Raw genomic sequence first — 130,434 nt, 5'->3', positions numbered from 1 at the left:
GTGACGTCAGACGTCAGTGTCTCAACCAATCACAATCGAACGATAATCGCTTTCGTTTCGTTCATGTTTTTTACTGTCTAACCCTGCAGTAGTTTTTGAGTTATTTAAATACATACAAAAACACTAATATTTTCTATTTATAATATTAGTATAGATGAACACAGTGTACATTACTGATTCATCAGTTAATAATATAGATTTTAAACAGTTAAATAAGTGTGGTAATATTCTGTGAAATGCTCGTCCTTCAGGATAAAGGTAATCATCATAAATAAACGATATAAGCTAGCTTATAGCAGACCAATGATGTCCAAACTTATAGAATTCATCAATACCCAATAGTTGCTAATATTGTACCAAGTATTCAGTAGGCTGATTAATTGTCGTAGACCTCATAAAAAGACGATGCCCTCATTTAAATGATCTATTAGTTTCTTTATTACAAACTGAACGTCTTCGCATTTAACGCATATAAAAAAAAAAACAGCTGAACTAATTTAAAGCGAGCGCCAATTCCGACTAATGGCTCAGCACTAATTAAGGTAATTAGAAACAAGGAAAGACGAACCTAAATAGACAACGTAGACGCGCCGAGCTATACCTAGTTATAAATCGTATAGACGTTCTGACGTTATAACGTTACGAATCGTGAATATCGATGTATCGAATACGAACGAGCTTGGCAAGCTTGCGTGTGTGGCGGAGTGTACATGCATTAGAGGTGAACCGGCAAGGGAAGGTAAATGCTATTTGCAAGTTGCCGTTCCACCTGGCCTCGCTCTCTAGTGCTCTTGGACTACCAAATTGAAACGTGCCTTAACTGACGCTAAATAAATTCGCTCCCTATTATTTTTAACCTTCAGTTCCTATATATTTTACTTTACGAATGTTGGCGAATGATTCAAAATGAAATGTTTCGGTATCTTGAATAAAATGTTTGTATATTTCCATCCCCAATGCTACCAATCGAGTTTGAAAGATCAAGTCCAATGTTTGATGTGGGGATGCTATTATTGATGCCATTAAAATTGTACAATTTTATGACAAGGGTCGGCCTTGCTCTACAATAATTTCAAATTGAATAGTTACATTTAAAATGATGCAAATTAAAATGAATTTTGATTATTTTAATATTATATGGTCTATGTTGATGAATATACATTTGGGAATAAGCAATTAAAAGCTATGTTTCGTTTCAAACTGCACATTTTGGAATACATAAATTGTGACCTATTTTGTGGTTTCGTCTGCGGTTTTTATTTGATGTTTTGTTTGCGTTGTGGATTATCGCACGGGCAACAATTCATAGATACGTCACGCACCCGTAATTCCCTCGGGATAGCGCTTAAAAATATATATTGCAAACGTTCTTTCAAAGGAGGCTATTATTCTGCCATGTGTAAATATATTTTTGATAATAAATTGCTATTGACAAACAACAAAGCTTAAATTTATAAGTTTACCTTGATGCAAAATATCGCGTAAATGTTTACTTTACACCACTTTAAAGCGGGAATAATTCTTGAAATTTTGACTACCAAATTTTGACTAATCCAAAAAATTACATTATGAGGAATAAAACTCGGTTAAACTTGTGCTTAAAGCAAACAGATATATTTAATTTAATCTTATATCGCTAAAACACATTGTTGTCTACACAAATACGTAACTAGTGACTAGATTATAGGTATATTTCAACTCATAATTCTTTTAAGAAATATAACTCTTTCCGTGGCAGGGGTCGATTTCTAAACAACTGCACGGTATTGCCGGTTGCCGAGAGCCGGGGGCCGCGAACACCTCGGTATTGATCTCAGTCAGTACGTGTGCTCATCTACACCCGCGATACCTTTTGCAAATATCGCTATACGTTTTCTTCCCTACAGATGCTATCGCTTCTATAGGTATGATTTAAATTCTAAATATCGCGTTCTTTGTGATTATCAAAAACCTTGGCGTATGGGACCGCACATATTACTTTCTCAAAGGCCGGCAACTCATCTGCAGTCCCTCTGGTATTAAGGATGTTCATGAGTGTCGATAAACATCTCGGTGTTATCGGTGCTTGTTTCCCCCTTCTCTTATAAAAAATAATGGCATGCTGAACTGACCTAGTTGTGTACAACAGCTGATTTTCTAAAATTCTTTTATAAATTGTACTAATTTGCCTTTGTAGAATTTGTCATTAATGTCCAATTCAATATTGTATGATTATATCTTTGATGTTCTTATTATTTGCATCGCTAAGTTTTGGCACGAGTTGGATTTTGATGTTTGTCTACGAAAATAAGAGCCTACGCAGCTGCTACGCTAGTTATTAATATACAAATTTCGTTTAATATGAACAACCAATAAAACATTTTTTTAGTGTTGATTAGAATACATAAAATAATGATGCACAAATAGGCACGGTTAAAGTAAACATAATAAAAAACATGTTTTCATAATAAAAGACATCTTATACGGTTTAGTTCTCACAACTATATTTAGCAATGACAAATATGTCCGGGTTGCGAAGTTCATAACTCTGTGTCGTGTCGGTCACCACTGTTGACCTCTTTATTGCTATTGTTTTTTTTTTTTAAATTGCAAGAGCCACTACACACGCTCATGTTTATCTAACCAGTCGGAACGTTCAGAAAAATCTAACGTGTCTGGGCAAAATTGAGAATTGAACATCCCGGTTTTGTTAGATTTTTGTCAAATAAAACTGAACGTGTATTGCGGGCTTAAGGTTCACGGAAACGTTTATTGCTAACTGCAGTTTTTTTGTCATCTGTATCACTCTAGAAAAACTATTTTTTTTTTGTAATTTGAAACATGTGAAAAAGGCGACATAAGTCATTTGAATTAATAACACTTATGACTTCGTTCAAATAACCTCGACTCTGTGTGACACGTACATCATTACCAACTACGTAATCGCCTTAATAGCCGACAATCAAACGCTCCGACAGAACACGGGATAAAGTTGTTTTTGTACCTAGTTACCTGAGATACTTTTACGTAGCAAATAAACTAGATTTATTTATGTATAGGATCTCACTTAACTTATCTTTGAATATTTACAAGGTGATGAAGGTTACTTTTTAAATCAATTGAATATGAGAAAGAATGGTTTTATACCTATTTTACAGAGAAGACCGAAATGGCTTGAATACAAATTAATTTTGTGGCCTTACTAAGTACAATACTCTTCAGTCTTCTCTAATTTTGCTTAAATAATGCTCTACAATATTCCATATGCTTAATATAAATCTGTTCGCAGGTACAAGGTGGAGGTGGCAGGCAAGAGCCTGCCAGTCCTCACCACATTGGACAAGGGACGGTACGGTGTGATCGTCTTTGAATCACTCAACAAATACGCAAATATGGACAAGTGGAATCGAGAACTTCTGGACAAATACTGCCGGGAGTATGCCGTGGGTGTCGTCGGATTTGCAACGCCAGGAGAGGAGACATTGGTCGGAGCTCAGTTGAAAGGATTCCCACTATTCATGCACACCAATCTAAGACTTAAGGTACCTTAAAACAGTATTTTTCTGAAACCCTTTTTGTACAAAATTATTTAATTCATACGCTAATTGGATTCTATGAATTCAAAACAATTTTATGTTTGTTTTCAAATTCGCAGTAAATTCGAAATGGGGTTTCCCAATGTGGGTAAAATTTCATGTGAAGTGAACGTTTATGGTTTATATTAAAGTTTTCCGCGAAAAGGGCGTTATTATGTTCTATACATTTTCACAAATTTTCATGAATTGATAAAAATAGACATTACTATGATACTGATAATTATAGTATTTCCCTGATATTAAGTGAACGCAACAAATTGAATACCTCTTTATAGAAAAACCATCTATGACAGGAATGTTTGTTTCAAATTGTTTTTTTTTTTTCGATATCTTGTTTGCTCAATAGGATGCTACGCTCAACCCCGCATCACCAGTGCTGCGACTGTCCCGCGCGGGGGAGACAGCGTGGGGTGCGCTGCCTGGCGACCACTGGACTGTGTTCCGCGCCAATAGCACAACATACGAGCCAGTTGCCTGGGCAGTGCGACAGAACGAATACGGCTCCAGCGGTAAGTATACCAATTATCTTGTCTTGATAAAAAATTACAAAACGAATTATAATTGGAATTCACTAAATCGTCTATCTGAACCCCATGGGGTACAGGGAAGAAATTCATGAACCCCTACTATATTTGTATACACTTCCGTCGTGTATAAAAATATAGTAGGGGTTCATGGAAGCCAGTAATATTTCGAAAGAGGTCTATGAGAAGATATGTTTGGTATTCTCGAATTTATAAGATTATTTCTTGTATGTATGATCTTGCTTACATATGTGGTAGGTAGACCCGTCTAGACTTAGACTGTTGCATCATAGTTCTAGTCCAAATACTTTAGCCGTAATGCTCTTCTACTACATGTATTTCCTTACTTATAACTTGGCGTATGAAGTTTATATTAATACGTCTGTAGTTCATACGACAAGCAATAGTTAAGTGAATATCTCAAGTGATTATGTGCAGAAGTGGTGCTTAAGTTGCATCTCGTGTCTGCTTATGCGCTAATTAACATCTTCCAATAAGGCCATTACTGCGTTAATGTGTTTCCGCAAGAGCAGCGCAACGCTTCGCAGTTAACTTAGTCATACCAACATATGTATACAAAATATTGTATCTTAGGTGCAATATAAGGCGCAAATTATATGTATTAACTTTATATATCTATATTAATATAATAAAGCGTAAACACACACTACTTTGTGGCGTAGTTTTAAACACTTACGACACGCTTTATACTGTATATTTTCATGCTATTCGACTTAGGGCATCCATAACAAAATTTAAAAAAAAACCTTCATGTGCTGCCAACATCAAAGAAGCAAGGTTGCCATGGTTGTTATTTGTGCAATTAATTTTGACATTTAAAATTGAGAATTTGACAGATGTAAACAATGAAATAAAGTTTTTATTTCATGCGGATGAAGCCGCACGGGAACAGCTAGTTTAAATTATGTGCTTTTTAGGTATGTATCCGACCAGTCATATAACTTCTAGAACTTGATAAGTTTTGTTAAAAAATACATGGAAAAGTCTTTTATTTTAAGTTTCATACAAATGTAGAATTTACGGCGATCGGAAACAATAGCTCTACTATTCGTTTTATTTAATGTTAAAAAACCGTTATTATTGTACGATGTTTTATTACAAAAATAATTATAATTTGCAATATTTTTGATCTAAATAAGCCTTGCTATTATCATTATTATTGTATTGCGTGCAAGAAAGTTTTTATACTTTTGAAGTTGCCGTTATGCAAAACTATTGTTCGGTATAAAAGATCAACAACAAACAAGACCCAAAAGTTTTCGTATCAATAGCCCCTATTTTACGATGAATTGTGAAAAAGATGAATATATTTTCTTTTGAGATATTTTACTTAACAACTAGGTATTAAATAACCGTATTGTGTGAGAAATATAGGAACTATAATAACTTAAGTATTGATAGAAACATTAAGTTATTTTCCAAGGTAAAGTGACTGTATAAATAATTTATTATTATTTTCACATTCCAGTTCGAAGTGACTTGAATTTTTACGATAAAATCTACGCTACTTATCATAATTATTACGAAATACTTTTCAATAATACAAATATACGCGAAAGAATTCTTCAATAATCAATAAGCACTCATTCATATTTGAACCATTGTTCTCTTTGTAAAAAGCATATGTTTTTTATTCTTTCATTGTTTCTACCTTATTCCCCGAAGTCGAAAAGTCTGTAAAACTAGCTCCGTAGTCAGTAACATTCGAGCCGGAAGTTTTTTCCGCCTTCGTTTTTCAAACAACGTAGGTGTAAAATATTCCGTACGCCAGAGATTTGCTCTCCGGGCGAAATCGTAACTTTTCCTTTGACGAATCCTCTATTTTTGTTTCCCTTTAAATGCAAATGACTTGCTTGTGTTTGTTATTACTGTAAAAATAATGGATAGTATCGAAAAAGGTACACGAAAAAATCTGATGGCTTTAACCTTTTAAGTCCAAGATACCATATACAATTTTTGACTCTTGTAAATTGTTTTGTATTAGCGTGAAGATGCCAATTTAGTTCCTTGCGAATATGTTGTAGTTATATAACCATTTAAACTTTATGTCTAGCAGTTACGTACAGGACATAGAACAAAACAATTTATGTTTACGCTTATCTCATGTTGCAATGTACAAAGAACTCGTAGTCGTAATTCAGTTTGAATCATAATACTAGGAGTAATAAGACAATGCTTGTGACAGAAGAGCGCGTCCCACTGGCAACAGTGATACAAGACCACGGGCGAGTGGACGGCGTACAACGCGTGCTGTTCGGCGCTGGCTTGCAGTTCTGGCTACATCGGTTACTGCTTCTCGACGCCCTTAGCTACCTCAGCCACGGACAGCTCAGTCTCAGCCTCGATAGATGGATACTTGTCGATATTGATGACATATTCGTTGGAGAGAGGGGTAAGTGCTATTTAATGTTTATATATGTGATTGATTGATCTGAAGATTCTGTCGATAGATCATCTTATAGTAGACCTCATTATTGCATTTAATTTGTCATCTTATCTGGGTAAAAAAGATGATTATAAATTCAATTTTATAAGACAAAACATGATATTTTGACATGACAAGATCTTTATGAATTGTTTAAATAAAGTTAAGTTAAAATAATAAAGATAAAGTCTTCGATAAATTGAAGTTATTATTAGAGCTTCGTAAGATTTAAGATCGGAGCTCAAGAGCTGAACTCCTCCCTGTTTCAACTTTGCTGTTAAGTCCCGATGCTCATTATTTATGCGAACTTGTTAAGACAGGTTTAAAAACTCTAAAGTTCACTAAACTCCTATTACCATGCCAAAGACAAATTGACATTTCATTTATAGAAATTTTACGCTCTTCGTGAGTTTCCATACTAATGAAAATGTGGACTGAATCTCTTTGTCTTGTTTTGTAACTCATATTGTGTAAATATGTAATTTCACTTATTCCCATGAATAAGCAAAAATCTGTCGCATTTTACCTTCTCAGTACGTGGAAAGAAGGAAATACTAGACGACTATTTTTTGTCCACGAATTCCAGACTGAAAAGGAAGCAAATTCAGTGCCTTGCTGATATGAAATGGAGACATCTTTTTGAAAGTTTTTAAATTAAAAATTTAGTACAAAGGTTGAAATTGACAACACGGTTCTTAATTCGCATTTGTACCATTAACTTAATAGAATTATAGCCTAAAAATGATTTAAACAGTAATATGCGTATACAAATGAACATTTGTCCCTTTTACTGAGACCAAATGAGCAATTGGATACAGGGATTTTCCAAAATATATTTTTTTTTGCCAATAAATACACGCAGTTGCAAATGCGTTACCTATCTTTAATCAACAGAACGCACAGAAGGATGTTATTTCCTCCGTCTATAAGTTCTATTCTTAGCCAAAATAATTATGAATGTATTCTTATATCTATACTATTATAATAAAGCGTAAACACACAGTTCTTCGTTGCCTAAGATGTCAGCAATTACAGCATATTTTTGAATGATTCTTTTAAAATAAAAAGTCCTACACTTACGTCATGCTTTAGGCTATATATTCTCACGCTATTAAATATAGGGGTAAATATTTTGGATAAAAACCCTAATGTGGGAAAGAGACCATAAGTGGCTGCCAACATCAAGAAAGAAAGACTACTAAGGTTTGTCATGTCATGTTTTTTGACAGTTTGACAAATGTAAACAAGGAAAAAAATTTTCATAATTTCATGCGGATGAAGCCGCACGGAAACAGCTAGTACAGTTTTAAAAAAAGTAATTTACCTAGGTACTCGACTACATGAAGAAGACGTGTCAGCCCTGCTAGCGTCCCAAGCCGCGTTGCAGAGGCTTGTAGCCGGCTTCAGGTTTAACCTGGGCTTCAGTGCAAAATACTACCACCACGGTACTCCGCTAGAGAATAGAGGCGACGACGCATTACTACGGAATAGAGAACATTTCACGTGGTAAGTTTCCAATGAATCAGTGGCATCATCTATACATATAATAAAGTTAGAGTGTCAGTTTTAATATGAAAAGAATCCTAGATTTCGGGAAGATGATGTATTTGCGTTGTTAATAACGAAAATTGTATTTAAAAAATATTGTCTGTCTATGTGTATGTCCGCAAGCCGCGTTTATTCCGGGTAATTTTTCCGACTTTCACTGAAGGGTAGCTGACATAGACAGACATATTAAAGATTACTTTTTTATCTTAATATTGCGTAGACAAAGTCGCGGGCAACAGCTAGTTATTTAATGTATCTAGACTAGTAGATATAAAAAGACAAAGTTCCTAACCTCTATTTTATCTATTAATACTAGCCTATTAACTGTCACTATCATAAACACGCTATTGCGTCATTAATCATACCGGCTTTATGAGTTCTGTACCGACGTCATGATAATAATAGTGAACCAGTATCAAACAAATATTATTTTTCCATACATATAATTTGATGACATGAGTTAGTTTTACCTATAAACTGTAATTATGTGATACATCAAGCGTTTATAAATTGTATGGAATGACACGGCAATGTTTCGATTGTGACACTTATATGAACACATTGTCTGTCTTCAAGAGAACGTGAAGAATGAAATATGGCGTTTCCACTACATGTATAAACATGTATGTCGACAGTGGAAACGCACCTTAATATGATTAAAACAAAGTAGTGTTTATATTATCAATGTAAGGAACAGTTTCATTCCTTTGATGTCTGTCATCCTTGTATGAAGTCACGAGCGTAGGTAATGTCTCGTCTGCGCATACATAAAATGTTGATGCAAAATTAAACTCTTAACATTTGTAATAAAGCATATTTTTGAGACAAAGTTTATTTCTAAACGTTTCCGTCCATTCTGAATGACGTCTTTCATTAATCCTTGCATAATACAAAGTATCCTTTTTATATTTATAAAAAAATGTATCTTAGATATAACAAGACACATTCAAACTTCTACATATTGAAATAACAATGAACCAATTAAAGTAGACCCTTATACCGTTTCTCACTCTTGAATTTGTAACTTATAATAAGAAAATCTCTACCAACTCTCTTGCTCTGTATTCCCTCTCCCTCCCTCTCTATCTAATCAAAATAAATCAAGCTATTTCTACCATGTCCCAGTTAAATTACAAGAAATCGCCGTTGAGTACAATCACGACCTAAGTAAACACATTATACCAGGTTTTGCCACATGTGGAACCACCAGCAGCCGCACCTCTACAACAACGTGTCTCAGCTTGAAGCAGAGATGATGTTGAACAAGCAGTTCGCGTTAGAACACGGTATACCTACCAACTCGTGTTACTCCGTGTCTCCGCACCACTCGGGCGTGTACCCGGTGCATGAGCCGCTGTACGCGGCGTGGCGCAATGTATGGGACGTGCAGGTCACCAGCACTGAGGAGTACCCGCATTTAAGACCTGCCAGGTAAACTATTCTATATCATCATAATCTTCCTCCTTATCCTACTCCCGTAGGCGCAACAGGTTTTTGTCCTCCGCATAACTCTGTCATACGTCATTTCATCACACCCTTCTTGATCATGTCACCATTCACGCAATCCATTCACCTCTTTCTAGGTAAACTAATTTATATACTAGAAAGAAAGATATTTATTATATTACATTTTTATTTCACGCGGACGAAGTCGTAGCAACTGCTATTCTATATTATAATACTTTTCGACTTATTTATCGTTTTTTTTTTTCAAAACAAACTGTAATTTTTGTACACAATTTCTGCCCTTCTATGAATAAAGATTGAGCTACGCATTATATTCAAATCAATCGTATCGAAACGGTTGAATAATGATGATAAATTAGCGTTAATAGAATCGATGAGTACAATAAACCATAAAGGAAGTTATAGTCCCGCTAAAAGCAGTTGAAACCGGAAGTAAGATGGCGAACGCTTCCACAGACTGACATAAAAAGTAGCCGTAAAAGTGAACGACAACGTACCAAAGCAATTGCCTGCCTCTTGAATAAAAGTATTAGACGCATTTAATACTGTCTTGATTTTGTTTTGCTAAACTTTGCTCTTGTTATTCTTAACATAGAATTTAAAAAAATAATAATAATAAAATATAATTCACTAGATTTCGCCCATGACTCCGTCCGCTTGTAATTAACAAGAAAGAAACAAAATTAAGTAGTCTATGTGCTTTTCCAAACTCTTATACGTCTATGCCGAATTTCATCGAGATCTGTTCAGCCGTTTAGGCTACAAACTCTAACAAACATCCATCCATCTAAACTTTCGCATTTATAATGTTAGTAAGATATATAATTCATAGACAATTTAGGATACACGCTACATAGTTGTTAAATTTCTTTATTTTGATTGATTCCACATTATTGATCTATGTGTTGTAGGTATTAAATTGTAAAATACGTATTGTGTTAGCGTTTGTTGATCTTTGTGCTTTTTATTTATTCAAATCATGGAGTATTAACAGAAGGCGTGCTCAAGCAATACGTGGCCGTGTTACTTTGTATTAAGATTTACGATAGCAATAAAATGAGGAATAAATTTAGATGATATAAATTATGAGCATGAAATAATACGTATTTCTTTCTCCAAATATAAGAGAATTTATGAAAATTATTCCAGATTTGTTTCAAATAAATTATCTCTTTGTCCTTTTTTATTTCAATTAAATACATGTATACATTTCGTTTATCTGAACATAAAATTAAAATATAACGTTATTATTAAACTTCTCATAGTAATATTTAATGTGAAACTAATTTGATACACGAAAGTGAATTATTACTCGCCTTAGGCACATAAGATAATGAAACTAACCAATCAGCTAATGATACAAATAGAGTGTTGGACTATTTGCATATTCTCATCGACAAATTAAAATAATTGATAACTTCAACTCTTATAATGCCAATTAAATGGTAAAACGTATTTTAGACAACCCTAAAGTGAAACATGGTTTTATAATTGACTGAAGATTTTTTATTGTAATTTAGCTTTTGTTTGTAATAGTAAAGAAACAAACAAATATAGCCGATAATGAGAATAATAGTGATAGGGATAGATGTTTGTTAGAGTGTAGCCTAAACTGCTGAACGAACCTCGATGAAATTAGGCATAGATGTAGTCTGAAAGAACGCATATGCTACTCAATTTTTTTTTAATTCCACTCGGGCGGAGTCATGGGCGAAAGCTAGTTAGTCTCACAATACGATTAGTGCAGTACCACACAGCGTGTGTCTTTTATCAGTACCGTGACCCACGCTCTGACATGAACTAATGTCTCTGATAATTTTATTCCATTGAAGTGATTACAAATTGTGATTATTTCCAAAGAATTTTATTAAAACAAACTTGTAATTAAGTTAATAGGTCGTCCGTTCCGAAAGATAATATGCAATAGGATTGTATTTATTTCAAACAAATGGTACAAACGTTTTATACTATTGTCCTGTATATAAAATTTATTTTATTAATGCGTGTTAATTTAACGTGCGTTGTAATAACGCGCATTAAAGAGCGTTATAAAACAAATGCATAACTATGTCTTTCCAAATCCAGATGCTTCTTATCGTGCACTGTTGCATTTTGAGCGCTAAGCAATGTAAACAAAGATGGTTTTAAAGCGTTCAATATTAGAGACCCGAACACCGAGGTTAGCGCACCGTTTTAAAAGCGCTCGTGCGAATGCGCCCTTGATTAGATTTTACCCTTCGACTGCAACATTATTCGTCTTTGTCATCACCAAGTTGCCGTTGTCCCTACGGAGGGTCGGCGCAGTATGTGCTGCTCTTCCATACATCTCTATCAGGCGTTATATCTGAATTGCCCTTCCTAAGCCATTTTAACAAACTACCAATACTTTCTTCAGTCTTCCTCTACCTTTGTATCCACATTCTTAATATTTTTTTTGTTTATCTGTCATCTCGCATATTATGTATATGTACCAGTAATATTGTACAGATTGCGCCGTGGCTTCCGTCACCGCGGTGTGATGGTGTTGCCGCGTCAGACGTGCGGTTTGTTCACACACACGCTGCTACTGGAGCGATATCCCGGCGGCCGGCAGCGACTCGACCGCTCCATACAGGGCGGGGAACTCTTCCAGACTGTCATCAACAACCCTGTAAGTCATACCTTAGTAAGCTAGGGTTTTCACTGCCTCATTCCTAAACAAATATATTCTCAGTCCATTACACAGTTCTTTTTCACATTGAAAACATTGTGGTGTTTAATAGTAGAAACTTATCTTTAGAATATTTAATACAATAAACCATATGTTACCAAAATAATATAAAAATAATTGACTTGTTGGTTGCCAAAACTACATTTGATCGTAGAAATAAAATGCCTTAAACCCGAATTATTTCTACTAAACATTATGAAAAGTTGTGTTATCAGAGATAAATATTTCCTAGTTAGATCATATGCATTAGTGAAAAACTGCTTTCATCATTTTCCGTCGAAAAAACGTTGTAATAACAACACTTTACGAGCGAATCCGTCCCGGTATTTGCTAATGGATGGCGTACGAACTGCGCGTATTTTTGACATTTTTGTAGAGAAGGGACACCATTCGTCGCGCACAAAAACGGATTAATGTTGCTACAGGACAACATTAGTTTGATTTGGGTTCGTCCAAAATCAATATATCATGTTGACACGGATATGGCTGGACTAATGTATCACAGCTATCGTCAAAAAAAGATTTCAGAAGCAAGCTTGTATTGTAAAGTAACGTAACATCTAAAATTCTCATAACAGTGAAATTCTACCTTTATCTACGTTCAAGAATATAAATTTATAGTTCGCTTCAATTTTAATTAAACCACCATTAATCCGAGTGACCGAAATTTAATTAAAGTCATAGAAGTGCTTGTCATCGGGTCGAATATCGGAATTACGAACTAGCCTAGATTTTCTAAAGTTAGTTGCATATTACTTTCGTCGACATTATTAATTTGATATTAAAACAAAATTATATCTTACTAGCTTTCGCCCGCGACCCCGCCCGCGAGCCTGCCCGCGTGGAATAAAAAAAACCAAAGCAAGTAGCCTATGTGTTATTCCAAACTATCCTCTACATCTATGCCAAATTTCATCGAGATCCCTTCAGCCGTTTAGGCCACAAACTCTATCAAACATCCATCCATCTAAACTTTCACATTTATAATATTAGTAAGAAATAAGATTAATTTTTAGTCAGTTTCTTATAACAAAACTAGACACGTAGTTAAAATTATCAGATTTGTTAATATGTTTACGGTCATAGCATAATCATTTTATTGACTTTTACATCGATATTACTTGTCTTTTGCTCATAATCGATGACCTAATATTTATCGAACCAATTCAACGTTAAACCGTAAACCTGTTGCATGAGGAAAACCTATAAAAGAATTGCGCGTCGAGCCAAATCGGTCCGTTTAGAAAAACACCGCGGCACAATCTCCAATACCCTTTGACCGGGCTTTACAATTTTCCCTATTGCTTTCATAACAAAATTTGTATATTTTTATGTATACTGGATTATATGTATGTAAATTTCATTGTTCACTTCCCTTAGTGTTATGTAGTTATTTGGTTTTTAATTAAGTCTTGTTTAATTTAAGTTAAAGCTTTGTTTCAATAAGTATTCATAGTGCTAAGTGACTTCTCATTTTCATTTATTCACAATATTATGAGTCGTCTAGAAAGACTTTCCAAGAAACAGTATCGTAGTAATTTTTTACGGCGACATTCCGTGGAGTTTAGCTCCTTTACAATTCGAGACGTCTTTGCTTTGACCATTTCTTAATTACTTCTTGCTTTTAAAATATTTTACTGGCTTCCGAGAAATACATTTTAGATATAATATTGTGTGATACTGTCACATTGAGTCGGTAATTTAAACTAAGGGTGTCCCTCAGTATAACTCTACTATCTTTAATCTACACTAAGGGAAGCATGGCTAGTGCGCCTGTTAGATTTCAACCATTAGGACCATTGTACACTTTGTTTATTTCATTAAAATCTATTATAAAACACTTGCATCCGAACACTGTAACAGAAAATCTAACGTAAAACATTTTTTTCCCTTAATGTATGTTCAATTTATTACCTGTTTCAATTTATGGTATTTAAAAAGAAAAAATCGTGCATTTAAAGGTTAAAAGTAGTTTTCTGTCATGTTTTGTCGTAGATCAACATCTTCATGACGCACATGTCGAACTACGGCAATGATCGACTGGCGCTGTACACGTTCGAGTCGGTGGTGAAGTTTCTCCGCTGTTGGACCAATGTGCGGCTCGCCTCCGCGCCGCCGCTTGCACTCGCGCACAAGTACTTCCAGCTGCGACCCGATGAACTCAACCCGCTGTGGGGGGTGAGTACATTTTCAACTACTTCTCACCATTAACACAATAGCTAACCATTTATGTTACAATTTTGTGTATTTCTTTTATCTATCAACTGTTACTTTATCTCTCAATTGTATTTTGATATCTCAAAAGCTTGTGTATTCTTTATCTCTCAACTTTATCTATCTTTGTCTCTCAAAAACTTGTATAATCTATATCTCTCAACTTCTTAATTCTCCGTCACCATGTTTGTATCACAAGAGAAGATAATAAAAATCTCATTCTTCAATCTCAAACAATTATCTCTCACCGTGTTTCTCACATTTTGTGGTGAATGGTTTTTTTATAGTATATGATATCAATATAAAAATGTTTGTAGTATGTTCACTACGTTTATCATTAGAATAATTTTATATAGAAATAAACATGCCGATGCTCTGCATATTTACCAAGAATTTAATTATAATTTCATTTCTGTCATGACAATATAGAATGTTATTACAAAAACATATTGTAATTAAATGTAAGAGTCTTTATAAAAAACATAATATTTACTCGAATGAACCGACACGACGACCGCCCTTGATTCAATTTGCGGATGGATTCGCAGAACGAGATACGCCAATATGTATCTGCTAAATGACGTGGTGACATTGTCACGCCCTTATATACTAACGGCCGATAACTGAAACGACATTTACGTAACAGCGTTTTAAATAAAGCCACGCATAAACTCAAAAGTCTTTTTAAATATCGATGTTTGTCAGTTAAGGGCATTTACGAAGCGTAGTGTTTAAGTGTTGGTTTCAGAAGACGGTTACTTTTAATAAAGCACTGGAATATTTTTATCGCTGTTAAATTTCTTTTAAGTTTGTTGATGCAGAAGTAAAATAAACCAAATACTATCTTATACATAGGATATATGTAAAAGACTCCATTATTTACTTTTTAACTAAAAAAAATAATTTCACTAACTGCGATAAGAATAAAAAGTACGTATCCACTGTAATTCGTGATTGGAAAATGTCTAACAAAGTTCATTGAAATTAATTTCCATTAACTATTTCCAACTAAGCACAAAAGTTGGGAGATGCCAATGAACGAATGGCGAATTCGCACAACGCTTTGTGAGACTTAACTTTACCAACAGTTGAAGAGCTTTGACAGTAAAACGATTCGACATTACTAATAACTTTTTAAATCTCCAAATTATACTAGATGCTGCTCGCGTCTTTGCCCGAGTAAAATTAAAAATATACCCTATGTTACTCACTGATAACGTAGCTTATTATGGTGAAAGAAGTTTTGAAATCGGCTCAGTACTTTTTGTGTTATTTCAATACATACAAAAATACAAATCTTTCTTCTTTATACTATTAGTATAGATGAATTCTATTGTTATCGACCTAAAATAAAAAACGCAAGTTAAACAAAAGTTGTCGAAAATACTGTTTTCTTCAAGAATCCTTACTAAAAACAATACTATTTTTAATTAACTAATCGAGTTTACTATTTAAGTACATTTTTAAATAATTGCCTATCTTCGATAAATGACTTAGGATTCATTGCTTTACATTTATACAAAATAGGAATATAAAAGCTGAGAGTGAAAAGCGTAAAATGCCGAAATTTGCGCTATAAAAATGCTCCGTAACGCTTTTGAATGAGCCTCTCTGTAACAAAATACACAAAGTCAAAACAAACCAAAACTTTGGTCGCCACAATGACGCTGAAATATTTAACTTTCTAAATAAAAAATGTAATGTTTATTTTACTTTGGTTATCAAAACTAAGAACTAACAGAAATCATTATTTCTTCAAAGTTATTTTGGACCTAATTTCCTCGAACATGTTGAAAATGTGATTTCTCAAATATCTGCTAGAAAGGTGTTGTATTCATTTTTAATATCTATATCTTACATACATATAATTAAATTGGAGTGTCTGTTTGTAATGCAATAAAAAATTGTCTGTCTATCCGCAAGCCGCGTTTGTTCCGGATAACCTCCGAAACGGCTGGGCCGATTTCGACCGGACATTCACTGAAGGGTAGCTTACATAGACGGGCATATTATAGGTTTTTTTTATCTTCTGCGCAAACGAAGTTGCGAGCAACAGCTAGTTTACAATAAAGCGCAGTATATATAAAAATATTTAAAACATTTGTTTTAATAGTATTGTAGTTGTAACACAAACTATAAAGACTGTAGTTTGTGTTAACCACATTCGGAACACGTGTGACAAACAATTGTTGTGCAAGTCCCGCCTAACGTTTGATCGATTAACTGTTGAGGGCGCGTGCATTTGAACCTTCCACTATTGTATCGATTAACTGTTTCCATTGACACACTAGAATATTAATATTTATGTCTGAATTATACCTCTTACTTCCACTCTTAAAGTAATGGTTAGTAAAGTCCCTTAATGTGAGCTCGTACGACTAGACTCCCTAGATCTTGAGGGTTTTCATGTATTTTTAAGTTTTTTATTTACTTCAATCCTTTGTCTAAGTTGCTGTGTTTGATTATGGAATCATAACATAGTTGTGAATTTCGTAACATATCTTTGAGTACCATCTTGTCCATACCCTCCCTCTACTTTATAATTATAATTATCGTAAATGTTATTGATTCTAAATGTTCCAAATGTTATTGACACTAACGAACAATTCTTTGGTATCCAGAATCCGTGTGACGACATCCGTCACCGTCGCATCTGGTCGAAGAGCAAGTGGTGTGGTAGTTTACCGCGTGTGCTGGTGATCGGGCCGCAGAAGACCGGCAGCACAGCGCTGTACAGCTTCCTCGCCATGCACCCCGCGCTCGTACCCAACCTGCCCAGCACCACCACGTACGAGGAACTGCAGTTCTTCAACAATAATAATTATCTTAAAGGTTTGGATTGGTGAGTAAAACGCAATTAAAGTTAATAATACCAGTATAGAAGTAAGATTTTGAATGTTTGCGGAAGGGCTGAAAGACTTCTTTTATTATTTTGCTTTAGTCTGTGACTCTCGTGGAATTAAAAAAAAATCAAAAGCTTATGTGTTCTTCCAAACTATGCTCTACATGTCAAATTTCAATGAGATCTGTACCGCAATTTAGCCTACAAACTAATAAACTTCCATCCATCCATCTATATGTGAGATTAGTAAAAATAATTTTTTATACTAATATTATAAAGAGGAAAGCTTTGTATTTTTGTATGTGTTGTAATCACTCATAAATTACTAGGGCGATTTTAAAACTTCTTTCATCATTAAAAAGCTAAGTTATGAGTGATTAGGCTGTTTCATTATTTTTTTAATTTCACGCGGGCGAAATCGCGAACAATAACTAGTTTACTGTAAATTGGAAAACTACAGCAGTAGCACATGTGGCCAGAATTATGTTTTTAATATTTCAATATTTTGTGTAGGTATTTGAACTTCTTCCCGGCGAACCTAACCAACTCTAGCCAGATGGCGTTCGAGAAGTCGGCGACGTACTTCGACGCGGAAGTGGCGCCGCGGCGCGCGCACGCGCTGCTGCCCACGGCCAAGATTATTGCTATACTTATATCTCCTTCTAAAAGGTATTTTTATTGTACTGCAATTCAAATAATACATATGTTTTTACTATGCCTTTTTAGATATGTTGTAAATGTCAAAATACAAATGACAACGAAGTCTTTTGCTATTTGAACACAGTTACCCTTACTAAAGCAATTTTGCGTATTTACTGCTATGGACTTGAAGTTTACCCCCTAAATTAAATACCGTGAAAATAGATAGCATAGAGACTCGTAAGTAGAGCTTTTTATTAAAAAAATATACTCTGATTTGTGGCATCTGATATAACAAAGTGTTTGTTTATTAATATTAGTATAGGTTGTTATGAAATTACTATTTTAATTATTTGTAACATGTAGGGCGTATTCATGGTACCAGCATATACGTTCTCACGGTGACCCTGTGGCGAGGAACTACTCCTTCCACACCGTCATCACAGCCAACGACTCCGCGCCCAAGCCGCTTAAGGACTTACGGTGAGTGACAGAGATATAAATTGTATAGAGTAGGCATACTTCACACTTGAGAAATTTTCCTCATGAGCCTCACTAACGCTGTCTTTTAATAAATCTTCAAAACTTCAATATATATTTGTGCTTAGATGAATTTGCAATAGGTGTAACTAAATCATATTTAAATGTATATTTTGGGACATTATCTAGTTTGTATCATAACAAACTAGCTGTTAATCACGACTTCGCTTACATGAAATTTAAAAAACCTATGTTACTTAGCGATAACGTAGCTTTCTAATGGTGAATTTTTTTTTGAATTCTGTCCGTTAGTTTTTGAGTTAATTAAATACATACATAACTACAAATATTTCCTCTTTATAATATTAGTATAAAAGATGGTGCTTATTATAATTTTGTAGAATTGTTTTACAATTCAATACAAGGACATAAAATGGCAATAAACATGACAACTAACATAGTACCTTTACAAAGTTACCGGTAAAAAAATGTTCCCGTCTAATCTATATATTTCTTAATGTCTATGGTAACAATATATGAATATAGTACGCGAATGTTGCTCAGAACTTCCCATTGAATTCGGTGAATTGAAGCTGTATTCATATGCGGGGATTTTGTGCAACGACTTTCTCTTCAGATACTCGGAAGGCGCAGATTGCGCTCGATTCCTGCGCTTTTGTCTCGATATACGTTTCTTATATCTTTACATTTCAGGTCTATTGTTCTTGTATACTGTATACTCTACAAAATGAATGTAATGAATGAAGAAGTTTCCTCGACATACGATAGAACAATGAAAATATAGGTAGCATAGGAATAGCTTATGTCTAACTTTTAAAACCAAAATTTAAATTAAAAAAATTTTAAATGGATATACTTAGCATTCCTATACTAATGTTATAAAGAGGAAAACTTTGTTTGTATTGAATAGGCTCAAAAACTACTGGGCCGTTTTTCAAAATTCTTTCACCGGTAGAAAGGTAATTTATCTGTGAGTGACATAGGCTATAATTTTTTAATTATTTTTAATTTCACGCGGACGGAGTCGTGGGTAAAAGCTAGTTTTTAATAAAATGGAGCAAACATACGGCAGAGTAACCAACGCTATTAAACAAATCTCTTGCAATCATTTAAGACACCGTTTCATTTATGTTAACTAATAATTTTATTTTCATCGCTTTTGTTTCATGCATCGATCGTGAAATTCAATAAATAGAACAATAGGACATGAAACAAACATTCTTTCATACGGCATTATCTGCACAATACGACTCGGTTATTTTGTTACAATAGCTTTAATCACCTTTTATATAACTAAATTACGTACCTAAAAGTAAATAATATTTTTATTATTTATTTCATCTAAACTAATATTATAAAGAGGAAAGATTTTCGTTTGTATGTATTCGATCCACGTAAAAACTACTGGGCCGATTTCAAAAATTCTTTCACCTTTAGAAAGGTAATTTATCTACGTGTAACATTGGCTATATCTTTTATAATTACTTAATTTTATTTTTATTTAAACGCGGAATAAGTCGCAAGCAACAGCTAGTATTAAATATTATTAGATCAATAGGATCTATGAAAATTATAGCTAAGAAAATTATATTTCTTATCCATCGTATTGTCTCAATTCATTTTTAGTAACATAATAAACTGTACTTAACTAATAAACTTTCGAAACAATGATAAAAGTTAAATGCCGTAATAACTGTGCTGTTCCAATCAGCTTAACTTAAGCGCTTAAAGCTTTGCCTCAAGAACGCTATCCCACGACATCAAAGTTAGCGCATACCGCACCGACTAAATATGCAACGTATAAATTATTCGGTTACAGTACCTAAGTATGCGCAACATTCTACTTAGACGTAACTTAACTCTTATAATTTTTGTATGTTTACTTTAGGGTTCTACTATTTTAACAATAAAACTGCAATAATGTTATTCTCTTTCAAAGTGTTAATTTAAATATGTGACTTCTTCATATTACACAATTCAAACTTTACGGCGCCTTTTGAATTTTTGTGCCCATTTTTGCTGAGGTAACATCTTTCATGTAGCCTAATTTCTACAAAATTACCAGTGAATAAAGTTTGGATTGTATTATATGTATGACCTTGGTTAAAGTTGTAGATCACATTTATTGGGGTTTATTTATTTTATTTGTTCCGTCGTTTTTTTATTTACATATGCACGCCACCACCAAGATTGTCTATCAGTTTTCTCGTTACATTTCAACTCTCTTAGCGCACATTACATTGCAACTATCATTTATTGTCATTCCAGTCATATCTTTCATTTTTATTATATTACACATTAATGCCTTACAAAACTCTTGCATACTCATGCTTCTCTGGCATACTTCATTAATTTATATTATTCCCAACCGTCACCCCGCTCTGTCGCCACGTGGCAACAGATAAAAATAAAAAGTTTCATCCGTCTGACCTTTTGCGATGAGAGGACGGTTGGAACTTATTTTACTTCATAACGGTTCCATCTGTCACCTTATTGGTGATAATGGGACAAAAAAGAGGGAAGAATAAAATTTCTTTTCGCGTGGGGACAGAGCGGAGTGGCGGTTGGGAATAATCCTTTAATTTATAATACTACATATGATAAACTATGTTAAAACTGTTTTAAATGGTTGTATGTAGCAACCGTTGCCTGAACCCGGGCAAGTACAGCCACCACTTGGAGCGGTGGGTGGCGGAGTTCGGCGCGCACCAGCTGCACGTGGTGGACGGCGCGGCGCTGCGCGCGCAGCCCGCCGCCGCGCTGCACGCGCTGCAGAAGTTCCTCAAGATCACCCCGCACATCGATTATAACAACCTGCTCAAGTTAGTTATAACTTTACTATTCACAGAGCGTCGGTGGCTCAGTGGTTTGAACATTTGACTTGAAATCCCCAGGTCTTGGGTTCAAATCCCGCCATGTACCAATGTGATTTTCGATTTTTAGAATTTTCATATGTACATTATTTACCCGACGTTCTTACGGTGAAGGAATACATCGTGATGCAATCTGCACATATCGGCGAAGAAATTCAAAGATATGTGAAGTCAACCAACCCGCACTGGGCCAGCGTGGTTGACTATGGCCTAGTCACCCCTTATTAGGGTAGGCTCCGAGCTCCTCGGTGGGGACGTATAGTGAGCTGGTGATGATGATGGATTCACTAGCTGTGACTTCGTCCGAGAGCAAGTTAAAAATCTTTATTTTATTGTTTACCAGCTTTCGCTCGCGACTCCGTCCGGGTGGCAATACAAAAACAAAACTGAGTAGCCTATGTGTTCTTCCAGACTATCTTTTACGTCTATGCCAAATATCATTGGGATCCGTTAAATGGTTTAGACTACAAACTCTAACGAATATACATCCATCTAAACTTTCGCATTTATAATATTTGTATGAGAACTGTTCTTTTTTATTTTAGCATGTTAAATACAGTATCATCTTTTACTTCAGGTTTTTAAAGTTTTTTCGTTACTCAATGTAAAATACTAATTCTTGATTAATATAGATAAAAGTTGGTACATTTTGATTTACAAGTTTGATATCGTATGTATAGCTAAACTGATTTCAATTTGCAATAGTCGGGTACCGACTGCACAACAAACATGCCGGGGTTTGGGAAATAAAACAACTAAAAACGTTACATCGTGAATCGGGTAACGTTTGCTGTGCCGTTTGACAACTCACCCGTATTCCGCTCAAAAACATTTTGTTTGGCCGCTAATAGACATTCTTTTATCTTTTTTATCGGTTTTTCTTGTTATTTTCTATCTAAAAGCATGAATTATAGGAGAGTAAACGAAAACTTTCATAATGTAACATGCATTTTATTTGTTGAAGTAACTTTTACAATTTTTTCCTTTAAAGATTATAGTCGAGGACATTTCGTACCCTTTTTAGTAATATTTGACACTCTGTTATAAATGTAAAAGTTTGGATGGATGGATAGATGAATGTTACTACGTACATCTAAGTTTGACAGAGATGTTGAATATAATCTGGAAGAAAACATAGACTACTTACTAAGTTAATTACAGCGCGGATAAGTCACGGGCAAAACCTAACATAGAAAATTGTGTATAATGAAATCTTCTTGTTGTCTTGATAATGTTATATTCTTACAGTCAACAGCATAAGTGACAAATAACATTAATTCCAGATACGACGCGAAGAAAGGTTTCTTCTGTCAGGTGAGTGGCGAGAAGACGAAATGTCTCGGTAAATCTAAAGGTCGCGTGTACCCGCCTATGGAGGAGCGCTCGGCGAAGTTCCTCGCGCGCTACTACACGCCGCACAACGCCGCGCTCTCCAAGTTGCTGCTCCGCCTGGGCCGCGCCGCCCCGCCCTGGCTGCGCGACGAACTGTCTGGATAGCACGCGCTTGCAGACTGTGTGTCCGCAACTAGTGATGTGAACTAGGGAATGCTCCGCAGCAGTCTTTAGTAAACTTGCGATGAGCGGACTGAAATTATAGGTGATTGATTCATGCAATTTATAGCTTAAAAGTATTGATTTTTTAATGTCGAATCTGTATGTTAGTACTTAAGACAAATGTAACAAAAAATGTGAAAAACTTAAAGTTGGATTATTCCCAACTGTCACCCCGATCTGTGTCACCCCGCGTGGAGACAGATGAGAATAACAAGTTTCATCCGTTCCACCTTTTGCGATGACGGGACGGTTGGAACTTATTTTATTTTATAACGGTTCCATCTGTTGCCTTATTGGCGATGGTGGGATGAATGAAACTTTTTATTCTCACGTGGGGACAGAGCGGGGTGACGGTTGGGTATAATCCTTTTAAAGTTTCAAGTAAGAATGTGTCAATAACTAACTGTCAGATATTTCAGAAAAGTACAGATTAAAAATTATTTTTAAAACTTTTGTGTTATTGAGAATTCTTTTGGGTTTCAGTGCTGACACTTTTATCTGATCGTTGAAATGTCTTTGTTAATTGATTTTTAGCCCTCTGTGCCCGCTCCGCTTATCGTTCCGACCCGCTCATCGCAGGTTTAGTGACCGCAACCTTACTCTCCAACTGACATGTAACTACCTCATAAGAGGCCGCGAATCGACAACAAGTTGAGTGACATGTTTCTACGAGTGTTTTGATTGTCGTATATAATTGTGTTGTAAATGTTTTAAACTTAAAATGGACTTGAGAGTTAATATGGTTTAAAACCAACCCGGCAGTTGTCTATTACGTAATAGCATATTTGCGACTGGTCTTTATTGTATAGCTTTACTCGTTTTTTTTTAATAGTCAAATTTTATTTTGAAACTTATTAAGTAGGTTTAAGGTAACAGTTGTCCCATAAATATGTTTTAGTTTATATACCGTGAGACTGCTAACGTGGGATTTCAACGACGAAGGATTCATGCAAAATTATATTGCTTACTCGTTCTTTTTTCTATCAGAGTGAAAGAGATAACTATATGTTTTAGGCTTGCTATTTCGAAAATCTAGATGTTTTATTATATTCTTTATTGTGATGTGCGATGCATCGCCTTTTTTTAAATTTGGTTAAGTTATAATGTAAATTATTTACGGTAGCTTTTTTAACATTGAACTGGAATTGAACGATAATTCTTTACGAGTTATTCAACTTGCCCACATCCACTTAGCCATATGGGGTAGGCAGATAGGCACGAACAATGCTGCATGATTATAGTTTTATTTTAGTAAATTATTGTTATTTTTATAGTTTTCTTACGAGGCAAATTATCGAGCTTTGATTGTTCATATAGTCAATGTAAGATTTTAAATAGTGGAGTTTGTTTCTCATTCCATGCGACGGTTTGACGCCTTTTATTGATAAATTTAAATTTAATATTCAAATACTTTTAACGACAATATTAGTAGAAAAAACTAAATTCGTTTTGATACACTTGTTTCCAACAATATATTTTCAAGTGGCGTGTAGCGATTCTATAAAATTTGTTTTTATAAAAAAATATTAAAAAAAGGATTCAAAACTAACAAAAATGTTCAGGTATATCTGAATATAATGGGGTTAATATAAAATTAATTGATTTCCCAAATAAAAGAAGATTCTAAAGATATTTTGTTGTAACGCATCTTGTTTGTTGAAAGTAACCGTGGGTGTCTATTGCCAATCTCGTGCAAAAACATCTTATTGTATATATGTTTCGGCAATGGAAACTCATCAACAACATTCGTTACCTGGCACATTACATTTACTCCCGCGATATCTGTAATTAATTCTAACATTTGTACGTCTGGTGCCATATCAACTGTCTCTAACGGCACTAATGCAATTTCACACAAGGACAGAGCAGTCGACATTCCAGTACTGCTATTGTTTGAAAACGAGACAGAACTTTTACGATAGTAACATCCAATTGCAGTACTGCATAGTTAAGTGTGCTATGTTCTGTCTTCGTGTGAAATTAACACTAAAACATTGTCTTTTGTGTACAACACGCTAGTCCTTATTGTAAGCTATATGTGTAACTCCGAAATCGTGAAGTACAGAATGTCAGGATTTGTGTTTTTTTATTAGCAAATTTATTGCTCTAGAATTAAGGTCTCAAATTGCGCAGCTATAACAATCAATTCAGTTTATGCAAAGTATCGTGCAATCAAACAATTTTACTTATTCATTTTATTGTTATCTTTTAATGCATTTTTTTTAAGATTATTTTAAATCTTACTATGAAAAACATTTTTTAAGACTAAATAATGCAATGAAGTACGCTAAAGTCTTAATAAAAATTAGTTGAAAAAACGCATTAAGTCAGCAAAATGGCGAAATGAAAAGGTTAGAAAATATATCTCTAATGCAATCAATGTGCCCATTTGTAAACCAGCTTTTTATAGTTTTAATGTATTGATTTTTTCACAATCTGTCAAAGAAGCTGTATGTGTTAGTACTTAAAAGATAATTGTAACAAAACATATGAAAAACATATATCTATTTAATGTTGTATAGTACGTTTCAAATAAGAATGTGCGAATGAGTCGATCTGTCACATTTGTTAAAAGTACAGATTAAAAATTATTTTATAATCTGTGTTAATAAATTTCTTTTTATATTTTAGGGCTATGACGTCATCAGATACGGATTCAGGCACATTTTTATTTAAAACGAATTCATATTTTTTTTTTGTAAAAATGTTGTATTTAATTTTTAAGACTTATTAGATATTATCGTAAAAGAACAAAATGTGAATATATAGTAAATATATGAATATATGTATGGCCTTATGTTACAGTGTTGCAATGATTTGAATATATTGCCATCTTATATTGTAAAATAAATATGTATAGTGTTTTATTTAATAACAAACATCACAGAAAATGAAATATTTTATATCTCAAAAGATATACGTCCGATTTGAATAATAAGTATAACAAAATATACTAATAAAATATATACTTAACATAAAGTAAAAATAAATTTTGGGATTTTTAGTGAATGTTTATGGCAACATTTTTGTGAAATTCTACTTAGGAATTTTGTATTAAAACATTCTTTCATATCTTCTATACATGAGAGGATGTTTTATACAAGTTTTTGTACAGTGGAAATTCTACTGTAGCACAACTTGTTTAATTTGGCGAATAACTTTTATTTGAAACAAAAAAATTTTTTTTTCATTTTTACATTGTTGATTTATTAAATTTGCAGCTTTAATGTTGAATGTGACGGGTTTTTAACATTAAATTGTTAATACAATTTCATTACTTTACAATGAAAAAGTATTTTGATATATTTCAAAATTACATTTACATAATGAAACGCAAGTTTTTGTAAAATATGTTTCAATTTTAAATTCATAACGATTTCTACTGCAAATAGTAAATCTATAAACTTTTGAGCCAAATATTTTCATAGGACGTTCAATATTTTTTGCAAAACATAGTTATATCGAAAAAAAATAAAGTAGTTTTTCAGTAGAATAAATCGGTTATGTTATTTAGAAAATGTCTCGGAATTATTTGGCTCGTAAACATTGTTTATGTATTAATTAAATATTGTTTATATGTTAAATGGAATATTAATAAAAAAATGCTCTTAAAATGTGTCCTTCAAACTAATACATCACTTTATTTTATTAAAATGATTTAAAACTCATGTGACTCTTATTACAATTTAAAAAACCTACCTTATTGTTATAAATTCGGAATGTCCTGATCACTAGATGGCGCTTTACGTTTAAAAAAGAGAAGGAAGAATTAGTCTGAGGTATATTATTTTTACTAATTTATTTGATACCAGAAACTTATAAAAGCAAAGCTATTGCTCTCTTTTCTTTGCACCACCTGCAAGTGGCAACTAGTTCCTAGCCGTTTATTCATTAATTCACTGAATACTTTAAGCTGAATAGTTTTGAATTCGTAAAATTTTGCACTCGACAAGGAGTGGATACGAAGTTTGAAATTCATCCGCCGCGTCACTATCAACACGAAATAAATCGACTGAAATTGAATTTTCATGAATTTGAATTTTAACAGCCAATCTACCATTCGGATATGATTTCGAGTGATATTTATTAAAAAACCATCAACTCGATCTCTGATATCTCGAATAAAATTATTCGAATACCTACGTTCCCAAATTAAATAAATAACTTAGGTAAATTACTTCTACTCTCAAATAATACATGAATTGTTTACACATTTTAAAATCTAAGGGCCTGTCCCAGCATTGGCTGATAGACGCTCAGATAGTGTACTAAAATCCGATACTTCCATCACATATTATTTTATGTTGGATAGTTATCTGACAATAAGAATTTTGGGACAGGCCCTTAGTAATACATAAAATTAACAACGTACATAGAGGTCTTATATATCTATTTACGATTTAAATATCGCACGTAGCGTTTAATAAGCGATCACGGAGGCTTTATCTTTGAATTATCAACGTTGATAGATGGCGGCGTCTGACGCGCGGTAATTCAGTTATCGACGGCAAAGCCTCCACACCATAACCTAATATCTCTTATGTATCTTACATTCAGTTTCGATCTTAAGTAAATAATATTTAACACTGCTTTGCTTACGTAGAAAGATCAAAGTTAATATACCGAGAAACATGTTTTGTTTTATATAATACTAGCTGTTGCTTGACTTCCTCCGTGTGAAATTATTAAATGTAGCCATCGCTACTCGCTGACAACGTAGCTTTTTATTGATGTAAGAATTGTATAAATCGGCCCAGTAGTTTTTGAGGTATTCCAATACATACAAAAAAACAAATCATTCTTCTTTATAATAGTAGCATAGATTATAGATAATGTTTTAGGGACTCTAGTAACCTAGCGATATAAAATAATTATTATAGCAACTAATATTATAAATGCAAAAGTTCAGATGAATGGATGGATGTAAGACTTTGTCGTCTAAACGGCTGAACGGATCTCAATTAACTTTGGCATAGATCTAAGTCTGGAAGCACAGTCTGGAAGAACACATAGGCTACTTACTTCTGTTTATTCTAGTTCCACGCGGAGGGAGTCGCGGACGAAAACTGATTTTACATAAAAACTAATAAACAAACGTTTTAAGTCCTATTTCTAGATTTAAGTAATAAAAGAACACTAATTTTTATTGAACTCAGGTTTTGGAGTCATATATTGTCTGTTAAAAGACTGATGATTTAAAGAGATGCTTATTTCAATTCAATATCCATTTAGCGAATGAAAAATATCCACCTAAAAATCCGACGGGCTTTATGCTTTATTATACTCGGACATGATCGACATTTCGAAATCACTTTGTGCGGTAAAGCTGTCAGTTTTACATTGAAATGGGATATCATTCCGATTCTGTCGGGATAATATATGTTCAGCCCTTGTCAATATCGTATTGACCGATTGAGCGTACAAGAATATCTTAGTCGATTTATACAACTTTTAAATACCCAGAGCATGAACATTGAAAAACAACAACCCTTGTTGATAAGTGAGTTTCAACTGTCTAAATACATGTATAAAAACATTGACATCATTCCAATTGTATTCGTATAAACCTTAAATTGTGAAATAAAATATGTCCCTACAGATTTTTATCATCCTTTTTTATTTAGATTCGCACATAAACTAAAAGTGTCTTAATTCAAAGAACATAAACTTCTAGCTGTATATTTAGTAGGCTACCAGACAATTTTCTACATCTGTGTCCAATTTCATCATGGTCTGTTGAGACGTTCTGGAGAAACCTATTAACAAACATCCATCCATAGTCTTTCGCATCTATAATATAAGTAAGATAGATATAGTGTTTAGTAATTTATTAAGTTATTTAGGAGTGGACGTGTAGGTTATACACAAGGGTACCATATCACGGCTTTTATCTTAAACTTATAGACATTGATGAATGAAGGCACGATGTTAATTCAGTTATATCGAAGCGGGTAACATAGTCTGTTTTATTAACATTGGACACGTGAAAGGTTATTCAAAATTTTATATATGCTTACTAAATACGTTGAAAATTCGTACTATTCGTACTTCGTACTACTAGAACAGGCACTGATTAATACTATGAATATGGCCCATTGGTTAACCTATAATTTAGATCTCAACTGAAATTCAACATCTAAATAATGTTGGTTTTAATTAAGAAATAGTGTTTAATTACTACTAATTATTGCTTGCATAATTGGTTTGTGTTAATGTTTCGTAAGAAACGTACTAAAACGTAAACTGATACGATGAATTTTGATAATAATGTTAAATTTGTCTATTACAGAATGACGCTACGTTGAACATTTCTTCAAGTCGAATAAGTTCAGGTTAACTGCTTGTATCTGAAACTTCGGAGATAAAAGTTCCCCCTAACTCCTGAAACAGTTCTTCAACTTAAAGAAGCGAAAAGTTATGAAAGTTCATTTTAATATAACTTTTACATTTGAGACAAATGTAAGCTTTTATTCAGTAAAATGGAATGCAATAGAGTTGCTTAACTTAAATAATAAAATTATGATGAAGCACATTATTTTTAAAAAGTTATAAAATCAGAATCCTTCATAAAATTAATTTTATATCACATAATTCTTTTATTAATTTCCAAATATTATAAACTAACTGTTGCTCGTGACTCGGTCGGCGTGAAAATAAAGCCTATGTAACTCACACATATATTACTTTTTTAACGGTAAAAGAATTTTTAAAATCGACTCAATAGTTTTTGAGTTATTTTAATACTGTATGTATTTAAATTTTAATTAAAATACAAATCTTTTCTCTATATATTGGTATAGAAGTCACAAACAAATTCTTACTATATTAACTCGAATTCTTTTGTTTTTTAAGTCTATTAATTTTTTATTCTCAGTCATATGAATTAAAAAGGAAGGCAAGGTCGTATTTTCTCGCATCCAATTTGCAATAACTCCTCATTGAAGAGGATTTATGCAATATCTTCACAGGATGGTTCACTGAAAGCTGCTGTTATTACGCTCGTTCAGAACTTAATTTTACTTTTTATTATACGTATTGTAATAGTACGTTCTTACTTCATTTTATTTAGTTAGCGTACTTGTTGATACAGCATTATTTTATTATTTTAGCTCTATTTATAATATTTCAATTTTTAGTGCCCCTACATTATACCTTATGTCGAATATATACATTATAATGTATGTTTCGAATCCGAATGCAAGAAATCTTAAATGTTAATACGATTAATTAAGAAACAGCAAAATAGAACCGATAATAGACAAGACTACAGTCTGTATTTCTAAAGTTACTTTCAAATGGGCACAGAAATTAGTATTTCTCAACTAAAGTTAAAAAACAATACCACCTGGTGTTCGTAAAATTCTGTAGACGATTTATTTACGTGGTTGTTTTATTATTTTATTACTGACTTCCGCCCGCGACTCCGTCCGCGTGGAATTAAAAAAAAAACAAAAGAAAGTAGCCTATGTTTTTCAGATTATGTTCTACGAGTACATCTATGTCAAACTTTATCGAGACCCTTCATCCATTAAGGCTACAATCTCTAACAAACATCCACCAAACTATCTAAACTTTCGCATTTATAATATTAGTAAGATGTCTGTATGTAATTAAAACTGTTACGTGAAGTGATTGAACTCGAGGGTGCAGGATTATTGTGCCGAGTGATTTGGCGGAACTCCAAATATCTATTGCACATTAGGCACGAAACAACGATTTGATAACGATTTTGAAAAAACATGCTTAGAGGTACTTCAGTAATAAATTAAACATAAAATGGCTTAACGTATGCAAATGGCTTTGTACGTACTTAGAATATGGGTGATAAATAGAGGATTGTAAAAGTTTGTGTTGTAAGGTTTTGTTGGTAGTTAGCAACAGTGATAGTGCACGTGATAACTGTGCTCGTTAGCGAAGCTGCGGTAAAACATTACTTTAACTGCTGCATTTCACTGCAACTTCGCGATTTATTTCCCTTCACGATTTTTCTGGGATTTTCATCTCATTATCGTATTATTATATTTTAATATCAAATTCTCTTGGTTTCCACTCAGAAACATATTTTTTTCATTATTCCAGAAATATATTCGTTGATAGATATGCAAAAGCACCTTTGCGAGACATTACTAACTTAGGGTTAAATACTAACTGTTGCTCGAGACTTCGTCTTAAAATAAAAAAAAATAATAAAAAAAACATAGTCTATATTAGGCTCGTAAACATAGGCTTATAAACATAGGCTCAGTGGTTTAGGCACTTGACTTGTAATCTACAGGTCTTAGGTTCGAATCTCGCCATGTACCAATGTGATTTTCGATTTTTCGAATTTCCATGTGTACATAATTTACCCGACGTTCTCACGGTGAAGGAAAACATCGTGATGCAACCTGCACATATCGGCGAAGAAATTTAAAGATATGTGTGAAGTCAACCAACCCGCACTTGGCCAGCGTGGTTGAGTATGGCCTAGTCACCCCTTACTTACGGTAGGCTCCGAGCCCCTCGGTAGGGACGTATAGTGAGCTGGTGATGATGATAGCCTAAATTACTTAATAATCGTAGCTTTTAATAGTGAAAGAATATTGAAATCCCAGTATTTTTTGAGCTATTTCATTAATTACATAAATACAAATATTTCCTCTATATAAATTAATATTAGTGTAGTTAAAAATATATTCATAGTTACATTATAAAATAGCAGTAAAGTGAGAATAGTCCTCGTTGAAACTAATTAGCTTCCATTCCATGCTCTAGAAGTTTATAAAGTATTGAAAGGACGGAATGAAAGGAAACTTGTCCGGAAAATCAGAGTATTAGAGCAGCAATGTAGCAGGAATTCCGTTAAACTTGTTAGTGTAGGGAGCAGCTCGCAAGAATTCATCACCACTTCATTATGTCGAGGCTATTATTAATGTACTATATAGAATTCAAGTTAGAGACTCGAACAATAATAAAATAAATTATACTTTACTAAGGTATTAGTAATAGATGTAAAGTGACAGAAAATTTCAATTTTATTTAAAACCTTTTCTTTCAGTGCATAGACTTTTGTAGAAATAAATACCATGAATCTAACCTATACCCCTTTCAATGAGATAAATATATTCATATAAATAGGATATAAAGAATATATCTGAAGAACTTAAACGTCACAATTTCTAAAGTAACATAAATCAAGAAGTACAAGAAATACACACTACAGGCTAGGTCAGTTCCATTATCAGTTTCTATCAAAAAAAAATTTATTTCGAGCCACAGTTTATATTTCTTGAACATGCGTAGATCTTTCTCCATCTTTTTTCTTTTAAAAAATATTTAAATGCTGGTATTTTAATTAAGACGTTGTTAACAATACAAATATTTCGGTGGCCGCTTGCTGCACTTTGTAGTTACGCATAACAAAAAAACATACATATAAGTTAAGCCGTATTTCCTAATTTCACTTATAGAATGAACAATAAATTTCTAATAAGGATGAACTACATAGTAGTGGAACAAACTTATCATGTAATAAAGTTAGAGGCAAGTAATAACAAAGGCAGTGCGCGACGGAGATAGCCACTTGCAATGCGAGCGCGCTCCTCAGATGTAATTAGATAAGCCGCTTCCAGTTTCACCGCTGTACAGCCATGTAACTTTCAGGTACGCTCGTTATCTATAAATTGTATACAAATTTGCTTGTATAATATTACCTCTCAATAATACAATAACAACTAACGTCTATAACTCAGTGGGATAAGTAGAAGTTTCGGAGATCTATTTAGCGTGGTTTTGACACACTTTTCGCGCCTGTTCCACGTTCATACATACACTAGACGTTGACAAGACCCTTGTTGCTACACAGAGACGCTTAATGTTACTTAAATAAGTAATACCTGTAGGTAACACAATCGTAACACTTTTCATTCGTTATAAAAGATACATTTTTGAGTATATTATCATTGTATAAATACCATGTAGAACCGTTTCATGAACAATGCAAGTATTCACTGGCGCGGAATATGTATAATGGTGGGGTTTAAAAAGTGACCGTTAGGCATTTTTAATGCTCATTAATCTTGCTTTAATGGCTGGAATAATTTAAACGCACTCACGCACGATTACGCACTCATTTTGGTTGAATTGTTGCAAACAGCTCGAGTTTTGTTTCAGCAAACATTGATCATAATGGACGCCTCGCGATATTTGCGCAGTCGACATTGAGCCAAATTAAAATTAAAATGAAAATTCTTTATTATTTTTTGAAGCTTTATATAAAAGTCCCGTTTTGTTTGTGAAGGATGATTATATTATAACAAATTTAGTTAAACTTTGCTTAAGATTGCATAAAAATTGGTTATAAATAATATCAGATTATTACAAAACATGCAATAATTACTACTCTAACAAAAGAGAAAGTTCTCTAAAGTTTTTAAAGTTGTCTCACGAAAGTTTTAATAAGTATATTTTCTAAAGTTTATTCCGATAACATTAGGTCTAAATGACTTTAACAGAAAAGTAAATAGCACAAACACTAAGAAATAGAAAAGCATTTAAATATTACTCAACTCTTCATGTCACGTATAAAATATATTTACTTGCCAACATTTAATTACGAAAGTTTAATCTCTTTTCAGATTTATGGCGAGAAGCTGTGTGTTAATTGCAGCGTGAGCCGGAGCCGCGCCATCTCGCGGCGCGCACCTAACCTAAACAAACATACCAACTAACTTTCCAAATCTTGTTATTTATTATATGTTAAAATTCATTTAAATTTAACCTTTCAACACATTTAGACCTGTTATTCTATACCTCGCAGTTTCAATCTCGAGTAAACTACACACTTTTTTTTTCTTTATTACCTCTCACTAACAGTATATCATGTTCTCTAAATTGACAAACGAAGTGCAAGAAATTTTTTGACAAAACTTCAAAGATTTTATGTTAGGGATTGTTCCGACGTAGTGTTTTTTTTTTCATATAGTAGTTCTGAGTATTACAATCATTTCTAGGTAACTAATAATCTTAAAATTGTATTGCAGTATTTTAAGTAAGGGAGAAATCTAAGACCAGTAAGCGATACAGATTCTAATGCTTATGTAAGTTCTGAACAAACTTTTAAACTGTCTAATCCTAGCTCACATTTTCTTTGTAATAGACTAAACATTGTAGCACGTATCATGCGGCAATTAACAGAGATTTTAACAACATGAATCTCAAAATTAAACTTTTCTAATTAAATGTTTACAACTAAATAAATTTGTGCGCAGGAAAATAAAGCATGTCTGTTTTACATCCAAATATTTATCTTATAACTAGCTTTCGGCCGCTACTCCGTCCCCGTGACATTTAAAAAAAAAACAAAACTCAGTAGCCTATGTGTTCTCACAGACTATCATCTACATCTATAGCAAATTTAATTAAAATCTGTTAAGCTGTTTAGGCTACATCTAAACTATCGCATTTATAATATTAGTATGATTAAAAATTACCAAAATGTACACCATAACATGTGACACAAAGAAGAAGTAAGATAAAAGCTGGCTATTAAAATAATGGCAATAATAAACCTAGAAGTGACAACTTGTCCGCAAATTACTTGGGAGCGTAATTCGACGTTTACCGTCAGCAATCGAATGAAGTGGCAGCGTAGAGGGAGCTACTGCTACACGAGCGTTTAATACCGATCCAATTATTGGCTCTTCCTACATCTTTATATCTACGTTCCTTCAACGCTACTTTAGTTACGCTTCTAAGAAATGAAAACAGTACTTGGATATTAATAGAAAGGCTAATGAATTTGAAGTTTAAGTTAATACGAAGATTGGAGTTATTTGTTTAGTTTTAAAATTACCATTAAGAATTTAATGAATTTTTGAGTTCAACTAAAAATTCTCTTACATGTTTTTATCTTTATCTTTCGAACGTAGAATTATGTGAAGGGTAGTATATGTTGTGTAGAAACATCTAGTATTTAATGAGTCTCTCTTTAGTATTACAATCACGTTCATGTCCTCGGCATAAGCAAAGTACTAAGCTTAGGAAAGTATCCTAGAAGTACTTGACATATTTTCTACAACTACAGTCTCTCTAACTATATTCTAAAAAGTACGTACTTATGAATGTTTTTTTGTTTATTCTCAAATTAACTTATTTCATTATATACGATTTATATTTGTAATGTGTCAATTAATAAGGGAACTTTTATGTTGCAACGCAATATCGTGTCTTTTAAAACAATTGCAAAAACATTAGCACTAGGCTTGTGGTTAAGGATACGGAGTACTTATCTACCGTCGCGGGTTCAAATCCCGACATTCAACTCGTAAACCACATCTTAAAATAAACTTTATCAAATTTACCTCAAAATGTAACATTTAAACAAAAACATTTTAAATACATACTAAAATTGTATTTAGCCAGTATACTTATGACATCATATCGTTACTCTAACATTTATAAATACTTATAAATAGTATGTTTAACGTAAAAGTACGAGTGTTTGTGAAAATATCCCTTGTTTACATTTCATTAAGCCAGACAAATATCGTCAGTAAATCAGTGACATCGTCACATTTATAAATAACTTCTCAGCGTTAAAAGACGTTTCAGTCTTGGTGGCAAACATTTTTCATTAAGACAACAATATTTAAATATTGTTTGTATAAGGAAAGGGAGCAAACGAGCGGCGGGAACACAGAAGTAGTCAACGACACCCATAGACAAACGCTACACGACAGGAACTACAGATGCGTTGCCGGCCATTGAGGAAATGGTAGGCACGCTAGGTAAGAAACTTAAAATAACTAACATGTTCAAATGTAATCTAACAGGATCTACACTATTAGTTACATCAATGTTAATTATTTTAATCTATACTATTATAATAAAGTGTAAACACACACTTCTTTGTTGCCTAAGATGTCAGTAATTACAGCATATTTTTGAATAATTCCTACTTTAATAAAAAGTCCTACACTTACGTCACGCTTTAGGTTATATGTTTTCACGCCATTAAACTTAGAGGGTAAATATTTTAGATAAAAACCCTAATGTGGGAAAGAGGCTATAAGTTGCTGCCAACATCAAGAAAGAAGGATAGTCAAGGTTTGCCATGTCAATTCATTTAAACATTTGCTATTGATAATTTGACACATGTAAACAATAAAATAATGTTTTCATAATTTTATGCGGATAAAGTCGCATGGGGACAGCTTGTATTTAATATAACATTATAACTATAAATAATAGCAACAAAACATTGTTATTAACAGAAAAGGAAAATAACTAAAACATCATCAGCAAAGTTTAAGCAGTAAAGATAAACTTATCAAGTACCTGGAGTTGTTGAAAGTTATAAGAAACTAACTTGAAGGCCCTACAAGTTATTAGGTATTGTGTATTAATGGTTTGTTTACGAGAAGGTCGAAAGTTACAGCAGTAAAGTAAGAGAATTTTCTTACCACTGAATTATATGTTGCAACTTTTACAATATATTGTGAGTTTAGTATACCCTACTTGTAATAGCAGAAAAGTATATTCCACAAAGTAACGTAAACTAATCCCGTAACTCTCTTTATTCTATCAAAAAATAAAATAAGAAATGCTTTGTAAGACATCTGTCCGTAAATAAATAATGAATAACTCATTCTATTTATGAAAATCAAGTTTAAAAAAAAAGAAAAAAGATACTTAAAAAACGTGCAGAAAAATGCATCAAATTAAAATACATTTGAGATTGATTTAAATGGTTTCCAATCGAGTATGTCGACCAAGCTTGATGTTAATTACAACACGGGCTTGTACTTCTGCGATACGCCCTGCATCCCCCCGCAGTTCCCCACAACCCCTCCACAGTACGTAGCTTTCACGTAGCCCGCCGCAAGCCCCAAAGCAATCCACGTCCTGACAGCAATCAAGGTGAAGTGCCGACCTCTTTTAATTTGGACGAATTGAAAATCGGTCATGATAACGAACGGTTTCAAGCATATCTATCAGAACAAATATCTGATATCTGTTTAAAAGAGCAAAATAAAAACAATGTCGGCTATAAATTACGTATGATTTCGATGTTTCTCCTTCTCTATAAATTACCAGCTGTTAAAAATGTAGGTTATGTTACTTACTGATAACGTAGCTTTTATCGGTGAAAGAATTTTTGAAATCGGCCCACAAGTTTTAAGTTATTTTAATACATATAAAAATACAAATATTTCCGCTTTATAACATTAACAAATAGTAGCTATTGCTCGTAACTTTGTCTGCGTAAAAATAAAAAAAATAATTAAAACAAACCCTATGTCATTGATAACGCAGCTTTTAAATGGTAAAAGAATTTTTAAAATTGGTTCAATAGTTCTTGAGTTATTTCAATACATACAAAAATACAAATATTTCCTCTTTACAATAATAGTATAGATAGAAAATTTATTTGTGTTTCAATTAATACTATATCAGAGTAACTTTATTCGAAAACTGTTTGAAAACTATTTAAAAGCTTCTTATTCATTTAAATTGAACAGTCAACGGTACGTAAGCTTCTTTCTAACGCCCGCATTTGAATCTCTTAAATTTACTCTCTTCGGTTTTCTTAGAGCGAGCGAGCAGCCGGAATTTAAACTAGTTCCCATTCTTGAATTCAATTACCTTTGCAACGAAACCGAATTCTAATAATTCACATCACGAGTAACGCTGTTAAAGTCTTCTATGGATTTAAGAACAGTTTTACAATACATTTATAACACTCGTATAAAATTAATATATTTGTATCAAAATCTATAATTTTGAATACGCGCGGACAAAATTGCAAAGCTTAAATAGCTTAGCAATTGTGTCGGCGCATAATCTTGAGGTAGACTCACGAGCAAAATCATTTTTATTTCGTCATTACTTTGCTATTTTTAAAGATTAAAATCATAAAAAGAATGTATGCATAAACATGAGTCAGTCTGAGAATTTATATCGTAAGAGCAGACAATATGATACGAATATAACGGCCGTATAAGAAAAATAATAAGTCAGAAATGACATGCAGCGCGCAACTCAATATGCACTCCGCTACGAGCTACGGGCACCGGGCACGATGTTTTCATATTAAATCTCCTTTTAACGGAATACAAACGTGGAATATGAATATAATGAACATTTTTAAAAGTATACGAAGAAAAATAATAAAATATGAACTGTGGGAAACTTTAATTTCGTGGAAAAGTGATTCGATACGTGCTTGAAAACATGTGTGTTAGATTAAATGACTGAAATCTGAGCATGGGTTTCCGTAGACCGTTATAATTACTTTAAGTATTGCTTAAGAAAAAAATGAAGGTTTATCGACAACGTGTAAACGGATTGTTCCGAAAAAAACGTCTATTTTAAAAATTCAATGTATTCATTCTTAACAATCCGTTTCGCAGCAAATGATGTGAAAATTTATGCTCCTGGTATCGATTCCATAACGTTCGCTTTGTACCCAACGCGCTGATACGCAGCCTACAGATTTGCTCTCACGGTATTTTTAAATAAAACAAACGCAAGGATAAACCTACATAAATTATCTTTATCCTTACGCGTACAGTTTTTTTTTTTTTTAATTCGAGTTTTTTTTTTGAATCGGTCTAGTTTTAAGTAAGTGTTCTATAAATGGTAGAAAATTAGTATCTTTATTTTTTTTATTGAAAATTTATTTTTAATAAGTGAATGCAAAAAATACATTTTAACGTCTCTTAAAAATAATGTTATTCTTTGTGATAACTATAGTAAAATGTGTGAACTTATACATTAAGAGACTAACTTAGTGGAAAAAGGGTTCTAAATCAAGCACAAAGGGGACTGATTGCTATACAACTTAGTTTATAAGACTATCACAAAATAGAACATATGAATATTATAATATTATCCAAAGTTGAATCGACATTGATTGATGAAGGCCTCGTATTAATTAAGTTACAGATAGTGTAGGAGCATGACTCGATTACTTTTCACCATAATAACACAAACCTTGCCACTATCCTTTCTATTATGTGAGTGCAGAATACGTAAACTTTCACAAGATATTACACGTTGATAAACATTCAGGATGTTATCCAAAATCATCATCCACTTGCCCTTATCCCTCACGGAGGGTCGGCACAGTATGTGCTACTCTTCCATACATCACTATCAGCCGTCATATCTGAATTCACTCCTTTCTTAAGCATATCCTCTTTCACACAATCCATCCATACTTTCTTCGGTCTTTCTCTTCCTTTGTAGTCATCCACATTTAGTCTTAACACTTTCTGGTTTATGTCCCCTTCATTTCGTTGCATAACATGTCCATACCACGCTAACCTTTCGCTTCTCAATTTCTCCACAACTGGCGCTACTTTCAAACTTTAGGATGTTACCCAAAATGTTTCTGAAAAATATTTAAAAAAATGAATATGCAATTAAATGTAATTGCAAGCCATTTAAGTGACCCACTGAATGTAACACAGGTAAATGAAAATGCCACAACTAATTAGCTACCCATCACCAAATAAACATTACGGTCTTTTAGTTTTATAGTTAATCCGAAATGTATATATTCTCAAACATATATTTCATTAATTTGTAAATCATTGCAACATTAACAACTCATTTGATGAGCAAAGAAAATCGAAAAAATCGCTAGAATTCTGACAATTCTCTAAAAAAGGTCGTTTAAAATATTTTACTGCTTTTTTATTAACAGATACATTATTGTAATAAAGGCTTTATTATCTATCTACTATTCTGTATTTTTACACGCCCAAATAACGTGAAAATGTCCCCAACATTATCACAGCGTTCACCTCGCACGAGGCATGTGACTAAATTGACGACAATTAGTCTTGAGAGCTTCCCTAATTAATTACGTTTGCCGTACTTTGCGCGAGCCTCTGCACGTTGTAGCATTTACCTTCACTTACTTGTGCCAATTAAATTCTTTGAACGTTAAAATTCTTTCATGCAGCTCTATATCTGTTGTACAAAAAGATTCTTAAATGTTATATTTCCTTTTAAATTACGTTCATAAATGAAAATATACTCTTTCTTTTCCTGCATTGTTATTACTGCTGTAATGTAGCTCTATTATTACATTACACAGTCTTGAGTACTTGATAACATCTTGGAAAAAATAATAATTTAAATTAGATTCATATGAAATGTGCGGTGTTCTAAAGTAAGGAACATTTCCTTACAATTCACCTTCTACGGTAAATCTCTGAAGTATATTAAAAACATTTTGGTAGAGTCATGAATGTAACATTGGCCTCATGAATTTTATTGAAGTGTTGGTTCGCACCGGGCGGCCGGCGGCGGCGGCGGCAGGCTATCGGAGGTAATCATGCCATTCCAATATTACAAATAACTTTGAAATATGTAGAATAATTTATTGAAATACGAGGGTTAAAAATGTCACAGTAAAATAATTAATGTTTTAATTGGTATCATAGTTATAAGTTTTTTTTTATAATATTAGGTGGCAAACGAGCAAGCGGCCACCTGAATCCACCGAAACGGAAAGCGACCGCTACCCATAAACATCCGCAATTGCAGATGCGTTGCCTACCCTTAATTGACGGAGGAGGAGACGCACAAAAAGAGGACATTTCCCCTTCCTATACGTCTCCTTCGCCATCAAATCCACTTTTCCAGGATAGGAATCCTCTTAAGAAAAGGGTGGAAAGGTAAAGGGACTAAAATTAAACCTCAGGCACCACACTCATCAGAGGAAACGCGGAATTGCTTCCACTTCACGCATATTTTCTGTGTGGTCGTGATATTACCGGGCGAGCCGGACCATTCGTGCTAAGATGTTAAAGTAGACACTACCACTGACAAACTTAAGTAGTTAATTAATATTTATTTGGTCATTCAAACTAAACATTTTATGCTAAAATCCAACAATCAAGTTGCATTTCTGATGTGACTTTTCTGTGGCTTCTTAATGTTTAATATTTGAAGGATCTAACATTCAAAATTCATACAACGCATTAAGATTTCTACAGTCAATTTGCTAGCGTTCCGTGTAATTGTTCTGAACATTATCATTAAATTCTATGGAAGGTGAGGTAGTGTGAGATCGAACAGACATAACATTAAAATTTTACGACCAAACCTCCTTTAATATATTGAAGATGTATTTAGTTAATTGCATATCTAGTTTACCTACGCCCTCTGATGGATTTAAAAGTTTGTAAATTCATATAAAACTGAAAAATCATGCGGGGTATCACTTTAATTTCGGATTTTTATTTGAAAAATTAAGTAAAAAACCCAATAGAAAATTTGTTTTCAAATTTAGGAATCGTGTCCATGTTATTTTTGATTTGGTACTCAATGTTCATTTTACATAGTACTTCTTAGTCTTTTGTGGACTTCTGATTACGTCAGATGTCGTGAAAAAGGGTCCAACAATGTCTTGTACCAAATTTAGTAGGAGAGCCATCGTAGAGATATATCGCCCTTTTTCTGTCCTTAATGTCTTTTTAAGTAGGGGCCCACTTAACTCGGCGGTGGACATTTATATTTTTCATTATACCAAATAGAATAAAAACGACAATTGAAATGATAACTGCCCCTATGACCCCTCAAATATAATAAACTATTTTTATCACTGATTTTCTAGCTGCCGTATTAATAGCAAATGTGTACAATATTTTTGACGGACTTCCCAAAAGAAGGAGGTTCTCAATTCGTCTGTATATTGTTTTAAGTTTGGTTATCTTTTATTGTTCACTAAACATATCCGCATCTGTTGAAAATTTTTCTATATTTTTTCAATGTAAATCTCTCACTTTCTCAAGGTTTTAAAAATAATGTATCTACTCGTATTTTAAAGGTTTGTAAAAACCTTTGTGTTTTTTGTGTTTTGTTGTATAACATTTTACCGTCTCTCTTACAAATCTTTTTAATTTTGATTCAAATACGACAACTTAGAAATATTATGAGAACAGTTTGCGGTAGACAGTCGGCTTCAACTTTGTGCTCCATCTCCTAAATTCACTGCAACTTGAAAGCCCTCAGGTCGACTTAAAATTACTTTTCAAGCTCGTTAGTATTTGTCTAGCTAAAGTGCTGGCGAAAATAACAACCAGCGTTCTGCAAGTCAAGAATTTAATCTAAGATTTAATAATGCGAGTAATAACTCGTATACTATCGGATAAAATATGAAATACCATAAAATTAGGAACCCCAAATAACTTTATTTGATACTAGCTGTTGCCTGTGACATTACCTGTGTGAAATCAAAAAATGATAATTAACATTGCCTCCCTATGTTCACAGATAAATTACCTTTCTGACGGTGAAGGAATTTTTGAAATTGGACCGGTAGTTGTTGAGTTATTCCAATACATACGAAAATACAAATCCTTTCTCTTTATAATATTAACTAGTACAGATTACTTAAAATGTTAACTATTTCTCTTGCATCAATTAAAAAGAGCGCTAAAAATACAAATGAAGTAAAAGAAGTAAAAGAAAGGGAGAAAAACATTCGGTTTCGCTATTGTTCACGTTGAGACGACAAATCTTGGGGCCGGAGTCACACGAAAATAGTTGTACCCGGTGACCTGTTACATTACTCGCTGCAGCATTGTCAAAGACAACCAAAAACATTTCTTAAGAAATATCAAAAATCTTTCTTCAATCAGTTCTTTAAAGTATGAAATGTAATTAACTTAATAAAAACTGCGAAATTCTAAAGAATCTGAGAAAATCCGTACATAAAAAGGTAAATCTCACGATAAAATTAAAGAAGATAATGCCTACTAAGTTGTACAAACCTAAAATAATAACAGGCGCTTGTCGTTACAATGTCTAAAGTTATTGAAGACAAGAAAGTTTGCGGCAAGTTTGTGGGGCAGACAGAGTTGTACACGAGTTTACCCCAACTACGTGATCTGCATCTATTGTATCGCTTCCAGCTATCCTAATCTATAATAACAGTATCTTATTTATTATATTAACATTTGTATTAATTCAGAACAATATTCACGTATATTTCAAGTCACTCATAATGTTTACTCAATAGGCATGTTACCTCATTTTTGGAATTGCTCTTATTAAGTAGATAATTCATATCTAAATATGAAAAAAATATCGTAGAGTTATACACGACTTATCATTTAAAAAACACTTAACTAAAAACAACTTCTCGAAAGCCCGCGAAAACGCCTCATGACGTGACGTCATTTATTTGCAAACAACGCGTCGCGGTCTGTCATAGTCATATTACTAAAACTGACTTGAATTTTGGGAGTTTTTAAAAAAAATGTTTTTGTTTAATTATTGTTATAAATAAAAAGAAAATATTACATTACTTACTATAGGTTGATTTGAAAAGACGCGAATCTATCGTGATGAATTCTCATAGCCGTAAAGGCAAGATAATTACGTTTTACTATGTTACATCTAAACTACTGTTCCTACTAAATATTACAATGGTATTAACAGTAAATAATACGACTTTAAACCATTTACAATTTAATTTTAACGTCTTTGTTACTCTGTTCTTTTGTAAATTTCAAAACAAACTACAAAAGGAATATTTACTTTGCACCTGGAAATAAATTTTTCGCGAGTAACAGCGCATTTTGTGCAATAAATAGCAGGTTTTATAAAAGAATTTGTGTAACTTACATTGCCTACATATTCGTAAAATTGAAAATGTGTTGTAACAATTCTTTTACTCTTAAATCAGTTTATTTAAGTCTGAGAATATTACTACGAACATAACTACTAATACTTTGAAAATCTTTAATTTAACTCCTATTTCCTGCACTAATAAGAGGAAGGTAGTTCCTAATAAACTTTGATTTCCACTCGAAGTCGGCGCTTATGGCTGAGTTAGCGAGCGGGAAGTTTTCAACTTACTCCGCAATACAGATCATAATGTGTTTTACAGGAGGAAAATTAAATGATATGTTTTATAGTGCAGTTTTTTTACATTTAAAGACAAGAATTAATATATCATAGCTTCAGTACAAACGCCTGCGTGCTTAAACCAAATGCCTACGATGCTTACTTACGCTATTAGCGCCACAAGCGTAATGTTTAGAACAATAGACCACCGAAGAAGCAATCGTACTTTAAAGCAAACCCGTTTCGAAGCACGACTTCTTAATCATCATCACCAGCTCACTATACGTCCCCACCTAGGGGCTCGGAGCCTACCCTGAGTCAGGGTGACTAGGCCTTTGTCAACCACGCTGGGCCAGTGCAGGTTGGTTGACTTCACACTTTGATTTTCTTACCGATATGTGCAGATGTTTCAGATTCAGGACGTTTTCCTTTACCGTGAGAAACTCGGGTAAACTATGTACATTTGAAATTCGAAATTCTTAAATCATGTTTGTACATAGCGGGTTTCGAACCCAAGACCTGTAGTTTACAAGCCATGTATTGAAACCTTTGAGCCATCGACGCTCACGACTGCTTAATAGTTAGTCGTAATTCTAGAACTTCCTGTAACGTAATTAGCTAAGTTTTAGGTGGCGCAGATGCTTCTCCATAATCCCATATAAAACTAACTTAATACATACTTTGTTGTGATACAATTGTTTCAAGTTACCATAACCTTTATTGTTAATGCCATAGTGCTTTTACAATCAAGAAAGTACCGCAAAAGGCAAAAAGTAATAGCATTTATTTACTATTGGTTTTTTGGCGATTGCTGTTAGCTCTTGGCAGTCACATATTCCACAGGGTGTTTTGGCAGCCTTCCCAATATTCGCAATAAAGTTGAATGTGACAAAAAATATTTGGTATTCTCTTAACAATATTTCATACTACGTTACTCAGATACAGAATTTGTAATATGTGAAGAAGCATGAACCTTTTCAAGAAAATCGGGAGATCAGATGAATGCTGGAATAAAGGTTAATAAGGGGAAAAGTACAGAAATAGTAAGAAACTTTATTTGTCTTTACGTTCTGAATTCGTTAGATAAGTCTTACCAGTCAGATTTTACCCCCATGGTTTAAACCAACCTGGTTATAGCAAAATTGCACCCTTAAACATTTTAAATAAAATTCTTTTGACAATTGACTGACAGTAAGGCTTAAAATGACTATTTTTTTACTATTAAAAAAACAATTTTGCCAACTCTATCCCTAACTAGGAGATAGAAATCCAACTACTCGTAACATTTAAGCCATACGCCAGTTGTTAGGTACCTTTTGTATAATGGGAACAGAAGGGGACTTATACTGCAGACTTGTAGAAATATGAAAGGGCTAATCACGCGCCATATGCACTTGAAAGAAATGTCACACGAAATAATGCCACTGGAAATGTTTTACAAAAAGCGCCTCATTTGCGCGTATTCATTATGAAGAGTAGTTGTGAGGAAGTGACTGTTTCTATCTCAAACGAATGAGAACATACAGCCTATATTATATGTCAAAAAATCTTTTATATACAATCGTTTTAAAACTGTTTAAATGTTTATGCATTGCCAGTCATTTGCAATTCGGATATGTTTTATAGGAAATTACAGAACACAATTGACTGCAGGGACGTTACCTCATTTAACGTGGCCATTCGCTTCGCTCAGCACGGCCGGTGTAATTGGAACATTTTGAAGCCTACATTATTTTTATTACTATTGATCAAATGAGTACAGAATTAATAAAATACAATTGCAATAAGAATAATATGTATAATTTTTATAGACAAGTTATTAGTATAGACAAGTACATTAGTATTAAGTTTCGAGAAGGTATCCTATTGTTTTATTACCAAATTATGAATTTCCAAAAATATAAGGTCATGAATTATTAATAATCTTTTTTTTTTAATTCTATATCGAAAATGATTATTACATCATTATGAAACTCTTAGTTTAATCAACTTTCGAGCAAAGCGTATAGAACGAGTAAATTTTGAGGAAACTTTACAAATAGAAATCCTTGAGAGAGGTAGACAATAATCTGTCGCGCTTTTGTTCCTGAGACGAAACATCGTTCAGTCGGATTTATTCTGCGGCTTTGCACACCGCCAGCGGCCGCATTTGCACTCTTTGTTAGTTTTATGTTGGTAAATATAAATATTATCATACCACAAATGAGGAGCGATTTTAACCCTTAAGTATTTGTAATAGATACGATGAAATCGCAATACTATTGTTTTAATTTTTATTTACAATAATAATGAAGAGTGTCGTATCCGAGCTAGCGACGGGAGCTTACGTCACTAGCATACAGTAGAAAAAAAATGGTAAGAAATTCTTTCCAAACCATTTACACACGGGAATATGATATTTTTTATGTAATTGCATTACCTGCAATAAATTACTCAGCAATAGTTTTTTAATCGTATATCTAAGAGTGGTACTTGAATGTAATTGCTTGTAACAGTTCGCGCGGACTGCTTCGGGATTGCGGCAGACTGGGCAACTGAATATTGGATGAAAAGCACTTACCTGTCCTGTGAATAACATCTTTCTTTAACGTACACACCATATAATGTACGAATAACTCAGATCACGACTCAAAAGTTTAAACTTATTGTAAAAATCTTATACTATAGATTCTTGCATGGTATTCATCATCACCAGCTATACGTCCCCATTGAGGGTCTCGGAGCCTACCCTGAGTTAAAGTGACAAGGCCTTAGTCATTGCATGCCATTGCTACACGTTAAAGAACAACAAAATACGACTATTTCATTTAACTCGATTGTCTTGTATTTGCATTTATCAGACCGAGATGAATACTCTCATATTTGTTATCAATATTTCATATAATAATAAGTATTTATATTCGAGTAAACTCATTTGATAACAACCAAATTGAATGCAGTAAATCAAAAGAAGTTTTCATTACACGCAGTCTATAATTGTGAAGAGATTCAATTTTTAGAAACAACAAGCTGAGGAAAAGAAACGTCAATGTATGCTACAAATAGAGATTGGGGTCAACCATTTTTGTGCAGCGATTCCGACCGCAGGATTTTTCGTTTCAACCTGAATAAAGGTACAGCTGTTTCATATACCTTTCTCGGGATTTTCCATTTCCAAATGAGCACATAGGGATGTCACACGGAGAGAAACTTCTAGTCGTACTTAACGAAATACTTTGTCTATTATTTTAATTGCGTTAATCTTATCGTTATCTATATCTATACTAATATAATAAAGCGTAAAAACACACTACTTTGTGGCGTAGGATGTCAGCAATCACAGTATATTTTCGAATAATTCTATCTTTAATAAAAAGACCTATACTTACGTCACACTTTAGGCTATGTATTTTCACTCTATCAAACTTTTGGGGTAAATATTTTGGATAAAACCCCTAATGTAGGAAAAAGACCATAAGTTGCTGCCAACATCAAGGAAGCAAGATTGCCATCGTAAGGTAATTGGTATTTTGACATTACTGTTAAAAGCAAGTACACAGTACTTAAAGTAGGTGCGATTTTTCAAAATATCAATAGTTACAGTGTTTTAAACTATTATTTGAAACGTAACGTAACATCTCGACGTAGAAGTATTTACTATTTTCCCAGTTTATTTACTAACTATTTTCCCTGAAAAACATTGATGTTCTTTACAATTTTCTGTGTTTTCCTTTTACAAACCTTATACGTTACTGATTGTATCTTTTTTAAAGGAAAATAATACAAATTAAGTCATGCAATAATACTAAAATTTTATTTAGACCAAAAACATCTGATGCCTGCAAAGTTACCGAAATTATACAAACGTTACACGGCAATCACAGTTTTAAACTTCTTAGGAACATTTCAGAACAATCGTTTGTTTTCTTTACGAGTTTATTGTCTGTATAAGAGAAACAATTTTCGTAACGTAGAAAGTTTGTCTCCGTTACATTTCAATTATCATAGAGAAATGAAAGTTATATTTAAGTAAGCAAATTATAGGAAAAAAGACATTTGTTGCAATTAAATATACACGTATTCGAATTCAATAGAAATGAGTAATTTAAATTTACGTTTTGTATGGTTTGAGGGTTAAAATTGATGATACTAACAAATCTCTTTCTAAGATAGGGCGAAAAACTTTGACTTAACAATCGCACAACTGTTCGATTGTCGAGTGTCTATTGTTTCGCAGCCAATTTAAATTTTTAGTTAGACAAATAAAAATGTCGGAAAGGAGCGTCGGTGGCTTAGTGAGGAGCATCGGTGCCCAGCGAGGAGCGTCGGTGGCTCACTTGACTTAACCTACAGGTCTATGGTTTAAATCCTGCCATGTACCAATGTGATTTTCATAAGTACATAATATACCCGACGTTATTATGGTAAAGGAAAACGTCGTGATGCAACCTGCACATATCGGCGAAGAAATTCAAAGATATGTGTGAAGTCAACCAACCCGCATTGGGCCAGCGTGGTTGACTATGGCCTAGTCACCCTTACTTAGGGTAAGCTCCGAATAGTGAGCTAGTGATGTAACTAAAAATAAAGTAGTGTGCGCACCTCCATATAAGCTCGTAGGAATCAAAGCGCGACTAAACAGTTGTGCAATGGTTTAGTCAAAGGTATGCCCGTGCTCTAATGAGTCTGTAAAATCAACCTTATTAAGGTAAAGCAGCTTAGATAGGTTTGTTATAATTTCTCATATCTATAAAATTCGAATATAAGTTCTAGGGTTTCGTTTCTACTTTATTTGCTGTCGTTACCAAACATTGCAATGTGATTTGCAATTGCATTGCAAATTTTGCAATACAAAATAAGGCTTTAAGATAACAATAACGAAAATGCGAAACTGGCATGTACAGTATTTTAAAAGAAAACATACATATGTATAAAGTAAAAGTGGTTTTACATATATGTACATGTGTAAATAAGGAGACCCGTTCTGGAGTCTCGGCAATTTAACAACGCAAACAGCAATAAGCAACCTTGTTTGTACTTGACCGAGGACTCTCCGATGCAAGAAATTTTAAACAGCTACTAACTTACCCTACCACTGTCTGAAGGACTTGTTATTGCGTAGATATTATTACAAAACGGTTTCGAACGGTTTAATTTCGCAGTAATACTAGTATATATAAGGTGAATTCTCGCATCATTAATATTTCTGATCCCTGGCAAAAAAAGCGTGTTGCTTTTTAAATAAATATTTTTTTATCCTCATCGTGTTATAGTTTCTGTATATTGTACATAGTCTGGGTTCATAAGAAAACTTGGGAAAGGAGATTAAAAAAGTCGTGTAAACTTTGCTTTAAAACATAAAACACAATTTTGCATAATACTTTTATTAAAAATTTGGTTCGCGTTATAAAACAAAAATTCACTCTAAACATGTGAGAAGTAGTTAATTAGACGTGTATTTGGTTATATATTATTGATATCACAATTTAAAATTTTAAACAAACTATAATCATACTTTAATATTATAAATGGAAATGTTAAAGTAAATGATTGGATGTTTTTTCTAACAAACTCCTGTTTGTAGCTTAAACGGCTAATCGGATCATGATAAAATTTGGCATAGGTGTAGTGGATAGTCTGAAAGAACACATAGGCTTCCTTTTTTTTTAATTCCACGCAGACGGGAATCGCAGCAAAAGCTAGTAAATATACAAGTTTAGTGATAACTAGCGCATATAACATGTGTTTCCTCATTAAAAGTTTGTCTATTGGCCATCGAGTGTAGCCAAAGTCGTGGGGGAAGCAGAAATTAGTTATGAACAGAACTTACGGCAGTGCAGTTGCTTTCCTCCGATACTCGGCTAATGACGCTCGGCTAAACTTTGCTTCTTAATAATGTCGAACATTGCCGTTAGTGGGGAAAAACAAGTTATAAGTTATTGAAGTTTAAATAGCAGACTTCATTTCTTTTTCAAATGCAACTACTAATGACTATTAGCGACTAATAGAAAGAAAACATAACTATAACATCTATGGTAGAGTTAGTAATAACGCTGTGTTGAAAAAAAAGATATCCAACTATTCCAGCAAGATATAAATTTATTATATTTGAAATTAAAAAACCATAATTGGACTTTTTCCTTCCTTCCGAAGTTCCTCTTTCTCTACATTTTTTCAATACACGTAAAATCTCTGATTCGCTCTCTTAATTATAATTTAAAGTATTAAAAGACGGTAACTTAAAATTTATTAGATATATTAGTTCATAGAATATTGGTCAAGAACTTTGGTGAACTAAGTTTCGATTAAGCCGAAACTTGGAAAACAGAACCGAAGTTTGCTATTTACGGAATAAATTTTATTATTAAACTCATGTATATCCTTTGAGAGGACTTATTAGGAAGGGTAAATTTCCTTTTCCTGTGCATATTTTTCGTCTATTAAAGGAAGACAACGCATCTGGAATTGCGAATGTCTATGGACAGCGCTTGCTTTACGACGAATACAGATAAAGATATAAAGTAAGATATTAATGAAAATAAGATTAATCACTACGTTAATAATGATATATGTTTATTCTAGTTTATAGTTGTTAAACTATTTAGAATTACCATTAACTTAATAAAGCAACAAACAAGGACTACAAGAACTGTACAAAAATGTGTTAACAATTACATGTTCAAACATAAATAATCTTCAAGTCCCCTTCTGTGAAGCACGTTGGTGTGGTCCTTAAAACTCGGAACACCTGCTTTTGACAAAGGATTTGAAAAATGTAAATACTCAAATATTTAACCGTTCTCTTCTGATTTAATTACCAATTTTTTTCATACTGTTTTAAGTGAAATCAATCATTAATAATAGTATTTGTATAGACAAATTTTTCGCTTTCTGTTTTTTGTTTTTATAGACAAATTTGTCGCCCACATTTCCGGCGTACTCAAAATCCACACTGACTTCTCTAAATGGACTATACATTTAAGTGTTTGTGTTTTCGCCATTTTGGAGCTGAAGGTTGCGATTGGTCGCGGTATACTGTTTTAGAACGAACAATAGTATAGGCTTAACTGTTACTAACATCAAAAGGCGCATTCAAGTAGGAATGAAGCAAATCTGTTATTTCCATACAAATGCCTATCCATTTATACAGATCGGTGGTATTGCTTAAACCAAGGTATACGGTTGCTGTACCAACTTTCTTTATTACAGTAAATGGCTATCAAAGCCATGGGACACACTTTAATTCCTGACAAACGAGGTGACAAGGAGGTATAAACTGTTATAATATTGCATTATCAATTTCCATTATTAAGAGCATAATATAATTTTAAGTCAAAGTATTGCGCTAGTAGGTAGATAACAATGATAACCCAGAGTTCGTTACTGACCAGAAAAATATTATCGATTGCGTTCTGGCTATACGTAATTCTAAAGAAAGTTGTAAACGAAATATGCTAATTTCTCCAATTTAACTGCACGTCACCCTTTACAAAATACAAACACCATTTTCAGAGTAGTTTCGTACAAGAAAGCTGTGTGCATAACTCCCAGATGTTACGAAATGTCCCGCCTTTATTGTTCAAAGTTAATAAAGGCCCAGCCCACAGACTTATTATTTATTCCGAACGAAAACGCGAAAAGAAGGAATTGCAATATTATCATTTCGTTTCCCTCTATAACTTAATTTGTTTATTAAAATTTAAATTTTATTTGTTTTATAAATTAGAAACCGATGTTAGGAGTTCTATATCAGCCAGACGACACCCATACCTATTTATTTAAATAGAATAATGTTTGCTATATTATACCATAAGATTATTATTCTGTTCAACAAACGATTTTACTTACAAGCGAATTCGTACTGTTGAAGGAGGTTTTATACGTTTTTTTGTACTTATTTTGTATTGCGTACCAATACGCTTCTAGGCCGCTCATTTTGTAAATCTGCCTTCGGCCGCGCTTGCCCCCTAACAATATTTGTGTATCGACATTGTTTGTTAATATTCAAATTTAAAAGGGTAACTTACGGTACTTTAAGAGCCATTTATTGTCTTGTTAAAGAAATTATTCAGACTTTTCTTAAAGAATTCAGAAGAATTAAAATAGACGCGTATTTTTCTATGCATCTACATATTATATGACTTCAAACTTTTGTGGTTATTATTAACAATGTTCGTCAAAAACCGCAAATGGCTTAGAGGGTGCGCACACCTGAAACTATACTATCGCACGACTGTTTAGTCTCGTTTTGATTTTTGGGCTTGTGCTTATATGGAGGTACGCACACTCTTTTTACTTGTCCAACTAAACGTTTGAATGGGCTGCGAAACAATCAACTAATCTATCGCACAATGGTTGTACGATAGTTTAGGTAGATAGTAAAGGTTTCCGCTCGCTCTTAATCTTAAGATATATTAGAATAAGAATTCAGTTGCGAACATTTTGTTTTAGGGCATTTCTTATTTTGAGAATATCTTGTTCTGATTTTTTATTTGAGTTTCTCTATCCGCGTTTTCGTTATTCTACGTCTAACTATGGGAACAATTATATATCTTTAAACTTGTATAGAGTTATGATTTATTATGAATAGACAGTGAACATCGAGTCCGGACACCATTCGGTTGCTATCGGAGCTATTAATAATGTCTGTACCGCGGCCCCGGCTTGTGGTCAACCAGCATAACACCGATAGTGACAGAGGTATTGTGTTAGAAATGTATGTCCTATTTGTCATGCTCAATAAGTCCGCTGTTGATGTTACACTAGTATATGGAAATAATCGGTGTCTTTTTCACCAAAATGTAGTTACCAATTGTTTGGATTTCTATTTTATAATTCATTGATTTACAGTTTTATGGAAAGCGTAATTCAAAGGTGAAATAAAAAAGAATTAGAGACATAAACATATGTAATATTAATGGGGCTTAGTTTGTGTATCTTGTTTTTTCACTAATAAATAGTTATTAAAACTAAATAACTAGACTAGAATATTACAGATCTTAAGACGTATTATTGTACAAATGTTTAATTTGCAGGTAATGTTTCCAACAGCCGTCAAAAGGATGGTGTCACATAAAATGTAAATCAAAGCGGAAGGAATAAAACTCGATGTTGTGTGGCGGCGCTAGGATCGCAGACGTAAATTCCCACATCATTTGCTCTGGAGCGCCATAATTCCCCGAATGACCTTTATATTGTGACGTTCGATGGTTTTTCAATACATTACGTGGGTATTGTATCTGTTGGAATTCTAAAAAAATTCTATTGTGATCTTTTTTATAGTAGAGACGTCGGAAAATAAATATATTAAAATATTAGCAGCAAATAGTGACCCTGTTGTGTATACAATCTATTTTTTTTTGCTCTTATTAATAATTTTAAAATATATATGTAAATATATGTAAATATATATATGTAAATAGCTTACAGGTCGGTTATTTTTTAATTTCTTGAATCAACTATCAAAGAAAGATTAGTACTTCTGATCTCTTTTATATCATAAATATGAACATCCGTTATACCTTGAGTAACATTTCTTATCAACGCTGAAAACTCTAAACTTTCTTGAAGTAAAATGAAAACAACATTCATTACGTGAACGCAGCACGGTCTTTGAATTTATTTTTACATTTTAATTTAAGCAACAAATATGTAGAAGAATGATCAAGCAGTTTACGCGCAACCCATCTCTTTAATCCAATCCTGAATTTCTGGATCACACAGATTACTATATACACCAGGAGTGTCGGGTCTCGCGCATCCATTACCAAATGACACCACACCCACTTGCTGATTGGTACCAGTAAGCACTAATGGACCACCAGAATCACCCTGCAAATAAAGAGAAAAAATTCAAATTCATAGTTTGATCAGTACTATGAGCATTTGAATCCATTACATGACGAATTACGCTTTCATTTGTTTTTTTCTTCTTGTTAATAGATGTTTTTAAATGTTCCAATTTAGCTTTGTTTAATAGTTAGTAGTTTTAACGTGCAATTTCTTACCTTACACGAATCTCCACCTCCCACTTGGTCACTGGCACACATCATCCTAGGAGTTAAGTACGAGTAGGTTTTTTTGCAATCATCATATGACACCGCAGCAATATTCACCGCCATCAAAGTCTCGCTGCCATGTCCATTTTCCTGAAGAGAAAAAAACTCAAAAATATTCCAGCACATTTTGAGTTTACACTATTTTGTTTCTTGGACCTCCGAGTTAAAAGCATAATTCGTATTTCGTATTCGTATAATACTTACACTAGTACGACCCCAGCCAGCGACAGTAAGGTTTGTACCCTCAGGCACGGTGCACTTCAGAAACGGCAATGTGACTCTTTTACTACGTTTGGTTGTTATGATAGGAGTCTTTAATTTGATCACAGCTATATCGTAATCGCCACTAACATCGTTGTATTTAGGATGCATTATCATTGTCTGAGGGTCAAAAGTATATCCACCACTCAAAGCGTACGTGCTCCCCACTCTTATGGATACTGACTCTTGCCTGAAATATAACTATTTTAGTTAAATTTCTCGTACAAATTAACTCGGTGTTAGCCAATTATGATTTCCGTAATGACAACTAGGTTATTTATTATTATATTATTTATCTTGTATTCCCTTGTGAACACCTTTCAATAGATTCATTAGACCAATTTCGAAGTAAGAGGTGTTATTCTATTTGTAAATGGGCGTTGATACATATAGCCTCTTCTCCCTAAATATCATCATAATTTTACGTTTTTGAATACTAGTTTTCGCCCGCGATTCTGTCCGCATGGAATTAAAAAAAAGCAGCTAGCCTCTGCCTCGGTTGTAGTGTACCGTATCCAAGCACAAACCATAAGCTTATTTGGAATGGTAACAAAAAATAATTATAATTTGTAATTGTTAAAACACTTGTAACTTACCTGTTACTTTATTTTGTCTATACAAGGATTTAGTCTGATAAAAAAGCCCGCTACACATGCTTAGTTTTATATGACAGTTTTCCTGAATAGTTCAGTTGTCAGGTCTACACACGTCATCTGAACGATCCGACTGTTTAGATAAAACTGGGCATGTGTTGCGGGCTTTATTAATTGTAACTATTAATTTTCATACCCAGAGATGCAATGGGCCGCAGTAAGAACGCATCGTGAGGTAACGATAGATCCTCCGCATTGGTGGTAACCGCTCACAGATGCATTCTTTAGCCTTAGGTACACTACGTAAGGATATTCTTCTATGGTCACGCTGTATCCGTTGACTATCTTATCTTCTTTGTCGGCATTTTCATTCGGTTGACTGTAACAGACGTCTGGAATAGAAATATTAAATTAAAATTAGTTACATGTTCACCGTAATACATTTGAATAGAATTTATTGAAAATTATTAAACAAAATGTTTTTGGGCTATACGTGAAAAACATTAGATTTACTATCGTTACCAGTTACTGATACTGTTACCTCGCTCACACTGAATGTGGAAACAAAATAATTTAATATGACAATATATTATGCACTTTAAACTGTTTTGTCAAAAATCCGCGCCAAATCACACTATAAAGATGTTTACGTTTGTTTATGTAAAAATGTTTTTGAAATATTATCTAAGTTTGAACTAGTTTTTACTCGCGATTGCGTCCGAGCGGAATAAAAAAGAATGTAATATATAGTCAATGCTACACACTCATGGTATAATGTAGCTTTCGAAAGATGAAACAATATTTAAATCTGTTTCTGTTATTACAATACATACTAAATTACAATTATAGGTAGATTATTATATTAAAGTTTAACTCACCTGAGACAGTTAAACAAAAGAAAAAGACAAAAATAAAATTAACTCTATCCATTTCTGTCTTCGTTGTTGCAGTCTACTGCACTTGGTGTGTATTTTTCTCTTTATATTATAACGTAACTTATCTATAATAATTAAGATAACAATGTATATATTGTCAAAAGTCAAAAGAAGGAAAAAAGTTTTACACATTGGTTTTACCTTAAATATTCTGATTGTACAACAAACTAGCTGTTGCATGTGACATCGACTGCGTGGATCTTCAAATCGTGAACATATCTTAATACAAACATTCACCTCCTTTTTATGACTTTATAGGATGAATTTAATTAAAAAACCTTCATAGCGCTTGCCTAAAAGTATTCGAGGAAAGTCAAGTGATTTATTAGTGATTACAGACACTATTTTATTATATGTATGTATAGATAGATATGTAATATACTAGGTTCCTCTCGCGACTACGTCGGCGCAGTATTAAAAAAAATGCAAGTAGCCTATGTGTTCTTCCAGACTATCCTCTACATCTATGCCATTATCGAAATCCGTTCAGCCGTTCAGCAGCTACAAACTCTAACAAACCTCCATCCATCTAAACTTTCGCATTTATAATATTAGTATGATTTTAATTCATTGTCTCTTATATCTACAATACATACATATATCGGGATGATGAAGAGTGAAAAAGGACAGATATGTACTTCTGATGTATATCAGGTCAGTATCTCAGTTATTAGAAGTAAAATCATACTGTAGATTTAAAAAATGGTTATGCATGTTAAAATCCATCATACCTTATTTCATCTTTCTTATAAATCGCTGGGAATGGGAATAGGAATAACTGTACTCACTTGAAGTAAAATATTTATTGATAAACATTGTCTCATGTACAATATAAATTAAGAACATTTAATTACCACAATTCCAAGTAATCATAAGATAAAAAATTGTCAACTCTGTACTTCTTTTGCTGTTTTAATAGTTTTAAAAAATGTGCTCAAGTGTTAGTCATAGATTTTATTACGTAAATGCAGCTTTGTCATTTTATTTCTTTACGTTCCTATTAACACAACAAATAAGTACAAGAATGAACAAGCAGTTTACGCGCAACCCATCTCTTTGATCCAATCCAGAATTTCTGGATCACACAGATTACTATATACACCTGGAGTGTTGGGACTCGCGCATCCTCTGCCAAATGACACCACACCCATTTGGTGATCGGTACCAGTTAGCACTATTGGACCACCAGAATCACCCTGCAAATAAAGAGAAAAAATTTAATATTAAATAACCAGGCCTCGCTACTTCTGCTTAGGTGGCAAAATTAAGTTAAAAGCTTACTATGTGTATAAAATACTATTTAAAACTCGGATTTTTATATTCCACTTTAACTTATAGTTCTGTCAATATTTGATCTATAGTTAATCTTAAGATTTAAGAATTTTGTCTTAATAGAAACGGTGGACGGAGTTTTGCTCGTGTTCTTAGCTAATATGTCTTGATATTCAATATTTACTAGTTTATCGGAAAATATTTCATACCTGACACGAATCTTTGCCTCCCTCTGGCTCACCGGCACATAACATCCTAGGACTTAAGTACGGATAGGTTTTTTGGCATTCATCTTGAGACACCGCGGTAACACTCACCGCCATCAAAATGTCGCTGTTCTTTCCTTCATCCTAAAGGAAACGTATTATATTAAAATATCATCACAAAAAATAGGCTAATGAGATTCTAAACACAAATAGTTTCGTAACATGTCCTTGCACTAAGATAATTTAGGTTTCTGAAGACACATTTTTAAGATTCTGCTCTTTCACTCTTCAAACAATTAAGAAGAAAGAAGTGTTAGAAAATGCAGACAAATTTAGAACTTACTCATTTTTAAAATCGGTTAAAAAGCTAGATTTTCTTATATTAAATATTGTTATTATTATGACACTCACATTACGACCCCAGCCAGCAACAGTAAGGTTGGTGCCCGCAGGCACTGTGCACTTCTCGGTCGGCAAGGTGACTAACTTGCTTGCCTTGGTTATAAGGATAGGTGTATTCAATTTGATCACAGCTACATCGTAATCCATATTACGGTATTTAGGATGTATTGAAAATTCACTGGACTTGTAAGTAATTCCACCATGCGAAGCGTACGTACTACCGACTCTTATGGACGCCGACTCCACTCTACAATAAAACAATATTACTTAAATTTGTTGCACAATTAATAAAAAAATAGTTATTTCAAAGCGTCAAGATGTATGAAAGGGCTTCGGCGCAAACATCCGATGACGTCTTTTCCAATTTTTCAGGGGTATAGTGAGTAGGCCTATTTTTTTAATTAATTACAATATCATACTCTGAGACGCAATGAGCCGCCGTGAGAATGCATTTCCGAGTAGCAATAGATCCACCGCATTGGTGGTAATCCTGTGTAGTCTTATCCTTCAGAACTAGATACACTATGTAAGGATACTCTTCTATGGTGACGTTTCTTCCGCCCATTATCTTATTCTCTTTGTCGGGAATCTCCTTAGCATTACTGTAATAAACATCTGAAAAAGCATTTTAAATATAAACATAGTATAAAAAATATATCAAAGGCATCGAAAATATTTTTGTTCATGGAGAAACATCCTTTGAGAATATTTCTAACTTTCCCTCGCGACTCCGTCCGCGCGGAAAAAAAAATAATTTAAAGCCTATGTGTTCTTCCAGGTCATGTTATCAATGCAAAATTTCATCGATGTCCGTTCAGCCGTGTAGGCTGTAAACTCTAAGAAACATCCAACCAACTATCTAAACTTTTGTATCTAAAATACTAGTAATCATCATCACCAGCTCACTATACGTCCCCACCGAGGGGCTCGGAGCCTACCCTAATATGGGGTGACTAGGCCATAGTCAACCACGCTGGCCAAGTGCGGGTTGGTTGACTTCACACATATCTTTGAATTTCTTCGCCGATATCTGCAGGTTGCATCACGATGTTTTCCTTCACCGTAAGAACGTCGGGTAAATTATGTACATATGAAAATTCGAAAAATCGAAAATCACATTGGTACATGGCGGGATTCGAACCCAAGACCTGTAGATTACAAGTCAAGTGTTCAAACCACTGAGCCACCGACGCTCTGATAAAATACTAGTAAGATTTTGGAAAATTATCATCATTTCAGCGTAGTGAATTGAATTGAAATTGAATTTTGAAATGAAAAATAACACTTTGTACGTGACAATAACCCCATAACAATTTCCCATTCATTTCAAACTGTCGTTAAGAGACGAAATTGCTTTTAATTGGGTTATTAAAAAGTTGTATAAGCCACGTACTGCACGACGTGTTTCAAGACAAGTGATATTGCTGCAAAAGGTTATTTTAGCGTTAATTTTACGCTTAGTAAGTGAAGGAAATCTATCCGAATCATGTAGAAATGCTATCAGAAGAATGGTAATATATCTAGAAAGCATCATCTGATGCCGATACATCAATTTGACCATGACCTAAGGTGATCAAAAAATTTCCATCAAACGATTATGTTAACAGTTGGAAATGAGTATCAAAGGATTACAGAAACGATACCATTCAACAGAAACTCAAATACCCTTTGAAAATCTGCAGTAAATAAGATCAGCACAGGTTGAAATAAAACGTAAGTGGTAGAGGACGACAAACCCTAAATTAAGGACACCCTTATTAAAAAAATTTCAGCATAAATATGTATCACCACGCAATTTTCTATAATAACTATCAAGATTTCATTTAGCGACCTTTTGCATAGTAACGTTTCAATAGACATGACGTAGTCAACAAGAAACCGAGCGCTAGCGTCACAGTATAAAAGGGTTGAGGTGTTAAGCTGATGTATATTTTTGAAATACTAAGTAAGGTAAGGACCATAATTTCTAGTCCGATTATAAACCGTCTATATACCTCCTGAATAAATTCACAAAACATTTTAATGTTTAACTCACCTGATACAGCTAAACAAAAGAAAACGACAAAAATAAAATTAACTTTATCCATTTCTGCCTTCGTTGTAGAACTCTACTACACCTATTGTGTATGTTTCTCCTTATATTATAACGTAACTTATCTGTAATAATTGCGATAACGATGCAAGTGTTGTCAAAGGTTAATATATTGGAAATGTTTTAGTAATTTTGCATTTGGGGTTTACCTAGAATATTCTGATTGTATAGCAAACTAGCTGTTGCACGTGACTTCATTCGCGAGGAGTATTAAGTTTTAAAACTTTCTTTCACCTTGTATTACAAACTTTACAGGATCAATATAACTTTACAGGATAAAAAAAAAACATGAAATGGGCATTTCAGCATATAGTTAATTATGTGTTCTGGAAATCGCTTAAGTTAGTTTTTAATTACAATTGGATTGAAGGAATAACAGCTCTCGATACAAACTTCTCTTCAATTTAGATCTTTACAGGAGGAATTTAATAAAAAAATTTAAGATGCTTGACTACTTAGAAATAGTAACCTCTAGGCAAATTTCCATGAAATTCCCATCTATATCGGCCTAGCCATTTCGAAGATTTTCCGGAATAAACGCGGATTGTGGACAGACACACAATCAAAAAAAAATTAATGCGAATTTCGTTATCAGCAACGCAAATACATCTTCGAGAATCTGTTTTTTTTTTCTATATTAAGTACATAGATATTTAAATTTTATTAACTTTATATAGATGTTTCAATTATGTAATGCAAGAAATCATAGAATAAAATCAGTTTGGAAAATAAGGCACGTCGTTATTCCGCAAAAGCTGTTACGATGGGAAGTTATTGCAGATTGAATCGCGCCCAAATACGCTGAGTCAAAGAGGAGAATTATCGTTACCTTTTATATGTACTGCAAATTATTCGGGTTCCACCGAATGGATCTTACGTGTTCTTTATCTACCTTATTACAATCCTGTACTAGTAATATATTTTTAGAGCCATACTATTACAATTCTCCTCCGATCTATAGATGTTTAAACAATGTAATTGAAATGCTATTTGACTTAATAAATTACGATATAACTCATACTTGTAATTTTGAAGAGAGGAATAGTAAATTGGACGAACCTCTTTCACCTCTTCCGTATCCAAATATAACTACACCTAAACATGCACTCTTTGACAAGGATGGATAAAGGTAAGAATGTGTATGTTAGAGGACGTTTGAAAGTAGCGCCAGTGGTGGAGAAATTGAGAAACAAAAGGTTAGCGTGGTATGGACATGTCATGCGAGGAGACGATGGGGACATAAACCATTAATATGGATGGCTTTAAAGGTAGAAGAAGATCGAAGAAAGTATAGATGGATTGTGTGAAAGAGGATATGCTTCAGAAGGGAGTGGTTTCAGATATGACGGCAAATGCAAATATATGAAACAGCAGCACATACTGTGCCGACCCTTCGTTGAGATAAGGGCAAGTTGATGATGATGATGCACTCTTTAATGCTCCAAATAATTTAAGAACAATAAACTCTCTATTAGTGACATGCTTCTATTCTAACAATGCACACGAAAAAATCCAGTACAAATGTAAAAATTACATTTCGTAGGAGCCGGGCGAGGCTCTGGAGTGTCCATTTACAGAAAGGTCGTCAGGAACTCATAATGCCATTTTGTGCCCTTGATGTGTTTTTAAGTACCGACACAAAAGCTATGTACAATTTGTCCTCAAAATTTGCACAACTCTCGCAAAATGCATCATTCTGTAAATAACTAATATAACCTAATCGTAATGATGCTGAATTTAATATAACTTAGTTAATCACTGGTTTTAATAATTTTATTTTGTCTATAGAAATGTAAAAGCAGACATATTTATTGTAATAAATATCCATTTCAATTGTATCAAAGGCAGACGTGAATCGTTTAAATAAAAAACTTGGTAAATATGAATATTTACTGTGACAGAGCTGTACAGAACAAAACAGGAATACGCCTGAATAAACTTACAGTCGAAAAGTTTTGTCGAAAGCTGTTACGGCCAGTTGATCAAACTGTGCCGAGCAACGTTTAATTTTCGCAGGAAATGTCCATAATAAAACATATTCATACTATATTTAATTGAGTGAAACTGAAAATGTTTGAATTATATTTCTTTTGTATTGATTTACTTACCGTTGGTCGTTGAATGAAGTCAGCGTAATAAATCTATCTATATTAATATTGTAAAGAGGTAGGATTTGTATTTTTGTATGTATTGTAGTAACTCAAAAAATACTTTACCGATTATAAAAATTCTCTCACCGTTAGAAAGGTAATTTATCTGTGTGTAACAAACTATATTTTTTTATTATTTCTTAATTTCCTGCTGACCAAGTCGCGAGCAACAGCTAGTCTATATTAATACTAAAAAGAGGAAAACTTTCTTTATATGATTGTAATGAAATAACTCAAAAACTACTGGGCCGTTTTTAAAAATTCTTTCAGCATTAATAAGCTACGTTGTCAATGAGTGGCTGTATTTTTTTTTTTTAAATTTCACGAGGACCGAGTCGCGGGCGAAAGTTAGTGTAGAATAAAGTGGTTGCAAAGTTCCTATTACATAGCTGTATGGAGCAGCTGTACATTCAAGACTTATCTAATTACTGCTCGGAAAAGCTCTTGAAATATAAGTACATAGTATACTGAAGTACAAACCTCGCGCTTGCCTTTGTTATTGTTTAACATCTTCCTATTTATTACGTAACTACACTATAGAACTATCTAGAAGTTGTTAATCTATGGTCTAATAAATAAGTGTAACCATTATTAGTTCGTTTTTAGGATTCTATGATTTTTACCGATTTGAGTGTATTACTATTTTTCTTATTTGCTTTCTCAACTTTAATATTCACATCAGTAAAAATGTTTAGGATACATAAAAAATAAGATTAAACGCGGAAATCTTGTTACTTTCACAAAAGAGTTTCAATATTGCAATTTTCTTTGGGATAGTGGAACGATATAAACATCGGCACTTCAGTAAACGACTTACACCCTAATACAAACCCGAACATAAAACGAAGAAAAAAATGTAATACGGAAAAATTTTATAGCCATGTACACACTAAAATACGACACCAATACACATAGTAAACATTTTTATCAATAATACACGGAATAGGAAAATAATTAAAAAATAGTCTTATATGAGCCGCTTGTTTTGAAAGTGGCTTAACTCCATTTATCTTCAAATCGAGATATTGAAAGTTTTGCGTTTCAATAAATTTAAAAATATACGTATAGGATACTAAGGAGTCATGCTTAAGCGTATCTAAGGATGTTAAATTTAAAGTTCCTGCTAAAATAGTGGCAATTATTAAGTAAATAACGGGCGTTTTCTTATCAAGAATGAAGTTGTGCCACTTTAAAAATTAACAGCCAGATTCGTTATAAAATTTGAAGGTGCACAAGTATTCAACATAATTTAAAATGTTTCAATGTTATGTCATTATGTACTTATACGTCCATCACAACCAAGTTGGGTTAAAACCCGAAACGCGAGTTCTTCAAAATCATTTTCAATTAAGATGCAGAATTTTTTTTAAGTAACTTACATTACTATTTTTACTTTCTCCTCCCAAAAAATGCATTTGAAGAAAAATTTTTAAATACTAATGTACATTTAATTAACTCGATTAATTGCATAGTTGCGTGCAATCGGATCTTTTAATTTTTTTTTTTTTTTATTTATTTTTAAATCTTTTAATCATTTTAATAGTACTTTAAACTCTCATAATAGGAAAAATAACTTATTATCAATCCCATTTCATAATTAAAATTGAAATACATTATAGTTTTTTTTTTATAAAAATATTAATAGATTTTTGTTAATTTACTCATATTTCCTTTAACCATTCCGATTAAGCTCTAGGCTTGCGCTAGGATATGGTTCACGACAATAGTCAAATGGCGCGATTCGAACCCTCGACCGCAAAATCGGTAGTCCAAACGGTATCCCAAACGCTTTAGTTTTATATAGAAATGAAAATTAACATTAGTATAAAACATCTTAAATAACCGATGCTGATTTTTTGTCACGATAAAAAAAATATTTTGAGACTTTGAAGAGTGATGCTTTTTATTATTGTCAACTCAAATGTTTAAATATTTTACTTTAAACTTAAGCATGTCAAAGTTGCACGATTTGAACACACTGTTTAAAAGTTTAATGCTGAAAACATTCATTTTCACTCATGTTGTTTTAATTATAAAATAGGGTTACCGCATGCTTTACAATTTCCTTTTTCTGTACTTTAAAAATTTGCTCTCATAGTAAATGTAACATTTTTTAAATTTAAATTTTAATAAGTTGGAAAATTAAATGTTTAATAATATGTTTAAATTAATGTGTTAATAAATATTATTTCTAACCTAAAAGATTATTGATTAGGTTACGTTTTAAAAATTAATATAAACAACATTATAGAGCAAATGGTAATTTAAACCAACGTTTTAATGTATCAAAGTTAAAAAAAATAGCACAAAATACGTTAAAAACTCCAATTGGATTTAAAAAAACGGATTTCAAATTTCCGTACTGCACTTAAAAATTTATCTGTAAAACTGAAATATGGGTGCGATTGCAAAGTGAATGGAATTAAAACAAAAGGTATTGCGAGGTGGAAGAGTTTCGTTTCCCGTCTCACACGTTATAGTTGCGACGAACAATGACTCGATAACAATGCCTTTATAATTTGGACAAAGTGACGTCACTCGAACAAAAGACTCCCTTCACTCATTATTATGAAAAAGTACTCTCTAAAGCATCATATTATTATATTTTTCTACGTACAGATAACAAAATGTAAGAATGATAAAAATATATAAAACCAATCTATGTCTATGCTTCTGTACTAATATAGTAAAGCGTAAACACACACTACCTTGTGGCGTAGGATGTCAGCAATCACAGCATATTTTTGAATAATTCTTTCTTTAATAAAGAGCCCTACACTTACGACATGCTTTAGGCTATATATTTTGTCGCTATTAAACTTAGGGGATAAATAAATTGGAAAAAACCCTTATGTGGGAAAGGGACTATAAACTACAAGCTGCCAACATTAAGGAAGCAAGGTTATTATGGTAAAGGTAATTTTGACATTTGCAATTAAGAATTAAAGAAATGTAAACAATAAAATAAATATTTTTTATAATTACATGTGTATGAAGCCGAACGGGAACAGCTATTTTAGAATAACGCTGGTATTTGTATTTTAGTTTCGACTAAACGGTACTTTTTGCTTTCGTAACCTTCATGCCCGGCAGATAAAATTATTAAACTAGTTACTAGCTTTTGCCCGAAAACCATCTGCGTAGAATTTAAAAAAAAAGTGATAAGCCCCGATCTTGCATGCTATCCTCTACATCTATATGCCAGATTTCATCGAAATCAAACAAACATCCAAACTTTCGCATTTTTAATATTAGTGAGATTAAATAGTTACTACTTACTTTACATTTTTACGAAGGAACTACCTTTTTGGATGTTACGTATTAAAATATACATATCGATGTATTTAGAATAGTTCTGTATCATCTGTGGTGATACATACGAAGCTAGTTATTAATAATAAAAAAAAACAATTGCATGCAAGATCTTCACAAAAAAGAAAAAAATAGTAGTCGAAACTTCTAAATACATTGAATTATATCGTTCATTTTTCTTATAACTTTATACGACCCTTACTTGAATTCATAAAAATTATGGCCTCTAAAATTTTTGTGCCTTTATGTTTTGGAGAGATTGCGCCAGAACAGTTTACGAGATCGGCAATGTTAGTAATAACGCAGAAACTCGCAAACTAATTCATTTGATACGTTACACGCATAGATACATAAATATACCTTTGGCTACAAGTTTAGTGTAAAATTGACGATTTATTTGTATGTGATTTGTCTGTCTGTGTGTTTCTAATAAACGTTTTCTAGTCGTAATGCTAAAGAACGTCAAAATTTATGTGAGGAAAAGTTTCATAACCTCTAGCCTCTTTGACTTGAGCAACTGTTCCAAGAGAGCTTTGAACAACTTATATCTGAAAAGTTCCAGATACATGCAGTTAACCTGAAATTATTTGAGTTTTTAAAATATTGAACGTCGAGTTTGTTTTATATGAAAGAAAGCGTGTTAGAAGTATTACTTGTAAATAATTTAATTGGGTATATAATCGTTTCATTTTTATCTATTCGTCTTTCAAGTTTTGAAATAAAATCGATCTGTTGAACCTACAAAGAGTAAGGAAGATTTTTCTACATGTGTTTCGACGTAAATCTTACTATTATAAATGCGAAAGTTTGGATGGATGGATGTTTGTTAGAGTTTGTAGCCTAAACGGCTGAACCGATCTCGATGAAATTTGGCATAGATGTAGATATAATCTGAAAGAACACACGGGCTGGTTTCTTTTGTTTTTTACAAACTCACGCGGACGGAGTCACGGGCGAGAGCTAGTATAAGTATAGTTATCTGGTTCAAAACAAAACTAAGGCTTCATAGCAAATATGTGAATTTACGTCACTGTAGCCGATCTCACTGCGCCCGTGTATCTTACAGTGACAACAATTTATGCGACAGGATTTACCTTCGAGGAGAATCTTTCACCTTATCACGATTTATGTTATTCAATCTTTTACAATATTAGGTTACCAATAAGGAAAATCGAGAAAGACCTACCTAAATAATAAAATACTAGCCTAATTTCAAAATAACAGAAGTAACTAACCTATATGTTCTTCCAAACTATTCTCTATTATCTATTTCTTTCAACGAGACCCGTTTAGCCGTATAGAGTACACATTCTAACAAATATCCATCAATCCATCCAAACTTTCACATTTATAAAAATAGCATAATTAACCTTATACATTATTCAAAATTATACAAAATTTCATGAAAAATGTATTTAAAACTTAGTATTTTTAAACATAAGACCAATTCCAAACTTTAGTAAGGCCACACTAAAGTAACTAATGGCTTGTACCGAGAATCTATTTATGTAAATACAGTGATTTATCTCCTTTTAACTAGATTGCTAGTAAATTTTTAATCAAAGTGAAGCATTAAAATGTTCAGTAAACAAAGTTAAGCTAAATAAAGCCGTTAAAAGCTGGATTTCAACCACAAATCTGTGTAATCGTATTGTATGACACCGAAATATAAATTAAACATTAGGAGCTTTAGTTACTTAACATAGAGATTAAATCCAATTATTTTGCGATATATTTTTATACATGTTGTTTTATGCTACTAACTGTTCCCGTGCGACTTCATGCCTCAACTTTACTGTATAATTTACATTTGTCAAATTTTGAATTGCAAAAATTACCGTTACCATAATAAACTTGCTTCCTCAATGTTGGCAGCTTGTTGCTTCCCACATGGAGGTTTATTTTTCAATCTAGTTACAACCTGAGTTTAATAGCGTGAAAATATATAGCCTTAAGCGTATCGTAAGTGGAAGGCTTTTTATGAAAAAAAGATTTACTCAAATAAATATTGTGATTCCTGACAGCCTGCGGCACAAAGTAGTGTGTGTTTACGCTTTATTATGTTATAGTAGTCATTATTTATCAAAAGAAAACTTCTGTTCAAATTAAACGTTTCAACCTTTGAATCAATGTTAATTTGTAGTCTATTAATATTTTAATATGAATTTTTAGTTTGCATTCTGGAAGAACTCATGTACTACTAGTTACTATTTTTTGTTAATTCAGCGCGGACGGAGTTGCGCGCCACTGCTAATCTATATTTATACTGATATAATAAAGCGTAAACACACACTTCTTTGTTGCCTAAGATGTCAGCAATCACAGCATATTTTCGAATACTAATATAATAAAGCGTAAACACACACTTTTTTGTTGCCTAAGACTAAGATGTCGCAATCACAGCATATTTTCGAATAACTCTTTTTTTAATAAAAAGGTCTACTCTTACGTCACGCTTTAGGCTATATATTTTCACGCCGTTAAACTTAGAGGTAAATATTTTAGATAAAAACCCTAATGTGGGAAAGAGACCATAAGTTGTTGCTAACACCAAAGAAGCAAGGTTGCCATAGTTTGACATCATGTCATGTAATTTTGACATTTGCAATTCATAATTTGACAAATGTGAACAATAAAATGATTTTTTTTATAATTTTGTGCGGATGAAGTCGTATGGGAACAGCTAGTGTATAATATTAGTAAGATTTAAGATGAAGATCATGTAAACTAATCTAGTTGGCAATGCTGTATAGTCAATCATGTACCACTTGGCGATACGGGATTATTGTCCCGATGTGGTTTGGCTTATTTCCAAATAACCTAGATTCGAGCCAAAAAAAAATCACAAAAATGTTTGATTTAGTTAGACAAAAAATTAACACTTTTATTTGTGGGATAAAACTAACACAACTTTTACTACAGACTACATCTAATCTATATGTAGATTTAAAGGTAAAAAATACTATCTAGCATAAAATGCTAGACTATGGTCGAGCCTAATTAGGCTCTAGGTTAGGTTTTTAATTAAAACTCTTGATCTAAATAATTCACCTACATTGATATCATAGCAATTTGTGGACTATTTACAATATATAAGAAAATATATTATATTTATAATATAGAAGGACTATATATAAGGAAAAAAATAATAATGCATTTATTTTAGTTAATGGGTTTTTTAGAAACGAATCCAACAGTGATAGAAGTATAAAAAAATACGAGTGAAATGTATTTAGTGTTTTTATATCAGTGGAAGCGCTTTATCAATATGGAAACCTATTTACAAACATTTTTTATGCCTTGTGAAGCCAATCCGTAGAATTATATCATAGCCGTACATAAAAGTATACGATTGGAAATAAAAACATTCGTAACATTGTAAACAGCAATCAATCATAGTTGTTTTAATGAAAAAATCATAAAAAACAACGATATGTGATTGTCTATGCGTGAGTACAAACGAATGTTTCATGTTATTTGTACTTCAAGATGTAAATTCCATACATATTACATATATAACATCTTAATCCGTATGAGCTTATTGCCGCATGAAGTGAAATTTTAAGAGTAGCAAACGAATTTCTTTGCGTTAAAGTGTTTTAATAAGAGGTAAATGTGCCATAATGTACTAAGCCTTATGGCATTAAGACGCAGTAAAAGGCTGCTAAGGACATTAATTAAGGAAGCTCCCCAGACTAAATTTCGTCACTTTGAAACACATAACTAAAGGTTAATTAAGTTTCGTTGATAACAAAAAGAGAAAGGAAATTATATATTTTTAATCATCATCATAACCGAAAATATTGTAGAAATCCATCTTTCAGTTACTGTTTCATTTTTGAATTGAGCTTTCCATTGCCAAAACATCTCTATCAAACATTGTTGTCAACCCGTAAACACAGATAACATTTTGTATGGTGTTGATACGGTAATTAAAATTCGGAAAAAAAATTACCAATTACCAATCATTAAATTATGTAAACTAAAATGAAATACACAATTACAACTAGCTTTCGCCCGCAACTCCGTCCGCTTGGAATTACAGAAAAACAAATTATACTTCCAGACAATCCTCTACACAAATTTTCATCGAGATCCGTCCAGCAATTTAGGATAGAAACTCGTAACAAATATCTATCTATCTAAAGTTCTTTTTATAAATCTAGCCTATGTCTACCTTTTTCGACGCTAAAAAGTTGTAACGGATTTTAGTGTTGCCAGAGCACGAATTTTCTCACTGATACGCAGTACGCTGCGGATTCAAATTGACAATTCGCGGCGTCTCAACAGCTGTTCGACCATTATTTCAACCTCAAAGCGATTTATACTAATTTATTGCACGTGTTTTCATTTTATATATACTAGAAGATCAATATCAGAACAAAGAATATCATGGACGAAGAAGCTGGAGTTAGAGGTATGAATTTGGATATATTTTAAATAATTATCTTTCGATGAACGCGTGTTGTGAAATCATGCCGTTGAACATGCTTGAAATTTTCAATGATGTTTTCTCTTAACTTAAGATGGCATACGAAAATATTAAGATTTAAATATTGCTTTACAATTATTGCCTATCAGCAAGAGCAATAACTGAGAAAATTAACATTTTTTTGTCCAACAATGCGACGCTTATACTTAAGAGTTTTCTAGATTGTTGTACAATTGAGTTGATATTTCAGCTTATTTGCCTCTTCTTGTTTTTAATACCTTTACTTTCTAATATATTTAAAAAAAAAACAAGAGGTTATGGTTCGATTATAATAAATAAAACATTCTTTGTTGATAATTACCTTATATTTCTTCATGAAAACATTCAAACACAATTCATTTTTCCATATTAAATAAGCACTTTGGATGTAACTCGTGTATAAAAATGGCATGTGCAAAACCAAGATGTTAAAAATATGTTTTACTTATTATTATTGTTTGTATTACCATATGAAATTTTCCTTATTATATCTTTAGCTATCGCGAAGATATTTATACTTATATTGAAACTGTATTCATAACAATAACATATTAATGTAGAATATTTTTAAGTCAATTTGTTTCTAGTTTTTTTTATGTTTGTTAATGCAATTTTTTTCTACTATAAGCTTATTTAAAAGAAATTAACCTTTTATTTCAAAGCTCCAGTTACCAGACGCCGGGGAAGAATATCTGTGGAAGTATCGGATGAGGGTAAAGCTTCATCAGCTCCTGGTACACCGACAAAGAAAAGAGGTGGTCGGAAACCTGCTAAGACAGAACTTGAATTAATTAATGAAAATGGTAAAATGTAATTTTTAACTTTACATAAGATCTATTTTAATTTAAAAATAATGTTTGTCTTTGCTTTCTAAATGTTTCTAAACCAATGGAGAAATTTTGATGAAATCTAATTGAAGAATGATAAGCTCTAATAAATTGAAGAAATACATGTTTATCAAATGTTTTTTTTGATACTACATTATTTGACATTTGATATCTTTGTTATTGAGACTTTTAACCTGTTAGTGATTTGCTAATAAATAGTAATCAAGACAAATTTATTGCTATTCTTGTGTATACTGCTCAATTAACACTAAAAAAAGGTATAACCACCACATATTATAAACCTTTGTTGATCAGAGTAAGAAAATTACGCAAAGCTTTTTTTATCATTATGTTTAATTTTACAGTTGTAGAAGAAAATGTCAAACCAACAACAAAGAAAACTGCAGTAAAAGAGATAAAAGATGCTGAAGAGAAACCTGTGACCCCATCAAGGCGGAGTGCAAGAATAAAATCAAATACTAGTATTGTATCTGATACAGTGCAAAGTTTTGATTCTCCCAGAGCTAAGAGAGCTGCCAGGAGAACATCTCAAGCTGGTAAATTCTCAATTACCTTGACTTCCAGCCGAATTCTGAAACAAGACTCATTTTGCTTTAAAAACACCAATTCTGTCAAATGTCAAAATTTTAAGAATTCAAGTGTAGCCTTACCATTCAAAATGCTGTTGAACATTAAATATCGTTTTTTTTATTTGGCTGTTGGTGTTGTTGATACCTGGGTCAGTTTTATGCATGTATTTTGATTTAGGCTAATAAGTTTGTTTTTGGCTCAACATGTTTTGATAAGCGTCACTGGTTTTTAATTTATTACACACAAATTTAACATAGATATAATAGAATGTGCCAATTTTATTGCAGGAAGTGATAATGAAATACCGCTTACGCCCATTAGGCAAACTCGACGAACAAGGCGAGATTCAACATCAAGTATTGAAAAGCAAGGTATATATAATTTTCCTAAAAAAAAATATTTTCTTATTTTATTTCTTTGTTAATACCTATGATATTTGTATATATTTACAGATGCAGTAACATCAGATGTAAAGACATCAAAAATACCTGAACCTATCTCAGAGGAACCGGAAAATATCACTAAAGTTACAAATGGTGAACTTAAAACTTCAGATAGCGAAAACTCAAAACAGAGCCCTATTCGAAGGAGTCCAAGACTTATGAATAAAAATTCCGTAACAAATACACCAGAAAAAGATGATAAAAACGTTGTTTTAGATGATAATGCCGTTAATACATCTCAGTCTAAGAAAGAGGAATCTGAAGATGATAAAGTGTCATCAACTATTGGTTCTGAGAGTACAAATGGATCCAATACTAATACCGAAACAAAAGAAATGTCGCAGTCAGACAAACTATCAACCTCCAGTGCAAATCTAATTAAAGATCTAGATGTAAATCCATCGAAAAGATCACATGTGAACAAAAGTATGTCAGAAGCTCAGGAAACTAGTAAAGTGAAACAAAAGAGACAAAGGACTAAATCTTGGACAACAATTACTGCACCAGCTTCAACAAATACTGATTTCTATAGTGATAATGAGAAAACAAGAAAAAAGCGTCAGTCGAAATGTTATGTTGTTTTAGAAAAAGTTGATAATTCTGGATCTGGTGATTGCAAATTGAACAGTAGCAACAGTGTTGATAAACAGAAGGACCTTGGTGCTTCTGAAACAAATATTATGAACAAATCTTCAACAAAGAAAAAACCATCACTTGACACACCTAATAAATTGGATTCTAAAAATGAAGCTAGTCTAGACAGTGGTATCACAAATCTGTTTAAAAATGATCCGAGCAATAATATCCAAGCTATGGTACTAATGGAAGATTCAGACAGTAGTTGCAAACAAACAAACAATCTTAAAGATGTGAATGAAGATCAATGCGTTCCAGTTGTAGATCATAAGTTAGAAGAAAAAAGTAATGACGAACCTGATTATTCTTTAACGACCAACTTTGGAAATGCAAAAAATGAGTCTATTTTTAAACACGCAAAATCTTTTGAACTCAAACAGCCTAGCTCGAATGACTCTTGCGAACCAATGGATGTGGATGAAACTTTACCTGAAATACTAACTAATAATTTATCCAACAAAGAAATAGAATCAAAAGAAAAATCGATATCTCGTGAAGCTGCTACAAATGAAAGTTTAACTAAATCGCCACTGAAATCTTCCATGCGTGTTTCAACAGGCGAAACTTTGGATAAAAGTTGTAATGAAAATAAAAGTACTCTAATACTATCTCAATTGAAGGATTCAATCACTGAAAACAAATCGCCACAAATACTATCCAAGTCAGTTAATGTCTCGGCTGTGATCGCAGCAACGACGGAAATTAACAAAACTCTGTCAAAGACATATTTAACTAGTACACCTCTCCAGAAAAAGAATGTGGAAAAACAAGACGATCAGATTTCAAACATTTTCGATCACAATGTTTCTAAGAGTAAAGCTAAAGTTACTCCCAAAAAAAACATGTCGGCTATAACAAATAGTCAATCTTCTGAAGCAGAATCCAGTGCCGACGAGGAATCTGACGCCAGTGATAAGGAGAGTTTACTAGACAATGAAGCTGAAGAAGCCAGTGATAACTATTTATCTGGAGATAGTCGAGATGAAGAGGAGAAGCAATATGAAAAAGAAAATGAGGTAGTGGAAAAGGGAGAAACATTAACATCTGAAGAAGAGTTCTCCAATGACTCTGATTATGAAAAAGATTCCTTTCTGGTTTCTTCTAATGAAGAAGACAATGAGCTACTCAGTGGAAGCAGTGATGATTTATCAATGAGTGATAATGAGCTGAAAATGACAACAAAATCGAAGCAAAAATATAACGAGAGAAAATTAAAACAGCAAAAACAAGCATCTAGAGAAATGTACCAATCGCGGCACAAGTTAAATGACTCTAATAAAAGCTCTAAATCAAAACTACAAAGTTCGGATTCTTCGGAACCTGAAGATGATGTAATAGGTCCGAGAAAAAACAAGAGAAACCGGCTTGTTTCAATTAATGAATCCGGTGCTAATTCGGACGCAGAAGATTCCATTCAAATGGAGAACCAACAAAAAGGTAGGAAGTCATTGGATAGAAGTGCATTAAATGAAAAAGAAATAACTATTTGCGAAGAGACGGAAGATACTAAAGAGATTCATGATCCACTGGCAACTAAAATAAAAATAGAACCAAAGACCCCAATCAAAAGTATGAATGTTTCTGTCGGATTTGTCGATACAAATAATGTAAAAAATACACCTTGTCAAGAAAACTCAATGAAGTCTAAAAACCCATTAGAAGATTCTGATGGAGATAGTTCTTCATTAAGTAGTGAAGACGCTGACATTGCCAAGAATTACGATAATGTTCTTAAAGAATTAAAATCTAGAAATACAAATGTCTCATTGAATGTAGAGGAAGAAAATAAAGAAAAACCACAGACAAAAGAATCTATAAAAGCAAAGAATAAGTCATCACAAAATATTAACGACGTTTCTTCAAATCTGGATATAAGTAAGAAAGAAAGCAAAAAAGTTAACAAAACGAACACTAAAGACCCTATTGTTCTTACTGAAACAGTCGAAAAGTCCAATGTAGGAAACCTATCTTTAAATTTAAATAAAAAATCTAAGAAAAAAAGCAAACAGTCAATTGTAGATCAACTAAACCTTACTCAAGTTAAAGATAAATCTACGAAAGCTATGAAGAAAATTAAGGAAAACGATATTGCGGATGACTCTTCTGATTCTATCGACTTAAAATTACTTTTCTCTGAAGACAGCATGGATTCCAATAATAAAGAACGAAAAACTGATGAGAAACCGGAAGAATTTATACCTCTAAAGAAATCCGAAGCAAAAACCGATATTCGAAAAAATGAGGGTAGGTGAACAATTATTTTTAGTAAATCATTCTTAAGCATCATTAAAGAAATGTTTATGTGAAGTAAAGACGTGTTGATCCAAATAGTAGAGTAGTCAAACTTAATAATTTGACTACTACAATTTCTTTCAAATTTTGTAATAAAAACTAATCTTCTAAATTATTTTAGATATTGATAATCAAGAGGAAGAAATGCCGTTCTTCATTGACACTGTTGGTGACAGCTCTATGAGGAAAGATAATGATGTTAAAAAACAAATCAGTGGTTAGTAATGTCTCTTTATGAAATTTATGTTTTTGCCCGCCTTACAGGAAAATATTTTTTTAATATGTAAATATGTGGGGATTTTGACACCTTTGAAGGATGTCATACTACTCATGTTTTTTCCTAAGTGTTTAATATTAGTTGGGCTTCTCTACTTGTTTTTGCTTATTTACCTTACTGAAAAAATGTTCTCCACAAGTATTGTTAAAACCCATTTAATAAATTAAAAGAAGTAAAATTAGCAAACAAAGTAAATTACAATTTAACTTTAATGTGTGTTTACTGTTTATCTTTCCAGATGCCTCCAGTACTGCGGATTCAAATGACGATGGCCCACCTCTTGAGATTTCATACAAAAAACGTAATTCGCTCCTCAATAGCGTGAAAAAAAAAGGTAAATATGCTTTATATTCTTTACAAAAGAAGTAATATGACGAATATTCATCAATATAAATGTTTAGTAGAAAACTTATAAAGCAGTGTTTTAATCTACTAGACACAATAATATAGAATTCTATAAATATGTTTTAATCTAAGGTCCTATGTGACTATTTGTATTTTATACCATTTTTAAGTGAAATTTGATTTTCTACATTTTGTTAATATTTATCTAATTTTTCAGATAATTCCAGTGAATCATCTGAATTAGGAAATACTTCAAAGAATTTAAATGCATCAAATGTTATTGAAGGTGAAAAGAAAAACAAAAGGAAATCATTAAATAAATCCAATCTTACAGAAAGAAATTCGACAGAATCTACTGAAGCTGTGAATAAATCTTTAGTTTCTAAAACACCAAAGAGTGAAACTAAAAAGAAGAATATTAGTCTTCTAGAAACTCACAATAAGTCCATTCCGACAGACACGCAATCTGTAGACGAAGAGGACAATGTTACCCAATCGTTAGTTCCAAAAACACCTAAAAGTGACAAGAAAAAGAAAAAAAATAACAGCATTTTAGAAATACAAAATGATACTTTAATAGAGACTAAACTCACAGATACCGAGGAAACTAATCGATCGTTGATTTCGAAAACTCCAAAAAGTGAAAAGAAAACCAAAAAACAATCTGAAACTCAATTTACCGAAGACGCAGTTAACAATTCCCTAACATCAAAGACATCTAAAAGTGACAAAAACAAGAGTATTTTATCAGAGTCCCTTCATATGTCAATTCTAACTGAAATTGTAGATGACAGTGATGAGGCGAACAACAAATCGGTAGCTATAAAAACACCTAAAAGTGCAAAGAAAAACAAGAATAAATCACACACAGATGAACTGGAAATTATAGATGTAGGTGAAGTTAAATCATTGACTTCACAAACTCCTAAAGGAAAGAAGAAAAAGAATTTGTCACAATCATTAAACAACTCGATTCTAACATCAATTGAAATCGACACTGAAGATATTTCTGAAGAAACTACTAGTGGTGGAAAAAAAAATAAACATTCAAAATCACTACACAGTTCAATGGTGGAAGAAAATATAACACACCAGTTAGGGAATTCAAAGAATAAGAGTCCTAAAAAGAAACGACATAATGAAACAGGTATTTACATGAATATTTTAATTCCCAATACAATGTAAACCCACATATTAGTGACTATAAATATGAAATAGAAAGAACAGTCAATATAAAAATACAAACTTTACTAACTATTGCTCGCAACTTCATTCTCGTAAAATTAAAACATGGCTGTAACATAGCTTTTTAATGGTAAAAGTGTTTGAAATCTGCCCAGTAGTGAGTTATTCAAATACATACAATAATACAAATCTCTTTATAATGTTAGTATTAGTATAGATATGTATTATCTTTTTCTTCAGGAGATGATGAACAAAAGGTGGAAACAGAAAATGTGCCAAAGAAAGATAATATCGCAGATGAAGGTACCTATTTCTCTTAAACTCCAAAGAACTTTGTACATTTACACTATTATCACATTAATTCATCCAAGATTTTTGACTTATTTTAGACAAATATGAATGTTTTATTTTCTTATTTAAAATTTCAACAGGACAAGATAATGAAGGAATAAAAAAACGTAAAAGGAAACACTCTGGCACTCCCGCTGTAGAAGTTGTTTTAACAGGTTTGTTTCGCATGTAAACATTCTTATAAATATCCATATGATATTAATAAAATGTATTTTAGTATTCTATTATCTATTATATTCTAATGTAATCGACATTGACATTTTTTAGGCGAAGATACCAATGAATCGATTCCCAGACAATCGAAAAAACTGAGAGTGTCACAAAATCCTGAAGAATCTGATAAAACGAGAACTGAAGGTAATTTATAATAATAATGTTAATCGTCTATATCTATTCTAATGTGATGAAGAGGAAAGATTTTTAAATTATTGCGGTCGATGTCGGGAGTAACAAGTAGTTAAAACGTGTTGATACATCTTTCAGAGACAGAAGAATTAGGATCGAATAAATTATGTCAAAACATCACAATCTCGTCCAAAAAGAAAGTCAAGAAGATCACAGAAGCAGAAGGAAGTCTGTCACAAAATAAAAATGCAAAGAACTTGCTATCGGAAATTCATTTTGCTGGTAATGTATCGGTTTTGTCCAACAAAAAATCATTTCAATATTATAATTTATACTTTTAAATTGTATATTTTTTAAATAAACAGGTCAAAATGAAAATAAAGAAAATGGAAATGAAAATATTCATGATGATGATAGCGAAGCTACAAGCCAAGGTAAATGAGAAAACTTACTAAATTCATGTAAAAACAATATTTTACCATAATCTTAATCCTAATATGTAGACTGGTAAAAGTTTCATGTATTTATATTAAAGTATATATTTTCTAATCGGTGTTATGTTTTTTTAGCAAATAATGCCAAATCAAGCAAAAGTAAAAAACGCAAGCACAGAGAAGATGATGATGGAAGACATAAAGATGCCAAGGTACAGTTCATTATAATTTTTTGTAATATAATTGAAAATAGTTGTACTATAATCTTTATTTCTTAATAAGTAATAAGCAAAAGTATTTAATTATGATGGTAATATTTGTTATTTGTTCAAGGTCCTCAAAGAGAACTCGTTAGATCAGATTCACATTCCCCGACTGCCACCTTCGGTGCTAAATAAATTGACAGACAAACCTAAATTGAAATCTGCCATGAAGAAACAAAAAGCTATTTCTACAACAGAATTTCAAGTAGAAACTGCTAAAACTAGAAGAAACAAACCATCAAACTATTTAGAAGAAAGCATTTATATACAAGATGAAGATTGTGGAGCATCTAAAAAGCAAAAGAGAGTTATCAAGAAACCCCAAGTGTTGCCTTTTGTACCGACAGCAGCCATTTCAAACAGCGGCTTCACGACTAATTTTAAAGTTAATGTTATACCACAAGATATCAAATTTGTCGCGCAATCTAGTAATGCCAGTAATTTTAAAAATGATTACTTGAATCGCAACAAACAATATCGTTCCCAAACTTCTCTTAAAAAGAATAGAAATATTAAAATATCCAAATTTTGAAAAGGTGCGCTTTGATAGTTGCTTAGTAAAACGAAGACTGTGAAGATATTGTTGTTTGCTTGCTGTTAAAACTATTATTATTAGGAATGAAAACTGTGGTCTTAATTGATATTTTTAATGAATGCTCAGTGCCTACTAGTAGCCACTAAAATAAAATGAATGTTAACCTTTTATATTTATAATATCTATGGACATTATTGTTGTTTCAATTTTTATATCATTCCATTTATGTTTCTTTTTTTTTAAATAACGATTTTGATGACTTTGTTTTAGTTATTGATAATTATTATACTTAGAATATCCCTTTTTGTAGGTCATTGTCATGAATGTTTCTAGCTTTTTCTTATTAAAAGGATTTCATTTTCCCGCCGCAAATAAAAATACTCTATTGGTCAATAGATGGCGTTAATGAACTTTAAAAAGGTATATTGCCCTTGTGTCGTGTTTTCTTATAGAATTTGATTAAGTTTTGATAATTTTAATTAAACATTCAATAAAATTGTTTCTTGAGACTAAACATTTATTTTTAAGTTATCTTGTAGCAGTTTAGGTGTGAATACACGGGAAAAGTACTTCCCGCCTTATCATGCCGGTGTAAACAAACCGCCATGTTGTTGAAAATGGCTGCCTCGCATTTATAAGTAAGTACTCGCGTAAGTATTTTTCTAAAAAGATGTAAGGTTAAATGTTATTAAAATAATAATTAGTTATTTATACTTTTATTAAAAACTAAGAGATAAATATGAATGCTGTGAAAAATAAATTTAGAGTCTCAAATGATTAGTGACGTCAATTCGTTCTATGCTTATGACCAATAGACGTGATGTAAGTTTGATCACGTGGTCGAAGCCCGCCAATAGAAAGGGGCTCCGCTCTTTGTATACCTTTTAACATAATAGTAAAACAGATTGTAGTCTATGGAGTGAGTGGTGTTATATTTGTCAATTTCATGACGGTAAATACGTAAATGTGTGAAATTTGGGATTATTCCATTGAGCATAAGGATATTTATGTGAATAAATATTCGGTAAGTAACATTTCTATTCTAACCTCCGTAAATTCACCTTAGTTTATACGTTTGGATAATGGGAAAGTCCAATGGAGTTATGTCCCGCTCTTTTTAATGTCATTCATTAATTGTAGTACCAGTAAAACAAAATAAAAGTGTTGTTATCGTGTTAGTTATCGTAAAATAATGTTTGTTATTGTTTTATACGTAGTGGTAAAGTGGCGGGAAATTATTCCAGTTCGATAACTAATGTGTACGTATATATCAGTGACGTTGAATAATAATTTTTCGACTAATGGATGTCAGTAACGTTTACCCAATAAGAACTTTTACGATTATAAATTCTAAGAATGAATAATACTGTAGTTTAACACGAGGTTTAGATTTATAACGGATAAAATTATTCATCTTTGATCTCTTTTACACGCATAACGTAGATATTGTTTAGAACGAGACAGCATGAGTATTATTATTATTATTAAAACTTTAACGAATTGTCTTAAATTTACCCTTAATATTTGTTTATTTCACGTATTACCTATAATCCTACATCGCTTTGTAATTATTATCAAATTATCCTGCCTATTTCTACTTATGTTCGTAACGGTTAAAAACGGCGCCAATTCCCCGTCAATGAACTTACAAACGGTTGTGAGTAGTATGTTGAGCATGATAGATATGTACCTATGTTTACATTCTTTCCTCGTATTAAAGTTTGTACAATACTTTCACAAATATGTTCCCATAATATTGTGTGATATAATAAAGCTTCTATATGTCTTCCTGCTAATAATTAGAAAATATTGCTAACATGAAATAGTTTTCGTGAATCTACGATGTAATTTTGTTCCCACGGCCGGTTCTGAACAAGAATTTCAAAACGTTTAACAATGAGTGCACTTTGTGTTTGTGTGTGTAATATTGCTACACATTTTGTATGTGTGTGTAATAGTGCAGTAGAGTGCACTATACACAGAGCAGAAACTAGATACGTTTTTGTTTAAATATTTAAGCATTTTACTGAAAATCACACATTAAACATTTTGCTTTCAGAAAAATCAAATAAATTTAGTTTTTATATCGAAGTAGGGTACTCTTATCGCAAGCCGATGCAATTTTATAGAAGATTTCTCTTTATAATATTAGTATAGAATAATTAAAATTTTAATCTGGAGTTAGTTTAATGTTTATTTTTAATAATTGGTGAGCCTAACAAATTTTAATGGGAATTCTGCACATTAGAAATTTCGAATCTTCCTCATACTTTAATTAAAAGTTGTAACTTCCTGCTAAAAGTTGTTTACTTGAATTCCTTATTAATAACATATAATTTAGAAATGAACAGTCATAGTGAAATTGATATACTTGTTTGTGTAGTCTGTGGCGAGTATGCAACTGCAGCTCACGAAGAGGGACTGGCGCGGCTGCAACTTGTAGATGTGTGCGTTTCTTTGCATGTAGTTTCCATAGCCATAAAAATGCATCGTCTCACACACCTGCGCTGTATTCCGTCAGCCAGCCGTTACTCCCTACGGGTTAAAACTTATATACTACTGTAAATTAGTAACAATTAACGTACTACGAAAAAATGACAAGATTCGAATTTTTCATTAATCGTAAACTTCAGGGAATTATAATCGCCAATCTCAGTCAACCGAATAGCTCATTCTACCCTTAATCAAGTTTCCTAATGGCCTTAGTAGAAAAACAGTATCATACCTTTTAGATAGATATATAAGCTATTCCATTATGTCAAGGCAGGTGTTGTATATTATTACAAATGTCAGTATAAAATTGTCATACTTCATACTAATAATATAAATGCGAAAGTTTAGATGGATGGATGTATGTTAGAGTTTGTAGCCTAAACGGCATAACGGATCTCGATGAAATTTGGCACAGACGTAAAGGATATTCTGGAGGAATACATAGGCTCGCTTTTGTTTTTTTTTTTTAATTCCACGCGAACGATATCGCGGGCGAAAGCTAGTTTTTATATAAAATCTGATAACTCTTGTTACCTACTTATCTATGTTTATGGCAAATTTCCTGTCGGTGACGTCATTACGCTGGAATTATAATTGAAAATAATAATTTGAATTCACATTTCGTCGGTTGAATTCCAGTATGCTTTTTGCCCGTCCGCGAGGTCATCACGTTAAATAATATTTGTGTAAAATATTATCTATTCTTGCAAGGTTGAGTCAGTAGTTAGACTATGAGGTCGTTGCCCTCGCGTAATCAGATGCCATCTCGGCTGTAGGTATTTACGTTTTATTTCATAATGACAGAAATTTTCTTAACGTTTATTTTGTAACATAATGGATTTTATTAATTTTGTGATTCATAAAGATAATAATTAATGTGACGATTGCATAATTAAAGTTTGTCCTTACGTCTAGACGCTAACAAAATACAGGATGAAAGTTTACGTAAAATATTTCCATTTCCCTCCCTCTGTTGGAAACAGGAAAGTAGACAGCAGTGGCACGAGGGGAGTGACTGCGCCGCATATAATCAATACTTAGCTCCTCCCATTTTGTGCTGATGCGCGCGCAGAAAGAAAATATACCATAAGTAGTTTTCGCGCCAACTACCACCATATAGACCGTTGGTTTTAAAAGTTGTTGCAATTATTTTTTCACAGAAAAAACAAAGTATCCTTTATTTTTTTGATAACCACTTCAATAATTGCTTCATCATACCTACTAATGTTTTCCGAATTAAAAAATTCCATATAATTATATCACCTTTGAATAAGAGAGTGTAAATCATATTTTCGTAGGTATATTTCAGGAGGCTGCAATCTATTTTATATTTACCCGTTACTTAATTTTTATACAATAAATTTGTGAGGCCCAATCATAGGACTTAAAATTCGTCTTCTGAGCAGAGGCTCAAGGCTTTCAAACTTAGAGAAGTTTGAAATTGTCATATTCCACATTTTAAATTTTCCGAGGCGGCGATTTTTCACGGTACCGAGCCGAGTATACGGAGAGACCTAAGGTGATTTGTTCGAGAGCCGAGCGAGTTGAGTTCAAGGCGATCGCACGCGGTCAGGTTCGAGGACACGGCGGGCGATGGCGCGGGCGGCGCTACTCCCCTCTCCGCTTACCTCACAGACCCTCTAAGCCCACCACAAACAGATTAGGTCGGATGCAAACCAAAAAATTTCCTATGAGATTTTATTTTTTAATGTTATAACAGTAGGGATTACTGATGTATGAATTATCTATTTTATATTATAAGCATCCATGTGATTTTTTGTTTTGGTTTGGAGATACTTTTATCTGCTCCGAATAGCTTGCAAAATTTCACAGAGAAAACTAAAGAATTTGACATTGTCTATATACTTGGATCCAAATTGTGTCTCGATGAACACATTACCATTTTCTAAAAATATTATGTACGATAATATATCATTAACTGACCTTCGATAGCAAAATAGCAACGAACTCACTACTGTCACATTAGTCTAAATAGCCGCTAATGCAAACTTTATTCAGATTATTTAAATTGATTGCAAATTATCACATTTCAACAATCATTACAATAACTTATAATATCGCTTATGTATAGAGTAATATGAGAAAAAAAAATGATTGATATATAATTCACTGATATAGCTATTCTACAATTATAACACCATCTGGTATATATACATAGTATATAAGGCTTATGTCTATAAAAAATGATATTAGACTTGTGACGCACATAGTCGCATCAGTCGAACGTGTGTCTCCAGCTTTACTGAAACCACATTGCCCGGTACCTTCGTTCCAAAGCTGAAAACGGACCACCGGGGAAATTGAGGGAGCTACTTCCGGGTTTCTGAACTTATGTTTTTTTAAAAAAAACATAAATACAACAATTAATTATATGCAATAATTTTGAATCCTATAATTCTTCTCCCTGTAGAAAATACACAAATTACAGAAAATACAGAATATTGTAAACACGACAAAACTAAATTGTTTTAAAACAATTCGGATGAGAATTCATATTTCGTCGCAATGCAGTGAGCAAAATGAACTCTAAATAATAAAGAAACGGGTTCATGGCCCTCTGAGCCGAGGCATGCTGAGGCGGATCTACGGATTCTCTCTGTCCGTGTAACACTAACGTAATGTCGATTTGAATAATAAAAGACATCAACGTGACGTCAAGTCGAAACTGAAACTAGAACAACCTCAATTCCTATAATTAATGTTTTTAAAAATAACACATTTATTAAAATAAACTACGGGTACTAAGCACTTACAAGAACTATAGATATATTTAATAATTTATTCTTTACAAATGCTAATTATTAGGGTCTGCTGTTTATAGGAAGAGGTACTGATTCGTGATGTTTTATGTTGTGATGAAGAGTGATTTAATTTCAAATCGAAATCATGTACCAAAGATAAGTAAAGTAATGTTTCGAAAGTCTACATAGCGTTGGTTCTCCAAACCGCATTTAAATACTGTCAGAATGGTATATTATTATGCAAAAAGCTAATCCCGGAAATGCGTTATCTTAAAACAGAGTAAAAAACAGTAGAAAGTCCCAGCGTTGTCGTGAAGGATTTGAAGACTTATTAACCAAGGCAGCTTGTAAGGTCATTTTTACAAAGAGTAGATCGTACCAATAGGATAAAGACTTGATCAAACGAAAAGATCGATTACTTATGTATTTAACAACAGATGTTAGAACTGCCAATAAAGCGTTCTTTTTTAGCTAATGTTTAATCTGTCTTATTTAACTAGAAAAATAATAAATATCTACTGCTGTCAATATAATATTATTACAAAACATCGTTCATCCGAAACGGCTGTTCTCACATTGCGAATACCTTGTCCCCCGCGCGAGACGCAAAGCCGGCTGCAATATCATTAGGGGTCGATTCACCCGTTTTCGATCTCCTATCTCCGTCTCTTTCCACCACCCCTCTACTTAAACCTCTCACTCTATAACCTATTCATATTAATGTTTGGTTTAATAAGGAAATTTACAATGGTTATGTAGAAAAAATGATTTTCTGTTTTGTTTTTCTTTGTCAATCAAATATAAAACTATATCTGCACTTACATATTTGTTAAAAATGTTTAGAACATTTGTTTACATTGATATTTTGACGGGATTTTGATAACGTAGATAAGGATTACGTGATAATGTAATCAGTACAAGAAACGCGATTGGTCATTGCCGGTGATATACACGTGTATGTTATCTGTCATTGCACTCTTCGTATTCCACCAAAATATGTTGCATATTACACAATATATAGACTTACATACTGATCATTTTTTAATAATAGTGTAACAAAAATGTTAAAAACACCATCTGTTACGTTTCCTGGGATCGATTTCAAACTAAGGGGTAAACATGACATTCGTCACTAGCACAGTTGTCGCTAAAGAGATGACCAATTCGTTTAAAAAACACTAAAAAAACTCGCTTTTAGTAGTCAATTAACCATCCCTAAGTGTAAATATTAAAAATTAAACTTAATCTCTGTTAGTAACTATTTAACGAATCTGTGTACAAAAACTGTATGGTTTTTATTTGTAAGCGTCAAACGGCATTTAACCGAAATGGTTAAGTATTCAAAGTCCTCGACTGCACATGTGTGTAAGGAACAAGCAATCTTCATTTTGTATCGGAAGGACATGAAAGTAAAATTCTCATAAGTTAATAGAGAGCATACCAGTCGAGGACGCCTATAATTAGAAACATGGACAAAAAACATCGTCCCGAATGTTGTAAGGCTCCGTGGCCTGTCTCCGGTGCGTCCGTTGCTGTTTTTTGTTCACGATTCTAGGTAGGAGCGATCAGGTCGACCCCTAAACTATAACAAATTGTCAGTTGGTATAGGTCTTCACAATGATATTGTATTGTTATCTTTAATGCAACAAATTTATTGTCAGTCGATACGTGGGAATATTTTTATACAATTGCTTTATCGATTTAAAACCCATTAGTATTATTTTAAGAAAAGGGGCATTTAAACTAGGGTTTGAAACAATCGATTTCAACGTAACTATAAATGAACACTATAAAGTCATAAATAATAATAAACTTAGCCGTAATACTGTACTATACTGTACTATATGTAATAATACTAAGTCAAAAATAACAGAAATAAATAAGCGTTTCGCTATCTATATTACTAGTAAATGTAATTAAACATAAAATGTTTAAATACACCTTTTCTAGTTGACTAGAAAAAGTATAAATCCAATATCTTCGTTATCAAAATACAATTTAGGTCAGACAATGTGTGGAAGTGAAAAGGCGATATTATATCTCTTTCAACTAGGGTAGCGCATACCATGAGACAAAAACAGGTTTCTATACCAAACAACGGCTGCGCTGTCGCCGTCGCCACGCTTTGTACGTTTATACGACGATTCCCGAGCGAGAGGGGATGGCGCGAAAATTGCATGCATTCCTTGAATGTTTTAATAACAATTCAATTGACAAAACAGCATTAAAACTATTAAGCTACTCGTCACGCCATAGATACGATTTCCAGTTAGAAAAAATAATTAATCATTAAATAATTTTGCTAAAAATTGTTTATTTGTATAAATATAACTGGAAAAACATCTAGATTTAATAACAATCAGAATAATATTTTAAATGTACAATTATTGTTTGCAGTAAGTGATATTAAAAAACTAAAAAACAAAATGATCTAAAGAATTTATTATAAACTATCTATCCGAATTCCAGACATTCTAAGACAGGTGTAGTCTAAACTTTTAATATCTATCTACCCCCGTTTGTAGTTTATTTTGAATTTAGAATGTTTAAAAGTTGTATAATCAAATTGTATATTTTTGTTACAGGCCTGCTTAGACATGGATCTATACATAACAGATTCACTCCAAGACATGCTGGACATGGATATTAAAAATGAAATAGCAACAGATTTAAGCAGTATCACAGATTTTCCTGTAAGTAAAAAATATATATCAATAATAGTGCCTTTGAAACGAAGAAAGTAAAAATCTATTTTTTTTACAGGACTCTCTAGGACTGAACTTTTCAGAGCTACCACCGTTGTTAGAGCTGGACACCGACAACTCAGTAACATGGCTCAATAACTCTTCTAGTTTCGTACATAATTTAGATTTATATGGTTCAGAGGCGAACGCTGTGATGGTCAATCCTAACTCCGTGATGCCTTCCACATTCGCGGAGACGCCAGTCAAGAACATCGTCAAAGAGGAAGCGTCAAACCTCCTATTAACTTCTGCAGCAAGCAGCGAGAATAATAGCAACGCATTACTAGCGAGCCCAAAAGAAGAGAAAAGTCATCTCACGTTCTCACCTAACACTATTAAAGTAACCAAAATACAAGAGGCCGAGGAAACTAAAAGCAAACCTTTAGAAGAAGCGACACAAATGTTGATATACATACGGAAACAAGATAAAAACGTTGTCAAAGATTTACTAAAAGACTTAGACGTCGATAGTACTAAAAATAAAGTGTCGACGATCAGCTCGCCGACCACGGTACGAATAAAGACAACGCAACCTGAACTGATCAAACTGAACAGTAAGAATTGTTCAATATTAAATACTAGTCAAAAGAAATCGCAACACATGGGTACGAAAACAATAATATCCGGCAATATACACATACTAGACGCACAGCAATCTAGGACAATTCTTGCGAACGGTAATAAAAATCAAGCGACCATCCTGATAGACAATTCCTCGTTAGGCAACAGTAGACAAATTATAAAGACGTCTGTAAATGGTTCGTTTAAAGTCGACAGCCAAGCCAAGCTTTTAAATAATAATGGCAAAGCTACCGTGGGAGAGTTTCCCAAGCCTGCCTACTCCTATTCGTGTCTAATAGCGATGGCTCTAAAGAACTCCCGGACAGGAAGCTTGCCAGTCTCAGAAATTTATAATTTCATGTGGTATGTAATAATTACTTTATTAAATCTGTTAGGATTTAGATGGTTATTAAAATGTTTCGAATGTTTGCAGTCAACATTTCCCATACTTCAAAACAGCGCCAAGTGGATGGAAAAATTCGGTGCGACACAATCTTAGTTTGAATAAATGTTTTGAAAAAATTGAAAAGCCTTCAACTAATGGAAGTCAACGAAAAGGTGAGAAAGTTACATTTGCCAACACTTAAACAAATATTGGTTTACAAAATATTACTAAAGATTTTAATTACAGGTTGTTTATGGGCTATGAATCCATCAAAAGTCGGAAAAATGGACGAAGAGGTTTTGAAATGGTCGAGGAAAGATCCGCAAGCTATCAAAAACGCTATGGTTTATCCAGGTAAATACATTTTTATTTGCGGTTTGTTCACTGTTTAGTGCAGTTATCACTTTTATAATAAAATCAAAGATATATTTATAAACGTAAAAATGCACTGAGCCACAATATTTATAGCACATCTTTAACGAAATAAATTATATTGGCTTGAGTCCAATTCTAGGATTGCATATCCGTCATCTGATCATTCCAATACACTTTATTTACTGATATTTACTGGCGATACAAGTTCCTCCATCCCGTTGTCCGTGATTATCAGTTTTTTTAATGTCTTTAAGTAAAAAGTATTCTATCTTTTTCTTTATAATTGATTGTGTGTACCAAGTAAAGTGTATCAAAGGCAAATTGGGTAGTAACTATTTAATTTACTACAAAATTTATGGTATGTAAAAAGAAAAAAATAATGTATTTATGGGTTCAATAAAGAGTATATATTACAGAGAGTCTGGAGGCGCTGGAGCGCGGCGAGATGAAGTACAGCGGCTTCGCGAGCGACACGGAGGCGGAGGACGACGCGGAGCCCGACGTGGACGCGGACCTCGACCCCGACCTCGAGATAGACCCCGAGGTCAAGGATGACGTCGACGAGGAAACCGTCCTGGAACAGGTCAGTCAGCACTCACACTTTAGGACGTTAAAAACAAATAAATATGTATACTTTTACAAAACTTTACAAACTTCTATAGAACTTTAATATGAATGATATTAAAAAAATGTTAACAAATACGAAAACCGACTTCAAGACTAAGGACCTTTCCCACCAAATTGTGATGGAAATACCGGATTTTGTTCCCTTATCCAACAGTGATGTCATTTTTAAGCTATCTGAGATTCTATCAGCCAGTGGTCGGGCAGCGTCTTAATTTTCCAAATTTATGTACGTTTTTAAAGCGTTTTAAACTACTGGATAATTCAACGCTACTGAATATACGTTAAACTTAAACAATATGAACCTATCATCGTTGTGTTAACTTATTAAATGTGTTCTCACTTTTATAAATGTTCAATTCACTCAATTGACCTAATGAATTACATTTACAAGCAACTAATCAAATATATATTTAGCTCAAGAAGTATGTCATTGAAACCGGTTCAAATATATTCACCTTAACCGAGTGTAATAGCGTTTGCTAATTGAAGCACAAAAAAAAACATTTAATTTTGTCATCGAGTGTTTTGCACCTGCTAACGTAAATTCAATGTTTCTGTTTTATAATTCGACAACATTGTATTTTATTAATTCTAATGTTTTATGACAAAATTTATAAATCATTAGAAATTGTCTAAACCCAGCTAATTTTACCTCTATAACCTTCAAAATACTCAAAAGACACTCAAGGTGCATACTGATGTTACCAGGTATAAAATTCGCATCATGCGGCTCGTTATTATCGTACCGTAACGCTACGTACTCATCGCATTAATGTTCGTCGTGTAACAAAATACATTACACCTCGTAACTTCATTTAGTACCTGGTTAACATCGGTTCATTCCGTTAACAGGTCACAGTAGCAATAACATTTCTAATTAAGTTAGGTAAATAAACCTGTTGAAACTTAAAATATGACCTAGTTAAGATCGGACTTGAAGGACCATTTACTCTGTTAAATTAATAACTTTAGAAAAGAAATATTTACTAATTGAATTTGCATATTATTTCATATTTCCCCTCGGATTTCTGAGATATCAAACACAGGTCTTAAAATTCAACAACTAGCAATTCCACGCCACTTCGTCTGCGTGAAATTAAAAAATATAGCCGCTGTCACTCACAGACTCACAGACAAATTATTTTAACGGTGAAAGAATTTTTAAAATCGGCCCAGTAGTTTTTGTTATTTCAATGCATGCAAAAATACATATCATTCCTATTTATAATATTCGTATATATATATATGTATCAATTATCATCAATGTGTCAAAAATAACTTTAGCGATGTTTCCAGGAGACGTCTGACCAGGAGCTGGAGGTGGAGGAGGTGGAGGAGGTGGTGGAGGGCACGGGCATGGTGGGCGGCACGTACCGCCTGCTGGCCGCCGGGCCCTCCGCGCTCGCCTCCTACGTCACCGACCTCGACTCCGCAGATGACGTCAGCGACGTTGAAGTAAGCCTTACTATACACAACTACACAAATGTTACAGTTCCCAGGTCACATTATTCCAAGACAGCGATCGGACTCAGAACATTTTTTTTCAAATTGATTTCAATATAATACATTTTGATTTAATTATGTTGACACTTGGTGCCATTAAACAAATTACAACTGTAAACCCACACATCATTCCAGTGTGTATGTTGCGAGGTGTAATCCAGTCCAGGTGTCGATTGCTGCACTGCAGCAATGTAACTAAGCCTTGTTAGGTGGTAATCTTACTAATATCATAAATGCGAAAGTTTAGATGGATGGATGGATGTTTGACAAGAGTTTGTAGCGCAAACTGCTCAACGGATCTTCATGAAATTTAGCATAAATGTAGAGGATAGTCTGGAAGGCCATATAGACTCTCTTCTCACTTTCTTTTGTTTTTTATTTTTAATTCAACGCGGACGGTGTCACGGGCGAAAGCTACTATAACATATTGTGCTAATATAATACATTGAATATTTTTATAGGTATTGGACCAGTCCTATGAAGAATATGATATCGATGTGACGAAACCAGTGAAGCTTGACCTGTCCATGACGGGGGATTATTCAAGTTAGTATTTTAAGCATTTGTGTATAATATTTGTGTCCAATATTTGATGTTAATTGTTTTTTTTTTCTTTCAGTACATACAGCAAAGAGGGCAAAGACGAATTACATCTATCAGCCGGTGTCGACAAGCACGCATACGAGCAGACGGAAAACCCCGCTCGTGAACCGAGTGGCGCTCATATAGACACGAGCGGATTCGGGCGCAGCGCAAGTGCGGTAGCCAGTAGTGCAACCAGTGAACTAATATCTTAACTAAGATAACTTTAACTTTTGATTCTTGAGTGCAGTAGTTGTAGACGTGAGTGTGAAGAAAGTGATAGTCCGTACCAGTTAAGTGTATTTACCATGTGGATTACATGCCAAACACTTGTTACATATCGTTCACTATAATAAGTGTAATTAAGGCCCATACTTCTTACAGTCGAGTGAGAGTTCCCTTAGTTTTTAGTTGGTTGTTGTCTCAGCCACTGTCAGTACAAACGTCGCTGTTGTTTCCACACATTTGTGTCCAAGGGAAATAATCGAAGTTTTTTTTCGAATAATGGAAGTATGAGAAATGTCTGTATTCAGCGGCGAAGGCAGAGCGGGTATGTTTATTAAATCCCACCGCTTGTATATATATTTGTATTACACGTGTGCTTATATTAAACTGGCAGCTACCTAAAGAATCTCTTCTTACATTTAATATTAAAGTCAGGTTGCAAACATTTTTTTTGAATTAGCCCCTTTCTTAAATAAGTTGAGGAAATCCGAAGATGATTTTCTTAAAAATTGTGTTTTCTGTTCAATTATGTATCTCTTAAAATGATGAAATGTTTCTGTATAATTATTATGTCTTTGTTTCAATATGTTATTAAAAAAAAACTTATAAGCTCCATGGCCTTAGAAAATTTAAGGCTTATGTTGTATTTCTACAAATATTTTTCTATATGTAAGGAAACCATAACTTCAATTATCAATTTCTATTCAATATTAGCATAGCAATATATTATAAAACAAAGCTCATTACACAATATCTGTTTTAACTGCACAATTATAACTGAACAGTTCAAACTGAATGTATGTACCGGGATTTAGTCGTTGCACTTTAATTTATCGTTCTGGACAATTATTTGTTAAAACATAAATTATTCGATCTATTAACAATACTATAAATTGGAATACTAGAATTTTATTTTTACTAAAACTGGTAACACAGTTTAAATTGAAGGTGTGTTACCAGTTTTAAAAATAATGAATACAAGTTTTGAATTTTTATTCAGAACTTTTATTTGTTAAATATACACTGTTTATATTTTAGTTATAATATATAGCAAATTTTGTTTGTGATTTCTTAAAAAAATTAACACTCTTATGAGACTGAAATGCAATTTTTGAATTATACAATAGACACCATTACCAACTTTCCCAGTTAAGATTAAAACTTGCATTTAATGTACTAGACTACTTATTACATCAAAAATGATAGTGTTTTAGGTTTTTAGGTAAAACATATAAAAATTGTGATTTTAAACCTTGAATTTGAAATTTTTTTTTAAGTTAACTTTGTTTAGGAATTATTTCATTTTTTACACACATTCAAGTGATACAAAATGTGTAATGATAAACAATAACATTATAATAAATAAAAAAAAGACCTTGCCCAGTTAGTAAAGGAATCTTTTTTATTAAATAAGGATTCCTGTATTTTATAAAATTGAAATTTCCGTGTGATTATTTATATGCAAGCAATCTCTTTTTACTATTAACTATTAGAAGTGAAACTGTGATATGAGATTGCTAGTATTCATATAAATCAGTGTGAGTTTGTATTAAGCAAAGATTAAACCACATAAATAGGCCCTTTTCAGAAAATACAGACTTTTCCCCATCTGAATTAATGATAGAAATGTTAAAACAAACATACATACAATGTAAGCATGGTTTATAATTTTACTTTGTTTACAAATGCCTTTTTATGTGCTGAAATCTTTGCTTTGTTTCTTTTGCTATTCTCTCTAATTATAGCTTGAATTTGATCCCGAGCAGACATTTTATTGTGTGTAATGTTTTATGTCTCTTATAGAAGATTTTATGAAGAATTTATAGAAATTCTAAAATATAATTTTCTATCTTATATGTTAGATAAGTGAACTACTGTTAAAACCCTTAAAAACAATGTGAAATGTAACACTGAAAATAAAATAATATTGCTTGTGTTCTTGGCAACACTTGATGTTCTGTTGCCAAGTTAATGATCATTCATTATTTTTAAAAATTAGTACAGTCATTCACTCAAAGATTATATAAATCTATTTTGATTACTAAAATATGTTTTCTCCATTAGTATATAACTAATTTCCAATCTTAGACAACTAAGACATGAAATGCACTTTTCTCTATCAGTATACTTTGTTGAGGTCATTAATTAAAAATGGGACATATAATGTAAAATGGTACATCTATTAAGATATGTGATACTTTACATTGAACGGAACAAAATGAAACTTTTTGCATATATAAAATATTCATCTGAAATGAGGAAGGATAGTTCAAAAATTACTTTCTAGATAATATAAATGATACATTAACTAGAAATTTAACGTTTCCTTATATTGTATTTATATTCATGTGTGTAATAATTTGTTAACACTTAAACTTTTCTTCATGTAATTTTAAAAAACGTTATAGAACTCAAGGCCAATAAGAATACTATGGGGGTATATACTAGTAACTCATAAAAGCTGCCATTTTATCACTTTTCTACTGTAGTAAGAAATAGAAAACCATTGGGTTTTTTTAATGTATTCTTAATCTAATAGTGTGCAATTCTGTAAATATTTTAAGTCTTTTCGAATACTAATTTGGTAGTTGCCAGTAATCGGACCATATAATTCATTCCTTAAATGCTAGAAGCCTGCAATAATGCATAAGTAGAAGAGATTAAGGTGTTCACGAGATTTTGTAAACAATTTACTGGCCATTTAACCGTTGACTAGCAGATGTTTAGACGTATCTTAATATAAGTGACGTATTTTTCCACTGCCAGTATTTCAACATCCACGAATTGTAAGTGTAATACATAAGATTAGAATATAGTTTAGTTTATAGCTATAGAAGCTAAGTTGAATGATTTTTAATAATTTTTTTGTAATAAAATGAAAGTAATAATCGCGTTGTTTTATTTAATCCTGCTAAATATTGAATTTCACAAATTTTAAGTCATTTATTTAAAAAATAAAAAACAATATCATCAATCTCTGTGATAGTAATCCAATTTTAATAAACGCTACAAAGTAGAATCAACGAGTATGTAATTTTCCGTAAAGCGCCTTATATCGTATCAATTTGGAACGTGATTTTTCAACAATGTTTTAATATAACATTGCATACTCTTTTCGTTTTTCTTTGTATATTTCTTATGGTTGTTAATTGTTGAGCCAAAATTTTGATTTATCAATAAACGCTATAAAAGTTGAGATGAAGGGATGAATATTTATTAGTTATTAGTCTAAACTGCTGACGGATTTTTGATGAAATATGGCATACATAGCTACTTTTTTTCTACATCTGGAAGTTCTAAAAACTAACAAAGTTCAAAATCGATTGGTGACAAACAAACATTGATTTGAACGCATTTTTGATAGCTGTCATCTGTCAAAAATTAAATCGAACTCACATGTGATTTCATCTAAACAGTAAATAAACAATATAGTTTTCTTTTATAACAATACGGTGTTTTATGGCGCATTATGTCGACACGCGAAATACTTACTCTTCAATTTGGCCATTATTCCAATCATATTGGGACACATTTCTGGAATATACAGGAACTTGGATTTGATTACACAGGCACTGAAAAAAGTGAATGCAACAACGATGTGTTATATCGGGAGGGACGTAACACCAAGGGGGAAGTCACTTATACCCCAAGACTGCTGATATCTGATTTAAAAGGTAGTTTGAGGTCCTTACCGGCGGATGGTGGTTTGCCTGACGAAGATATACAGGAAGACTTTAAATGGAATGCTATAGAAAAAATACAAGAGCCAGTGGCCGAAAAGAATGAATATTTAGTAGACATTGACACGAAACCTCTTAATGAAATAGTTTCTAAACAATACCAATTAGAGGATAAGATTAATACATGGACTGATTATTTATATCCCAGGCTACATTCAAGAACAATCAATACTGTCACAGAATACCAAGGATCTAATGTATGTATAAACAGTTTTACTTATCTTGCAGTTTTAAATTGTAGTAGTTAATTTTTCTTTTAAATTAAGATCTCCTCTTTGTAACCTACAACTTTGTTAGTTTATCCATTAATAACTTAACATTTTATTTTAGGAAAGTTTCGACATCTTCCACAGTGGACAATCTTTATGGAAAAAGGACTATGGTGAATCGTTTTCTGATAAAATAAGGAACTATGTTGAAGAATGTGACAGTATGCAAGGTTTTCATGTGAACTTTGACTGTATTGATGGATTTGCCGGCCTTGCTCTAGGCTGTATTGAACATTTGTCTGATGAATACTCCAAATCAATATTAGCTCATCCAACAATACCTTCTTATTTTCCTGATAATAATCCTTCTACTGATGAGGAAAAAGAAATATCAATTGGTAAAGATACAGAGAGATTAGTAAATATTGCTTTCTCATTGAGTGAATTGTCACAACTGGCAACACTATTTGTTCCTCTTTGTACTGGCAGCAAAGGATGGAGGAAACTGGGCAAGGCATTACTATTTGATCATTTAAACTATAAGCCAGAACTGTACTACCACTCAAGTAGCATTTTAGCATCTGCTTTGGATACATTAAGTTACAAATACAGGCTTAAGTCTAACATTTACACATTGTCCGATGCTTGTGCTGATATGTCTGGTTATGGAAGAAAGATGGCAGCAGCATCACTGAGGTTACCATTTGCTATACCTGAAGATCAATATATTAATGAATTCTTAGAACTCAATGAAAAATCTCTTTACACATCAATAACACCTAATTGTGAAATAGCTCCCGATAAAATATTCCAACTAATCACTATCAGAGGAATCGAAGAATACTTAATGAAAAAAGATGAGAGAAACCCAAAATACAGTAACATCAAAGAAATGTTCGAGTTGTATTTCCAAGCAAATCATTTCCTTTCTGCTACAAATGTAACGATATGTGAAAAACCATTACAAGTAAAACCACCATACCCAAATATATTCTCAGAAAAGTTAAATAAAAACGGTTTTGTTACAAATGAGAGCAGTGGAACTAAAGTTGAGAGTTGCGCTTTGATGGCAGGTTACCATAATGGCAACTTTCTGTCAAACACAATTGAAAATTTGAGAAAGGAAGTTGGCAGAATAAAGTTCAATAAACTGCACAAGTTTAGCGGAGAAGGATGTGAAATGGAAGAATTTAAGGAGAGGTTAGAAACACTTGCAGAGTTCCAAAATAATTATGAAGAATGTTTAGAACTATAATTTTAAAATGATTTAACACTTTATTCAAGTTTTTGGCCTGTTCCAATGTTGATTGCAGCATATTTTTTAAAACAATGTAACAAAAATTAGCATTTATACTATATTTTAAAATAATAATAAAGACAAAAATATCATAAATTTATTTTACGATGATTCTGATAAAATCCATCATATCACCAATCGCACAGACACTTCATTTAGCACATTTACATTGGTGTATAAAGTCTATGTTCGATCACGATGACCGTTCGAGAGCCCTCTCCTTCATTCTCGTAATAAATGCCGCACCTTTGTTCTTTCTGAAATTTTCATATGGATCATTTAGGTTTACTCCAACACCTATAAAAATACAATGCCAGTTGGTTAATAATTTCTAATAAACAAAAAGGAAACTGCTGAAACAAAAAAAAATTAAACATGTACAAGTGTAACTGCATTTGTCAACCCAATTATGACAAGATTGAATTTCATTATTTACAAAATAATCATGTTATATCCCTTTTATTTTCTGAAATAAGATTGTATTCATGAAAATTACCAATTTTTTTTCACAGATATAACATAGCAATTTAATAAATTGGTGTTTCAATCATTCTTTATTGAAATTGAAAGCCCATTAAATCAATGTCGGCCATATTTGACTTTTTAATTCCGTGTTAATTATAGGTGAATTTTTTTATATTCACAATTATAAAGTATATATAAACGCCTTGTCTATAAATTGAAGTGATATTCTAAAATGTTAAGCAATTTGTGAGTGTTTTACGAGTATTAGTGTAAACAGGGTTTATATCATCATCATCATCATCACCAGCTCACTATACGTCCCCACCGAGGGGCTCGGAGCCTACCCTAATACGGGGTGATTAGGCCATAGTCAACCACGCTGGCCAAGTGCGGGTTGGTGGACTTCACACATATCTTTGAATTTCTTCGCCGATATGTGCAGGTTGCATCACGATGTTTTCCTTCACCGTAAGAACGTCGAGTAAATTATGTACATATGAAAATTCGAAAAATCGAAAATCACATTGGTACATGGCGGGATTCGAACCCAAGACATGTAGATTACAAGTCAAGTGTTCAAACCACTGAGCCACCGACGCTCCTTTAGGGTTTATATAATCAATCAAAAAATCGTTATATTGGTTGTTCGTTACCCTTGTACTGGTCCTGCTTGTCTCGCACGGCGCCGCCGCTGATGGGCTCCGCGATGCCCTGGCCCGCCGCGCCCAGCCCGCCCGCGCTCCATCCCATCTTCTGCAAGAGCTGGTGACCCTTGTTACTGGAGTCCAGACCGGACGTCGATGGCAACGTACCACAACTACAACATATTTATTTTTTTATATAAGATAGCTGCGGCTTGCGACTTCGTCCCCGTCAAATTAAATAATGTACCTTAAGTTACTCAGCGATAAGACATCTTTTTGATAGTGAGAGAATTTTTGAAATCGCCCCAGTAGTTTTTGAGTTACATACAAAAAAGTACACATACAAAATTCAAATAATCAAACAAATCTTTCCCTTTACAATTCATCTCAATATTTAATTTTTTTAAATTTACATATATTAGGTAATATTAAATTGAGTCATGGATGTCATAAGATAAAAATTAAATTTAGTTCAGTGAGTTTAAGTCTTCATCGCCCTTAATGTCAATAAAAAAATAACCTGCACCAGTTATTTTGTCATAGTTTAAGAATATCGAATATTATATAGAGTAACACTGAACTAACAGAAAACTAGGCGGTGTAGGTGATCTGGAACGTTCTACGCGTCGAGATCTCGAGGGCGGCGAGTCCCGCGCGCGCTCGCGCTCTCGCTCCCTCTCCCGGTCTCGTTCTCGCTCTCGCTCCCGCGACTTGCTGCGTGACCGAGACCGGGATTTTGAACGCGACCTCCGACGATCTGCAATTATAATTACCGTTAAATACACAATACATTTTGTTGGCCATGTGATTAGCCTTTTTTTACCCTAACCTTATTTTCCCTTATTTATATCAATTTTCATTTTTTAATTCCTTTAACTTTCTCCGCGCGATCTTTCCTTATTTGTATCCTTTTTATATTTCAAATAAAAAGTCGCACCATTCCGTTACATCATAAACTGTTACGTCATAGTTCTCAAAATAAATAAAAAGGTAGATCTAATATTCATTTCTGACAACACTCACTATCTCGGTCTCGCTCTCTCCTCCACGATGTCTGTTTCCGTCTGGGAGACGGCGACCGTGACTTTGATTGCACTGGAGATTTCTCTGGCGTCTTGCTTTTTGATCTATAACAACAAACATTGACTTTATTATTTTTTATTGGTGATTAGCTGTTCCCGTGCGGATTCCTCCGCATGGAATTATAAAAACTTTATTTACAATTTGACAAATGTAAACTTTGTTTACATTTGTCAAATTACAAATGTCAAAATGACATGACATGATGACAACCTTGCTTCCTTGACGTTGGCAGCAGCTTTCCCACATTAGGGCTTTTATCCAAAATATTTACCCCTAAGTTTAATGACGTTAAAATAAATAAAGCCTAAAGCGCCTAAGGCGTGACGTAAGTGTAGGGCTTTTTATTAAAAACAGAATTATTCAAAAATATGCTGAATTGCTGACATCTTAGGCAACAAAGAAGTGTGTTTTTACGCTTTATTATAATAGTATAGAAGTAAAGATTGGTAAAACATTATATTTTAGAAAACAAATTCTAGACTTTTCTATTGCAGTTATTATTGTTTACCTGTATCGTCTGCCGGGTGGTGTGGGCTGTTTCTGCAGGTCTTTGGGTATGGGACTGGGCGACTTGGAGCGCTGTCTCCTACCCTGCGCTATGTCCTCTTCCTTGCGTTTGCGAGCCGCGTTCTTGGCTTTGTAGTATTCATATAGACCAAGCTTCTCCCATCCTTCACTAAAATTGGAAAAAAAAAAGATTATTTTAATACAACATTACTAATGCTAGGTTTTGGGCTTTGGTTGTTTTTAAATATTTAATGGACACCAATACTCGGTACAGACAAACCGAAAGCAGAGCATATTTTTACAAATAAAATAGACTCATACAATTCAAGAAGTTAATTTTAGACTTTTATGATCAAGAGCGAGAGTCTTTACTCTCAAGTTGAGCCTTTGCTCAACTTTATTAGCCAAAAAAAAACTGGTCTGTTTTAAACTTCAGTCTGTGTGAATGGAGCCTAAAGAGAAATTAACTAACTCAAAAATTATTATCGAATCTATAGAGGTGTGCTAGGATCATGAACATGGAAATATGTCTCTGCCTATTCTAAGTTAAAGGTATAAGATATTTTTATAGGGATATTATGGTATGTTTATTATGTAAAACTTACTTATCCCTAGGCCGCTCGTGGTTGGGCAAGGCGTAGAAGGCGTCGACAGCCGCCAGCAGCCGGTCGTTGGGCGGCGCGGGCGGCGGCAGACGGATCTTCGCAGGGTCCAGGGGACGATACCGATCCTCTTCCAGCTATATTAATATTAATACATATTACAATATTGTTTATATACATAGGAACAATCATGTAAAGATTCTATAATACCAAACATAACACATAAGTTGACATTCCATGCATTATATACTTACCATAACAAATGCTTTGATTAAAAATCAATAGATTAACTGTAAATTTGTAAAGTAAATAAAAATATTGCTTACCATTATCAAAGGCACCATCAGACCCGCAGGCAACTCAAAATATGGTGCAGAAGGCATTAAGTCTTCGTTATTTATTTCTGGGAATGGCATGAATCCTGGGGGAGGTTTACTAAGATCTGGAAGACCATTTTGGAATGCTAACAGGGGTAGTTTGTCAGGTGGTGTGAAACCGGGAGGTGGCTGGGAGAAATTCACTTTTGGAAGATTTGATAGGTCCAGTTTTTCTATTTCAACAGGTTTTTTATGCGCCATTATTTGATCAAACACTTGACTATCGTAGCTGTTCTCGTTCCCACTCATACTGTTGTTAGAGGCGTAATTATCTCCGCTCTCGCTGCCGAACTGATGGCTCGAGTTAAAGTTTTGTTCATGAAATCCCATCGGAGGGAAATTTGGTTCATTAAAATTGTTTTCAAATTGTGGTGGTGGCACATTTTTCTGATGAGTATTATCTTTGTGTTCCTGATTTTGCAATTCCAATGCATGCTTTTGCATCTCCAATTGCTGAATCTGTTGCATTGTGTGAGCTACAAATGCTTGATGTTGCGATTGATAGCTGAAAATTTACATTAAATTAAGTAAAGAAATAAGTATCTAATCTTAATTAAATAAATGAAATGCATACTTTTCGAATGTTGCTTTAGTCTGTTGTGTAAGATGCGAGATGGCGTTAGAGTGGTGCGCGATGAGGTTGGCCTGATACTCCTGGTAGGAGGAGGTGGGGCTCTTCATTTTCTCAATGACCGAAGACTCGAAATAGTTGGACTTGGACTCCCACAAGCGGAGCAGCTTGTTAAGCTTCGCCTCCTGTTCCTCGGTGACGGCTGAAACAGATCAATGTTTACATGGTTGTCGCTAGAGTCAGTCGACTCAAGCAAGTTACCTGGCTGGCGCAAACCGCAGGTGATGGTGTTCTAAGGATGCTTATTATTCAAGATGAGAATGCAGAATCGAACAAGAGACCTAAATCTCGAGGACATTATTATAAATATGTTACCTATACTGGCATTGCAAAACATGGGAACCACCACATTTTCCAAATTTTTCTTGAGATCTTCCGCGTTTTTGCGTGCACTGTAATTAGGAATAAGAGCATCATAGACACCGAATAGATAATTGCAGCAAGGGACAGGAAACACTTGATAATGGTAATTAAAATTACTCTTCACAAAATGTACTACAACTTTAATGAAATAATTATAAAGTTTATATTTGAAATCAACAATTCGAAAATATACAACAAAACTTTATATTCATATTTAAATATTACCTAAAACTATTCTAAAATCTTACATATAATAACTAAATCTTAAAACATTTTAATAATAAAAATAAATAATAAATGGGTTTGTTAGCAACAATGATTTTTTTTATAAAACAATGAAGTATTAGTTAACAATGATCACATATGTAGTAAATATATTTAATTACCAGTGGTGTAGCACATCATTTACAAGGTAAATGATATGAAGTTTCTGGGTGAAAGCTGCTCCGGGCTGGGTCACTTTTCTTAGGAGGTGCTGTGAGATCACTTTGCCTGCATCATGTGATGTTGCATGTTGTAAAATCCACCCTTTACCTGAAATTATACTATACTATTAGTTCAATATCAAAATTGAAGGTAGTTAATTTTTTTATTTCACTGCATAAAAATGAATACAAAGTCAAATTCAATAGAAATGAGGTCCTATTCACAAATTTCACTGGCTGATAATGTCATTTCCAATCTAAGGTTTTATTTTAAAATGTTTTTGTATTTAGGTTGATGATACAAACATGTCCATTTTAACTAATTCCATGATTACAGTCTTACGAAGTTAAATTAGTTTAAAATACATAAATTTTATAATTCCACATTTCTATTGAATTTAACTATATCAATTTTTATATGATAAGTTAAAGCTAGTACTGTTATATCTATAAAAATCAAGTGCATATGATAGAATACATGACTAAAAAACTATGGGTGTTAATTGAGCAAATACATTGAATTAAAAAACTACAGGAAATTAATTTCATTATCATCCAGAATGAGATTAAATAATGAGCTACAAAACATACTATTTTAAAGACAAAATGTTAAATTACAACCATGTAAACATTGCTACAGAGTATTTAAACAAAATTACATTAATTACACACATAGAAATAGATTTTAGTCCTGCTAAGTCTCGAAGAAACATCATTTAATAAATTACATTAGAAAATTTTAAAAAATATTATTAAAAAATGTGATGCCAGATTTAACACTTATTACGGCCAGTCTTTTACATTCAATTACACTATCCAATATTGAGATTTAAGGCAATTACAACGTTAACATAAGATGTGATAACGCTGATTCCTCTATAGTAAATTAAAACACTTACCCGAAGAAATGCTATCCTTAGTACATGATTCTATTATTGGTTGCAAAATATTGTCCAATTCACTGAGACTGATGTTGTTTTCATCAGCCATAATCTGAATGGTTTCCATTTGCGCCTTGCCCACCAACTCATTGATCTTAGCTTGCTGTTGCTGTATCAACACCTACAATCATTCCTTTATATTACTTTATGTACAACTATCGCATGCAACACCGCAATTAAAAAAAATAAAAGCATACTAAGTATACATGACAAATTACATCAAAATACATTCAGCTGTGGAGGAGAAACTCTAACAAACATCCATTCCTCTAAACTTTTCATTTTAAGATTTAGATAATAAAAAAAATATATAGATAATTACATATATTAATTATCTATATATTATAATATAATAATTTTTGACTTATTACATTACTTAAGTAATAAAGATATTTAATTATATAACATTAAATTATATTATAGACGATAGTATATAAGACTCAAGTTTTAAATTATATCATCCATTAAAAATACTGTACCATATCAAACAATCGTTTCCATAGAATATCTGTAGCTGTTAGCACATTATGATGTAATATTGTATGAGGATGAATTATTTGATGAATGGTTTCTTTTATTTTTATAAGGGAGCAAACTAGCGGTGATTTCTTCATTATAAAATCTTCTAGCACTAGTACAATTTTTTTGTAGTACAAAAGTAGCTTGATAGCAGTTTTTGTAACATCAAATATTATGCTTACATTCCAATATCTAGGAATAATTAATCTTAGGATTTAATTAACCTTATATAAAACTAACCGTATGCTGAGCACTGAGATTATTCTCCGACTGAGTTATCTGTTCCTTGAGCATGTTGATCTGTACATTGATGTTGTCGATGTCGTGAGAGTGATGAGCGGGCGCCGCGGGTGGGACGGAGTTCACCGCCAACCATTGCTGGAGCGCCGGTGCGACCGCCATCGTAGCCGCGAGCCCTAGCTGCGCGGCCGTAGCACCGCCCTGTTGGGGCATTACATATTGCCTGTTCTGTGCCATATAAGCCCCGGCGGGCGCGGGAGCAGACTGCCCACCGGCCGATTGCTTTAGAACTATAAACAGCGGAGGTTCACTTGAAACGGTTATCACAACATGCAAACAAGCGATCGGCCGCGACCGCAACATTCTATCTTTGCCATCAGTGATAAATGCTTACTTGCTTGTTCTGTCGTCACTTTATACTGGTAGTAGTTGAAGTGCTCTCCGCCGTACAGGAAACTGAACTTAGGGTTGTTTTTTTGTTTTTGTTTCGTCATTTTCTCGAACTCTGGGCCATTTCTCGCAACAAACTGAGCCAATTTATCTATTATGTTGCGAAGGTCTTGATCTTTAAATGTAAACGTTAGGTATTAAACAGAGTAACTATGATTTAATAATTTAAACGCAATAAACTAAACATTACCTGCTGGAGGTTGTGGAAGCTCCATTTTTGTTAATATTTTTTGAGGTTAATGATAATTTTGTCTAATTTTCATGTACCCATTTACAAAAAATACTTGGTATCATTTTATAACGGTTCATATATAATTTCACTACACACAAAGTTTAACGAGACATAAGTTATAATGTAATTGTTTATTTGTCACAAAACACTTTTACCGCACTAACGCGATCAACGTCGGCCATTTGTAATTCAGATTCACATTTAATTTCAGACTGCACAGAATATATAATAATAGACATTGACACAATCAAGGTCTGATATTTTGTTGGGTTTAATTCAATTTGTCTTCAAATCGATTTACTTTAACGATCGTATTTTATAATTCCTATTGAAGTTTTGTCAATATAATCTTACCATTTGACGTTATTACAATGTTTTAAGGTAAATTCATGATTTTGTGATGGAGTACAAAGTTGTGTTCGTTAATTTTATTTTAATAACAATCAATCTACTATTTCTTATTGAATAGAACTTTTGAAATGATGTCCTGGTTGTACTTTCATTGTATTTTTGGTTGCCTTATGACTTTTCCTTCAAAAGAGGCGGTAAATAGTAAACGGCATTAAAAAGTATTTATAATACCTATTTAACAGGCGTTATAAATAACTGGATACGTACTATTAAAAACAAAGCTAATTTAGTTAAAATGGCAATACTTTTCAAGTTGTATTGATCGCGATCGTGATTCTTAAGTTCGTGAGTGATTTGGTTTTGAGCCAAAATAGTTCAATGCAGTCATTCGCTGTATCAAGCGAGGAGTGTCAGATTATTTGGTTTCATCAACGTCAATTTCTCAACGTGAATCAATATTGTCAAAACATTGATTTGTAAGAAATTGTAATAAATATATACACAAAAATGTCTTCATTGGTAAGTTTTTATCGATTAAGCAGCCTTTTAACTTGTTAAAACCTTTTTGTTTTCTGGTTAATCACTTTAGCACAAAAAAAATCTGATTATAATTTCTTTACACATTTTATTTTAAAAAAAAAGATATCATTTAAAGATAGCCGTTACAAATATTTAGTATGGGAAATACTAATAGTATATTCTAAAAATCTAATCTATATTCTAAAAATTGATATTGGGGGAAGTATATGAAATTGAATTATGTTACCTTATATTGTGATTTCAGCGAATGAAGGCAGCAAAATGTCCCTCTGATGAGCTGGCTATAACAAATTGTGCTCTCGTTAATCCAGACGATTTTCCTAGTGATGTCAAGTATGTTCAATAATCATATAACCACATTTACATTCACATCAAGACAAACATAGATTTCTATTTTTTCATGATAATCATTCCTTTCGCTTTCTTTACAAAAACACATACTCTGCTTTTAGTAATCAATATTCTATTGATATTTACACTAGTTTATGGCTAAGTGACTGCATGCCAGAAGGAAATGTGTTGTGCCGACTGAAATCCGGGAAAATTAAAAAAAATACCTTGATTTTAATTCAGATTTTAATATTAGTATGATATAGATATAATTAATATGGATAAATTACAATTATATTGATTCTTCTTATTTCTGTGTATAAATTGCAACCTTTGCAGATTATGCAATCTGTACTACTTTTTACATATTGATTGTCTAGCCTATCTCATAGTATTAACATTTTATAAACAGCTCTTATACAAAATAGTACAACTTTGATAATATTAATTTCAGGCATATTGAAGTATCTACTGGTCCATCACATTTTGTCTTCAGTATTCGGTTCTACAGCGGTGTCGATCGTGGTACAGTAGGATTTTCAGCACCGCAACGAAAATGGGCTACACTTTCCATTGGCCAAGTTAGTACTTTTAATTATTTTCATATAATTTTAAACACTCTAAATTAGTGAATGGTGAATATATTATAACATGTGACTTTATAGAAGCCTTTAATTTGAATGAGATTGTTGGTCCATCCTTTGGTCTACCTACATTACTAGTGGAATTCATTTCAAATATGAAAGTCCCATCTCGCAATACTGCTCTACACTTAAAAATGTCAAGATAAATGATTACTGTTGTATTGGACCTCTATTTTATAACCATAAATACCTGTAATTGGTACTGTCGTAAGTTAATAATTTAAGTTGTATTAATAATCTTATAATATGTTGCTTACAAATCTTGCACTTAACATTTATAAGAGTTGCAGTGTAGAGATCGATAAGTTACGTCACGACTTGCAGACTTACGCCCTCATTCTAAACACTAACTCCTAAAACCAACAAATCATATTCTGAAATTGATGTGAACTATATCATTTTGAGAAGAATCTAGCTTTTTAATTTTAATTTTCTTTCTTAAATATTTATTTATATTTGATAGTTTTATACACGCGATTTAATCTGTGCAGAATTTAATTTAAAAAATATATACAGATGAATTAGTACAGTATAGTACCTCCTTCTTTTGGGAAGTTGGTCAAAAATATTACCAAATAGCCATTGGCCCCTAGGGACAGTAAACCTTCCCAGTATTTGTAGCTTTTCTCAAATCAAGTCGGTAGTTTCTAACCTTATGTAATGCAAAGAAACAAATCTTTCATCTTTATATTAGTATAGAATAAATATTTTGTTTCAGCCCATAGATGTGAAACCATTCAAGCCACAAAACGCAGAATGTTTGTGCAGTGTCACCTTAGATGCGGACTTTATGCTAAAGAAGACGTAAGCTATATTTTTTAACATTCTCACTAAACATAAGATACCATTAATTCATGGAAAAAAGTAACAATTTGCTACTACGGTTTCCAAGTAAAAAAAAATACATTGAAATATAATTTATACCAATACACAATTGAAGTCTTGATATTTAATTTGTGTCATGTAATGATACATGACTTATCTCTGTTATGACGTAATTGGAATTAACACGCAAATTCCTTATTGTTGTTACTAAACTATATTTTATACGAGCTGTCGCCTGCAAATTTCTTTAGCGCAGATTTGAACCACCCATTACACCATTTTGACAGCGCGAAATTAAAAAAAAATAGCTTATAATATGCCTATCCATGTCAGCTACCCTTCAGTGAAATCCGGCCCAATCGTTTTGGAGATTACCCGGAACAAACGCGGCTTGGGGATATAAAGACAGACAAACAGACAAAACTTTTTTGAATGCGATTTTCGTTATCAGAAACGCATATACACAATATTCCCGAAATCTGTATTTTTTTTTGATATCACAAACAGACACCCAATTTTATTATATGTATAGATTACGTGGCTATCTAATAACGATAGCGTAGTAATTGTGTCTTCAGTTGTCTTCAGTTATTCTGATTTGAATTCCAGCATGCCATTATAGTCTTCTAGAATATACACTAATTTGGAATAATGATATGAACTACTTTTTAATCCTAGAACATCGCTGGAACCGTACGATTCAGAGCAGATGGCGCGCGATTTCCTTATTCAATTTTCCAACCAAGTGTTCACCGTTGGGCAACAATTGGCATTTGCATTCCAGGATAAAAAAGTCTTGTCATTAATTGTAAAGAACTTAGAAGGTAATTTTATTGTATAACTATTTTATATTTAGTTAAGAATGGAATATTATGTTTATATTGTGAAGATTGCTTGGCTCATAGAAGCCTTATAAATGTACTGGTTGATAATATGGAATGTTTGTGAAATGTCTTTCAATGATGTTTATTGTACAATTTTAATAAATATTGTCCAATATTTGTTTAGCCGTGGACGTACAAGCGTTGGCATCAGGTGCAAACGCAATCCCTCGTCGAGTGAGGATGGGCAGACTTCTACCTGATGCATGCATACAGTTTGATAAAGCTGAGAATTCTTCCCTAAACTTAGTAGGAAAGGCTAAAGGGTAAGTGTAATTACAGAATATTTAAAACTACATGCAATTTTGAACCTTAACAGGTCGTGAAAAGTTATAAATTAATAAATCCCATTTGAGTTTTTTTTTATGTACAGTTAGCATATATATATTTACAAAATTAGAAGTCTGTAAACACTTTCGGTTTAAAATATATATATGAACATATAAGTCAATAATACAAATTTAATTCTACGGACGAATATGTGGCATTATATTTTTGAAACCAAACTCATATGTAGGTTTTTAAATGTAAACATATACATGTTTATGAAGCTGACTGTACATCGTATTTTATATAATTAACAGGAAACAGCCTCGTCAATCAATCATCAATCCTGATTGGGATTTCGGCAAAATGGGCATCGGCGGTCTGGACAAAGAATTTAATGCTATCTTCAGACGTGCGTTTGCGTCTCGCGTATTCCCACCGGAAGTTGTCGAACAATTGGGTAAAATTATTTCATGTCTTTACACATAATGAGTATTGAGTATATGATACTAAAATTATTTTTTCCTTAGGTTGCAAGCACGTAAAGGGTATTTTATTATTCGGGCCACCTGGTACTGGTAAAACTCTAATGGCCAGACAGATCGGCAAGATGCTAAACGCGCGCGAACCCAAAATTGTAAACGGTCCACAAATATTGGACAAATATGTTGGTGAGAGTGAGGCCAACATTCGACGATTGTTCGCCGACGCCGAAGAAGAAGAGAAAAGGGTAAGCATTAAATAGAATTTTCTAGTATTCCAGTGAATATTATAGCTACCGGTGTTACTTTGCAGGGAGACGGAATGGATTATGTTATTACGATAATAATAAAATTTCCAAAAATAACAGCGCTATTTATTACGAAGATTTTGGTTTTAAATATTTTCAAACCAATTCAAGTAACTAATATTAATTAGATTATTATACTAATTTAAAAAGTGGTTAATTATATTCAATCTATACATATGATAAAATTGGAGTGTCTGTTTGTAATGCCAAAAGAAAAATTCCAGATTTCGGGAAGATCTATTTGCGATGCTGATAATGAAATTGCATTTAATTTTTTTTTGTCTGTCTGTCTGTCCTCAATACGCGTTTGTTCCTGGTAATCTCCTGGACCGATTTTGACCAGACTTTCACTGAAGGATAGCTGATATAGACGGGCATATTATAGGCTACTTTTTAACTTTTGCGTGGTGGAAGTCGCGGGCAACAGCTAGTTGTAAATGTAATTGTAATTTTGTTAGTGTGGGCCGAACAGCGGTCTGCATATAATAATCTTCGACGAGATCGACGCGATCTGCAAGGCGCGCGGCTCCGTGGGCGGCAACACGGGCGTGCACGACACCGTCGTCAACCAGCTGCTCTCCAAGATTGATGGTATAATGATGTTCAAACTTTATACAGGCTCGCAACTTCGAAAAGAACATAAACTCTAGGCACTTTCAGATAGACATCATACATTAATAATTTTTTTTAATTATTACAATACATTTGACGGACAGAATTATTTCATGTTATGCATAAGCTTTACATTTTTTTTTCCTATTGATTTTCAAATAGACTTGCTCGCAATTTTGGGCTTGCGGAATTAAAAAATAATTCCAATAATAAACATAGCTTATTATGTTAGTACGTGTAACTTATTAAACGAATCTACGAGATTTCTAATAAAAAGAATTTTCAACATCGACCTGATAGTTGTAACTTTATTTGTTAAAAAAGTGTTATATTTTTTTATAAACTAGCACATGTTTGTTGATTTACAAATATTTCTTGTACCATTGGGTGGGATATGTGTGAGTGTCAATAGATATGGATTACAGTCGAATGGATTCGAACTTTCGATCGCATCGGAAATCCGTACCTATAACCATTAGGCTATTGGCATTTCAACGGTGGAGACGAAGTGTAATGTGGTGTGCAGGTGTAGACCAGCTGAACAACATCCTAGTGATCGGCATGACGAACAGACGCGACATGATCGACGAGGCGCTGATGCGGCCGGGCCGCCTCGAGGTGCAGATGGAGATCGGCCTGCCCGACGAGACGGGCCGCGTGCAGATCCTCAGCATTCACACCAAGCGCATGAGGGAGTACAAGAAGATCGCGGAGGATGTCGACTGCAAGGTCAGTCTGTACCCTTCTATTTGGTATCGAGGAGAAATCTTTGGTTTGATCTATTCAAACTTCATCAGTGGTTAGCCTCTAGTGCAATAGTAGAGGGTTCCAGAATCTTCCTGGTAGTCATTGGAACGAGGCCAGTCTATACCTTTTTTTGTATTCAGCGTATATCACAGATACCTTGTATTTTGGGGGGAAGACAGGATTATGAGGGCTTTGACCTACTCAAACCTAATCGGTGGCTAGCTTCTAGTTAGGGGTTCCGGGATCTCCATAGAACTTACGGTCCAATTAGTAAAAAGTAATTGTCATGCATATATTGTAATAAATTTGCACTAACTATTTCGACTACTATGAAGTAGCGAAATAAACAAAAAACAAAATAGAATGTAAAAAAATATTGGTTAAGTTATTCATAGAAAACTGCCTTTCAAGTAGACTTAAAAACAAATAAACGTTTTTTTATACAATAAAATAAACGTAATAATGTGTAACACTATAACGGTATACGCGACAGGAGTTGGCAGCGCTGACAAAGAACTTCTCCGGCGCGGAGCTGGAGGGTCTTGTGCGCGCGGCGCAGTCCACGGCCATGAACCGGCTGATCAAGGCCTCCAGCAAGGTGGAGGTGGACCCTGAGGCTATGGAGAAACTCATGGTGGAACGCACTGACTTCCTGCATGCTCTCGAAAATGATATTAAACCAGTAAGTAATATGTTGTATGTATTGTGACATAGAGAATGAAATATAAAACAAAAGAAAATTAGTAAAATCACTAGCTTTCGCCCGCGACTCCGTTTGCGTTGAATTTGTTCTTCCAGACTGTCTTCTATATGTATGTCAAATATCATCGAGATTCGTTCAGCAGTTTAGTCTACGAACTCTAACAAATTTCCTTCAATTTAAACTTTTGCGTTTATAATATTAGTAAGATGACATACTAAAACACAATCATTAAAATTTAAAATAGGAGCTATGTGTTTTTATATGTATATTTAAAACTTAACAATTTAGCTTTATGTTTTATGTACATATTTATATTACATTATGTATTTTTAAAGTTATTTTTAAGCAAATATTTACGGTACCTAGAAAGACATGGCGATGGAATGCGTGAAAGGTGACATGATCAAGAAGGGTGTGATGAGATGACGTATGATAGAGTTATGTGGAGGACAAAAACCTGTTGCGCCTACGGCAGTAGGATAAGGAGGTGATGATGATGATGGTGATTTGTGATATCTCTTTAAGTATTTCCATAAATAACGACGTGTGTGTGCAATAGGCATTCGGCACGGCAGCGGAGGCGCTGGAGCACTTCCTCTCCCGTGGCATCACCAACTGGGGCTCGCCCGTCTCCTCGCTGCTGGAGGACGGCCTGCTCTACATACAACAAGCCCGTGCTACTGAGGCCAGCGGTAAAAACAATAAATGACATTTAAAAACCCTTAAAGGCTTTATGATAAGTACATATTGGTTATATCATATACTTCTATACTAATGTAATAAGGCGTAAATACATACTACTGCGTGGCGTAGGATGTCAGTCATCACAGTACATTTTTGCATAATTCTTTCTTTAATCGAAAGCCCTACATTTACGACACGCTTTAGGCTATTTTTAGGCTATGTTTTCACGCTATTAAGCTTAGGGGTAAATAAATTGAAAATACCTTCATGTGGGAAAGGGACCATAAATTACAAGCTGACAACTTCAAAGAAGCAATGTTGCTATGGCAACCGTAAATGTTAACCAATGTCAAAGGCTTTCTTTTTATTTTATGCATTTGAATTTTGACATTAGTAATTGAGAATTTTATAGTTTCATGAATAGGTATGGGAACATCTTTTTTAATAAAATGTATTTTCTAGGTCTAGTGTCAGTGCTGCTGGAAGGCCCGCCGAACAGCGGCAAGACAGCGCTGGCGGCGGAGCTGGCCAAGCGCTCCGACTTCCCCTTCGTGAAGGTCTGCTCGCCCGAGGACATGGTGGGCTTCACCGAGACCGCCAAGTGTCTGCAGATACGCAAGGTATGTGATCACTGGAAACTGTCTTAAAATGGTGTAGACATTGCCTCGATTAATTTCAGACACAAATCTAGTCTATTTTTAGATCATAATTGTAACAATGTAATACTCAATATATAGTCTACGGCGTATCGCCAAGACTGTGTCTCTGACGAGCTGTTCCCGTGCGGCTTTATCCGCATGAAATTATGAAAATTTTATTTTATCGTTCACATTTGTGGAATTTCCAATTGCAAATGACAAAATTCAAATACACAAATGACATGAAGGTCTTCGATATTGGATTATTATTACCGTGACAATCTTGCTTTTTTATGTTGTAAACTTGTAGTTTTATCCCTTTCCCGCATGACGGCTTTATCAAACCTATTTACTCCTCAAGTTTAATAGCGTGAAGATATATAGCTCAAAGCGTGTCGTGAGTGTAGTGCTTTTTGTTAAAGATAGAATTATTCAAAAATATGCTGTGATTGCTGACATATTACGCCACGAAATAGGGTTTGTACGCTTTATTATATTAGTAGGGAAGAGATATATATGATTCTGATTGACCTTGACAGATGTCATAGGGATGGGACATATACACCAAAGATGTATTGATGCCGTTACTCTGATATCGATTATTTTAACAAGTTGTCTTGTTCCAGTACTTCGATGATGCGTACCGCTCCAGCCTCTCGTGTATCCTGGTGGACAACATCGAGCGGCTGCTGGACTACGGCCCCATCGGCCCAAGATACTCCAACCTGACGCTGCAGGCACTCCTCGTGCTGCTGAAGAAGCAGCCGCCCAAAGGACGCAAGCTCCTCATACTCTGCACCAGCAGCCGAAGGTAGGCTACTGCGCAAGGGATATCGAACATCTATACTAATATTATAAAGAGTAATTTTGTATGTATTGGAATAACTCAAAAACTACTGGGCCGATTTAGAAACTCTCGCGACTTTGCCAGCGTGAAATTAAAAAATATATCCTATGTTAGTTACAGATAAATTACCTATCTAATGGTGAATTTTGAAATTTTTGAAATCGGCTTAGTAGTTTTTACGTGAATACATAAATACTAATCGCCAGTATGGCGCGTTATTCTAATACGTCAATGACATTGACAGCTCTCAGATAGGGACGGGACGTCAATGCCAATAATGTAGTGCTGTGCCAATCCTGTACTGATTTTTTGTTAACAATAGTAATGTATGTAATTTTCAGACAAGTCCTGGAGGACATGGAAGTGCTGTCGGCGTTCACTGGCGTGCTGCACGTGCCCAACCTGTCGCAGCCCGAGCACGTGATGGCGGTGCTGGAGGAGAGCGACGCCTTCTCCAAGCGGGACCTTGCCAGGATACAATCAGATCTCAGGGGAGCCAAGTCAGTTATTTACATATTTAATGTACTTTATACTAATATTTCATATGCGATAGTTTAGATGGATGGATGGATGGATAATTGTTTTTTTATAGTTTGTACCCTAAACGATTATCCGTTTAGGCTACAAACTGTTGTTTATATAGATTTCGATAAAATTTGGAATAGATTCCTCTAACATCTATTTATAGTCATAATAATTAGCAGACAGAGTCGTGGACGAAAACTAGTTTTTAGCGAACTATTTATAATTTTACTGAAATTATTTCACAGAATATTCATCGGGATCAAGAAGTTGCTGGCTCTAGTCGATATGGTGAAGCAGACGGACGAGGACTCGAGAGTGTTCAAGTTCCTCACCAAGATGCAGGAGGAGGGCGGCCTGGACCTCGGCACCACCATACAATAAGAATTGTTGCAACCTTAGGGAACACACGCGCATACCACACGCACGCCCTCGCCCTCCACCTCGCACGAACCTCACAATGCACACACCTCACACAGACCTCACAGCGCCAAGGTCACAGAGTCCACACCCTGTATATCAGATCTCAGGAGCTACGAAATCGATTACGACGAAGTCAGCGAAAGCGTAGAGTCTTTGGATTCAAATCAAAAAAGATCAAGAACTGTGAAGGGTAATGAAATATCACCATCGAAGATGCCACTTATGAGAATACGAAGTGTCGAAATCGTCTTTGAAGATGATATGTCTTGTGCTGACACTGCGATACTCGATCGCAGTCTGGAGTTACTTCTATCAGATAGCGATGATTCAACCAAATGTGTTGATGATTTACAACCGGGAGAAAAAGATGAAAATGATTATTCAGTGACATTGAATGTGGAGGCCGATTTATCGGATGACACAATTTCATCTAAAGAGAATATAGTCAGTGATCATCAACTTGAAACACCCTCTATACATCCGGATAATGGAAAACCGATTCAAGCTATTGATGACACATCGCTTAATGTATCTGAATTGGGTGACTCCGGTCGTTTTACGGATGCATCATCTCATGAGGCCGCTGTGAAGTATAGTGATGCTTTGCTTTCTCATTCATTTGACGCCATCAACATTGACGAGTCATCGCTCAGTACATTTGAGCTGTCCGAGGTCTGCACAGAAAATGGCAAAACTAACTTATTACTGGAATACATTGATAGTGACAGCTCGGATAGTACAGCAGTATGTGACGAAAATGCTGAAGTGAAAATTTTAACATCCAAAAGTGATATGGTTACAGATGAATTGGACTCTGCGGATGACAGTTATGAAATACAGTATGATTCTTTCGTTGATATGGGTAAATTTTAAATACAATCAGTATTAGTGTTATTCTTACAATATTCTCTGTGAAATGTTTAATTGTAATTTGTTGCATCCCTGTATAAAGTTTTAGAGTTGCACATTATATTTGTGTATTAATTGTGAGCTAGTACACCCTAATAAACCTACACAGCTTATGCACGGGGCGGTGGTATGCAACTATCAGCCGTGTCATATCCTTCCGTTATCATTTCATAGTAAATCTTCCATAGTGTGTACATAGATAAATATGTAGTATTTACTTTCAATGACATGGCTGAAAAAATCCCAGGGTTGTAAGAATAGACAATAGCTCAATATATTGTATTATAATTTAGCAAGAGTAATATTTATTTACTTTTTTTACTGATTTGTGATACAGCTTGATGCTGTCTTTTTTGTTTAGATAGACGTATTTGAATATTATGTTATGTATTGTAGATTTTCACTACCGAAACATATGAAAAACATAGTTTTTTCATTTAGTGACAAAGACAAAAATATGTTTTTTATATGAATGATTGGGGAGTGAAATTGTATGTTTATATTAGGTGTAAGGAAATGGTGTCAATGTAGACAGTTTATTAAATTAATGCAAATAATTAATGCATTTACACATTAGGTGTGGTTAAATTTAATATATCTCGATTCTTATAGTAATGTTCAAGTACAATTACAAATTATAAAGCTTTAGATGTGCGTACTTTTTGTCTTTGAATATCACTAGCACATAGATTATAGTAAAATTTATTCAAATTGGATTGTTGAAGTAGAATTTCAGATATTTATATTTAAAATTTCCTTAAGTAGGCTTAAATAATTATCAAGGAATTGCGATTGTGGTGGTACACATTAATTCATACTCTTAATTCACTGTAGTTAATTATGAATCTTTTGCGACATGTTTGAAAAAATGGCCAAATAAAGCCTAAAAGTGTCTGCACTATTTGAAATTTATCCAGTGTTTTAAGCTATATTTTAGTTTCAAATATTATTTCTCTTGTCAGTTAATATAAGTACATTGAAATTAAATGTTCAAACAACATGAAATGTTTAATGTATTGTTACAGTGGGTTCCACTGATCAAACACTTCTATAAAATAATTAGCCATCTCGCTCATTCTTTATGACAAAATAGTGACAAAAAATACAAGTGTTAGAGCAGTGGAATTTCACCTTTAGTTGTTGCGTTGGATTTGATTTTTTGTGATGTTAGGATGTACATTCCATTTATGCAATCATGTAATAAAAAAGATGTTTTATTAAAAATCAAAGAGTGTGTAGCTTATATGCTTATTTGACAGTAGAAATGTAGTGTTGCCAGTTAAAATTATATCTTTCTGAGTGTGACAATGTATAAATATAAAAAACTATATTATGTGATTGGCAGACAGTCATTAATGGCTTTTATTAGGTTTTTAATTAAAATTCCCTTGATATTTTTCTATGTATATTTGTGGATAAAAATTTCACTTCAGTATTTCCCTAAAATTATCATTAACTTCCTTGTTCTAATGCTTCTTTTCACTTTATAAAAAATGTTTGTCAATTTAAACCCTAGATGTAGTGTTAAAATGTTTGAAATTATATACTTAAATAAGTCCTTTATGCTTTACTAAACTCTACTGTTTTTCTGCCAAAAATGATTTGTCTTGCCTAAGCAATAACATTTACCTATTGGAAATAAATCTATTAACAAGTTAATGTCTGTGTTTATTTCTCCCATTTATTCTAAAATAATGTTTACTTTCTGTGGTGACCTAAAGTTGATTTTGGCTTCCTACATGAAATCACCAATAATTACAATTACAAAAGACAAGAATAAAGAAGTAGTTTCATAATAAAGTCAGTATATTTTCAATCAACTTTTAACATATGTTATGAATTGTTATTTACAAGTTTCTATAAAATCATGATTTTTGTTTGCTCCAATATTTTTGTTATGATGTAAAAATGTTTTGGCACAAACATGGCTTTGTTTACAAGAAATATGACAAAATATGTTCCTAGAGTAATCAGTATAAGGGAATAACAATTTTGGATGTAGACTAAGACACCTACAGTACACCTACAGTAATTAAAATATAATCTTTTCATTTGAATGCAAGAAAGTGACTTAAGGGTAACAATGAATAGATATAGATTAGAAATATAATCCATCATCATGATCTTGGCCTTATCCCTTACAAAGGGTCTGCACAGTATGTGCTGCTCTCCCATACATCTCTATCAGCCGTCATATCGGAATCCTCCCCTTCTTAAGCATATTCTCTTCCACACAATCCATCCATACTTTCTTGGTCTTCCTCCAACTACATTAGAAATATAAGTGTTAACATAAAAACATACAAAAGAAAGATTAATTTATTTTCTTAAAATTAATTAGCGTTTTCACAAGCATCTACCCAATCATTGTAGACATCAATTGGTTCAGACAAAACATTTGTTGTTGTCTGAAAGTCTTCCAAGCACACCCGACATTGTATTCTAGCTGTATTTCTCGCTCGATCCCTAAAAAAGGACAAAAAGACATCTTTGAAGAACTGTTTAAATCAAGTTTTTGTTCGTTGCACTAGAACATCGCTTACATTTTAACTTCACAGGACTTTTCATGATTGCAAAATGGACAGTTAAACTGCTGATCTAGTGGTTCTATAGCTTTTCGTTTCGGTGGTGGCTTTCTTTTCGATTTACGGCGACCCATGGCTGTAAAATGAAAATTTTGGTTATTCACATATTACATGAACGTCTTTCTCAAACATGCCAAAGTTATGATAAACTTAAAATATGTACTAAAAGGTTTAACTCACTATTGTGTTCTTATTTCTGTATTTTGATTTTTAACTTTAACCGATTAAAACAGCATCAATGGTAAACAATTTTGCCAAATTGTATTATTTTTAAATCAAAGTCAATGTCAAAGTCAAGAGCTTTCAAATGTCATTTTAGTATTAATGTTGCCATAGAAAATCTGTGTTGCTTCAAACTTCATCTAAGTTATGGTTATCTATGACGGAAGTAGCTTGATTGTCAAGTTAAGTCTTTTGTCAAATTGACAGTTAACATTTAAGTTAGAGTTTATCCTCGTTTTTACGTCTTTTATTAATTTTCTGATTAAATTTGTAATGCCTTGATATCAGTAAAAATACGCGACAATGTTTGTTACTTACTTAACTGTGTTTATTACGTTTATAGTAATAACCAATAGTAAGTTATTGTTTTATTAAAGGTACAAGTTGCAAGGTGACGCCCATAACGTTTTGTTTTTAATTTCAGTTGGTCCGGTCTCATCGGAATGTACAATTCCAATAGTATTGAGAAACACATGGTTTTCTTACGAAAATGGACAACAAACTATTACTGATATCAATGCTAGCGAAATGACAGGAAGGTAAAATTAATTTATAAGAACAGGTTTTTGCTTTTAAAATTTATTATTTCACAATGTTTAGTAGCGATTTATATTGATTTTGAATACACTGTTATTATTTATTACAGGGGTGTATGTGTAAACATAAAGGCAGATTACCATGTTAACTATACAATGGTATTCAAGTACACAAATTGTTACTACTGCGTGAAATTGATAGCCCGCACGGTAAATGTTCTAGAAAAGATTGAAACTCCTTGTGTAGATGTAGCTCCTGAGGAGCCTACTGTTGAGAGAGTGTGCCGCAGTTTGATCCCTGATCAACAGTTTATAACCTTATTCTCTGAAAATTCAGTCCCAGTAAGTATAACTCATTGCATTTCTGTTCTACTATCTTGTTACTAACTAGTTATTCCTGGCAACTATATGAAAGAATAATTACGACAATAGTTCTAAAACACATTAAGAATGAAACATAAGTCTTGTTTTTTCTTTAGGTAAATTGTCGTTCATCACTCGAAGGAGTTTGGCAGTTTGCTTATCAGAACCGATTTCGTTTCACCGGAGAGTGCAACCACCCGGATGCACAGATTAAGTCATGTCAAACTGCAGGCACACAGTTTTTGATCACCAATCAGAAATTCAACATCACTTATAGGAAATGTTCGGGAATGTCTGGCACTTTTGATGGTGTTGTTGAATATAGCTGTTTGGGTAAGTTTTTGATATCTAAAATTCAACATTTCCTTCAGTTTACAACAAAACATAATATTTGACTTTAGTAGTTCTTTAATAGAGTAATTTTATATATTATTTTTTTTCTTAACATACTATGAATTTGACTATGGTTAGTAACCCTAACTTAAAGTAGGCTCCAAGCCCCTTGGTGGAGACATATATTGACCTGGTGATGATGATGATATAATAAATTCACATTATTGTGTAATTCCAGGTCATTGGTTTGTGGACAAAAACCATTTCTTTGCTGTTGCGAACACGAAGGAATCACGTAAAGATGAACGATACCGTTGTTTTCTTAAGAACAGAGATGACGATCTGTACATTGGTGCTTCTATAACACCACAGTGTAGCACATTGAAGACCGTCGAGAAATCTCCAGAAAGATATCGCATTACACCAGTTAAAGTAAATCAAAACTTAATAGATTTAAGGCTAAAGCAATGATTGCATGGATAGAAATTAAGGTACAATAATATAAAAGCTATAAAATACAATTATTTTCAGGCTGAAGTGGTTGAACCTGGTTGTCGTTTACCACAAAACTTCTCTGGAGACTGGATTAATACAGCTAACATTGATGCTGATGTATTTATCAACGAAACACATATCATCGAAACATATTATCCAGATGAGGGACGTTTCAGACGGACTATTTATGTTTGCAGGTATTTAAATATTATACTAAATAACAATCAAAAAACATATCAAAGTTACAGATATTTAATTTTTTTTTTTTAATTTAAAGGGAACAACGAGATAGTAGGGTCATGATGGCGCGTCTTTCAGTAGATGGTTGTCAAAAGGATTACGTTTGTTTTGACTTCATGCCTCAGCATCATAATGTTATAAGGTGAGATTCACTCATTTAAAAGATACAATAATGATTTTTTTTTTTAATAACAATGGTATTAAAATTTTCAGATTCCGTAAAGGCTTAGCGATGATTCAAAGTAACTTCCATACTGTTTGCTCATGGGTACAATTCCCTAACAAACAGCAATGGCGATATGATATATTCCTTAAGAAAGATCCGTCACCCATTCGATGTCCCGTCGCTGGGAAATTTAATTTTACCCAAAAAGGAGATGTTAGATTTGAAACAAGGATACTTGGAGGTGTAACTTTAAGTCCTCGTCCAAATCTTTACTGTAAAATCAATATAAGTGATTTCTCAGTTTGCGACACTGATCAAAAAACGATACAAATAAAGGAGAATTATTGTCTGTCTGTGGATCATTTGGGTAGGCCGGTTGATATATACAGTGATCCAGATTACAAGATGAAATGTATCGGATATTGGAAGGAGAATTTGAAATCCTATTTAATTACTTATGATGAATTAGATCCATTCTCCAAATACCGTTGCTGGGTCTATCAGAGAGCTGATTTAAACAGGTAATGTTTTTTCCTAATGACCTCAACATAACTCTAAATGCTAGCTGTTATTTAAGGGGCCATTCACACAGACTGGTACATACAACAGACCCGATATTTTATCGCAAATAAAATTAAGCTTATTTCAATTAAATCTTGTTAAGAACAAACTATGAAAATATGTGAAAATCATAATTAGTTTAGGTTTGTCTGAACGGAACTTTATCCAGACGTAGTGTCCCTGAAGTGTAGTTGCTTAAAAAAAATACTATGTAAGTAAATACATACTTTATCAATTTTAGGGTTCTAATGTCTCAAGCGTTGGGTCCATATTGCGATTTAAAACAAGATGTGACGTCATGGAACTATACGGAGGGCGCAGCTGTCGCTATAGAGATGGAAGAATACGAACGAGAACGAGACCAATGTCCTATGCATTTTGACGATGGCAGTGACCCATGGGCAACTAAAGAAAATTATATCAAAATATTCACATTCAGCTATTCTTTTTGGAAGAATAATGGTGTGTCAGTGTTGCAAGTAACTAGTTTGTTTATATTCATGGTTACTTTATCACTTTGTAATAAAGTTTTTTAAAATGTGTATTTGATATGTAAGTTTAACAATGTTTTAGGACGAAAGCTTTTTTAATTTTATTTCGCCACTAACTTCAAACTAATATTTAATGTTTGAATAAAAATCAATTTTCCATTGATCTTTGTCCATATAAAAAAATATTTTCGATTCCTTTAACGTTATTGAAGAATATTTTGTTTATCTTAATAAATCAAATGGTGATACAAAGACTTCTGTAAACTAAAAATGCAAATCTTTGCAAGTAACTTTTACTAGGAACAGTAGACTCTCAATAATAGTAAGCACATTTTTAATTCTAAGATATAGTGCCTTTTAGGTTAAGATTAAATATATATGTTTGAACAATTTATCTGCACTACTAAATTACAAATCTGTTTGATATTGGCATTTCTTGTAGTCTTTGTATATCATATATTTTAAATGTGTAATGAAGACTGACATTAAATCAAGCATACTTTTACTACAACAGCTTTTTTCATAGAGAGTTTTTAAGAAATAATTGACCCCAGTCAAGTAAAAAATAGACAAATAAACGTACTATATACTTTAAGTAAATAATGTTTGTATTTTTTTATATTTTATACATATGCTGCTGATTATGCTTTTATTCTGTATTTTATTTAATTCTAATTTACACAAACCGTCCACACGAAAGACAAATCTTTACTATTAGTACAATATCTAGGTTTATGAGACTTTTTTTAAGACTTATTTTATATTAGTGCATTTTAATCATGACTATGTTTTTTATATTGTAAATATTAAGAACTAAACTTTTTACTGTTTTAAGAATTGTAATAGCAGCTTTGAATTGTTACAGAGTTCATGTTTAAATAAAATTTTACTCATAATTGTGTACTATGTATATTACAGTAACTTTAATATACAAACTGAGTAATCCGTCCAGTAAGATATTTTGTTAATCACAATTCCTTTTTTTATTTTAAGAAATATACAATTTAAAGATGATTTTTGTTTTATTTATGTGAAATAATTTGGATGATGAGGAAAAAGCCCCTAAAGTTTTCAATTTTAGTGCAATCAAGTTGCAGGTTAACTTTACTTAAAAATTATTTTAGTAGGAAACTGAAAAATATGTGAAGTTATCTATTTTTGATAGCAAGACATTCAAGTATTTCCAAAATAAGTTTGAAGAATAGGGAACGAAAAATTACACTCTTATTTTTAAATATATTTATTCCATGTTATATGATAATTGGCTATTTAAATTCATAGCCCAATGTTTCCTACAGTACACCATTTCAGTATATGGTAAGCCAATAGTGTGAGATTTATGTTTAATTATGCTTTAATATACAAATATTGAACAATGTGTGTAACTATTTGGTCCAGGACACTTTAGGAATATCAAAGTGCTCCGTCAAGCTGTCCAAATGTTGGTTAAACTTCTCTACCCTTTGTTTGTGAGTCATCTCCGCTTTTTGTTGAATCCTTTGTTTTTTCTGAAAAAACATCCAAAACAAGTTAATTGATATAGGTTGGTTTGATTTGGATATTGAAAAATGTTCTTTAGAAAGAGCAATCTAGTAAAACCATAGAAACTATCTTACCATTTTATCTTGCATCTTTAAGAAAGCAAGCTCAGCTTTTGTCTTTTCGTTAGTGCTTTTTTGTTGTTTTATTTGTTCCTTTACTTCATTCTCAATAGCCTTTTCCGTTTCTTTATTATACTTCTTCTTCTTTTTCTTTTTAATTCCAGAATTATCCTTAATTTTTAATTGCGATCTGTTTACACAAGAGTATTCGTCTTCTTCAACCATTGTAGATCAATTGAGAATCTATCAAAATAAGAATTGGGCAATTTATCAACGTAACGGGATTAAATCGTTCACTTTGTAAACGCTAATGTTAGTAAATATTTTGTTAACTTTTACAATTCTACTTTTATCACTGCTTGTATTTTACTGACATTGACATCGAGCATTGAAGTTTTTTTTTCAATCGATTGACAGTGACATTAGACATAGACAATGATTCAGTATTGCCAGCTATGGTGATATAAGTTTAATTTTTGCCAGAGATTTTTTACATCGATGTTTTAAAAATGACAATTTTGTTAAAGACGAATTATCTGAGGCAATTAGAGGGTTAAAAAATGAACTATGAAGTAAGCATGTCTCATTTTAGTTTGATATAAAGTATTCGGATATATTAAAGATCTGCTATTGCTAAGAGTGCTTCTTAGAACACGACGAGAGATGCTACGTGGACGGTGCTTTGCTAACTTAATTTCACCGTGACCACACATAAACGGAAAACGATAAAGATAGGGAATAATACGTATGGTTCAAATGACCATATCAATATTACAATACCTTGTCCTTAATCTTAAACATTGCTTCTATGTACATAATCTTGAAAGAACTTGATTCAGTAATTAAGGAGGGAAAAGTATATATCTAATATAAGAATAGCAGTGACGTACATTGAAATACAATTTCTGCTTAAGCGCTAAGCTCATTGCGATTATAAGGTTAAGTTCTGACGAATACAGTAGCGAGGGTGGCAGGTTGTAGCAAAATATTATAAATATCTAAGCAATTGTTTGCGACAAAAGAGCGGGAATGAATGGCGTTCCTAGGCGTTATCGCGACGGCGCACGCGCTTTCCCGCCGACGCGTACGGCGCCGAGATTAGTTCGATTGCGCGCCACGTGGCGCCACGTGCCTGTCTACCCTCCAAATAAGATTAACGGATTTGCTCACTACAGATTGCACACGAATGGGCAGGAAGTGTAAAGTGAAACGGCGGTAATGAGATCGCTTTGTGGAATCGCGCGGTCTGTAATAAGATATACGATGCGAATGTCACATATGAGTATGGATGACAATAACGTGTTTGTTTTTGATTTTGGCCTTCATATTTTCAAAAAAAAACTTTTATCAGTCATGGGAAGTTGGGTAGGTTAGATTGTGTAACTAAAAGACTAGGCGAAGTTAAGATATTGACGTTTTCCTCTATCTTGAATCAATTCTCTTCCTTACATCCAATCGGAAACACATTACACTTGAGATTGTGTTTCCCTTGAAAACAGTTATCTAAGAATTTACTTATAACCTTTCTAAAAATAAATGTCATTTCTGTTTACATAGAATTTTATTTCAAATCAATAGAAGACTAAGATAGAGAAACATCGGTAGTTAACACGAACAAGCTCAATTTTGTAATATCGAAGTAAGTGTAATTAGTTAAATAACGATTAATACAATGTTTGTCAACGAAATTTAAAACTTGAATTCAGCGATAAAATTGTGAACTTATAGTCGAGAACTCTGGATCCTAGTCCTTGAGTTTAATTCTGTTTATACATTAACGCCTTAACATAGATGGCTTTGGCTTAGCACGTCGCATTAGCAGAATAAATCTGAATGTATCGTCTCTCAGCAGAACAATGCGCGGCCTCTAATAGACATTAATACAGCGTTAGGCGCAGGGCGACGGCACACGCTGGCGACGCCTTGTTTGCCAAACTGCCCTAATCCACTATTTGTAATGTAGGATCACCACGCTATAAAGTTTTTATCAGAAATATCTGCAATTGTAACAACCATATTCTTAGTTTAGTACAGAAAGCAAAGACTCCCAAATAATGGTAAGTGCCTTAGGTAAATTTGTTGAAGGAAAACATTTTAATTATTCTGGTATTTAAATTTTCAAAATATGGGGCGTCCATATACAGAACATAGGTGCATCATGATTACTAGGATTGTGACACATAGAATAAAAAAAATACAGTATTTCTATCAAATCCTTTAAATTAGCTAAAACTTTCAAAACCGGGAACGGCTCATTCGTTATTATTATCATTGTTCGTATCTTTAATAATTTGATTCTTATAAAATCCTGGTCACCCTACAGTATTGAGCACCGCATTGACTTCTGAGAGGAAATCCTTTTCCCACGAGCTTTATTCAAACATATGTAAAGCGTATGATGGATGAGTCCCGCGCCGCGCCGCCCTCTGGCGGGGGTTAGACGTTTAAATCGCCATCGCTACCCCAATGACTTTGCTGGTCACCAAACGATCATGTTGAAATTTATAATGTAACCTACACCGAGCATTTTATTCTGTGAAAGAGTTTGACACACGACAGAATGATTGCGCTTTTTATTGTTTGCCCAGGGGTCTTGTGTTACAACTTTATTTATTGTACCCTGAGAAACTTTATGAAATGTTAAATTTTATTTTATTCAACGCTAAATGACTAGCCATTACAAATTGTAAGTCGATAAAAGTAAAAAAAAAATACGCTATGCGATTTGGTCTAAAATTCTGTGATTCTATGATCAAAAGTATTCGAGATACTATGATATTTTTATAATCTTTTGATTGCAAAAATCTCCTAAAAATGAGATGCAGCCTTGTCGTAAAATGCTTTCAATAAGATAATAAATTAAAGGCTAAATTTAAGGAATATTAAAAACGGCCTTTATTTAATAATACTATAGTAAGAATGTCAGCTTACGAACCGAGGCCGACGGGACTGACGTTCGAAGTTTTCCCATTAGGCAGCTCGCAGACATTAGCGGCCCTCTTGGCTTCATTAAAATTTGTCAGTCTGTCGTATAGGAACAACTTCTAAATGGATGTAGAAACTTCTCTAAGTGAAACTCGGCTGACGTGAAAAGTTTGCCGGATTTCGAGTTGCCACTTTTCTTTTCCGACGCCCATCAATTTTGTAGCACGTCAAGAAGATTTTTCGCACTCTTAATGCGGAAAAAAAGTGTAATTTAAGTTTTTCTTGAGTTTTTTGTTAGCGAGTTATGATCTTTGTTCATAAAGTTTGATTGATTTATTCTAAAAGTGTGTAGTTGCGTAGACTTTGGTTATTTTTTCCCTAACTATCAAATAAGGTAGTATTTTTTAATACAGTAATTAAAATTATATGTATAAAGTGGCTAAAACTTAAGTTAACTTTAATTACTAATAAGGTAATAAGGTTTTGTTGTTGCAAGAAGTTTTATCGAATGAAAAGAAACAATAGTGTTTAAAAGTAAGCGCCTGCCATTTAAATGACGGCAATCAGTTTCTCGCGGCCACCCCACAGCGGGTGGTTATTGTCCGTTTATGATCGAGGGGGTTAAATGAGCCCTGGGGTATCGCGAGGGTGCCTCCGACCCGCCGATAGTTTAGTTTTAAATAACAGATGTAATTGCGTTTGAATCACTGAACGGGATGCTGGATCGAGTGGAAAAAATATTGACCGAATTAATCTAATTTACATTTATTAGCATAAAGTGTTATTTTTGTTTATAATGTATCTGTCTATATCTGTTGCTGCTCTAAGCTATGTTTAAAGGTATTAAGCATTTTCTGAGCATCTTGTATGCATTGTATATTGCGGTGGCTGCCCGCGATCTTCTAAGTTATAATTTTTGATAGTAGGTTTTGGAGAGAAGTCATTTTTGCTCCAAACAGTTACCTGCAACAACAAGGCATACGGTATCAGCGGCCTTTAGCTATTCTGACGTGGCATTTATAAATGTGGTTCTCTAAAGTTTTAAGTAAAAAATATAGTCCATGTTACTCACTGATAACGTAGCTTTTTAATGGTGAAATAATATTTGAAATCATTTTTTCAATACATACAAAAATACAATTCTTTCCTCTCTATAATATTAGTATAGATTTAGATGTATGACGTAGATAATTTTTTACCAATTTTATTACTTAATCCAATGTATCATATCTTACATTAATTATAAATGTTCATTAATATTAATTATTTATAGCTATGTGGGGGTACAGGGGGTTGTAATAGAGGGCTTGATGTAACGGGAGACGCCACTAAATCAGATTTGGGGACGATACATCCGAACCGAGTCGTCCACTGGATGTACGATAAGGTAATGTGTTTTTCCGTAATACACATGCTAATGTGGTTTTCCTAGCCAGTTCCCGCCACGTGCGGTTGTGAAAATGATAAAAAATAGATATCTTAAATCTTCTTTATCAACTCTAGTTAATAATTAGTCGGATAAATGTGTGCTTTATTATTATGTGGTTATTATAGAACTAGCTGTTCCCGTGCGGCTTCATCCGCGTGAAATTATGAATGTATTTTTTTGTTGTTTATATTTGTGAAATGTTAAAATTCAAATGAAGAAATGACAACCTTGGTTCCTTGATGTTGGCAGCTCGTAGCTTATGGCCTCTTTCCTACATTAGGGCTTTTATCCAAAATATTTACCCCCTAAGTTTAATGGCGTGAAAATATATAGCCTAAAACGTGACGTAAGTGTAGGGCTTTTAATTAAAAAAATAATTTTTCAAAGATATGCTGTAATTGCTGACATCTTGGCAACAAAGAAGTGTGTGTTTACGCTTTATTATAATAGTATAGATTCTGAAAGTAAGTACATTATTTATAGAAGAGAGCGTAAAACAATTGCTTGTTGCTAGTTTATACCCTCGACTTCGTCCAAATATACAGTAGCCTCATCCAAACAAATGCTTGAGAGTTTGTAGCCTAAACGGCAGAACGGATATGGATAAGATTTGGCATAGACGCAGATGATAGTCTGGAAGAACACATAGGCTATTAACTTTTTTTTTTATTTTCACGCGGACGGAGTCGCGGGCGAGAGCTACTTCATAACAGTAGTAAGATGAATGTGTTGGTTATGATTAAAATTAAATCTGGTAAGAAAATAGGGAAAGCAGAAAAATTAAGACCTCACACGATGCGCTGTTATGTGAGGTCTTGCAAACAATAAGCCCGAAAATGAAAACAGATTATCTATGAATAAAAATATTTGTTAGACGTCAAGTAATATTAATTGCCCGCTTTATTTAGTCGGAGCTTCGTTTGTTTATTGAAGATAATATGATGATCATTTATTATCAAAATAATGTCTCGCTACACGCCTTTGAAATACGAAACCGTCCTATCTATAAATATTGAATGACTATGAATACAGTTCGTATTAATAAGTCACAATAATTAATTACATTTATAAATAGACGTGTAATTATTTGATTGTAAATAATGAGGCGTCTCGCTACTTGTAGCCTTTAATTGTTAACAGATGTCTACCTTTACTTAACTTATACTGTTGCTTTACAGAAAATAGGACCCTATAAGTAGAGATGTTAAAATAATTTCAAAGATTTCTAGAGTTATGAAGCCTTGTGTTAAATTTTAATTTGCTAATAAACTTATATAGAACCTAACTACACTCTAGAACAAAATCTTAGTGGTTGTGCTTGTGCTTACACTACTTACGTTTTCGTACTGAAAAATATATTCCTTTTAAAATTGACCCGTGGTCAGTGCCGATTCTGGCCCTGGGCGTGATTTCTATAACGTCCTATTTTTACTATAACTATTATTAGACAACTTATTTAATTGATACTGTCGCTTTTAACTCAGAGCAATACTTTTCGTCAAGACTTAGGATGCGCGCCAAATCTATCCATACTTCTAGTGACATTGACAGCTGTCAGCTAGGGACGTGACGTTTATACCGATAATCTAGAGTTGCGCCAATTTTATAGCACGGTACTAATTTTATTCCTAACACTATGAGGTAGGGTTGTTAAGAATGGTGTGAGTAATTCGCAGACCAGTCGCACGACATTCTGTCAAGCGCCCTGGGCGGTGGCCCATCCGCGCCATACCCTAACGCCAGTGTGGCAAAGTTGAGCATTCTTTCGTCGTGTTTACATTAAATCAAACTCTCTTTACAAGTAAATTGGCTGGCGTTAGAATCGCCAGATGGCGCTGTCGACAAACATTACGCAAATATTGCGCTTTTAATTGCCCCCTGTCTTCGGTTCACGCGGGGTCGAATCAATTCGTTGAGATTTATCGACTTGCACATTTGTTTGGTGTGTTGTGGCTTGTTCTCGCTGTTGCTGGCAATACTTCGCGCTTTGTTAATTATGTTATTAAGAGACTTAACAATAAAACTAAACAGAACAGGTGTTTATTCTTTAGATGTAACATTGAACAGCATTATTTATGAATTTTTATATGGATATCAATGGGAATAAATCCGTCTAGGTGTTATAGAACGAGTGAGGATTTATAAATGAGAAAATATGTTGAAATAACTATGTATTGATAAGGAAATGTATACGAAGGAGTAATTAGGCGAGGCGCGAGGGGCTGGGGGGCGGCGCGGCCGGAATGGGAAGCTCGCCGGAGATGAAGCCGCGATACAATATCCGGTTAGACGTCGTTTCCGCCGCGACGCGAGCCGCGCGTGTGAGCACACCCTTACCGCGATGTACATATGCCGTGTGAATGTATGAAATATAATTGAATGAATGACTAATTTATAAATAACTCTGTGTTTTAGTTCGCATTAAATCAAACCGAATAAATTGTTTATTCTATATATTTGCATTTATTTTAACTTAATTTAATTATAACCAAAATTTGTACTTAAAATAATGTTACAAATAATACGAATATTTATAAAATTAAGGGACTAACTGGTAAAAAGTATACCTTCCAATAGTCAAGAATATTTAAAAACTCGATAGCGGATATATTAAGGGATTAGCCACTTTGGTAAACAACACAACTTAATGACGAAAATCCATACCAACAGACATCCGTTCTTTAGATGCAGATAAGGCAGGTTACACACACCTTTGAAAACGCACAAGAGTTATAAAAATGCATGCAAGGGCTCATATTGTACAATAAAGGATACATAGAAGTGCGACCTGTTCAACTGTTCAATTATTACGTAAATCGAAGTGGCTTTCATTCTGATGAAGGTGATAGGGCAGGTCGTACTCTACGTTATGGTAGTTTTACACGAGGGCAGAAGACCGAGGTAGAGCAGTAGTTACGCACATTTATTGGACTTTGTGCGCTCACACTATCGATACATTTGTCCAAAACATATTTCTTTTTTAAACACTCTTTGAAAAAAAAAAAGAATTGTGTGGGTCAGTGTGGCCACACGATAATAGTAGTACTGCACTTCTTTACTGCATTGCATCACTTTGTCTTCGTGTGAAAGTAGCGTTACCTCCTCACCTCAGTCAAGAGTGAGAGCGGCGTCCGTTACTCAGAATAGGTCCTCGACTGCTTTGTCAGAATTGTTCTTTGTGATGTTAATGTTTCAATTATACGTAATATTATAATGATTGCATAATTCATTTAATAAATACAATCTTCAACTCATAGTTCTTTAATGGTTATGTAAGCAGTCCGTAAGTATAGGTGTCCAAGACAAAAATTACCTTATATTTAAATAATCTGAATAACCTTATATTCGACAAACCAATCTAAAATGACGTCAAAATTAATTATAGTGCGACGTTTTGTTACTCTGAAAAAGACTGAAATATCAAATCGTATATTGTAATCTAAGTGCAAAATCTCTTTGACATCACAACAGATTCCAAATGTAATACACTTAGAGTAATTATGTACTACACGGTTCTTGTAACATCTTTTTTTAATGTTTTTTTTAATAACTGTTGCCCGCGACTCCGTCTGCGTGGATTCAAAAAACGAAAGTAAGTAGCCTATGTGTTCTTTCAGACTATCCTCCTTATCTCTACCAAATTTCGTCAAGATCCGTTCAGCAGTAGGCTACAAACTCTAACAAATATCCATCCATCTAAACTTTCGCATTTATAATATCAGTAAGAAGTAAGACTAGTAGATAAATTTGTATATTTATTCATGTCTTTGACAAAATAGTCTAAAATAAAATGAATTACAAGTGTAACGGTATTAACAGAATGAGAATAGAATGAATAAAGTGATTGCAAGGAGGGCTGGACAGGTACAGTCGAGTACAGTTTGTACAAGTAATAATAATAATTCGGCGGCGTGTTGCGATAATACAGATTTAGATAGAGCAGCAACTGAGGAGATAACCCCTTACATAGCTCACAGCACATAGTGCCTTCCACCCCGCAATGTAACGTCTGCAAAATAAGATCATCTTCAGTAATATTTTTAGTTTTTAGGTAAACAATTTAAGTATGGGGTTTTTAAATCGTAAGTAACATTTATTCCATTTAGACCGAAATTATATCAAGATCTGATATTGTAGGTTTTAGTTAGTTGTTAGTTGTATTAAGGATAATTCATTAAAATTAAAAAGAAACAGTATAATTACTTTGTATTCCATACATTCTTCAAGATCCTCATAACGAAAATTTATTCTCTGTTGAAGTATTAATTTGCGGACGTTACTGGAGGGATTTCTGAAAGGATCTAAGGAGGGTGGCGAGAGGTTCTGAGGATGCGCGCGGTGTCGCGGGCTGCGGGGAGGCTGTGACGTCACGTCCTATCTCGGCGGCCATCTTGGATTATCTCGTCGCACCTGCGGGGCGCGGGGGACGGCTCCGTATCGACCCGCGCCGTTCGCATTTTTCACGGAAAACTTGATAACGTACCCACAATATGCACTTGAAAAACACCTTATATTTCGTAATATGTGGAAGTGGATAACAAATACATATATAACATTACGAAAACACATTATCTGTGGTAATTTTTGTATGATGATCATAAGGGAAAACAATTTTTGGATAGCTTCCATCGACAACATCGTTTTTTTTTCCGGACATAAATATTTATTTTAATTTGATTCGACTTAATTGGACATTGTATTGTCTGTTTTGTTCATCTTCCTATAGTACTATTTATTAAATGAACTGGAAAAATAGATTTGGTTCGCATTCTAACATTAAATTCGTCTCAAACTCAA

At 33.2% G+C, this 130,434-nt stretch overlaps 9 protein-coding genes across 16 annotated transcripts in view; 6 read left to right on the top strand and 3 right to left on the bottom strand.

The window, feature by feature from the left end:
• The window catches only part of LOC106101281 (bifunctional heparan sulfate N-deacetylase/N-sulfotransferase), a 105,210-nt gene extending 78,649 nt beyond the window's left edge, over positions 1 to 26,561 (top strand). For 2 of the 3 annotated variants that reach the window (XM_013280450.1, XM_013280458.1), the window contains 12 exons: positions 3,269 to 3,521; positions 3,922 to 4,084; positions 6,306 to 6,512; positions 7,874 to 8,051; positions 9,279 to 9,524; positions 12,048 to 12,210; positions 14,266 to 14,448; positions 17,106 to 17,326; positions 17,840 to 17,995; positions 18,332 to 18,448; positions 21,106 to 21,288; positions 22,623 to 26,561. In XM_013280450.1, the coding sequence (XP_013135904.1) occupies positions 3,269 to 3,521; positions 3,922 to 4,084; positions 6,306 to 6,512; positions 7,874 to 8,051; positions 9,279 to 9,524; positions 12,048 to 12,210; positions 14,266 to 14,448; positions 17,106 to 17,326; positions 17,840 to 17,995; positions 18,332 to 18,448; positions 21,106 to 21,288; positions 22,623 to 22,836 (2,284 nt within the window). In that variant the 3' untranslated portion in view covers positions 22,837 to 26,561. The remainder of the gene's footprint in view (positions 1 to 3,268; positions 3,522 to 3,921; positions 4,085 to 6,305; positions 6,513 to 7,873; positions 8,052 to 9,278; positions 9,525 to 12,047; positions 12,211 to 14,265; positions 14,449 to 17,105; positions 17,327 to 17,839; positions 17,996 to 18,331; positions 18,449 to 21,105; positions 21,289 to 22,622) is intronic. The other variant, XM_013280467.1, reaches the window with a different exon arrangement.
• A 26,748-nt stretch (positions 26,562 to 53,309) lies between these two features.
• On the bottom strand, positions 53,310 to 59,589 carry LOC106100540 (transmembrane protease serine 9-like). The gene is made up of 9 exons (XM_013279413.1): positions 59,482 to 59,589; positions 57,866 to 58,061; positions 57,456 to 57,693; positions 57,048 to 57,188; positions 56,606 to 56,762; positions 54,828 to 55,023; positions 53,982 to 54,228; positions 53,727 to 53,867; positions 53,310 to 53,550 (listed from the first exon to the last, which is right to left on the bottom strand). The coding sequence occupies exons 1-9, from the start codon at positions 59,531 to 59,533 to the stop codon at positions 53,392 to 53,394; spliced, it is 1,527 nt and encodes a 508-aa protein (XP_013134867.1). The 5' UTR covers positions 59,534 to 59,589; the 3' UTR covers positions 53,310 to 53,391.
• Positions 59,590 to 69,248: 9,659 nt separating this feature from the next.
• On the top strand, positions 69,249 to 78,187 carry LOC106101377 (protein PFC0760c-like). 2 transcript variants are annotated; one of them, XM_013280600.1, is made up of 15 exons: positions 69,249 to 69,417; positions 70,134 to 70,274; positions 70,664 to 70,855; positions 71,177 to 71,260; positions 71,342 to 74,212; positions 74,382 to 74,477; positions 74,776 to 74,871; positions 75,100 to 76,029; positions 76,308 to 76,370; positions 76,499 to 76,573; positions 76,686 to 76,775; positions 76,902 to 77,045; positions 77,147 to 77,197; positions 77,333 to 77,409; positions 77,531 to 78,187. In XM_013280600.1, the coding sequence occupies exons 1-15, from the start codon at positions 69,393 to 69,395 to the stop codon at positions 77,990 to 77,992; spliced, it is 5,397 nt and encodes a 1,798-aa protein (XP_013136054.1). In that variant the 5' UTR covers positions 69,249 to 69,392; the 3' UTR covers positions 77,993 to 78,187. The 2 variants fall into 2 exon arrangements, with proteins under 2 accessions (XP_013136054.1, XP_013136044.1); XM_013280590.1 differs by having other exon boundaries at positions 77,129 to 77,197.
• A 694-nt stretch (positions 78,188 to 78,881) lies between these two features.
• Positions 78,882 to 93,140, top strand: LOC106101673. 2 transcript variants are annotated; one of them, XM_013280985.1, is made up of 9 exons: positions 78,882 to 79,019; positions 85,836 to 85,943; positions 86,014 to 86,918; positions 86,989 to 87,113; positions 87,187 to 87,294; positions 87,732 to 87,898; positions 89,239 to 89,397; positions 89,907 to 89,991; positions 90,065 to 93,140. In XM_013280985.1, the coding sequence occupies exons 1-9, from the start codon at positions 78,960 to 78,962 to the stop codon at positions 90,172 to 90,174; spliced, it is 1,827 nt and encodes a 608-aa protein (XP_013136439.1). In that variant the 5' UTR covers positions 78,882 to 78,959; the 3' UTR covers positions 90,175 to 93,140. The 2 variants fall into 2 exon arrangements, with proteins under 2 accessions (XP_013136439.1, XP_013136447.1); XM_013280993.1 differs by lacking the exon at positions 78,882 to 79,019 and adding an exon at positions 79,149 to 79,254.
• Positions 93,141 to 93,618: 478 nt separating this feature from the next.
• LOC106101530 (protein misato) lies at positions 93,619 to 95,561 on the top strand. The gene is made up of 2 exons (XM_013280785.1): positions 93,619 to 94,189; positions 94,323 to 95,561. Exons 1-2 carry the CDS (start codon positions 93,722 to 93,724, stop codon positions 95,454 to 95,456), a joined length of 1,602 nt encoding a protein of 533 aa, XP_013136239.1. The 5' UTR covers positions 93,619 to 93,721; the 3' UTR covers positions 95,457 to 95,561.
• Positions 95,562 to 95,581: 20 nt separating this feature from the next.
• On the bottom strand, positions 95,582 to 103,183 carry LOC106101504 (calcium homeostasis endoplasmic reticulum protein). Of its 4 annotated transcripts, none has more exons than XM_013280750.1 (14): positions 102,936 to 103,183; positions 102,690 to 102,860; positions 102,296 to 102,585; positions 101,495 to 101,657; positions 100,557 to 100,704; positions 100,123 to 100,199; positions 99,751 to 99,949; positions 99,126 to 99,681; positions 98,803 to 98,936; positions 98,199 to 98,366; positions 97,631 to 97,734; positions 97,193 to 97,364; positions 96,617 to 96,780; positions 95,582 to 95,795 (listed from the first exon to the last, which is right to left on the bottom strand). In XM_013280750.1, the coding sequence occupies exons 1-14, from the start codon at positions 102,958 to 102,960 to the stop codon at positions 95,692 to 95,694; spliced, it is 2,475 nt and encodes an 824-aa protein (XP_013136204.1). In that variant the 5' UTR covers positions 102,961 to 103,183; the 3' UTR covers positions 95,582 to 95,691. The 4 variants fall into 4 exon arrangements, with proteins under 4 accessions (XP_013136204.1, XP_013136213.1, XP_013136230.1 ...); XM_013280759.1 differs by having other exon boundaries at positions 95,582 to 95,755; XM_013280767.1 differs by having other exon boundaries at positions 95,704 to 96,252; positions 96,584 to 96,780.
• A 478-nt stretch (positions 103,184 to 103,661) lies between these two features.
• On the top strand, positions 103,662 to 115,349 carry LOC106101560 (vesicle-fusing ATPase 1-like). The gene is made up of 16 exons (XM_013280818.1): positions 103,662 to 103,847; positions 104,113 to 104,201; positions 104,653 to 104,779; positions 105,561 to 105,646; positions 106,346 to 106,491; positions 106,676 to 106,814; positions 107,133 to 107,275; positions 107,346 to 107,545; positions 108,064 to 108,196; positions 108,744 to 108,946; positions 109,458 to 109,646; positions 110,227 to 110,359; positions 110,814 to 110,971; positions 111,616 to 111,800; positions 112,178 to 112,336; positions 112,607 to 115,349. The coding sequence occupies exons 1-16, from the start codon at positions 103,836 to 103,838 to the stop codon at positions 112,740 to 112,742; spliced, it is 2,238 nt and encodes a 745-aa protein (XP_013136272.1). The 5' UTR covers positions 103,662 to 103,835; the 3' UTR covers positions 112,743 to 115,349.
• Positions 115,350 to 116,687: 1,338 nt separating this feature from the next.
• Positions 116,688 to 119,785, top strand: LOC106100817. Its single transcript, XM_013279870.1, has 9 exons — positions 116,688 to 116,852; positions 116,922 to 117,036; positions 117,144 to 117,375; positions 117,513 to 117,729; positions 117,968 to 118,161; positions 118,261 to 118,421; positions 118,502 to 118,606; positions 118,678 to 119,151; positions 119,433 to 119,785. Exons 1-9 carry the CDS (start codon positions 116,801 to 116,803, stop codon positions 119,725 to 119,727), a joined length of 1,845 nt encoding a protein of 614 aa, XP_013135324.1. The 5' UTR covers positions 116,688 to 116,800; the 3' UTR covers positions 119,728 to 119,785.
• A 1,121-nt stretch (positions 119,786 to 120,906) lies between these two features.
• On the bottom strand, positions 120,907 to 121,680 carry LOC106100867 (protein FAM32A). The gene is made up of 2 exons (XM_013279934.1): positions 121,299 to 121,680; positions 120,907 to 121,190 (listed from the first exon to the last, which is right to left on the bottom strand). The coding sequence occupies exons 1-2, from the start codon at positions 121,506 to 121,508 to the stop codon at positions 121,068 to 121,070; spliced, it is 333 nt and encodes a 110-aa protein (XP_013135388.1). The 5' UTR covers positions 121,509 to 121,680; the 3' UTR covers positions 120,907 to 121,067.
• Positions 121,681 to 130,434: the final 8,754 nt, after the last annotated feature.

This window comes from Papilio polytes, unplaced genomic scaffold (genome assembly GCF_000836215.1).
Source record: "Papilio polytes unplaced genomic scaffold, Ppol_1.0 DF824303.1, whole genome shotgun sequence".
Lineage (NCBI taxonomy): Eukaryota > Metazoa > Arthropoda > Insecta > Lepidoptera > Papilionidae > Papilio > Papilio polytes.
This window is presented reverse-complemented; position numbering and strand designations above follow the sequence as displayed.

Bases quoted from the DNA above. Each gene is read 5' to 3' on its own strand.
- LOC106100540 (XM_013279413.1), bottom strand. From the start codon at position 59,533: ATGGATAAAGTTAATTTTATTTTTGTCGTTTTCTTTTGTTTAGCTGTA. The intron at 58,062-59,481 runs GTGAGTTAAACA...ATGCTTTTTCAG, and splicing joins CTTTTGTTTAGCTGTATCAG to ATGTTTATTACAGTAATGCT. The intron at 54,229-54,827 runs GTATGAAAATTA...GTTATATTTCAG, and splicing joins GCGGCCCATTGCATCTCTGG to GCAAGAGTCAGTATCCATAA.
- LOC106101377 (XM_013280590.1), top strand. From the start codon at position 69,393: ATGGACGAAGAAGCTGGAGTTAGAG. The intron at 69,418-70,133 runs GTATGAATTTGG...TTTATTTCAAAG, and splicing joins CGAAGAAGCTGGAGTTAGAG to CTCCAGTTACCAGACGCCGG. The intron at 76,371-76,498 runs GTACCTATTTCT...AAATTTCAACAG, and splicing joins AGATAATATCGCAGATGAAG to GACAAGATAATGAAGGAATA.
- LOC106101673 (XM_013280985.1), top strand. From the start codon at position 78,960: ATGTGTGAAATTTGGGATTATTCCATTGAGCATAAGGATATTTATGTG. The intron at 87,899-89,238 runs GTCAGTCAGCAC...CGATGTTTCCAG, and splicing joins AGGAAACCGTCCTGGAACAG to GAGACGTCTGACCAGGAGCT. The intron at 89,398-89,906 runs GTAAGCCTTACT...ATATTTTTATAG, and splicing joins ATGACGTCAGCGACGTTGAA to GTATTGGACCAGTCCTATGA.
- LOC106101530 (XM_013280785.1), top strand. From the start codon at position 93,722: ATGTCGACACGCGAAATACTTACTCTTCAATTTGGCCATTATTCCAAT. The intron at 94,190-94,322 runs GTATGTATAAAC...ATTTTATTTTAG, and splicing joins CAGAATACCAAGGATCTAAT to GAAAGTTTCGACATCTTCCA.
- LOC106101504 (XM_013280750.1), bottom strand. From the start codon at position 102,960: ATGGAGCTTCCACAACCTCCAGCAG. The intron at 100,200-100,556 runs GTAATTAAATAT...TCCTAATTACAG, and splicing joins AATGATGTGCTACACCACTG to TGCACGCAAAAACGCGGAAG. The intron at 98,367-98,802 runs GTAAGTTTTACA...TTCCAATTTTAG, and splicing joins CACGAGCGGCCTAGGGATAA to TGAAGGATGGGAGAAGCTTG.
- LOC106101560 (XM_013280818.1), top strand. The intron at 105,647-106,345 runs GTAAGCTATATT...TTTTAATCCTAG, and splicing joins GACTTTATGCTAAAGAAGAC to AACATCGCTGGAACCGTACG. The intron at 111,801-112,177 runs GTAGGCTACTGC...TGTAATTTTCAG, and splicing joins CTCTGCACCAGCAGCCGAAG to ACAAGTCCTGGAGGACATGG.
- LOC106100817 (XM_013279870.1), top strand. From the start codon at position 116,801: ATGTTTGTTACTTACTTAACTGTGTTTATTACGTTTATAGTAATAACC. The intron at 117,376-117,512 runs GTAAGTATAACT...TTTTTTCTTTAG, and splicing joins TCTCTGAAAATTCAGTCCCA to GTAAATTGTCGTTCATCACT. The intron at 118,607-118,677 runs GTGAGATTCACT...TAAAATTTTCAG, and splicing joins CAGCATCATAATGTTATAAG to ATTCCGTAAAGGCTTAGCGA.
- LOC106100867 (XM_013279934.1), bottom strand. From the start codon at position 121,508: ATGGTTGAAGAAGACGAATACTCTTGTGTAAACAGATCGCAATTAAAA. The intron at 121,191-121,298 runs GTAAGATAGTTT...ATGTTTTTTCAG, and splicing joins TAAAGATGCAAGATAAAATG to AAAAAACAAAGGATTCAACA.